We start from the raw sequence: 143,020 nt of genomic DNA, 5'->3' as shown, positions 1-143,020 counted from the left end.
CAGAGTTCAGTCATTAGGCTAATTAACATCAGTGGTGGAAAAAGTACTCAATTGTCATGCTTGAGTAAAAGTTAAGATACCTTAATAGAAAATTACTGAAGTGAAAGTCACCCAGTAAAATACTACTTGAGTGAAAGTCTAAAAGTATTTGGTTTTAAATATACTTAAGTATCAAAGGTAAATGGAATTGCTAAAATGTACTTAAGTATCAAAAGTAAAAGTATAAACCATTTCAAATTCCTTATATTACACAAACCAGACGGAACAATTGTCTTTTTTTATTGACGGATAGCCAGGGGCACACTCCAACAAATGAAGCATGTGTTTAGTGAGTCCGCCAGATCAGCGGCAGTAGGGATGACCAGGGATGTTCTCTTGATAAGTGTGTGAATTGGACCATTTTCCTGTCAAAATGTAATGAGTACTTTTGGGTGTCAGGGAAAACGAACGGAGTAAATAATGTACTATTTTCTTTAGAAATGTAGTGAAGTAAAAGTTGCCAAAAATATAAAACAGTGAAGTACAGTAGAGATACCACAAAAAACGACTTAAGTAGTACTTTATACCACTGATTAACAGGGAGCATAGCTCAACAAGTCTGGCTACAATATTCTCCCTGACTGTCTTTGAATAAGGCTTCCCCCACACACTTTCTTTTTTACTTTGCATTTATGAAATAGATACAGTTAGTTAAAAAGGCGTAACACATCAGTTGTGTACTTGCCCTTTTTGAAAACATTTGATGTCACTCTGAAAGCATACACAGTGCATTCGGAAAGTATTCAGACCCCTTGACTTTTTCCACATTTTGTTACAGCCTTATTCTAAAATTGATTCAATTGTTTTTTTTCTTCATCAATCTACACACAATACCCTATAATGACAAAGCAAAAACAGGTTTTTAAAAATGTTTGCAAATGTACTTTGCTCTGTTCATCTTTCCCTCAATCCTGACTAGTCTCCCAGTCCCTGAAAAACATCCACAAAGCATGATGCTGTCACCACCATGCTTCACCGTAGGGATGGTGCCAGGTTTCCTCCAGGCGTGATGCTTGGCATTCAGGCTAAAGAGTTAAATCTTGGTTTCATCAGACCAGAGAATCTTGTTTCTCATTGTATGAGAGTCTTTAGGTGCCTTTTGGCAAACTCCAAGCGGGCTGTCATGTGGCTTTTACTGAGGAGTGGCTTCCGTCTGGCCACCCTACCAGACGCTCAGTTTGGCCGGGCAGCCAGCTCTAGCAAGAGTCTTGATGGTTCCAAACTTCTCCAATTTAAGAATGATGGCGGCCCCTGTGTTCTTGGGGACCTTCAATGCTGCAGACATTTTTTTGGTACCCTCCCCCAGATCTGTGCTTTGACACAATCCTGTCTCGGAGCTCTATGGACAATTCCTTCGACCTCATAGCTTTGTTTTTGCTCTGACATGCACTGTCAACTGTGGGACCTTATATAGTCAGGTGTGTGCCTTTCCAGATCATGTCCAATCAATTGAATTTACCACAGGTGGACTCCAATCCACCTGTGGATGGGCTAGTGGTAGTTGCGGAATGAGTATCAAACATGATTTTTTCGTGTTTGATTCCATTCCATTTGCGACGTTCCAGCCATTATTATGAGCCGTCTTCCCTTCAACAGCCTCCACTGATTTGAGTAGTAGATCTGTGCCAGCATAGAGGGATAGGCCAACGAGTGATATATGCTTCAGTAAGGTTGGCTTCTTGGCATTCATAGCAATGGTTATCAACTGTACCACAGAAATGGAATGTAAATCACAGAAAGTAGAGAAGTTTTTGGGCATACAGGATTTGACTTCAGAAGAGTTACAGGGTGTGTTGAGTGGGGGTCCTCCCAGGCCTTTGGATGGTGCAAGAGTAGATATGGTCAAAGTAGTGGAATTTGGTAGTGGGTGTTTAATGAGTGGTTGGTTAGTTGGAAGGGTTTCTTTTTTGTATTTTTATTCTTGTTTTTAATTTTTTTCCGTTTTCCTTTTCCCATTTATTATCACAAATTATAATGGATTTATATTATAGTCCATTTGGCGGTGGTAATGTAACATATTGGATGCCAACCGTTGTTAAACTCAAAAGAAGAAACAGCTGCTTCACAAGGAGATGGGACTGCATTGAAGGGAGTTTAGTCCAACGGTAGCTATCCCTGGGAATCTACAATGGCTACTCCCACCTTCAGTAGTAGATCTAGAAGATAGGGAGGGTGTTGATCCATCTGATTGGTTTAAGAGACGTCTGGATACTGTGTATCAGAATTTTGTGGCCATATACACAGATGGTTCAAAAGATCCAAGGACAGGATGTACTGGGTCAGCATTTGTAGTGCAGGAATATGGGGTGAGAGTCAGGAAACGTATCACAGATCATCTGGCTGTATATATGGCAGAGATGATGGCCATACTGTTGGCCTTGCAGTGGGTGGAGGAAGTTAAGCAAGAAAGAGTAGTTATTTGCTCTGATTCATGTGCAGTGCTAAGGAGTCTCCAGTCCTTTATATCACATAGCAGGCAAGACCTGCTTTATGAGGTGCTACAAACCCATGGCAGGAGTAAACAAATGGGTATTCAGATAATATTTACATGGGTCCCAGCTCATGTGGGAGTGGAGGGGAACAAGGCAGTTGATGTACTGGCTAAACAAGCACTAAGTAGTGGGGATGTTGATGTGGTAGTTTCAATGAGCAAGGCAGAGGGAAAAAGCATGATATGGACAGTGATGGTGGAGAACTGGCAGGAGCAGTGGAATAGAGATACTAAGGGCAGGCATTTATTTCAAGTACAGAGGAAAGTTGGGGAGGGGAGAACAGCAGGAAGGGACAGAAGAGAGTAGGCTATATTTACAAGAATAAGGGTGGGACACAGCCAGTTTAAAAAGACCTTACATGTGATAGGAAAGCATCCAACAGGAAAATGTGAGTATTGCCAGGAAACAGAGACAGTGGAGCATGTATTGATACAGTGTGGACATTATTGGAGGGAAAGAGAGATAATGAGATCAAGTATGAGTGAGAAGGGGATACAGGAAATTCGTTTAAAGAGTATATTGAATGAACGTCGTTAGATATATTCTCAAATATTTTGTTATCTTTTTTTAAGAGCAACGGGGCTGGCAGGTGGGATTTAGTTCTCCCTGTCTCTGCCCCACACTCCAGTACAGTAGGTGGCGGTAATATACCATAACGTTGGGTGCCAACCGTCGATAAATCCCACCGAAGAAGAAGAAGCTGTTTCGCCATTCCACGCCAGGAAGAGAGACCAAACACGTTTGCTAAAATAACGGGATTTAAAAAAAATAAGTAATGTACCTCCTATAAAGTTTAATATCATGCTGTCAAGGGATGTAGCTATACTAACGTCCTTGTTACGTATAGGAAGTAACAGCATATTACGCTTTGTAGCACGTAAAATATAACGGCATTCGTCCTGGGCCTAATAAAACCTTCCTTTGTTTGCGTCTGCCGCTATTAGTACTATAGTAACGGCTAACGGTAGTTAGCTAGCAATCTTAGCTACAGCTTTGGGTAAGGTAGCTAACGTTAGCTTGCTACTCTGAAAATGTAAACTAAGATACTAGCAAATTGGAAGTACCTACTTAAGCTACAACTTGCTAACATTGAAAAATAAGTATAATACCTAGCTAATTTCACTAAACCTACTTTTGAAAACGCCTTTTCAAGCTAGCTAACGCGGCTCAACACTAATGTTACCTACCTAGCTAGAAACATAAACGGCTAGGTAGCTACACCATACAAATGGGGGTTAGTTAGTATCTTTGTAGCTACTTGAAATGTCATGAAAGATGTTGGTTAGCTACTATAATTTGTCATGTGATTCCCAGTAGCAGCACTAGCAGAGATCAATCAGCAGGCAAATGCTTTGCGACAAATTATAAATTATAGTTAAGGACAAAGTCATGTAGATGTTCAGTTGATTATATTACTAGTTAAGGGCGGCCCAGTGTAACTTGATATATTTTATTTGCTTGGTACCTACAAAGCTAACTACCATTTACTATTTGAATGTTTATGCTAATTTGTAGACTGACTTACAATTTAGGGAGATGGCAGACAGTGATGATGAATATGATCGCAGAAGGAGAGACAAGTTCCGTCGTGAGAGGAGCGACAACTATGACCGCTCCCGAGAGAGAGAGGACAGGCGTAGGGAAGACTGGAATGACAGGTGAGGAAGAGGGAATAGACAGTGTATTCCCTCACCCCCAACATGGGAAGTGACTATTCTAAATGAGAGAACATTTCCAATCCATTTCATGCGTGGTATTTCACATGTATCTTTTTGCTTTTTCTGTTTACTGGCGCCCATCTGCCAGGGAGTGGGACAGGGGCAGGGAGCGTCGTAGCCGGGGGGAGTATCGGGACTACGAGAGGGGTCGAAGGGAGAGGTTCTCCCCACCCAGGCACGACATGAGTCCCCAACAAAAACGCATGAGGAGAGACTGGTGAGAATCAAATTATTCTACATCACTGTCTTCAATTTTAAAATGTTTGATCTAATCCTCCCTCTGCTTTGATCAGGGATGACCATGGCGGAGATCCCTACCATGGGGGGTATGACTTGGGCTATGGTGGTGGCGGAGGCCCCAGCTACGCTCCTCCACAGCCCTGGGGCCACCCTGATCTGCACCTCATGCAGCCTCACCATGGCATCCCCATCCAGGCAAGGTGAGGAGAGTAGACTGGGCACAACCAACCTGTTCATGCAGAGATGCCGTTTAGTCGTATGTGGAAATCGGATAACCATCAAACGGCACCATGTCCCTCACTGGTGCTGTGATTGTTCGTGTTAATTTTGTCAACCACAATTGACAAAAAATATTTGTCAGGAAAAATAGGCAAGAGACAAACTATGATAATGAGACTAGATGCCCTGTAAAATAAAATAAATATATACATTTATATACTCAGTATTACTTTTCATTTTAGTCAATGAAAATGTGACAAGATGAGAATTTCATATGAGACTAATGGACACTTAATATGACATGAATCTACTTTTCTGTTTTGTCCAATCCTAAACATGTATGCATGCAGATTATTTAATTCAAACCTCTCATTGGCTGAATTTCCATCTTTCAGTTGTGCGTTCTGATTGGGCTGATCTGCCTGGCTCTCAAATCAGAGTTTATTTGTTGAATTTGCAGATGTTATTGCAGTTGCAGTGAAATGCTTGTGTTTCTAGCTCCAGCTGTGCAGTAATACCTAGCAATACATTTACCCCCAAAAATAATACACACAATCCAGAAAAATTAAGAAATGTCAGAAGGCGCAACGTCAGAGACCGGAATATAAATGTATACATGTAATATACACTGAACAAAAATATAAATGCAACAATTTCAAATATTTTACTTATTGACCATTCATATAAAGAAATCAGTCAATTGTAATAAATCAATTAGGCCCTAATCTATGGATTTCACGACTTGGAATACAGACATGCATCTGTTGATCAAAGATTTCTTAAAAAAGGTAGTGTTCTGAATCAAAAAAACAGTATCCTTCATGTAGAGTTGATCAGGCTGTTGATTGTGGAATGTTGTCCCACTCCTCTTCAATGGCTGTGCGAAGTTTCTGGATATTGGCGGGAACTGGAACGCGCTTTCGATCCAAAGCATCCCATACATGCTCAGTGGGTGACATGTCTTGTAAGTATGCAGGCCATGGAAGAACTGGGACATGTTCAGCTTCCAGAAATGATGTACAGATCCTTGCCACATGGGACCGTGCATCATCAATCTGAAACGAGGTGGTGGTGGCGGATGAATGGCACAACAATGGGCCTCCAGGATCCCATCACGGTATCTCTGTCCATTAATATTGCCATTGATAAAATCCAATTGTGTTCGTTGTCCGTAGCTAATGCTTGCCCATACCGTAACCCTATCGTCACCATGAGGCACTTTGTTCACAACGTCGACCATCTTCCCAGTACAGTTGCAACTGGGATTTATCTGTGAAAAGTACTCTTCTCCAGCGTGCCAATGACCATCGAAGGTGGCTTACAACACCTAATTTCAGTCGGGTCAAGACCCTGGTGAGGACGATGAGCACGCAGATGAGCTTCCCTGGGACGGTTACTGACAGTTTGTGCAGATACTCTGCGGCTGTGCAAACCCACAGTTTCGTCAGCTGTCCGGGTGGCTGGTCTCAGACGATACCGCAGGATGTGGAGGTCCTGGGCTGGCGTGGTTACGCGTAGTCTGCGGTTGTGAGGCCGGTTGGATATACTGCCAAATTCTCTACTGACGTTGAAGGCAGATTATGGTAGAGAAATGAACATTCAATTCTCTGCCAACAGTTCTGGTGGACAGTCCTGCAGTCAGCATGTGAATTGCAGTCTCCCTCTCAACTTGTGTCACAATGCCACAGATTATTTCTCAACTGCACATTTTAGAGTGGCCTATTGTCCCCAACACAAGGACCACCTGTGTAATGATCATGCTGTTTAATCAGCTTCTTGATATGCCACACCTGTCGGGTGGATGGATTATCTTGGCAAAGGAGAAATGCTCACTAACAGGGATGTAAACAAATTTGTGGCAAAAATGAAAGCTTTTTTTGCGTATGGGGACATTTCTGGGTTCTTTTATTTCAGCTCATGAATATCGATATAAGATATATATCCCAATATTTTTTCCGCAAAGTGAGAGCAAATGTTCAGTCAAAGTCAAAGCCAGATATGACATGTCTCAAGTAGTTTTATTGAAACTGGCTATTTCAGTGAACAGTTGAAAAATCAAATGAATAAATAATAAACAGGGCTCTTCACCTGGTTCAGATGAAATGCTCAGCTGTTCAAATAACAATAACATGTAAACATAAACACTGTATAACAACAGGAGTACCTTTTTTTAAATCAAAGCTCCATAAGGTGCACATTTAAATAAATAAAAATATCTTAAACAAAAATAGGCCTATTTTATTTTATAGGCTATCTTTTTCTGAAATAAATATTATATATATTTATGAGAAAAGTCAATTTTTTTTTAGTTTGACAACTTTAAATGGCTTATTAAAATCAAATTACAGGTTTCTTCTCTTTTCTAACAAATCCATAGATGCAAATAACGAACATTACAAAATAATAAAATATGACAAACCCTAGTAAGGGCAGCAATTATATATAAATAAAGAACAAAATAAAGTGCTCAGTTTGAGAATTTATTTTTTAAAACATCAGCCTGAGATTACCATTTGCTTTTTGTTAACTCTTTCTTATCTGAACAGCCTCAACCAGTTGCACAAGAAACAGACTATCAACTCAATAAACATTTCCCCTCTTTTTTTACTTTGATAAACAGTAATGCTGTCTTGAGGTAGACATTAGGCACACTGCGGGAAAATGAAGTTTGCAGTGAGCTTTGTTTCGGGGCTGGAGCTTTTTCGGGTTGTCGACGGCTTGCTACTGGGGCTTCTGCAGCGCGCAGTTTCACACACTCTTCGTATTGCAGTTTGTGCCACTGTTTTAGGTGGTGAAAAAGATTTGTAGTGCTTCCACCCCTGGCTGTAACTTTTTTATGGCACTGCCTACATATAACGTGATTTTGTTGCTCATCAGATACTTTGAATCCGAACCATCTCCAAATTACTGAGCCAATGCTTTTTCTTTTACTAACCAATTCCTCCTCAAAATGCTCCGCAGACGCTGTTGCTTCCTCCATGTTTGTTGAAGTGTCTGTTCCTGCCCCTCCGCCCTCTGTGCATGAAAGAGGAGGGGCGGGGCGCGGGGAGCAGCGCAGAGAGCTCTGGGTCTGCAGCTTGCTTGGAGCAAGGATCAAAGCGCAAATTTGAACTATATCGATATATTTTCGAAATGGTCTAATTCCATATCACATTTAAAATATATCGATATATCGCCCAGCCCTAATCAGAAGTTCTATTTTCCCCGTGTGCGCTGTTATTCATTCCTCTGCGCTGCTGCTCCCGCGCTGCGGCCTGCAAATGCGAATTCAATATTAGGAGTATAGTAATACTTATGCGTTTTTGTAAAGCTGAAACTCCTTTTCAAGGAAACTACTGTTATTTACCCCCTGAGGGGTTATGATGGGGAGAAAATCTGAGCTGTAAATTGTTCAACCTGTAGCCAAGGCTTTATAGCCTATATGGTTAATTATGGCTGGCATTGGTTACAATCTGGCACCATCTCAATGTTTTCAGCTAAGGACTATGAGGGGATAGTATAGGCCTAGTTGGACAAGGCTGTCTGAATGTGCACATGATGGAAGTTAGAGGTAGCCTATATATTCATTATTTAATATTGTGACCTGAAATGTCTGTCTAAAACTAGACTAAAATTGTCCATCGTTTTAGTCGATAATAGCAAACTTAATGAAGGAAGTTATGACTAAGACTAAAAGGTATTTTAAGACTAAATCTAAAATTGCAGGTTAAACTAACACTGGACTGTTCCACCAAATATATTATCTTGCCCTTGGGTCAATGTTATTTCACTCTCTTTTTTTTTTAACCCTGTCCTATGTTTTCTAGGCTAGGTAACATCCATGATATGGACCTGGGCCTACCGCCTCCAGTGATGAAGAGCTTTAAGGAGTTTCTGCTGTCCCTGGATGACTCTGTGGATGAGACTGAGGCAGTTAAGCGTTATAATGAGTACAAGATAGACTTCCGACGGCAGCAGATGCAGGACTTCTTCCTTGCTCACAAAGATGAAGAGTGGTACGTTTATCAGAGCCTTTGCTGAACTATTAGTATTAATAATCAGTGTGCTGTGAATTAGACTGGCTACACTGACGACCTCTATTTACAGAAATTGTCTTTGTCAAATAGATCTGATAGTTGAGATTGGAGCCTTTTGTTAATGGCTTGGTAAAGACAGTGTAGTTTGTGGAAGATATTAGACCTTTATTTGACCGGGTGCGATATCAAGACGTGTGAGAGTTGAGTGTAATTGAAAAATGGTATGGACGAATTGGTGTATCTAAAGCATCCTGAACATACATCATTATTTTAAAAATGACTTTGATCTGTTATTGATAGTGATAAGAGAACCTAGTTTTTGGGGTAGGCTTATTATGCATACCATGCCACTTTTAGATATGAATGGTGGGTTATTACAATGGTTTGGCACCATCATTGAGGATCAGTAAATAGCCTAGCTAATAAACAGGATAGAAAGATTTAGCTCTGAAGTGAATCTGATTGGATTGTCAGTTGTCACAGTTGTAAATAGAATACGATTGTCTCTGGTGCTTATCACCATTTTTTTCAACGGTGTGTCCAGGGATCATATAATGTCAATGCTCTTTTTTTTGTTTTCTTAACTTAACCAAACCTTCTTCCCTCCCACTCCTCCCCCGTCCTTCACAACAAGGTTTTTGAAGACGAGACACTGGAACTCCTCACAGGAATCGTTGTTAGACAGCTAGGGCTTGCACTGCGCACAATGCAGTTGCTCTTAGACGTACAGTACCAGGGATCCTAGCTAGACAGGCAAATAAACCACTTTGCGCGCGTGGAAATATTTGTTCTTTTCTTTAATATGTGATGCTTTTTTCCCCTATTTTTTTTTTTTTGTATTTGGATCAAAGCGAATCCCGAAAATGAAATTGTGTGCACACAAACACAGTAGGGGGGTGAAGTGGAGCGCATTTTTACAGAAGAGACCCCTCTCAGTATATATGTGTGTTGTTATACTGGGAAAAGAAAAGGTAAATTTAGTCCACACCATGGCAAATTTGCCCTTCTGAACTGTACAATTCTGAACTGTTATGTTCTTTCTTTTTTTGTGTCCTTTTTGCCTTTCTGCCTTATTTTTGGTGAGTTAACCTAAAGCATCCTGTTATGTTTCACAAACAGCTATACCCACACACAAACATAACACCATGCAAACTTTGTGACAAAATCTACAGTAGCACCTCAAACCCCAGAGAGCACCTAGCATTTTCAGGGCCAGTTTCTTCATATGGCAGTCACTTGAGTAGGCCTAGCTAGTTGCATTTAATTGATGGACATGCTGTTGTCCTCCCTAATAAAACATTGCAGGATTCAGGAAGGTTCAGAAAAACCAGGTGTCCTTAGTATTTTTTAATTTAATGTTTGATTTACTGTTTGGGTATAGAACTGAAGTATATAGGGCCCAGTTCAGTGCTCTAGGCCAGTTTATTTGGCCTGGCCATGCATACAAGTGCTTTCTTTAACATTCCTCCACTCCATCCCTGCCCGTCTCTCTCCTGTGCCTTTTTGGGGACATTGTTGTAAACGCAGGTTCCGATCCAAGTACCACCCGGATGAGGCGGGCCGGCGGAAGGCCGAGTCCCACAGTGCCCTGCAGAACCGGCTGAATGTCTACATGTTCCTAGTGGAGAACGGCTGGTTCGACACGGTCTCCCTGGACATAGAGAAGGCCCAGGCTATCATGAAGGTCTTGGATGCAGGTAGAGTCGTGGGAGGGCTGAGGGAGGGGGAGGCTGTGGGATGTGTCTCTAATGGATTCATTAATCTCTCTGTTGGAGAGTATTTTGCTGTCAACCTTAGCTTTAAGCAGTGTCAAGGAGTGAAGTGTTTGTATTTGTTGGTGAGTATTAGTAATCTCAACAGGTTCTTTATCCTAACCCAGTCCTTTCCTCTGTCCTTTAGCTGTGATAAAGATGGAGGGAGGGACAGATTATGACCTGCGCATCCTGGAGCTTCCGTCTGAGGAGGAAGAGGAAAGAGGGAGAGCTGACAGGGCGGCAGCTGGGGGTCCGGGAACTGAGCCCCCCAAAAAAGAGGAGCCTAAGGATATGGACAATGACGGCAAACTCCCAGCTAACAAAGAGAAGGTATGCTGTCTCATGTCGTAACAACTTTTTCTTTGCCCTGGCCTGCTCTACTCTTGCCCTTCAGAACAAGAATCCCTCTTGTCAGTTGGTCATTGATGTAAGTGAACTCTGCCACAGGGGGAGAATGATGCCTGCAGCATGGAGAAGGGTGCAAATGGTGGTGGTGAGGCAGCAGAAGGAGGGAGTGAGGGAGAAGAGAAAGAGGAGGAAGGAGAAAAAGAGACGAAAAGCAAAGAGGTTGTGCCCGAGCCTAAGGAGGTTAGTGTGTAGCCCCCATGTGTCTTATTTGCTCTTTCTGTCTTTAGAATGAATGTGGTGCACTTAAAGGGGCCGAATCCTACCTTGAGATCTGTGTGAACGTTTGTGTAATCTTGTATTGGTGACAATGATACATTTGTACAGGAGTTACACACAGATCTTAAGTTTGGATTTGGGCTTATTGACATGGATCTATTGACCCTTACCACAACCTATTTTCCTTCCCGTGTGTTAGCTGAGTAAGAAGAGGAAGAGGAAGCACAGTGGAGACAGTGAAGATGAGGCCAGTGCCTCTGAGAGTGACTCAGACTCGGACTCCAACTCCCATCATTCCTCTGATAAACCTGCCGAGGGGGAGGAGGGTGAGGAAAAGGAGGGTGAGGAAGGGGAGGACAAGGATGAAGAGGAGGAAGAGTGTGAAGGTGAGCGACGACAGGACCAAGATGGGGTCACTGTTAAAACATTTTTAATATTCAAATATATTTTTAAGTCTCTGGTAATGCCTTCTCTGCACCCCACAAATTGTGTAGCTGACAGAAAAAAAATCAAAGACGAGAAACCAAAGGAAAGAGAGAGGGAGAAGGAAGAGAAGAAACTTAAGGAGGACCAGCCCCCGAGACCCCGGCCTCTCCACAGGACCTGCTCTCTCTTCATGAGGAGCATCGCCCCCACCATCTCCAAGGCAGAGATCATAGCTGTGAGTTCATTCAATCTGACTGTACAATCATACTGAACACTTGAATGGACTGTCAGAATTACTCAGAATTCCTGTATGAAAAGTTACATTGATGCAAAGGACTCCGATACAGCTGGACCCACACACACAATGACCTTAGGCATCCAAGAGGAAGAACTAACCTATTGTTTCTGCCTCAGCTGTGTCGGAGATATCCTGGGTTCATGCGAGTGTGTTTGTCTGATCCCCAACCAGAGCGCAGGTTAGTTCCACTTCCATCTGACCACACCCACAGCCTGACCCCCTCTGCTGCTAATGGACTATAGTGGACTGTTAAAAATGGAACTTCTGTCATTCACCTCATGTTTGTATACCTTTAACCACCTCCATCCAATGTCAGGTTCTTCCGTCGCTGCTGGGTGACGTTTGACCGTAGTGTCAACATCAAGGAGAACTGCTGGAACCTCCAGAACATCAGAGTGAGTTTAACAACCTCTAATCAAGACTACAAAATTAGGTAGTTCTGGACCTGGAACCCGGTGATGAGCAAGATATTGCACTTGAGTCACACAGCTGGTTAGTGAGTGTTCTGACCCTGTATGTCCCCTCTCTGCTGCATGTAGCTGCGTGACTGTGAGCTGGCTCCGGGGGTCAACAGAGACCTGGCCCGGAGGGTCCGCAACATCAATGGTATTACTCAGCACAAACAGGTGCTGCGAAACGACATCAAGCTGTCAGCCAAACTCATCCACTCCCTGGACCACAGAGGCAGGCTATGGAGCCACAAGTCCCGTGGAGAGGCAGTGTCTGCTGTGGAGGTACACACACAGAGAAAGCAATTGGGTGTCTTTGCAATACATATGAGTTTCTTGTATGTTTAATATTGTATTATGTGGTATCAGGTGGCGGCTCAGAACCCCATCCTGAAGAACATCACTGACTACCTGATAGAGGAGGTGAGCGCTGAGGAGGAGGAGCTTCTGGGCAGTGTGGGTGGAGCTGACGCAGAGGATGGCACCAAGGAGGGCTATCCAGCCGAGATCACTGTGGAAAGGGACGACAAGTTGGTCAAGGTCCGTCCATCTGCCTTGGCTCACACTGATACACAGCCACTTTACACGCTCTTTGTAGGCAGTGAACTGTGTAGGTTTTGCCTGATGCTAAAGTACAGGTAGTCAAATGGTAAAGTAAATTATCTAAAGGTGACTTGATTTCCTTAATCTCTTCCCAGGTGTTGGACCGTCTTCTCTTGTACCTGCGTATTGTCCATTCCATCGACTACTACAACAACTGCGAGTACCCCAGCGAGGATGAGATGCCCAACCGCTGTGGCATGATCCATGTGCGCGGGCCCATCCCTCCCAATCGCATCGCACACGGGGAAGGTGAGCACCACACTACTGTATATTCAACACTGGCTGGGCATCATACACTGACACACTATTGACTGACTGTCTCCCCCTGTCATGCACCCAGTCTTGGAGTGGCAGAAGACATTTGAGGAGAGGCTGAGCCCCCTGTTCAGTGTGAAGGAGAAGCTATCGGAGGAGGAGGCAGGAAAAATGGGCCGGAAGGACCCGGAGCAGGAGGTGGAGAAGTTTGTGTTGGCCAACACCCAGGAGCTGGGCAAGGACAAGTGGCTCTGCCCCCTCAGTGGCAAGAAGTTCAAGGTGCATCTGTATTTGTGTGTCTGTGTTAGGATGGAAGTAAATTGGTCAAAGGGTAAACATTGCATACCCAAAGAGCATTGAGCATGTACTGGTCTTTATCGACCTTGCCAAGGTGTAGTGCAGATTAAAATGTGAATTAATTTGTTCCCTCTGCCTGGCCAGGGCCCAGAGTTTGTGCGCAAGCACATCCTGAACAAACACGGGGACAAGATTGAGGAGGTGAAAAGGGAGGTGGTGTTTTTCAACAACTTTCTCATGGATGCCAAGCGACCATCCCTCCCAGAGATGAAGCCCCCTCCTCCGCTCGGCCCAGGACAAGGTGAGGGACACATTGCACATAGAAATAGAATCAATAGAGCTGACACGATTCCCCGTTCTCTCTGACAATCATATCTTTTCTACACCATCCATTTTTATTTTAACGTTCTGTAATGTTACATCTTCCTGAACAGGCCCATAATGCTTCTAGAATAGTTTAGGTGTAGGTAATGCTGTATCATTGAATCCTTTTTGTCTATATTATTTTTCCACTGACTTTGTCTCTCTCCATCTTTCTGTAGGAGTTCTCTCTCCAGGCATGCTCTTCCCTCCCCAGGGCCTGATGGGCTTCGGGCCCGGTCAGCCTTGTCCTCCTGTCATGGGTTACGGAGGTGAGGCTCTACCTCCCCACCTGTCATATTACCAATCACATTGATTCATGAAGTCCCTTTTAATAAACAATGGTGGAAAAAGTACGCAATTGTCATACTTGAGTAAAAGTATAGATACCTTAATAGAAAATTACTCAAGTAGAAGTGGAAGTCACCCAGTAAAATACTACTTGAGTGAAAAGTATTAGGTTTTTAACATACTTAAGTATCAAAAGTAAAAGTATAAATCATTTCAAATTCTTTATATTAAGCAAAGCAGACAGCACTATTTTCTTGTTTTTTAAATTTACGGATAGCCAGGGGCACACTCCAACACTCAGACATAATTTATAAAAGATGCTTTTGTGTTTAGTAAGTCTGCCAGATCAGAGGCAGTAGGGATGACCAGGGATGTTCTCTTGATAAGTGCTTGATTTGGACCATTTTCCTGTCCTGTTAAGGATTCAAAATATAACGACTACTTTTGGGTGTCAAGGAAAATCCATGGAGTAAAAAGTACTTACATTTCTTTAGGAATGTAGTGAAGTAAAAGTTGCCCAAAATATAAATAGTAAAGTACACACCCCAAAAAACGACTTCAGTAGTACTTTAAAGTATTTTTACTTAAGTACCTTACACCACTGTTTTTACATCACCACTTGTCCTGACATTTTGTTCAAAGGCAGTTTACAACTATGTCATTAATTTGGTTGCAGCTCTCAGGTGTTCTGACATGACACTACCTTTCTCTTCAAGGTGGACCTCCTTACCCACCAAACCAGTACGGAGGTGGCCGGGGTAACTATGACAACTTTCGTGGACAGGCTGGTGGCTACCCTGGTAAACCCCGCAACAACAGGTGAGACCTTGGTCAGTTATGGACAAACATAGCACCACTAGCTTCTCCTTTTCTGCTAATGACTTATTTGCATTTAGAAACCTCCATAAATGTTTCTCTCTCTTTGTCCATTTCTATACTGTTCCCCTCCGCTCTGCATCCTGGCTGTTTCCTTCAGAATGTCCCGGGGAGATCCACGCAACATCATTGAATACCGTGACCTCGATGCACCTGATGACATCGACTTCTTCTAGACTATTAATTTTATTATTTATTTTGTTTCTAATCATTGTGTAATTTCCCTGTCTCGTCCCCTTATGTAAAGTAATGATTCATTAGCATTTATTTTTTATGTCTGCAGAGCAAAGGCTCGGTGCAATTGGAACACACTTGAATTGTAAGAAATGTCCTCATTAAAAACGAATTTGACATTAGCACAATTTTTTACAAATATATATTTTTTTAATATGGGAGTATTAGATAAGGAATACAGCAGACCACATATTTTGGCATGCAAAAATCCACAAATGTGACAATCACATAGAAAACAGGACTTGCTTAATTCAAGTTAATCCTGTTTATGTTATATTTTTAATCATAAAGCATAGAAATGTTTAACTTCATTAGTTGGATGCTGGTCTGGCTTTGCAGATGAATGTATAGGCAGTAGTGCAGTGGTTGTCATTGAGTTTCCCAGAAGTGGCGATATGGGCACAGTCCTCTGTGCCCCCTATAGAATGCCCCGCCCAGTTATCAGGTTGGCCTGGCTTCCATTTACTGCAAACGCACAGTGAAATACAGTAATTGCACTATTCAAGCACCTGACATACAATGAGAAAGAAAATTGTCTGCCTTATAATGACTTGATTGTACTTGCCTCGGGTCCATGATGTAAGGACTCCCGTTGACCCACTCCCACTCTCCAGTCCTCTCATCTGACAGGCCAAGCCAAAAGGAGCGACCAACACTCATTCTGTTTACAAAGCCCTGTTAAAGCGGTAATGAGTGTGTCAGGACAGGGTCTTCTAAAGCAATGTCTAAATGCATTTGGTGAACAGCAGAGGGCAGTGTGAAGCCCTGAGGGTCGAATTACGCCAATTCTGTATCTTCAGCGTCCATACTGAACCACTTGGAAAGTGAACTAAATGCAACGAACAAAGAAGTTATAAGAACGGATATAGGTGTGTGTAACTGACGCACCCACTCTTCTTCGTTAGTCAGGATGAGCAGTGTGGCATTCATAGACCTACAGGAGTCTCGGGCTGTGTACCATGAAGCCCGGTAGGCCGAGAAGAAGTAGCAGCTGGAGTTGTGAAGTGACCAGTCATCAGGACAGCCCACTTTAACAGGTAGGAGAGATACGGATGGATACACTAACACTATATACAGTTCATTTGCAAAGTGTGTCACATGAAGTTGACTATTATATAATACTGAGATTGAATAGGACTAATCTAGGGACCGGGGTTAAGAGCGTGTCAGAGATAAAATCATAGTCATGATGACCATATTTTAATCAAAATGTATCCCAAGCACTGCAGCTGAAAAATCTGCTACACTAATATCCATGAAACCATTAATAAGAAATTGAATATGGACCAACCTCTCTTCGGTACTTTTGATGAGTGAAAGGACACACGTTCTGTCATATTTAATACTGATCTCTTCAAATCAGATAACTTCATCTCCAGAATACCAACTGCAGAAAATGGACGTGATGATAACACAAACATTGTCATATTCTGTCTAGCCGATTAAACTCAACTCCACCATTTATGATGTAGCGTTAGTTGAACGGCGACTAGTGTGGGCGGACTTGAGGTCCGACGTCAAATACAATTACGTTTTTATAAAACTACAGATTTCAACACTTAAACAATAGTCCGCAATTACACCGATCTATGTAATAGCGTGCTATTCTTTGGGTGCTGTCATCAATAGTTTCGGATAAAAACGTAATTTTATGTGACGTCGGCGCGCCAGTCCACCCGCAATAGGTCCGCTCAACTCCATCGTAAATCGTTGTGTTTAGTCGGCTACCTTCTGTCCTGAACCATTTGATCGTAGACCATGTACTTGAACTGTTGTGTTGTTTCATGTTATTCATTTGTGTTATATATATATATATATATATATATATAACATTTTCTCATTTCACTCACGCTCCTGTAGCTATTGTTTTTAACTGCATAACAAGTTATTCGTAGTGATGTGTTCTATATATTTTAATTTAATCTATCCTGATTCCTGATTTCTGAACACTGTAACTGACAAGTAGGCTGAAAAAAAAACACAACAATGTCCAAGATAATCAATAAGGATTTGAATATGGACCAACCTTTCTCATGTAGTTTTGATAAGTGAAGGGACACAGATTCAGTCAGATTTGACACGGATCTCTCCAAATCAGATAACTTAGTGTCCACACTGTCAACTACAGAAAATTCCCATGGTGGTAAACAGGTAAATAAAACACGAAATGTTGATATAGATAGACTATATATGGGTAATAAAATGAGAATTTGTAAGAGCTCATATCCGGATTTGGGATATGCGCTGTTGGATGGTCGTCATTGTACTTGCGTAGGCTTAAACATTGGTATACACTGATTTATAAGGCCATATTGGCTAAAATGCAATTTTATCTCTGTTAGTTTTTAGTCAGTAAATAAATATCAATTACGGTCCTATTCTCATTTGCTTGTAACAGTACCAAAAATTAGAACATGTCATGGTTACTTAGCTCCGTGGTCCTGGAATTCTCTCCTGAACATTTTAAAATTTGATGATCTAGTTTCGTTGGTGGAGTTTAAACACTTGATCGATGTATATATCATAGAAGGGTGTAATTGTCTTTAGGACAGCTGTTTTGAGTCAAGACTTTCGTGTTTTTTTACGTAAAATGTTTTTGTTGTACTGTATGTGTGTTTATAGTTGTGTTTAATGTTGTGTTAGTGTATGTAAGTTGTTTTGTCTGAAACGTTGTTCTCCCTCCTGCTATTGGACCAGGTCTCTCTTGGAAAAGAGATGTTATCTCAATGAGAAAAACCTGTATAAATCAAGGTAAAATAAAATAATATATCCTTTATTTTTTGGGAAATCATGTACAGTACTCACACCGACTGGGCATCAGGATGAGCAGAGACAAGGAGAGAGTGAGGGTAACACACATTGCTGCACACAGGTACCACTGGGACCGGCCAGCAGACAGCAGATGAGAGTACCCATGAGAGGATTCTGGAAACACATAAGATACATGAACTTTCATTTTGCCCTGGCCCATACATGGTGATGTTGTTGTTATATCTCCTATCTCCTTTCTTGGCAATCCTGGAGTCACAAGGTTCCTATTCAATACATAGTATACAGTACATTTCCATACCTGGTCTCCACCATGCTTTATCTTCATTTTCATCCATAGCAAATAGCTCTTGGACCAATTATTTCATATATGTCATTGATTGCTGCAGCTGTTAGAGATTGGTTCAGTGTTTGAGTAGTCCTTATGTATTCTGTGAATTGAGGGGGGTGGGGGGGGGGGGTGATGGTTGAAGTTTCACTTCTCTTATCATATTTCCTCAGAAAATAATCGCTGACACAGGTCACTTGCACAGTATGTTAGTCTGCATGGGGTCATCATAGTCCTGTCCCACTGGGCACAGACGTCAGTTCAACGTCTAGTTTTGATTTATATTTGGTTGAGTTGTCAACCAACGTGAAATCAACCAAATTATTACTAAAGTGAAAGTCAATCAGTAAAATACTACTTGAGTACAAGTCTAAAAGTATTTGGTTTTAAATATAAAAAAAGTAAATGTAAAAGTATAAATCATTTCAAATTACTTATATTAGGCAATCCAAACGGCACAATATTCATGTTTTTTTTTTTAATTTACGGATAGTCAAGGGCACACTCCAACACTTAGACATACAGTGAGGGAAAAAAGTATTTGATCCCCTGCTGATTTTGTACGTTTGCCCAATGACAAAGAAATGATCAGTCTATAATTTTAATGGTAGGTTTATTTGAACAGTGAGAGACAGAATAACAACAAAAAAATCCTGAAAAAACGCATGTCAAAAATGTTATAAAATGATTTGCATTCTAATGAGGGAAATAAGTATTTGACCCCTCTGCAAAACATGACTTAGTACTTGGTGGCAAAACCCTTGTTGGCAATCACAGAGGTCAGACGTTTCTTGTAGTTGGCCACCAGGTTTGCACACATCTCAGGAGGGATTTTGTCCCACTCCTCTTTGCAGATCTTCTCCAAGTCATTAAGGTTTCGAGGCTGACGTTTGGCAACTCGAACCTTCAGCTCCCTCCACAGATTTTCTATGGGATTAAGGTCTGGAGACTGGCTAGGTCACTCCAGGACCTTAATGTGCTTCTTCTTGAACCACTTCTTTGTTGCCTTGGCCGTGTGTTTTGGGTCATTGTCATGCTGGAATACCCATCCACGACCCATTTTCAATGCCCTGGCTGAGGGAAGGAGGTTCTCACCCCAGATTTGACGGTACATGGCCCCGTCCATCGTCCCTTTGATGCGGTGAAGTTGTCCTGTCCCCTTAGCAGAAAAACACCCCCAAAGCATAATGTTTCCACCTCCATGTTTGACGGTGGGGATGGTGTTCTTTGGGTTATAGGCAGCATTCCTCCTCCTCCAAACATGGCGAGTTGAGTTGATGCCAAAGAGCTCCATTTTGGTCTCATCTGACCACAACACTTTCACCCAGTTGTCCTCTGAATCATCCAGATGTTCATTGGCAAACTTCAGACGGGCATGTATATGTGCTTTCTTGAGCAGGGGGACCTTGCGGGCGCTGCAGGATTTCAGGCCTTCACGGCGTAGTGTGTTACCAATTGTTTTCTTGGTGACTATGGTCCCAGCTGCCTTGAGATCATTGACAAGATCCTCCCGTGTAGTTCTGGGCTGATTTCTCACCGTTCTCATGATCATTGCAACTCCACGAGGTGAGATCTTGCATGGAGCCCCAGGCCGAGGGAGATTGACAGTTCTTTTGTGTTTCTTCCATTTGCGAATAATCGCACCAACTGTTGTCACCTTCTCACCAAGCTGCTTGGCGATGGTCTTGTAGCCCATTCCAGCCTTGTGTCGTTCTACAATCTTGTCCCTGACATCCTTGGAGAGCTCTTTGGTCTTGGCCATGGTGGAGAGTTTGGAATCTGATTGATTGATTGCTTCTGTGGACAGGTGTCTTTTATACAGGTAACAAGCTGAGATTAGGAGCACTCCCTTTAAGAGTGTGCTCCTAATCTCAGCTCGTTACCTGTATAAAAGACACCTGGGAGCCAGAAATATTTCTGATTGAGAGGGGGTCAAATACTTATTTCCCTCATTAAAATGCAAATCAATTTATAACATTTTTGACATGCGTTTTAAAAAAATATTTTTGTTGTTATTCTGTCTCTCACTGTTCAAATTAACCTACCATTAAAATTATAGACTGATCATTTCTTTGTCAGTGGGCAAACGTACAAAATAAGCAGGGGATCAAATACTTTTTTCCCTCACTGTAATTTACAAATGAAGCATTTGTGTTTAGTGAGTCCGCCATATCAGAGGCAGTAGGGATGACCAGGGATGTTTTCTTGATAAGTGTGAATTGGACCATTTGGACCAGAAAATGCTTTTTTTTTCTTTTTTGAATGTAGTGGAATACAAGTGAAAGTAGTCAAAAATATAAATAGTAAAGTACAGATACCACAAAATACTACTTACTGTAAGTACACCACAGGTTGAAAGTTGGGTCAAAAAAGACAATGCCCTTATGAGGACCTTTTGCAAATCCAATCAGTTTTTCCACGTTGATAGTTTTTCTGGGTTGAAATAATATGGAAGTGATAATGATTCAACCAGTTTTTGCAGAGTGGGGTTTCCTGCCTTAATTTCTTTTGAATTTAAAGCTATTAGTTTCAATTCTGTTTTCTTAGAATTAGAGAGTTGTTTGGCAATGTCTTACTGAAACATTGCTATGCATGACAAAACAATCATATTTTTAGGAAGCAACATAAGTTGACACAGCTACACAGAGCTCTTGTACGCTGCATTATAGTATATTGTAAGTCAGATGGAACTTGGATTAGAAGCACTCTTGGGGATTTTTGTTGTTGTAATTAACCGACATACAGTACCATTGCTCGTGTTTCTTGGCCCAAGCAAGTCTCTTCTTATTATTGTTGTCCTTAAGTAGGGGTTTCTTTGCGGCAATTCGACCGGGAAGGCCTGATTCACGCATTCTCCTCTGAACAGTTGGTGATGAGATGTGTCTGTTATTTGAACTCTGTGAAGCATTTATTTAGGCTGCAATTTCTGAGGCTGGTAACTAATGAATTTATCCTCTGCAGCAGAGGTAACTCTGGGTCTTCCTTTCCTGTGGCGGTCCTCCTGAGAGCCAGTTTTATCATAGTGCTTGATGGTTTTTGCGACTACACATTTTCCGGATTGACTGACCTTCATGTCTTAAAGTCATGATGGACTGTCATTTCTCTTTGCTTATTTGTGCTTTTCTTGGCATAATATGGGCTTGGTCTTTTAACAAATAGGGCTATCTTCTGTATACCACCCTACCTTGTCACAACACAACTGATTGATTCAAACGCATTAAGAAGGAAAGGAATTCCACAAATGAACTTTTAACAAGACACACCTGTTAATTGAAATGCATTCCAGGTGACTACCTCATGAAGCTGGTTGAGAGAATGCCAAGCATGTGCAAAGCTGTTATCAAGGCAAAGGTTGGCTACTTTGAAGAATCTCAAATATAACATATATTTTGATTTGTTTAACACTTTTTTGCTATCTACATGATTCCATACAGTCAGGTCCATCAATATTTGGACATTGACCAAGTTATTATTATTTTAGCTGTCTACCACAGCATATTGGAGTTGCTGTGAACTGAATGTGCAGACTTACATTTACAGATTTACATCCAAATCAGGCAATCGGTGTAGGAATTACAGCACTTTTATTGTCCAAAATTAATTGGACAATTGGCTGCTCAGTTTTTCCATGGCCAGGTGTGTGTTATTTCCTCATTAGTTCATTTACACGTGTCACATATCAGTTTGCAAACAATGTAAAAAATTATATAAAATCATTGAGTTAATAAAGCCGCATACAAACATGGTCTCTTTTTGCTTTTTTGAGTAAGGCAGCTCCAAAATGCAGGTGTTTCAGCCTAGCTCAGTGCTTTCTGTGGGGGTGGGGGTAATGTTCTCTATTTGCGCCGTGATTGGTTCAGTGTTCTGTTACTCACGGGGACACTACTTCACCGCCATATCTAAGGGTAGAGCTCGAAAATGCAAGCCCCTTGGGTGCTGCCATAGAGTTATATTAGAAATGCCCTCCAAGAAGGCTCAAGTTCATTGGCCACAGATAAAATGACATCAATTCACGTTATATCTACGGTAGCTTTGATTGGACTGATCATGTTAACATCATACTTTCAAAATCTTAGCTAGCAGTCATCATCATGAATCAAGTCGACAATCTACAGGCAAATCCTTTTTAATCCTTGTCATAGGAAGATAAATAATTAAGAGAAATTATAGATAAATTGGTGCTCGTCGGCCGTTGGAAATAAACATTACACAACAAGTTGGAAATTGCAAGCTCAACAATGAGTGGTTTGGAAGGAATTATTGGCTAACTGCAAGTATTGCAAAGCAATCACTAGCATGCTATTCGGTGGAGTGAGTGTGTGGTCCCAAATCTGTGTTTAAGGGTCTCTTTTCCAAGCTTAAAAACATTCAATATTGGCCATGCTGTCAATCCAGCATGATTTCTGCCTCGCTCAAAACAACTTTTAACTCTGAACTGGGAAATCTGACTTCAGTGAGTTCAAGACAACTGGGAACTCGGGGGAAAAATGAGCTCGACTGGGAAAATATGTTTTGATTGGTCATCCGACTCGGAATTGTAAGTCGGGAACTCGTGCCTCTTACTAGAGCTACGACCTGAAGATCACTGAGGTCATCATGATTCGGCTTTGTTTTTTTCTGAGATCCCAGTTGTCTTGAAAGCATCATAAATCCAGATAATGGCAGACTTTGATGACAAGGTTTGATGAAAAATTTGCCCTCGAAAGATTGCCGCGCCACCTTCCTGTTCAAGTGAGCACAGCACAAGGTGAGTCCAAAAATGTCTTGTTTGCTGCTGCATACATTATGTAATATGCCAGGGAGATATGTATACTGTAGCTAAGAAAGTAATACTAAGTTTGTGTTGTGTTCTAAGCTGTTAGTAGCCCATGTGCCTCTCCCTAATAATTTGGTCTATTTTCCACTCTTAATTTTGCCCACTGTTCTGACTTGTTGGTGCACATGTAGCCTATAACCTGTTTTAAAGAAATGTAATCATTGAATATTGTAAGAGCTTTCATTGTCTGCTTATATGGCCCCTTTATTTATCCTACGGTTCTGACTTGGTGTACAGGGAGAACACTGTAAGAACCGCTCATGTTCTGATTTCTGTTGCTGTACATTTCAAAAGTGCTGAACAAACAGTGATATTGACTACGTCCGTCCTAGCTTGCTCATTAATGTCTTAATCGAAAATACGGATTGCCTCTTTTCCGCTTGTCGTCCCCTTATGCCGTAGTTGTGTACATCTCAATTTTCATCAGAAACCACATTTGTTTAAGCAAGTCAGCCATATCAGTTAAGATTCCTTAAAATGTAGTAAATGAGGCTGAAGGAACTGTTTCGCTGCCAGACAAGGCTCCGCTGATAGCCAGGTGTAGCAGTGGTAAGGTGTTGGGACTGCTGTTGGGACAGCTTTATTTAGGCCCTAACAGTTTGTGGGCACCATTTGTCACCGTTATAGTGCAATTAACTTATTGCTTAATGTTGTGTTGTGTAGTAGCTTTGCTGGCATGCATCCCCAATTTTTTGTTTTTGTTTGCCCCACCAAGATTTACATGCTAAAATTGCTACTGGTAGCCGTACACACCAATAACTGTTGTTTTATATAATAACACAAGAAAGATATGCGCCCCACTACGATATATACAAGTCTATACGAAATGAAGCCGTACATTAAAAAATTTGCCAAACAACCAGTTACATGAGGGAAAACCAATTAATAAATTATTCTGGCACGGCGGCCATGGCCATAAAGGTTGTAGCTTAGCATTTTGAAGAGTTGCAGCCTCCTCGATGCCGTGTTGAACCTCATGAGAAGTTTCGGATTCCATTCTCCTTCCTGGTAAAATGTACTTGTTAGGTTCCTCACAAATGCCAGCTGGATAAGTTGGGCTTTTTGTTAATGTAACATGCTCTGTGTTCAGAGTCTGTGTTCACTGAATATGTTCTTCAGGGTGGAGAACGAATTATCGCACATTGCTGTAGATGCCCCAGAAATGTTATTCATGTTTCAGTGCCAACAGCACAGTCAGCATTGCTGACAAAGGCCCTCCTTATCGTTGAAGAACACTGAGTGGGATCCATGTGTTGTTCCTGTCTGTGGTTGCGATTTCACTTTTCAAGAATGTGGTGAGCCACAATGAACTCTGCTTCCACTGGTTCAGTTTTGGTTAGATTCAACAGGTGGTCAGGTGCTAGTGGCTAGGGTAATGGAGGTGCAGGTGCTTGTTGTGATGTTACCCTCGTGCTGCTGGTGCTAGGCCCTGGCTCTTCTCAATCTTGTTGGTCAGCAGGCGGTGTGGGGGATGGGCATTTATTATATTTGCTGCTAGGCTCCTTACACACACACTTCTGCTTTTTGTTCGTTATTATTTAATCCCAATTATATGTACTCTCTTACCACTCCTGGCGTGTGTGTGTGTATGTGTGCACACACATGGGTGCCACCGTACTCATCAAAATATGTTAACAAATGCTGTATTTCTTTATTCCGTACAGACTAATTACCATATTAAGTATGTAGTTTGCATAAAATAGTATAACATGTTGTATTCTAATTTCATAAATTGTTACAAACTCTCAGTTTTGAATAAAACATAAAGACTTGTTAATAGCATGACCACCCTACCTTCAATTACTGGTCTTAAATGACTGTAATACATTTTACTTTATTTGAATCATCATAACAATATGACCACCCTATCCTGAGATATTGGACAAAACATGTTGAGTAAAAAAATCCAAACAGGTGATTTGGTGCTATTATTGACTAGTTTTTTAAAATGTATTTTATTTTAACTTTATTTAACTCGGCAAGTCAGTTTAAGAACAAATTCTTATTTACAATGACGGCCTACCCCGGCCAACGCTGGGCCAATTGGTGCTACCATATGGGACTCCCAAACACGGCCGGTTGTGATACAGCCTGGAATCGAACCAGGGTCTGTTGTGACGCCTCTAGCACTGAGATGCAGTGCCTTAGCAGTCTGAGGCACTGCATCTCAGTGCTAGAGGCGTCACAACAGACCCTGTGCCACTCGGGAACCGACTGGTGATTAACACTGACCTCTCCACAACCATTTCCATTCATTTGAAAATAAGTTATCTCAGCAATGGTAACTCCAATCCTCATGAAATAGTGTTTTGTGTTACTGCAAAGCTTCTTTATAACTTGTAATATAAAGTCTAACACCAGAACCAAAGTTTAATTTTGTTCCCTAACACGCTACCACATGCAGTAGGCTATGTAATGTAGGCCAATTTAGACTAGGCTAAATATTAAGTATTTATAATATTTAGACGACAGTAGATAGCTGTTAGGAAAATAGATAATGTTAACATAGAGATATCAGTAATTTTATATAAATAATATGCTTACTACAGTTGTTTTCAGTAATATGAGGTTTTATTACAATCGAAAACGCGTTATTATGGTCCAATAACAATAAAATGTCCCTCACGCCCACCGTTGAAATTATTATGCAGCGATGGTGGAGAAGAAAATAGCAGGTAATGTTTGGTGGTGTTTGTATTCTTAAACTGATTGATCTACTCTGCTGTTGGTGATCAATTAAAATGAAAAAATGACTCGCAGCATGTCCGTACGCTACACTAGTGAGATCCCATTAGCACACTCTCCAACTAGATATCACAATGAAAATAAACGGCATGTTGCTCATCCTCCGCGCGCATCTCAAGATCAGTAACGTTAGTAACGGTCCGGGGCAAATTCAAAACCCACCATTGTAATTTACAATACTTTATATATTTATTGTACAGTGTCCTCTTAATTGATTACAACAATCATACTAAATACGTTATTTTTGCAAATTCATATTTTGTTTCCTATCACATCCTTTTTCTTTTTACAGTGCGATCCCAGGACCCAGGCCAGCGGCGCGTTTTGGACTGCGCTACGCGCCAGCGACGCTTAACCAGACAGCTAGAGGCACTTGAAAAGGACAATTTCCAGGATGATCCTCATGCCAGCCTACCCCAGCTGGCCAAGAGGCTCCCTCAGTTTGATGACAGCAATGAGTCTGGTAAAGCAAACATAATCAGATCAGAGATATAATATTACTAATATTCCAAGACGGTTTGCAATGACTGCTCTGTCAATTCATGACTCACTCCACTCATATCTTCAGGCAAGAAGAGGAAGAAGACAAGAGGAGATCATTTCAAATTGAGATTTCGGAAGAACTTCCAGGCTCTACTGGAGGAAGAGGTAGGTCCATAAGTCAGCCCCCTCTGCAGCTATGCTTTCCTCCCCTCACTTCAATCATCTGCTCCTTCTCTTTACAATCCTTCTGAGTTTCATTCCCTCTCCCACCTGCTCCCTGTAGGAACTAAGTGGGAATGAGGGACCTAACTACCTGACTGCTTGTGCCGAGCCCTCCAAACTGCCGCAGCGCCACTTCTGTGCCGTGTGTGGCTTCCCGTCTCCCTACACCTGCATTTCCTGTGGGGCACGCTACTGCTGTGTCCGCTGCCTGGGCACACATCATGAAACCAGGTAAAACCACTGGCACTGCAGAGGGCTCTTCTCTTTTGGTTTAGTGTTGTTAGTGCTATGATGGGTAGAATTTGTGAGAGTTATTCCACTCTTAATTTAGCACCATTATCCATGACTCCCTCTCTCCCTCCTTCTCTCACAGGTGTCTGAAGTGGACTGTGTGATGCTCTCAGCTGGTACGTGTGAATGGCTGCCTCATTTTATTGCTTGATCATATGTCGTCCTGTCATCAACTGAAGGACAGGATTCTTTTTTGTGCAGCATCAGAGTATCTGAATGAGCTGTATGACTCTCGTCCAGTCAGTCTGCATGAGCTGTATGACACCCATCCAGTCATTCTGTATGAGCTGTATGACTCTCATCCAGTCAGTCTGTATGAGCTGTATGACTCTCATCCAGTCAGTCTGTATGAGCTGTATGACTCCCTTCCATAGCACCAGACAGTGGCTGAATGGGTACAATGCTGTTGCTATCGCAACAGGCATGTGGTGATCTGATGGGAGCCCCTGCATGAGATAGCGATAACTCAGAAAGGGAATGGTGTTTGCTCCATAGTGTGTGTCTGCGCTTCAGCCTAGGCCTGAATTTGACAATCATATACTGAATAAAAATGAAAACGCAACATGCAACATTTTCAACGATTTTACTGAGTTAAAGTTCATAAAAGGAAATCAGTCAATTGAAATCAATTAATTAGGCCCTAATCTATGGATTTCACATAACTGTGCAGGGCACAGCCATGGGTGGGCCTGGGAGGACGTAGGCCCGCCCACCCACTTGGGAGCCAGGCCCTGCCAATCAGAATGAGGTTTTTCTCACAAAAGGGCATTATTACAGACAGAAATACTCCTCAGTTTCATCAGCTGTCCAGGTGGCTGGTCTCAGATCATCCTGCAGTTGAAGAAGCCGGATGTGGAGGTCCTGGACTGGCATGGTTACACGCGGTCTGCGGTTTTGAGGCCGGTTGGACGTACTGCCAAATTCTCTAAAATTACATTGGAAGCGGCTTATAGTAGTGAAATTAACATTCAGTTCTCTGGCAACAGCTCTGGTGGACATTCCTGCAGTCAGCATGCCAATTGCACGCTCCCTCAAAACTTGTGGCATTGTATTGTGTGACAAAACTGCACATTATAGAGTGGCCTTTTATTGTCCCCAGCACAAAGTGCACCTGTGTAGTGATCATGCTGTTTAATCAGCTTCTTGATATGCCATACCTGTCAGGTGGGTGGATTATCTTGGCAAAGGAGAAATGCTCACTAACAGGGATGTAAACAAATTTGTGCACAAAATTAGAGCAAAATAATATTCATGTGTGTATGGCAAGTTTCAGGATATTTTATTTCAGCTCATGAAACATCAGACCAACACTTTACATGTTGCGTTTATATTTTTGTTCAGTATAGATTCAAATCTGGATTTTATTAACAGGCCACCTTTGACGCCTCAGTGCGATTTTTTGATTTATCAACAACAACAAAAAATACCTTGTATGAGTGATATTTGTCTAAAAGCAAAAAAAGGACACTAATTATTAAAACCTTAAACCAGCACTTGGGCCATGAATATTTTTTAATAGAAAGATGATATATTTACAAACACTTTAGACGGGCTACTTTTGAGCAGTAGCCGAAAAACACATTTCTGAACTTGTGGCAAAAACCTGTGGTCTAAGTGGACCCTGACCACAAACCATATTTATTGAAATGGATATCAGCAGAAAGTCATACTTTCAATATATTACTCTATTACAGATAGTCAGTACTCGGCAGCTCTACTGCGGAAGTTATTCAAAAAAAGGTTGAGTTATTATAAGTGAAAGAATGTTATGATCACAGATAAACTGCTCAGATACTGCAGGTGGCTACAAAGTCTGATTGATTGTACTCAACATGTATGCACAATGTTTTTTTATAAATCCTTAGTCACACAATCAATCTCTTGTTTGTTAGGTAATGGAGAGTGCATCTTAGAGTTATTCAGATTCATGGTTAAGTTATTGCTACATATAAAGCACATGCACTGTTCCCATGTAGTCATTCTTACAGTAAATACAGTCAAAAACAAATAGCCTGGCAGCTTTGTATATCCAGAAATTGATGATTGGGACATCACTGGATCAGATCCTGAGTTGGAATGCGTTCCTTTCATTCAAGTAGTCTCACTGTGGAGATCGGTAGGCTACAGTATCTGACTGATAGGGACAGAAGGGCATCATGACAAAGTACGTAATTCTCATAGTCCTTGTGGGAGCAGTTTTAATGATTGGCCTATATGATCTGCAGCTCGTGGCTGTCTGAGAGTCCACAGCTGGCCTTGTGTCCATCCAAGAGCTTGGCTAGGGCCTCCATGTAGAGGCCGTGATAGAGGTCCACTTCCTCCTGAGTGGGGGAAGGCCATTTTGGCACTGGGATAGGACCACCCACTGGAGAGGAATACACAATGAAAAAATGGGTGAAGCAGAGTGAGATACTTAACACAATGCTGCTGTACATACTGTATACCAGAGAGAGTGAGAGCATTTGTTCAAAGCTACACAAGCACTGCGTTCTACAATCAGATTACTCAAAGAGGTTTTCTAATATGTGAATTGCAAAAGTTTCTATCAACTTACTAAATTACTTCTGAAGCCACTACTTCTGCACACTACTGTGTAACAGAAAAAAACAAACCTCAGGTACAGAAGGCGACTCTGTGGAAGAGATTGTGCATCATAAGACATTTTCAAAATTACAAACAGTGGTGACAGGGCAGTGGTAACAAATCCAGAACCAGTGTTCACCCATGAACAGACACTGGGCAAAGCCCATGATCTTCTTAAAGAGTTGCTGTAACCTCCAGCCCACATTGCCATCTGAGAAGATCACCTTGCGGAAGATATTGTTCTCCCCATACAAGTAGACGGGCATCAGGTCAGCACCGAGGAACAACGAGAGAGATTAGAACTGACCCACTGAGTTATTATGGGTCTTTATCTAATAAATGTACAAATAAGTAATTCTTAAACCCAGCCTAAAGCAGTAAGCCAGGCAGCTTGGTTGGCCTAGTGTTCAATGATGTAGCTATGTGATGTATGGTTGTATTATTTTATAACTACAACACTGTGGTTTCTTGTGAATTTGTGGCCTCTCACTACAGGTCCATTCATAAAATAGATAACTCACTCAATCTCCAGAGCCACCCGGACAAAGCCTTTCCTCTGCTTCATAACCACAGTGTTGACCCCAAGCAGACTCAGAAGAGACTCAGCAGCGCCCCCTATCACAATCACTACCGCATTGCCTTTCTCACCTTTAGCACCAACTGAGCAGAGGCAAAGAGAGATAGAGATTGAGGAATAGAAGCTGGGACATTAATGTGTAGAAACAGTGTTCAATGCTGTAAAAAGAATAGAGGGGTGTTTAAAATGATTAAGATAAAAAATAATCCAGTCAGTTTAGAAAGTTTGTCATATTCATCATACTATACATGCAAAAGTATGTGGACACCCCTTCAAATTCGAGGTTTCGGCTATTTCAGCCACACCCGTTGCTGACAGGTGTATAAAATCGAGCATGCAGCCATGCAATCTCCATAGACAAACATTGGCAATAGAATGGCCCTGCTGAAGAGCTCAGTAACTTTCCGTCATAGGATGCCACCTTTCCAACAATTCAGTTCGTCAAATTTCTTCCCTGCTAGAGATGTCCCGGTCAACTGTAAGTGCTATTTTTTGTGAAGTGGAAATTTCCAGGAGCAACAACGGCTCAGCCGCGAAGTGGTCGACCACACAAGGTAATCTAGAGGCGAAAGAAACGCACACATATTTAGGCGAGGTGCTGGCTAGCGGAGTGGAACACTTTTAAAAAATAAAGGAGAGCCGCACACTCTAGGAGCTCAGATGCAAAAAAAATGTAATATTTTTATGTCCAACGTTTCGACAGACAAGCTATATTCATCATACCCTGATGAAGACAGCTTGTCTGTTGAAACGTTGGATTTTTTATTTTTTTTTGCATCTGAGCACCTAGAGTGTGCGGCTCTCCTTTATTTTTTTAAGTAGACCATACAAGGTCACAGAACGGGACTGACGAGTTAAATATCATCTGTCCTCAGTTGCAACACTCACTACCGAGATCCAAACTGCCTCTGGAAGCAACAAGCACAAAAACTGTTCATCAGGAGCTTCATGAAAGGGGTTTCCAAGGCCAAGCAGCCGCACACAAGCCTAAATTCACCATCTGCAATGCCAAGCGTCGGCTGGAGTGATGTAAAGCTCGCTGCCATTGGACTTCGGAGCAATGGAAACGCGTTCTCTGCAGTGATGTATCACGCTTCACCATCTAGCAGTCCGACGGACACATCTGGGTTTGGCGTCTGCCAGGAGAACGCTACCTGTCCGAATGCATAGTGCCAACTGTAAAGTTTAGTGGAGGAGAAACAATGGTCTGGGGCTGTTTTTCATGGTTCGGGCTAGGCCCCTTAGTTCTAGTGAAGGGAAATCTTAATGCTACAGCATACAGTGACATTGTAGACGATTCTGTGCTTCCAACTTTGTGGCAACAGTTTGGGGAAGGCCCTTTGCTGTTTCAGCATGGCAATGCCCAAGTGCACAAAGCAAGGTCCATACAGAAATGGTTTGCCAAGATCTGCCAGGAAGAACTTGATTGGCCTGCACAGAGCCCTGACCTCAACCCCATCAAACACCTTTGGGATGAATTGGAACGCCGACTGCGAGCCAGGCCTAATTGCCCAACATCAGTGCCCGACCACACTAACGCTCTTGTGGCTGAAGGGAAGCAAGTCCCTGCAGCAATGTTCCCACATCAAGTGGAAAGCCTTCCCAGAAGAGTAGAGGCTATTATAGCAGCAAAGGGAACAAACTCCATATTAATGCCAATGTTTTTAGAATGAAATGTTCGACAAGGAGGTTTCCATATACTTTTGGTCATGTAGTGTACCTTCATTGGGAAGTAGTCCCTAACATGCTTCGATACTTTCCAGTTTCTCACAAATGCAGTTCTCCCCCTGGTGGTGACAGTGCAGTACTGTCACAGAATCAAATAAAGTTACACACAATCAGGTATGAGATTTTTTGTTTACTGTTTACTTGAGAGTTAAAGATGCAGTGCTGGATCTTAATTAAGCACAGCAAATTTGTAACATATTGTACGATTGGATTTGTAACATACAAATGGCCATACGAAATGGCCGACGTAGTACATCATTGGATTACGTAGTACACAATTGGATGATGTAGTACACAAGAAATGGGGACCCGTTTTGGCTTGTGAGCACCACTTTCAAAACAACTGGCTGAAATTATACAAAAGTTCTGGAGCATTACTTTAAAAAAGACAACATTCAAGAATTCAGGGCAACATTCAGTATGACAGTACCTCTTTCAGGAGTGTGCCAGTCCTTCGGCTGCCATATGAAGTAGAGAGTAGACAGCGGGCACAGAGAGGTTAACAAAAGGTACACCATCAACCCAATACAATCCAGACCTGAGGAATAGGGGATGGTGAGTGAATCCACAGGAAGGGATGCAAAATATGGCACACACTACCATTCAATAGTTTACGGTCACTTAGAAATGTCCTTGTTTTTGAAAGAAAAGCACATTTTTTGTCCAGTAAAATAACATCAAATTGATCAGAAATACAGTGTAGACATTGTTAATGTTGTAAATTACTATTGTAGCTGGAAACGGCTGATTTTTTATGGAATATTTACATAGACGTACAGAGGCCCATTATCAGCAACCATCAATGGCATGTTGTGTTAGCTAATCCAAGTTTATAATTTTAAAAGGCTAATTGATCATTAGAAAACCCTTTTGCAATTATATTAGCACAGTTGAAAACTATTGTTCTGATTAAAGAAGCAATAAAACTGGCCTTCATTAGACTAGTTGAGTATCTGAAGCATCAGCATTTGTGGGTTCGATTACAGGCTCAAAATGGCTAGAAACAAAGACCTTTCTTCTGAAACTCATCAGTCTATTCTTGTTCTGAGAAATGAATGCTATTCCATGTGAGAAATTGCCAAGAAACTGAAGATCTCGTACAACGCTGTGTACGGTAGTGTATGTAAGTGTTCAGAAACATATTCTATAGAGTTGGACTTCGGAAAACAGACTGTAGATCATAAACAGCACGTGTTTGAAATTAATATCAGCCACCTTCATAGGTTCCGTCACTGGTCCTGTGTTTGTAATCTGCTGTTCAAACAATAAGTACCCAGTCTCAACATCAACAGTGAAGAGGTGACTCCGGGATGCTGGCCTTCTAGGCAGAGTTGCAAAGAAAAAGCCATATCTCAGACTAGCCAATAAAAAGAAAAGATTAAGATGGGCAAAAGAACACAGACACTGGACAGAGGAACTATGCCTAGAAGGCCAGCATCCCGGAGTCGCCTCTTCGCTGTTGACGTTGAGACTGGTGTTTTGTGGGTACTATTTAATGAAGCTGCCCAGTTGAGGACTTTTGAGGCGTCTGTTTCTCAAACTAGACACTCGGAATTGTAGTTCACATGGAGCCAACCATGGTTAAATGTAACCGCTGAAAACCCTATGTACCGAGAACGTTTTTTGAGAGCTAGGTATGTGCTTGCACAATTGAAGTCGAAAAACAGGTTGAGTATGAGAATGATAAATTGTAGTTACATAGATAAAAGGAAAGGTGTGAGCATTCTTCATATTTACTTGGAATATGTCACGCCCTGACCTTAGAGAGCCTTTCTATTTCTCTATTTGGTTAGGTCAGGGTATGATTTGGGTGGGCATTCTAGTTTTTCTATTTCTTTGTTTGCCGGGTATGGTTCCCAATCAGAGGCAGCTGTCTATCGTTGTCTCTGATTGGGGATCATACTTAGGCAGCCTTTTTCCCACCTTAGTTTGTGGGATCTTGTTTTTGCATCGGTGCTGTGTAGCCTGCAGAACTTTACGTTCGTCTTTGTGTTTTGTTGTTTTTTCTGTGTTCATTTTTTTATATAAGTAAGATGTTCGCCTACCACACTGCACCTTGGTCCAATCTTTACGACGAGCGTAACAGAATAGGACTAGGACTGTATACAGGCCTTCCTAAATGATCTAACTTTTATAATATGAGCACCAGCATATTATTAGTTCTAGCCTACGGAATATCAATAAAAAGATCAGGCAAATATTTTAGAAGGTCTATCTGTCATAACACAATGTAAAAATGATATTCAACCAAAAATGTGTCTTGACAAACTAGAATGCACTTGGCCAAGCTGGTTAAATAACATTTAATTGGAAAAGGAGTTGGTTCTTGTTCATTGCCGGACTAGCGCATTTGGGGCCGCAGGGCACCGACCTTCAGCCGGAGTGCTTGGCAAGTGTCATGTCAGTCACAATGTTTAAAGTATGTTCCAGTGTGAACATGCATTGACATCTGACATGAATGGGTGCATTCCAGATACACATATCATTATATTATATTGATGTGGTTCATGAGACTTCAAATGCTTATCCTGACATTGAAATGATCTGATGCATGTCAGCTACACAAATTGCATACATGCCCTATATGTCTTCTGACTTTCTAGACCGTGGGAGGACCCCTGTAGACCAGGGGTATTCAACCGGGGGTCCATGGAACCCTAGTACTGCAGGGGGTCATCGAAAATCTATATATATTCTTTCTTTAAGTGGAAAATATTTAGTTTTTATTAAAATATTTTGATGACTATTGCTAGCAAAAACAGAATAAATGCATTTGGAATTACATACCCATAGCAGAAAAGAGGAGGATATCTTCTTTCTAATTATGTCAATTTAATTTTTCAACTCCTAATATTAACAAATGACACTCGTTGGAGCCAATTACGCTCACTGGACTGTCTGACATAGGCTTTGAAAAAGCACCCACGAATAGGCTACCAGTGCGACAGGTGCCTCTGGCAAGCTTTCTGAACTAGGATATGCATTTTTGCCAACACATGGCTAACCTTTGTTTAACCAGCTAAACAGCTGCTCTTAGTGAAGATGTGTTTGGAGTTCCCTTTCTAGCTAATAGGCGATGTTAGAGTTTGTATTTCCTCTTCCAATTATAACGTGGAAGTCAAAATAATTAACAACTATCTACCAAATCTATTCATTTTAAAATGTTTATTACTTCTCCTTGCCATTATCATTCACCTGATGATAAAGACAAGATGTGAAGCACATTTTCTTTTGCTAGGGTCTGGGTTGCTGGTTTGCCTGGGAGGGGGTCCCTGAGCAAGAAAATGTTGAAGACCCCTGCTGTAGGCCTACACCCTGTAGAGACAGAAGGGCGCTTCCAAAGGGGTGTGTTGAGCACCACATCGGGCTTTCAGGGGCTGTGAAATATGAAAAACAAGGTGTAGACTTGTCACCAAATATGAATACATTTTAAAAGGGACTCACTATATGCTACATTATCTTGGACATGATTCTGATTAATTTGACTACTCATTATCCTCCATATAACTCTGGCGCATTTCTCAAATAGGCAACTGGTGCTCTACAGGCCTAGTGTCACCTGTTGCCCTTCAGAGAGAATAAAGCACTAAAGGTAGGCCTATAACTATTTTATCTATCTAGAAAGGGTATTACACATATACCCACAGCTTTCTCAAATTTCTTCCATCTCCGTGGTTTGGAGCTTAGCCATACACAGTACATAATGGATAGGATTTCTCCAAGTGATATTTACATATAATCATAGAGAATCTATGGTTACATACAGACAATGAAAACACTTTAAAAAACCTATCAGGAGGAACCAGGTAAAGTACTACAATTTTCTCTGCTAAAGACTTGTTAGAAAACATGTAATGGACTGATGACTGCATGACTGGAATCTGTTGAGGCTGTTGAGATTTTTTCATTCTTACCATGCATAAGCCGTAAAACAATACAGGTTTTTAAAATGTTCCACTACATGAGAGTGCCTTAATTACTTCTGGAAGTTTGTTTTGCATAAAGACTTTTCCGGCATTGTTCACTATCCAGCATCAACTTATTTTTGTTCCATTGGACCCCTGTGTTGTAACTGAAATAATACAATCAAATCAAATCAAATGTATTTATATAGCCCTTCTTACATCAGCTGATATCTCAAAGTGCTGTACAGAAACCCAGCCTAAAACCCCAAACAGCAAGCAATGCAGGTGTAGAAGCACGGTGGCTAGGAAAAACTCCCTAGAAAGGCCAAAACCTAGGAAGAAACCTAGAGAGGAACCAGGCTATGAGGGGTGGCCAGTCCTCTTCTGGCTGTGCCGGGAGGAGATTATAACAGAACATGGCCAAGATGTTCAAATGTTCATAAATGACCAGCATGGTCAAATAATAATAATCACAGTTGTCGAGGGTGCAACAAGTCAGCACCTCAAGAGTAAATATCAGTTGGCTTTTCATTGCCGATCATTGAGAGTATCTCTACCGCTCCTGCTGTCTCTAGAGAGTTGAAAACAGTAGGTCTGGGACAGGTAGCACGTCCGGTGAACAGGTCAAGCAGAACAGTTGAAACTGGAGCAGCAGCACGGCCAGGTGGACTGGGGACAGCAAGGAGTCATCATGTCAGGTAGTCCTGAGGCATGGTCCTAGGGTTCAGGTCTTCCGAGAGAGAGAAATAAAGAAAGAGAGAAAGAGAGAATTAGTGAGAGCATACTTAAATTCACACAGGACACCGGATAAGACAGGAGAAATACTCCAGATATAACAGACTGACCCTAGCCCCCCGACACATAAACTACTGCAGCATAAATACTGGAGGCTGAGACAGGAGGGGTCAGGAGACACTGTGGCCCCATCCGACAATACCCCCGGACAGGGCCAAACAGGAAGGATATAACCTCACCCACTTTGCCAAAGCACAGCCCCCACACCACTAGAGGGATATCTTCAACCACCAACTTACCATCCTGAGACAAGGCCGAGTATAGCCCACAAAGATCTCCGCCACGGCACAAACCAAAGGGGGGCGCCAACCCAGACAGGAAGACCACGTCAGTGACTCAACCCACTCAAGTGACGCACCCCTCCTAGGGACGGCATGGAAGAACACCAATAAGCCAGTGACTCAGCCCCTGTAATAGGGTTAGAGGCAGAGAATCCCAGTGGAGAGAGGGAAACTGGCCAGGCAGACACAGCAAGGGCGGTTCGTTGCTCCAGAGCCTTTCCGTTCACCTTCACACTCCTGGGCCAGACTACACTCAATCATAGGACCCACTGAAGAGATGAGTCTTCAGTAAAGACTTAAAGGTTGAGACCGAGTCTTGATCTCTCACATGGGTAGGCAGACTATTCCATAAAAATGGAGCTCTGTAGGAGAAAGCCCTGCCTCCAGCTGTTTGCTTAGAAATTCTAGGGATAGAAGCTGCAAGACATCCCTAGCCTGCTTGAATCCATTTTGTATTTGTATTTATTATGGATCCCCATTCAGCAGCTACTCTTCCTGGGGTCCGGCAAAATTAAGGCAGTTATACAATTTTAAAAACATTACAATACAATCATTACAGAAGTCACAACACACTAAGTGTGTGCCCTCAGGCCCATACACCACTACCACATATCTACAATGCAGAAATCCATGTGTACGTGTGTGTATAGTGCGTACGTTATCATGTGTGTGTGTATGCATGTGTCTGTGCCTATGTTTGTGTTACTTCACAGTCCCCACTGTTCCATAAAGTGTATTTTTACCTGCTTTTTAAATCTGATTCTACGGCTTGCATCAGTTACCTGATGTGGAATAGATTTCCATGTAGTCATGGCTCTATGTTGTACTGTGCACATCCCATAGTCTGTTCTGGACTTGGGGACTGTGAAGAGACCTCTGGTGGCATGTCTTGTGGGGTATGCATGGGTGTCCGAGCTGTGTGCTAGTATTTGTACCTTCAGCATGTCAACACCTCTTACAAAAACAGTAATGATGAAGTCAATCTCTCTTCCACTTTGAGTCATGAGAGATTGACATGCATGTCATTAATGTTAGCTCTCAGTGTACTTTTAAGGGCCAGCCCTCCTGCCATGTTCTGAGCCAACTGCAATTTTCCCAAGTCCCTCTTTGTGGCACCTGACCACACTACTGAACAGTAGTCTAGGTGTGACAAAACCAGGGCCCGTAGGACCTACCTTGTTGATTGTGTTGTTAAGAGGGTTTAGTGAATGATTTGTCCCAAATACAATGCTTTTAGTTTTGGAAATATTTAGTACTAACTTATTCCTTGCTACCTATTCCGAAACCAACTGCAGCTCTTTGTTAAGTGTTGCAGTCATTTCAGTCACTGTAGTAGCTGATGTGTATAGTGTTGAGTCATCCGCATACATAGACACACTGGCCTTACTAGTAAGGCTTGAAAAAAGCAAGTGTCCTAAACAGCTACCCTGGGGAATTCCTGCCTCTACCTGGATTATGTTTGAGAGGCTTCCATTAAAGAACACCCTCTGTGTTCTGTTAGACTAGTAGCTCTTTATCCACATTATAACTGTGGGTGCAAAGCCATAACACATAAGTTGTTCCAGCAGCAGACTATGGTCGATAACGTCAAAAGCTGCACTGATGTCTAACAAGACAACCCCCCACAACACTTTTATGTCATTGATGTGCCCTACCGGCTCACAAGCATTCAGCAATATGGGCAGTTGCTAGTTCAGCTCAAAGAAAACAAGTTATCACCTATTCAGTAGCACGGCAACTGAACAGTGCAGCGCTCAGGCCCACAAACATTCAGCACTATGGACAGTACCGCGACCAGCGTGAAATAAGGTAGCCTAAACAGGAGACTGGTAGTTGATTCAGCACCACGGTCACTGAATAGCGCCTTGCCCTGACCGCTCATATAGCCAGAGAGGAAGAGGCGAAGCAAGTGTTTACTCTGCCCCAAATCTGTCCACGAAAAGACGACCACGAAGTGAGAAATGTCTGTTTGGTCAATGAGAATGTTAAATTTGGTCAAAAAAATAAGAATTTCTAACATGCTACGTGAGGCTTATTTGATCAAATATAAGTTTAGCAATGGTTAGGTTGTTATGAATGCACTTATATGAGTGGAAGCGCATGGCATTTCGGCAACTTTGAAAAATACGACTTTATATCGTGCTATTCACACGCCTATCTGCCCTTTCATTGGCTAGAATGGTCCCACATGATCTCGTCTCCTCCTGGTCACTCAACTATGTTGTCAATATAATAGATGATCTTTGACAGCCTAATGAGTGAACCTCTTATTGCAGGCAGAATGCGAGGAGAAACATGAATGGATTCAAATAATACCACCACGACAGACAGCCTAGAACTTGTAGCATAATAGGCAACTGTTATAAAGGGGTAATTGAATAGACATGATATCTGTTTTTCAAAATTATCATGGAATGCCAATAAAATCCCAATTTAACTCACTCTGCTCACTATTTAGTTTGCAGTTCTCAATATGAAAACAGACCTAAAGGGGCGCAATAGGAAGAACCCAATGAAGTGATAGGGTGAATAACTCTTTAAAATAACTGTTCATAACATAACTGCCTATTCAGATAAATTGATGAATTGCTTAAGTCTTGAAGTGGTTGAATGTATCTCTGAATATTTTTTTGGACTCTGTCTGTTAGAGTTCAATGAGTTTGATGTAAATATGTGTCATGTCAACCGGTAAACACTGTGCTTTTTCCAAGCCGTGTGTGATTGTATGTGTGAATTAATATATGTTGTAGCCTCTGTCTGTCATTTTCTAAGGTAAAAAGATGGGCTGCTGTGAACATCGGATATAAAAAGCACACGCTGCCAGACTGCTTACGTCTGCAATGAGACCGCAGACGAAATTGTAAATACTACTCAACCAGAGTCGATAGAGAGAGGCGGGGAAAAGGGCAGACATAGAAATATAGAAAACAAATACTTAGAAAATGTATACTCGGTAAGGCGGTCAGATATGTCGACTCGACAATTAAAAAAACCTGAGCGTCACATCGGTTGAGCGAGACGCGCATTATGGAATCTTCATAAACCTGCCTCGTTGCATCCGCTATTTGATCAACCAATGGCCTCCTCTGGAGAACAATTATTAATATTAATATAAATGCAAATATCTGGTAGCGCACCGCTTGAACCGACATTTCTGTGTTTAGCCATCCATGTTTTATCGGATGGTTCAGATAACGCGCAGAATTTAGGAGTGTTCCATTATTTTATTTGTGAATGGTTTTTTTGGGGGGGAGAATAGCATTTTGTAACGTCGCATAGAACTGCACCATGGATTTCAATCAGAATTCTTAAAGGGTAGCCCATAGTGCAAATTTAATCGGTGAACAAATAGAAACGCTGTACATGTAAACAAGAACCAGCAATCTTCTAAGATCCGCCCATTTCTATATTCTATCTTTCAGTATTTCTCGACACATCTGGAAAAAGTTTTTTTTTTTTTTTTTTACCGTTCTTCCAAGAGGACGGCAATGTCATCATCAACATCCCGGCGTGGTTTTGTTGTTGTCTGATTTTACTACTGGATATCGGCACTTACCCCTGCGCCAAGCCATACCTCCGTTTTTTTACAAGGTAATGCCTTTATATTTATTTCCCATAACATGTCATAGGAACAGCAAATGTTGCCTCTTATTTGAATAACCAAACGCCATCGATGAAATCATATTCCCTTGATATGCAATTGCATGTGATATACCCTACGGGTTAACTGCATGTGAAGTCAATGTTTATAGGAGCGAGAGGTGTAAGTGTTTTTCCACAACAATTTACGCACTTTCTGCTGTAGCACAAGTAGCATAGTCTAGTAGAGGCCATATCGTGTGTTTGTAGGCGATGCAATTTTCCACAAAAAATGTAGTCAGCATGTCTGCTTTATTTGCGACAGAACTATAAAGATAACGTAGCCCAGGTCTTAAATTCAGTAGTGGCTAGTGCTCGTAAATATTTCACACGAAAACAAGAAGTCGATCAGCTGACTTGTGATGATGGAGCCCATGCATGGCATCGTTTTAATCATATGAGCGGACCACTGTGTTAGAAAACCACCGGTCAGACGTTGTCGTCACGTAAAACATACCGATAGTTTCATTGGAATTCATAGTAATTACATGGTTGATTTTGTTTATGTGTTTAAATATTCGGGTGTAGACATTACGCACGCCTGTGCGCGTTGTCAGGTAAATTGGTTTGCCATTCGGGCTGTTGGGTTTGGGATGTGCTCGTCTGGCTGGGATGATCATTTGTTTTGAAGAGTTCGTGAAGCTATTTTATATCATTGCTTCAGCCAATATAATTTAATCTCAAATAAATGTAATGCCAACGTGAGAATGCATATGCTACATGACACATCCACGGTCGTTAAATTGGACAAACAGAGAGGTGGGGGCGTGCCGGGTTGTGTGTGTAACATTTTAGTGCTGGATACTGGCTCAGACGTGACTCCCGCTCACTCACACACACATACATTTTAGGCTGTTTTTTTGTTGTTGTTGAGACAGACAAATAAGCACCAAACGTAGACCTACTAAATTACAGGAGGGGGTTGGTGGGGTGGGGGATTTCAAGGCTTTTTGTGTGACTGTGACTGCAGACATGTGTCCCCACCCTTGCAGAGCAATGTGGATCATTTCTACACACACATTCTATGCAAATAATTATAAGCTTTTCATAAATAATAATCATAATTACATTTTATTTGGATGGGCGTAACGATGAGTTTTAGTTAAGAAGCTCAACTCCACATGCGCAATGGTGTCTACACACATCTGTAGGCTAACATTATTTATTTTACTGAATCCAATTCCCAACCTGGTCTCAGAGCATTTCATATTATTCTTTGGGTAAATCCGAGATACTCAGTTTAGTATATGTTACATTTCGTATGGTATATATTAATTTGTGCATGTCCATCATCCATTTTGTATGATGTATTACGAATTACAATTCGTATGATATGTTATGAATTTACTAAATGTACAATATGTTACGAGTTTTCTAAATGTATGATATGTTTACGAATTCTGAATTGTTGTGGCTACTGTTAGCAAGGTGGCTAATACTAATGTTAGCTAGCTGACTAATGTTAGCTTGGCTAGGGGTTAGGGTTATAGGTTAAGGTTAGGAGTTAGGTTAAAGGTTAAGGTTATGGTTAAGGGAAGGGTTAGCTAAAAGGGTTAAGGTTAGGGTTAGGAGAAGGGCTAGCAAACATGCTAAGTAGTTGCAAAGTAGCTAAAAAATAATTAAGTAGTTGAAAAGTTGATATAACCTTTGGGTTGCTAGACATCCGCGTTATCATTATTCATTTTTGCCTTAAGTAGCCTTCTGTCTTATGCACCATACCAAACGTTACATATCATACTCATTTGAGTGAGTCCTGGATTGACATTTAATATGTTACGTCTAGTCTATGCGACCAGGCTGCAATTCCATATCCTGTCAAAAGTTCCCAGGTTCCTATGAGTGTATGTGTGTAACATGTGTCCATTGAATTTCTGGTCAGTTGAATTTACTGCAACTTCCAGTGCAATACATGAATTGACTGGCATCTAGATGGCACCGCTCCTTACTCGCTTCTATGTTTGTTTTATGATTTGCTTTTATAGTGAAAGCTTACTTACATACTGTATTATACTATAGATGTACGTGTATATGTTGGGGTTGGATCATATTTCTGTTTGAAAATCAATCCCCATATAGATATTTCTGTGTGTGTTTGCATCTCTGTTTGTGTCGGTGTGTCTATTAGAGAGTGCTTTAGGTACCAAGGTATCCTACAATATTGTTTAAGACAGAAGTTAAAAGCATCAAGCATCATCATCCTCACCCAATATCCCTGAACCCCTCCAAAATTCAGTGATTATAGTAGACAGAGAATCTCAACTCCTAGTGGTGGTGGACAAGAACAAAGCGCCAAAGTCTTTCTCCTACTACAAAGGTGGCCAATGCAGTAGTAACATACAAATTCCCACCGAACCCTTTCTCCCTGAAGGTCACACAATTCAGTGTTTTCATTGCCAATGCTATCTTCCATCTGAGAAAGGACAGTTGGAGCCAATGAACCCAATGAACCCTCTATATTTTGAGCAGTTTCTCACTGAGGAAACATGAATGAAAAACACACACGTTTCAGCAGCATTGTTGGAAACCTCACATAATTCTGGTATCCTTTATTTCAAGATATCAATGAGTAGGATGCAAACAGCAACACCGGCGTGAATAGGTGTGTAAGTGGGGATGATGACTAAAGGAGGGAAACGAGGGTCCACTGCAATGAGAGGGAAAGGGAGAAAGGCAAACACACTATCTAGCCATTTCCCTTTGATGAGGGCTAGTCGTTCCAGACAAAGACGTGGTGGGATTCCAGAGATGACGAGTGATTGAAAGATGGAGGGATACTCAAATGAGCCCGACAGACAGGGGGCAAGAAAAGGCTTACAGAGGGAGAGCGAGAGAGAGAGAGAGATGGAGCGAGACAGAGAGGGAGACGGAGGGAGGAACTGGCGAGTGTCAGACAGACATGGCAGATGCTCACGTTTAAAGCTCCTTTCTCCACTAGAATTCTGGCATTGCCGGGCTCCTGATCTGGCTGATCTGCGATTCATCTTTTACTGCAGCTTTCCTGGAATCCCAAAATTGTATTTGGCCGGACCAGAATGTGAGCAGTATGATTATATACAGTATGATTCGGAGCCCTGTTTGTGGGGAGGGAGGGAGGGAGGGAGCGAGCGAGTGAGAGAGAGGGAGAGCGAGAGAGTGTCTGTGAGTGTGGGTTAAGGAACCAGAGCAGGTGCAGTAATATCAGACTGCAGAGTGACTGTGGAGTCCAGCTGTAGTCCTCTCTAAAGCTGGGGATGGATGGGAGCTGGAGCATGGTGCTGGGTGCTCACAGGATGAAGACCAATCCCAGATTTGGTAGTAGATTAGTGCAATCTCCACAGTACCATGCATATGAACGTGACGGGACTGACAGCTTCTCTGAGCCAGGCAAATTCATGTATCAGGATCATTATAATGGATAGATTCAAATAAATGGCAATAGAAACGAAGGTAAAACAAACTAAATTGCTGTCATTTCAGCTGCTTGATGCGTGTTAGATTTAGTTGGCTAGATAGCAAAGGAGAAGTAGCTAGCCTGCATAACTACATGGCAATTATTTGTTTACGCAGAAACTCCTCAAAGTTCGTAAGGTTCTGGAAGTCTAGATCAATCATAATAACTACCATTATACAACTAATAAACACGACAGAGATGAGGGTTTCAATAAGAGACTGTGCTGTGTGTCTCTCCTAACAGCCCTCTCATCTCCTCATAGTACTCAGCTTGTGTTGATGAGCTCCTCTCCATCTGATCGAAACCCAGACATGAATTTACTAAAAACTCAAAAAGGGGAAAGGTTCATCGAGGATTTAGACTATAGTAAACAAGAAAGGGAGGGAGACAGAGAAGTAGAGTTGGATTTAGAATGCGATCCCTGCTCATCAACAGAGGCGGTTGAAAGGAACAGAGGAGGACAGCGATAGGGAAAAACAGATAAGCGACATAAATGTTTCAAATAAGTGGTTTAACGGAACATGAATCATACACAACAGTGAGGGAGGGAAACAGCAGAGCTCCCTCCAGTAGCATCCCTCTCTCCTCTGTTCCGCTGGCTGGCCCAGAAACAGCAGAGGTAAACATTTCAGACAGGCTGCTCCATGCTGCTCGCTCTACTTCAGGGGCCTCATTTATCAAAGTGCGTGGGTAGAGAAAAGACTCTAAAATATGCGTGTGCCAGTTTTCCCGCAAATGTTGTTATCAATTTTGAACTTGTCCGGAAAGTAAGCCTATCTCCACGCAAAATCTCAGACCATGCGTACGCACAACTTCTAGTGGTTGATCAACTGTATTGCAAGCAAATATTGTTCTTTTGAGGGAAATGGAGGTGTTTGATGCATGGGAATTATAATAATGGTATGCTAAAGAAAACCTTAAAACGTAATGATAAAACTGATGCATTTGGCGTTGGCAAGGAGATCGCATAGCAGCATGTCTGTTAACCCTAATGTGTTTCTTTTACTTATATTATATAAACCTACATCTTAATAATATTGCAGGGCATGTCTCTCCTTTTCTGACATGACTGATTTATTCCTGCTACACAACAAATATTAGTCTACCATTTATCCATTGCTTATTACTCAAAAGTAAATAGACCGGTAGCCTATTTAAATGTGATAGTATGGGTAGGATACAGTATTGCTGTGCGATTGGAGTGCACAACGTAGCCTATTTAAAGTAGCTGTCCAGTGTGTCCAGATTACTATGAAATATAATCTATAATTAATTGCAATATGAGTCATATAGTTTTGCTTACAAAATATGGTAATGAACTCTTAAATGTAACAAAATGTAATCGAAAATGTAATCTACATAATACCTAAAAGTAATGATTTATTATGAGAGGGCCATAAACAATAACTAGTAACACTGCATACTCCAAGAAAGGTTCAAATCTCACCTTTCTGGTAAAAATAGTTATACATTTCTGAGGTGTAGTCACTTTTGAGGACACAAGCTCAAGTACACAGTACAAATATGAAAGATTTTATATGATGTATTTCCTATTCAACAAAACTGGATGAGTAAGGCTTGGAATGACTTATATTTGTTCTAAACGTAGTATAATCAATTAACAAAACAACTAACTATAACATTTCACCTTCCTTAGAACTGTAAAAGACATATTTGTGAATTTAGGGTTAGAGAAAATGTGCATATTTTCTTAAGGTCTCTTGATCACAACGTCTGCCCCAGTCGCTGTAAACGTCAAACAGAGCTCTAGCTTGGCTTCATCCATGAAGAGCACACTTCTTCAGCGTGCCAGTGGCCATTGAAGGTGAGCATTTGCCAACTGAAGTCGGTTACAACGCCGAACTGCAGTCAGGTCAAGACCCTGGTGAGGATGACGAGCACACAGTCTGATGAAACCCACAGTTTCATCAGCTGTACGATTGGCTGGTCTCAGACCATCCCGCAGGTGAAGAAGCCACATGTGGAGGTCCTGGGCTGGCGTGATTACATGTGGTCTGCGGTTGTGAGGCCGGTTGGACATACTGCCAAATTCTCTAAAACGATGTTTGAGGCGGCTTATGGTAGAGAAATGAACATAACATTCTCTGGCAACAGATCTGGTGGAGATTCCTGCAGTCAGCAAGCCAATTGGCCGCTCCCTCAAAACTTTAGACATCTGTGGCATTGTGTGACAAAACTGCACATTTTTGAGTGGCCTTTTATTGTTCTAAGCACATAGTGCACCTGTGTAATGATCATGCTGTTTAATCAGCAGGGGGATGGCTCTATCTTCTCCTTATACCATGCTAATTGTCATGGATCTCATCTGGGTTTGCTATACAGTATGTAAATATATTCCACTCAGTAATAGACCCCAACTACAGTATTTGTTGTCACTCTTAGACACTGGTGTCTTCTCAGACAAAATATGCGTTAGCAATTTGGGGAGATGTTAGACTACCATTATAAAGTTAAAGGGGTTGGTACACTCTATCTCTCTCTACTGCACCTGCCGTCTCGACCTCTGAATGCTATGAAAAGCCAACTGACATTTACTCCTGAGGTGCTGACCTGTTGCACTCTCTATAACCACTGTGATTATTATTTGTTCCTGCTGGTCATCTATGAACGTTTGAACATCTTGAAGAACAATCTGGCCTTAATGTCCTTGTACTCCTATAATATCCCCCGGCAAGGTCAGAAGAGGACTGGCAACCTCTCAGCGCCTGGTTCCTCTCTAGGTTTCTTCCTAGGTTCCTGCCTTTCTAGGGAGTTTTTCCTAGCCACCGTGCTTCTACATCGGCATTGCCTGCTGTTTGGGGTTTTAGGCTGGGTTTCTGTATAGCACTTTGTGACATCTGCTGACGTAAAAAGGGCTTTATAAATACATTTGATCGATTGATGATTGTATTCATACAGTCCTGGTTCATTGCTTCATAATGCTACTAAATATCTTCAATGATATCAGAGGCATTGTAGGTTTGCCTAAAAATATATGTACATATTTTATTGCCATGCAATTTTGTTTGCATATAAAACAAACAAATGCTCTGCATTATACAATAGAGGAGTTCAGAGCAACAAGGAGGGGGCAGGGCAATGTTGCAGGTAAATTTGCATAAAATACGAAAGGATAGTCAGATCCTGTTTAGAAAAGGATCCTGGCTTAGTGTTCTGGAGTGTGTGCGTCTTTAAGCTTCTGCCCCCTCCTCCCTGAGGAACTGCATTTTTCCCATTGTCATTACTGCTACCCTCTCTCTCTCTCTCTCTCTCTCTCTCTCTCTCTCTCACACGCACACACAAACACACCTTTCCTCTTTCCACACTCACATGCCCTCTCTATTCCTCAGCTATCCAGAGGGGAGGGATGAACTCAGCAGCACAGACAGCACATGACAGTAGACAGACATAGCCAGCCAAGATGATCCCCAGAGATTTAGAAGTGGGAGGGATATCAGTGTGTATGTGTGTGTGTTTTTGTTTGCATGATGTGTGCTGTTTTGTTTGTTTGTTTATTTGTGTGCGTGCATGTGACTGAGTGATTGAGTTTCTGTCTGTCTGTCTGCCTGCCTGCCTGCCTGCCTGCCTGCCTGCCTGCCTGCCTTCCTTTCTGTCTATGACATGATGGTGGCTACCAAATTTCCCATGGCAACGCGGGACACCAGCAGCAGGTCATGCTGGCCTTGCCGTTTAGAGTGTGTGTAAATTCAGGCTCACAGAGCCAGCCGAGGCAGAGTGTGTCTGTGTCTGTCCCTCGAGGGCAGGCTGTCCTGTTGGATGAGAGACTCAGCAGCAGCCCAATGGTATCACTGAGGAGTGTGGTGTGTTGCTGTGCCGCTCCTCTCATCATGGCGCGTTTGCTGCACATACTGTACCACACATGCTGAGCTTCCAGTGCCGGTATATACGCTCTCTCTTCCTCTCTCTTTTCCTCTCTCCTCCCTCCCTCCCTCCCTCCCTCCCTCCCTCCCTCCCTCCCTCCCTCCCTCCCTCCCTCCCTCCCTCCCTCCCTCCCTCCCTCCCTCCCTCCCTCTTTCTTTCTTTCTTTCTTTCTCTCTTTCTTTCTTTCTTTCTTTCTTTCTTTCTTTCTTTCTTTCTTTCTTTCTTCTCTCTCTCTCTCTCTCTCTCTCTCTCTCTCTCTCTCTCTCTCTCTCTCTCTCTCTCTCTCTCTCTCACACGCACTCACACACACACAAACAACAAACAAACACACACACACAAACACACATGCACACGCAGAGCAGAGCAAAGCAGAGCTAAGGTATTGTCTGGGACTCCTTGCTGAGGGTGTTTGTCTGAGACAGTAGAGGTGGTTGTGTGTGTTTGGAGCTCTGGGGGGCCTCTCCTCCATTTAAATTTTTCTTGAGCACAAGGTGTGTATGTGTGTGTGTAAATGCGCACGTGCTTGTACGTGTCTGTGTGTTCACGTGTGTGTTGTTAGCCAGTGAATGTTCATGTACTGAGTGCACTGAGTCACCTTGGTTACTGAAGATTCCAACCAGAGATGATGAAGCCAATGGCAGGTTACTCTAAATGCACAACTAGTTTACTGTAATTTTCTTATGCTTGCAAAAATAGAAAAGAATTGTAAGGTAATATACAAAAAAAGTAATACAAATTTACTATGCACGCAAGTGTACACACACACAAACATATACATGTAAAATATACAGTACATTTCAAAGGTTTGGACACAAGCTACTCATTCATGGGTTTTTCTTTATTTTTACTATTTTCTACATTGTAGAATAATAGTGAAGACATCAAAACTATGAAATAACACATGTAATCATGTAGTAACCAAAAAAGTAACCAAAAACAAATCAAAATATATTTTATATTTGATTCTTCAAAGTAGCCACCCTTTGCCATGATGACAGCTTTGCACACTCTTGGCATTCTCTCTACCAGCTTCATGAGAAATGCTTTTCCAACAGTCTTGAAGGAGTTCCCACATATGCTGAGCACTTGTTGACTGCTTTTCCTTCACTCTGCTGTCCAACTCATCCCAATCCATCTCAAATGGGACTCCCAAGTGGCGCAGCGATCGAAGGCACTGCATCTCAGTCCTAGAGGCATCACTACAGACACCCTGGTTCAAATCTAGGCTGTATCACAACCAGCTGTGATTGGGCAGTGCACAATTGTCCCAGCGTCGTCCGGATTTGGCCGGTGTAGGCCGTCATTGTAAATAAGAATTTCTTCTTAACTGACTTGCCTAGTTAAATAAAGGTAAAATAAAAATTGGGTTGAGGTCAAGTGATTGTGGAGGCCAGGTCATCTGATGCAGCACTCCATCACTCTCCTTCTTGATCAAATAGCCCTTACACAGCCTGGTGAATGTGTTTTGGATCATTGTCCTGTTGAAAAACAAATGATAGTCCCACTAAGCACAAACCAGATGGGATGGCGTATCGCTGCAGAATGCTGTGGTAGCCATGCTGGTTAAGTGTGTTGAATTCTAAATAAATCACTGACAGTGTCACCAGCAAAGCACCCCCACACCATCACACCTCCTCCTCCATGCTTCATGATGGGAACCACACATGTGGAGATTATCCGTTCATCTACTCTGCGTTTCACAAAGACACGGTGGTTGGAACCAGAAATCTCAAATTTGGACTCATGACAGATTTCCACCGCTCTAATGTCCATTGCTTGTGTTTCTTGGCCCAAGAAAATCTCTTCTTCTTATTGGTGTCCTTTAGTAGTGGTTTCTTTGCAGCAATTCTACCATGAAGGCCTGATTCACACAGTCTCCTCTGAACAGTTGATGTTGAGATGTGTCTGTTACGTGAACTCTGTGAAGCATTTATTTTGGTTGCAAATTCTGAGGCTGATAAATCTAATGAACTTATACTCTGCAGCAGAGATAACTCTGGGTGTTCCTTTCCTGTGGCGGTCCTCATGAGAGCTAGTTTCATCATTGCGCTTGATGTTTTTTTGTGACTGCACTTGAAGAAACTTTCAAAGTTCTTGAAATTTTCCACATTGATTGACCTTCATGTCTTAAAGTAATGATGGACTGTTGTTTCTCATTGTTTATTTGAGCTGATCTTGCCATTATATGGACTTGGTCTTTTACCAAATAGGGCTATATTCTGTATACCACCCCTACCTTGTCACAACACAACTGTTTGGCTCAAACACACACCTTAACAAGCACACCTGATAATTGAAATGCATTCCAGGTGACTACCTCATGAAACTGGTTGAGAGAATGCCAAGAGCGTGCAAGGCTGTCATCAAGGCAAAGGGTGGCTACTTGGAAGAATCTCAAATATAAAATATATTTTGATTTGTTTAACACTTTTTTGGTTACTACATTATTCAATGTGTTTTATTTCATAGTTTTGATATCTTCACTATTATTCTACAATGTAGAAATAGTATAAAAGTCCAAACTTTTGACTGGTACTGTATATGTAGCATATTAATGTGTTATTGGCAGAATACTCATCACATAAATGAAAGTTAGCCATATTGTCATCCTCCATTAGTTGCTGTCACTCAGTTATGTGTGCTAGTGGAACAGAAAGCCAGTGGTACGGCCGGGTGAGAGGAGGAAGGAGGACGTTTATTTGGAGTATATTTTTGGTTCCAACTCCATGAAAGATTCATTGGTCACTCAGTTTGAACAATGCCGAGGAAGAGGAGCAGCCAATGCAGGGTGGAAGAGGGAATATACCAAACAAGGAGGGTGTACTACATGTGTGCAGTGTGTTTATCTGTATGTGTGCATGCGCGTGCACATGTGTTTGCGTGTGTATGTGTGTTCACTGTTAACATTTTAAAATATGAGACACCAAACCCGTTCACAGGGATGGTTAACTCTCCAGGTTCCACTAGTCCGTACCGATCTAGATAAATCCACCTTCAGTTTAGTGCCCCCCATTTTTGGACAGAGGACAAATCTCCCTACATCTTGACTCTCTGGTGCCTTTAGGACAGTTTAGGACTTTAATGTTAAATGAATTTAATGAGAATTGCAGCGGTTTGGATTGAATGTAAATAATTGTACTTGTGGTGTTTGAAACTGTAGTGTTGATTCTGTAATTTGGTGAAGATTTTTAATTGTTGTATTGCTGTCCTCGGGGCACCATTGTAAATGAGACCTTGATCTCAATGGGTTCCACTGAATAAATAAAAGTGCCTGTCACATGCATTCATTTTCCTTTTGGAGAAACCCAAAACCGCTCTGTTTCCCATGCGTTGTATGATTGAATGCTTTTTCCTGGGTCTTTGAATGCGTTTGTTTTAGTGTGAGCAGCCCAGTGGTTGGCAGTAATTCATGTAGTATCCCAGTAGGGTTCCTCTCTGACCATACATCACATCACAGTGACTCAACACACTGTATTCTCTTGCCTTGTTTCCGTCATAAGAAAGGTACATTATCTTTTCTATAGCCAAACAACAACAACAAAAACAACAACAACAACAACCATATACACCAAATACAGCATGGTAATCATGGTTGAAAAACAACCATATACACCAAATACAGCATGGTAATCATGGTTGAAAAACAACCATATACACCAAATACAGCATGGTAATCATGGTTGAAAAACAACCATATACACCAAATACAGCATGGTAATCATGGTTGAAAAACAACCATATACACCAAATACAGCATGGTAATCATGGTTGAAAAACAACCATATACACCAAATACAGCATGGTAATCATGGTTGAAAAACAACCATATACACCAAATACAGCATGGTAATCATGGTTGCTCCCAATCTAATTTCATAGTAGGCCTATATGGATTTCCATAATTCATGTTTGTGTAATTGGCTGGTAGCCTGAGAGCTGACTGTCTATTATCTGGAGAATATATAAGAATGGCACTCTCTGCACAGCATATGGTATCTATTTGTTACAGATATACCATGACAATTAAGACACGATGTAGGTGTACACAGAAATACTAATTAAGCAGGGTAAAATTGGATCCGTAGCATGTTAACTTTCCCATTCAGATAATAATGAACGACAGCGCTAACATCCCCCTTTGTGAATATTTAGTAGATGGAGAGAGACACATGCAGACAGTGTTGCTAGGAGACCACACACTCAGTGACTGGCGTGAGAGACTGGCTGGTTTCACAGGCAGCCCTCCCCCAATTCTTACAGTCCAGCTTCTTCTCCCTTTTCACTGTTTGTCTATCGTCTCCTCTTTTCTCCCTTTTCTCCATTTACATATCCCCTCTCTCCCTTTCTCCATTTTGCTATCTATCTATCTATCTATCTATCTATCTATCTATCTATCTATCTATCTATCTATCTATCTATCTATCTATCTATCTATCTATCTATCTATCTATCTATCTATCTATCTATCTATCTATCTCCGTCCCCCTCCCCCCTTTCTTTCTCCCTCTTATCCTCGCTCTCCCTCCCTCCTTCCCAGTCCTTCTCTCCCAGGCTGATTGGCTGCAGCGTGTCGGGCTTCCACGGCGTACAGTCGGGCTTGTTAGAGTGTGGTGAGGGTGACAGTGTGGATGCGTGCGGCGCGGGGTCAAGCCATGATAGCACACAGTGCGGTGCTGTACAGTGTGGCGGTGTGGTGGAGCCCCGTAACAGGCCAGCACTGTGGCGTGACAGACAGCAGCCCCATGGCCCAATAGAGCAGACGGCCTGACAGCCAGGTTCTCTCTCTGCCACCACTGGGAGGCAGGGTAGGAAGGAGGGAGGGGAGGAGTGGCAGGGGAAGACAGGGAGGGATGAGGGAGGGAGAGAGAGAGAGGCAGGGCGAGAGGGAGGGAACGAGGAGAGAAGGGGGAGACAGGAGGAGTTTATGTAGGGCTCATTGTCTCGGGAGCTCCGTCTCCCACAAACAACCCAGATGGCAGCGAATGCACAGCGTGGATTCAGAAGTCATCCAAGGTTGAGTTTAAATAGGAGATGTAGAAACAGCCACAGACACAGTCCTTTGACACCACAGATCCTCAATATACTGTAAGCCTGTAAGGTTAGCCACTCCCTTTTTACAACGAGAGATGTTTCTCACAGTAATTATTGTTTGGTTAGTTCAAACTGTGGGCATATCTCATTTTCATATTTTTCTCAATTAATTTACTGTATCAGTTCTCTACCTTTTAATCAGTGAGCATTTGAGGTTATAGCTTGAAGGGTTTTGTGTGTGTCCATGTGTCAGTGTGTGTGTCCGTGTGTCAGTGCAGTGTGTGTGTCCATGTGTCAGTGTGTGTGTCCATGTGTCAGTGTGTGTGTCCATGTGTCAGTGTGTGTGTCCATGTGTCAGTGTGTGTGCATGTCTGTATGTCCATGTGTCCGTGTGTTTTGTTTGCTCATGTGCCTGAATGGCTACATTATCTACAGCCTTGCATGCAGACCCAGTTATGTGAATCACGCCTCCATCTGCCTCCATCTGCCTCCATCACGCCTCCATCTGCCTCCATCACGCCTCCATCTGCCTCCATCTGCCTCCATCTGCCTCCATCTGCCTCCATCACGCCTCCATCTGCCTCCATCACGCCTCCATCTGCCTCCATCTGCCTCCATCTGCCTCCATCTGCCTCCTAGCTCTAATGAGGTGGATTTGAATGACTTCTGACCCTGTAAATGCCTCTTAAACTGCTTTAAAAATCCCCAAATTGCTGCTTTAATGTGTCAGTGTGTGGGCTTTGGTTGCATATATACATTGTGGGCTGCATACACAATATAGCCTATATTGTGTGTGTGTGTGTGTGTGTGTGTGTGTGTGTGTGTGTGTGTGTGTGTGTGTGTATGTGTGTGTGTGTGTGTGTGTGTGTGTGTGTGTGTGTGTGTGTGTGTGTGTGTGTGTGTGTGTGTGTGTGTGTGTGTGTGTGTGTGTGAGAGAGCGCGTGTGCACAAGTGAGTGTCTGCGCATGTGTGCATGCATGTGTGTGCGTGCCGTGTGCTAATACTGTAGCACATGTAAGAGCTGAATAAGACTGCATGTGAGTGCTGCTTTTGCCTCCACGATCATTTAGGCTTTGATAAGAACATGCTCTAGGAGTACATGGTGTGTATGGTGTGCTGCTGTATGGTGGAGTAGTGAACCTGATGAACCATCTCCCATGCAGTGTCCTAATCCTCAGCACACTTCTCAACAGCTGTAATGCGACAATTACAGGGCTGCCTGCTCAGCCACCAGATCCTGGAAGCCCAACTCAGTGGCCCTGTTAACAGAAGGCCGACCTACACTTTCTCAGCTCCCTAACCTAATTAACACTGAGTCACACAGCACGCTACACCATACTACGCCACACCACGGAGGGTAGCCAGGCCGCAGCATGCAGCGGGGCATTGTGGGTAGGGAGGCCAGGGCTCTGGACAACAGGAGTAACGGGAGCTACGATGACACACAGGTCCATCTCAGAACCATGATGGGATGACACCGCTCTCTGTATGATCTCTCCAAAACAATATAGTTGTTTCAACTTATTATTATTAAGTAACTGGTTCCACAGCCTTTTTTTTGTTTACTCAACTTTTCATTCAAATGTTACTTGAAATTACAATTTGTAGTTGGCCCAAACTTATCACGGCTCAGGAGTACGGAAGTACGGAATAATTTTTTTTTAATGAAATGTATGCATTCACTACTGTAAGTCGCTCTGGATAAGAGTGTCTGCTAAATGACTAAAATGTAAATGTAAAAAATGAGAAGATCCAGATGCAGACAGTTCGAAGTAACACATTTTATTACAAAAACAGGGGGCAGGCAAACGACAGTCCGAAAGGTACAGATCGGCAGGCATGCTCAGGGTCAGGGCAGCTCCAACTTGAGAAAACGTAGGCAAAAATTCTGTCAACTTAAAATGATTTGTTTGCGCAACTTATCTCATATGTTCATTCAACTGGAAATTATTATTTGGGCATCTTAACTAAAAAAGTCTGTGCAACTGGTTACACACACACAAACAGTGTTTTTAACATATACTGTTTTCAACATACATATTTTGACATACATAATTACATTGTGCATGTTCATTTTTACAGTAGTTATTATTCAACATGCAATCTACCTGGGATTTGAACTCACAACCTTTTGGTTCACGGCATTCCGATCTTCTATTCATCTGACTATTCTCTAATTCTTACATTCCAGCTTCTTCTCCTTTTTCACTGTTTATTTATCGCCTCCTTTTTCTCCATTTACTTATCCCCTTTCCCTTTCTCTCTATCAATCTGTCCCCACTTCGTTTTTTGTCTATTCATGTTTATCTCTACCCTGCTCTCTTTATCGGCTTCCCTCATCTTTCCCAATACCTCCTCTCCTCTCTCCCTCGAGTTCCTGCCTGAGCTGCCTCCCTCCCTCCCTGTCTTTCTATGCATCTCTATCCATCCTACTCTTGAGGACTGTTTATCTCTCCCCTCCTCCCCACCTGTATCTCTCTCCCTCTCTCCCATGCCCACTCCTCCCTTTCTCACTCTCTATATCTCTTGCTATCTGTGTCAATTATCAGTTAATGTGACTATTCTCTCCTAATTGATTTTATTTACTTATTTCAGCATTTATGGTTTTCTGTATTAGTTGTGTAATGTTGGTGGGCATATTACTTTGTTTTAATTTGACTCCTTAATCACTATAATAAATACAATTGTTTTACTTTAGAGTACTTTTAACAAAGCTGAGATTTACTTTGGAGTGCAAGGTGTAACAGTACATGTGGAATCAGTCATGGACACAGACAAGGTGGCGCAGCAGGACGAATGATATGCCATGAACCAGGAGTTTTTGAGTTCAAATCCCAGGTGGCGACATGTTGAATAATAATTACTGTATAATGAACATGCACAATGTAGTCATGCATGTCAAATATGTAAGTTGAAAGCATTGTATGTCAAAAGCAGTGCGTGTGTAGCTAGTTCCACAGACTCTCTTAGTAAAGATGCCCAAATCATTTATTTTTATTTGAATCAACATAGGAGACAAGTTGAGCAAACATATCATTTTAAGTTGACTGAATTTTCTCAAGATTTTTTTTTTACAGTGCATACTGTATATGGCTCTGCTATCTTCCATTTATTGTAATCGGATTGAGGTTGAGATTTATATTGGTTATAAGACATTAAATTGGCTATCCCAACCTGTAAAAATATGTAAAGTCCAACATGAACAACAAAGTACGTAGACAGACGTACAATAGGTTACATATAATCTAATGGAGTAAATTTTGTTTAATTCCCTGTGCCGTTGGAGAAGGGTTGGTACAGTTATGTGTGGATTCCTTGAGTGCTATATTAAATGTGTACTAGTAGACCATTATTGATTTTGTCCACATTGGATGTTGGCATACTTTTGATCCAGTGTTTGTGAGGCTTCTCAAACCAAAACCAATAGCAAGGAAAGAGTGTCCCGTGCAGTATAAGTAAAACCACCAAAAGCCCCTGAACTCTCACACTGACAGCTGTGCTTTTCTTAGCCAATCGCAACACTGTGCTTGCATACTCCAATGCACACAACACTGTTGGGCATTTAAATATCTGCCTCACAACAAGCCTGACTCCTCATGTCGTGGTTACGAAGCCTTGTGTGCGCTACATATGACCAACCACATTACTGCCTGGGTAGCAGACAGCTCTAGTCAGGCGACCCCAAGGCCCCCAGCCAGAGAGCAACACAGCAGTTGGGTTACCATGCTTACTCAGATAGTCATAATTGGATAATGAACATATACTGTAAATAGTGTTTTCATGTGATCCACTGTAGGTTGGGCATTGGTGTAAACAACACAGTGGCTGAGTAAACATACAGTACCTGTGCCTTACTGTCTGGCTGCCTGGGTGCCTGGCCCAATGCACAGTTTGTTTTAGCCTGGAGGACAGGATATCCACCATGACACAACGAGCCTTATTAGCAACGTTTCCTGCATTGCGGCGTATCTGGATGCTTTCCCATGTTTTGGTCAGATATTTTGTCAGACATAGTTTATAATGCTGCGTCTCATCTGGGTTTTAACTTTCCCCGCTGATCATAACTCCTACCCTGAATCTCTCCTGGTCTGTTCACCTGTATGGAAGAGAAAGACCCCAACGTGGTCTCGGAGTATTTCATTTCATTCTATATGTAAATCTGAGACACTCCATTTAGTATGATATGTGATGTTTCGTATTATATGTATTACTTTGTGGATGTCCATCACCCATTTCGTATGACATGTTACGAATTACAACTCATATTATATGTTATAGATTTGAAAAATGTACTATATGTTACGAATTTGCAAAACGTGTGATATATTACGAATACTAGCTAGTTGGCTAGGTTGTTAACTTTAGCTAGCTGGCTAGGGTTAGGGGTAAGGTTAGGGTTAGGATTATGTTTAAGAGTTAGGTTAAAGGGTTAAGGTTAGGGTTAGGGGAAGGGTTAGCTAAAAGGGTTAAGGTTAGGGTTAAGGTTAGATGAAGGGTTAGCTAACATGCAAAGTAGTTGCAAAGTAGCAAAAAAGTAGTAAGTAGTTGAAAAGTTGCTAATTAGCTAAAATGCTAAAGTTGTCTATGATGAGATTCGAACTCATAACTGTTGTGGTTGCTAGACGTTCGCGTTATACGCCTACCCATCCACCACGACCAACCATCCTACTTTAATTTTAAGTAGCCTTTTGTTTTATGTAACCATACCGTATCATACTAATTTGAGTGTCCCAGATTTACATTTACTATGTTACGTCTAGTCTATGAGACCAGGCTGAGGAGCCAGGTACTATAATCGTGCTGTGACTGCTACTGCCCTACATACAGCATGTCGACATGAGAGCCGTGTAACTGTGTAGGGGAGCTGTGTAAAAGGAGAACTGGAAGTGACTGTCATGTCAGCTCAACATGTAGTAGATGACTATTAACAATGCCACTGTCTCCGTCTTCTCTGTGTCTAGGTGATTGAAGTGTGGCCTGCAGTGACATCCATCCCCTTCTCCCTATTGGTCTTCTATACCATGAGCTCTGGCTCCGCCCAGGATGTGGCGGTGGAGCATTTCTTGCGTGACATAGAGAGGCGGGGCAAGCGGCTACATTGTGCTGTGATTGGTTGCGAGGAGCAGCGTCCCCGTGGCGACATGAACCTGCTGTATCGTAAGAGCCGGCTGGACTGGAGGCACAAGGACCAGGAAGGCAATAAGAAGAGGTGAGCAGGGGGGAAATATCTCAACTCACAGCAGCGTGCTGAACTGGAGGGAAGGAATGAGGTTATTCAGTTGAGTTGAGTTGTAAATCTCTGAGCTGAAGTGGAAGAGTTTTATCGTTCATATTTTATGTGTAACCATGTCGAAAGGAAGTAGAGAAACAAGAGAAGAGAGGAACAGAAGATCAGAAGGGAGGAGCTTTATTGCCTTCATTATAGGGACAATGTGGCCCATTGGTGCCTATGTAGATTATGGCAAGCGTACACACACTTACACACCCGCAGGCACACACACACACACACACACACACACACACACACACACACACACACACACACACACACACACACACATACACACAGAGCTCTGCTCTTGGCTTTTCTTCACGTAATGCAATGAGACAGAAAACAGTTGCATCTCTGTTCTCCATGATGAACAGGCTCAGTGCTGTTTTCGCTGCCTGCACTAGCCTCCCCCCTCTCAATAGGAAGGTGTACAATGACATTGTCTCCCTGCTGGTTCACTGCTTCATAAGGGATGATGGCAGAGTTAAGGCACATCAGTAGGACAAGACTACTCATTGTGACCTATAAACAAGGCATGCATTTAGATGTGTGTAATTTGTTCCGTTTTATCGCACTTGCTTCCTCTACCTCAAACAAACATGGCAACCTGCACTCAGGGATCACTCACAGGCAATAACCTCCTAAATGAGGCTTTTGATTGCATGCTCGGAAGCAAAACATCTCTTCCTCCTCTCTTCACACACGAAGAGACCCAGTTTACCTCCCTCTCTCTCTCTCTCTCTCTCTCTCTCTCTCTCTTTCTCTCTTTCTCTCTCTCTCTCTTTCTCTCTTTCTAATACACACATACACACCAGACACACACATATGTGTGCACCCACCCACTCAGTTCCCACTCTTTCAAAGCAGGGAAACAAAAGGTGGTCATAGCATCCAGCTCCATTCCTCCGGTCCTGCTAGGGAAGTCAGATCTGACCCATTCATCCCCTTGTTCCTTCCTCACCATGGTTACCTCTCCCCTCCTTTCCTCTCGGAATGGTCTTGGAATCGGAGAGACAGGTTGAAATGGTGATGATCCCATAGTTGACACACTAAGTAGAGGCTTTTTAAATACTGTGCTATACAGCCAATATATCCCTTCTCGGCGGTTGTAGTGAAGAACGGTTTCATTTCAGGTCTTTTCATGGTAATTGCTGAGCACAGTGTTTTTCTACTGACTTCAGCCACTGTTGTTATGGCCGAATCACCTCTATAAAGGTTCATTTACAGAGCTATACCGTATATTCTATATGTAATAGCTCCAGATTTGGACCATGTCAGCTGCAACTCCCCATCCCATTTAATTGTCCGTTAAGGTACACCGTTGTATGGATTCTGCTCAAATGTAATCAATCATTAACTTGATTGGTGAGATATTGAGTTTGTTTTCTCCTATTAGGAAACCAAAGATGTTCTGAATCTGTGGCATTCCTGCATGATGGCAGTTTGGATGAGGTCATGATGACCTTCAAAAGATCTTCAGGGATTATCCATTTGACGTTTTTGAAGTAAAATTGGCTTTAGAAAGCAATTAAGAATTTAGTTGTCTGTTTAATCAAAGGAGCAGTACAGTAGTTCATACATTAAATTCCGATGTATTTACTTTTCATCAAGTAAACTCCAGTTGAGATTTTTATGCTGCACTGCCACACCTTTCTTCAGGCACTAAACGCCCCTCACACATTATATGTTTTAAGGGTGCTTTTTCCTTTGTGCGCTTGTTTGTAGTATGTTTAGTACTTTGGCAAGCAATACCATGTGCATTTTCTCAGGTTTTGAGACAAACCACTAAACAAATAAACAGGCAAACCAGTTGCCATGGAAACAGATACAATACTTGGCAGAGGTCATGATGAGTGTAGTAAAGGGACAATGAAATAGAACAGATAAAGAATTAGTTAGAGAAACCCAGTAACACGGTAACGTACACACAGGAGGATTATAGTCAGAAAGGAGCAGCTAGATTTGGGAAGGCTGGGTTTTAGGGGAAGCAATTTCCTAATTGAATGTGTTTGTGATCTAAGGGAGCAGATGTGGAGGGATAGAAATGGAAGTATAGAAGAGTTCTGAAGAGGGAGCCCCCCCCCCCATGCAGATACCGGCACAGCTGCTGCACTGCCTCGCCCAATCTCTCATCATTCACTCTCTAACGGGAAACTACGCTCCCCGTGCCATCCATGCATGAGGAGCTGTGTGTGTGTGTGTGTGTGTGTGTGTGTGTGTGTGTGTGTGTGTGTGTGTGTGTGTGTGTGTGTGTGTGTGTGTGTGTGTGTGTGTGTGTGTGTGTGTGTGTGAGTGTGTGTATGTGTGTTAGTGAGAGAGAGAGAGAGAGAGGCAGAGGAGTAGAGGGAGCCGTAGGACTGCAGATTCAATTGAATGTAAGCTATGTAGAGACCATTTTTTTTACAGAAAAATAAAAAAGGAGAGAGGCAGAAAAGGGGAAGGCAACACAATGGGAAAATAAATGAACGTCCTTCAATAAGACGTGATTAACTGCTGAATGAGGGAATGTTGTTCTTCCTGTGTTGTTCAGCTCCAGCCAGAAGGACCCCTCCTCAGCCACGGTGGGCAAGGTCCGTGACCTGGCATCCTTCCGGCGCCACTTCCGCATGGGCTTCATGACCATGCCTGCCTCCCAGGACCTGTCCCCTCACTCCTGTGCCTCCGCCATGGCTCCCCGCTCCCAGTCCTGCCACGCCGTGGGCGCTGGAGACACAGGTCTGGAGAATGGGGAAGATTACTCTGACACCCAGTCGCAGCACGGCGGGCGCTGTCCCCCTGCTAAACCCAAACGCCATCCCAGCACCCGTCTTAGCTCCTCCTCGGACCCCAGAGCACCTCACGCCCCACCGGACGCCCCTCCGCCACCCCCGCCCACTCACCCGCAGGCCAAACACTCAGAGAAGAAGAACGGTAGGCTATGGAAACAGTAATGAGGGTAGTGAAGTGGGGAAATGTGAAAATGTGTGTTAATATTATTGTCCCCGTTGTAATTATTGAATTATCTCTCATTCATTGCTCTCTCCCTTTCCCCTGTAGCCATGAAGAAGTCTGACTCAGGGGACATGTCCAAAAAGATGCCGCCTTTGAAGCCCAAACGAAGCCCCAGTACTCAGCTCTCGTTTGAGCCCCCAACTCCCCGTGTGCCCCCTCTTGCCACGCCCATCCAGGGGGGCGAGGTTCAGCCTCAGGGGGACGATGAGCCCGTCTACATAGAGATGGTGGGCCAAGTGTTCACCAGGGAGAGCCAGACTGCCACCCCTCACCCTGTCACGCCCGTAGCCACCACGCCTGATTCAGACTCAGACCAGAGCGAGGCCATCTATGAGGAGATGAAGTACCCACTGCCAGAGGACAGAGAGGGACACAAACGCCTCCCTCTCAAACACGAGAGACTCAGATCCTCCAAACACCACCACTCCTCCTCTGGCACGTCCGCCCATCTACCTCGCCCCTCCTCCTCCCCCTCCTGCTCCAAACCTAAAGCCACAGTGTCCATCTCCCACTCCTCGCCCCTCCCCTCCTCCACCTCCTCCACCCCTGTCCCCCAGCCCCTCTCCTCCAGCCCGCACCCCCCACGAGCCCCTACGCCCTACCTCCTCCAGGGGAACAAATCAGAGACAGAGTCCAACAGTAAGATCCCAGCCCCCTTCCCCAACCTGCTGCAGCACCGACCCCCGCTGCTCGCCTTCCCCCAGCCTGCTGCTGCCTCCAGTGGGGTCGGGGTCCAACACAAGGCTGCTTCTGCCAAACTGGGGACCATCAACATTCAGACCTCCTCCAGTATGACAGCTCCGTCTAGCACCTCCTCCTCCTCCACCACCCCCTCCTCTAACCTCCCTGTGCCCCTGTCAGGCTCTAAGGAGTCTAAGGACAGAGACAGAGACAGCCAGCTCGGCCCTGCACCAGGGCTAAGGGCCAGGAGCCACTCCACACCCCTGCCCCCTTCCTCTAAGTCCACCTCCCCCTATTCCCACCACCACCACCATCCCCACCCTCACCACCGCCCCTCACACTACCACCACTACCGCAAGCCAGAGAGAGGAGACTCGCCCAACCCCAACACCAACAACAAGAATGGCTCGGAGACCTTCTCCAAGTCCATTGCCCAGACCCAGACCCAGACCCAGACCCAGACCCAGGGCTCGGGCAAGGAGGGAAAGTCTGTGAGCTTCTGCTTGAAGTTAGACAAAGCAGAGAGGGACAGGGACAGAGAGAGGGATAAGGACAGAGAGAGGGACAGAGATGGTCACAGGGACAGTCACAGAGACAGGGACAGTGACAGAGAGCGACACAGGGAGAGAGACAGAGAAGCAGGGTTCCACTTTACCTCCTCTCAGGCTGAGAACACCACCAACAACCTTTCATCCCAGACCAGTGCCAGTTCAGCCACAACCTCGTCCTCCTCCTCTTCCACCCACTCTCGCCCTCACTCTCGCTCCCAACTCCACCGCTACCACACCCCCCATGGCCTACCTGCCTACAAGCCCCCCTCCTCAGACAGCCCCCTGCTCTGGACCTACCCCTCGGTGGGCTTCCGGAGACCCCCGGCATACGACAGCCTGCGAGGAGGGTCTCATCTGCCCTCCTTGCACCACCAGGGTCACGGGGATGTGGCCTCCAAAAGCAGCACGGTGCCTGGGCCCGTCCAGGGGAAGGCTGGGTTCATGCCCTGGGACAACAGTGGCTTTGGAGACGACGGGTCTTACTTGCCCATGCAGAGGAAACTGTCCTTCAGCCAAGGCAGCAAAGAGACAGAGAGAGAGAGTAAGTTAACGTGCTGGACGGCATCATGGGTTTGAATTGAGTATTGAAATGTATCAGAAGTTCCTCAGATTCCTGGGGAAGGGATAATCAGACTATTAGACTGTAGCTAAGTGACATCTGTCACTACACTATACTTTGTCAATAGATGATTATTCCATATTTACTCAACAATTCCCTCTGACATTCCCCTCTCAGAGGATGAAGGGCGGGCGTGGAATGGCAGTGCCGATGCCCTCCTGAGGATAGACAAGGAGGACCTGGGCCCTGGACGTCGAGGAGGAGGAGGCCACTCTGGGATCCCGGTACGCTTCACTGGAGGGAGGGGGCTGGGCCACAGTGAGTCCCTGACCGGGATGGAGGGGGGGTCCTTGGGGTTCCGAGCCCTGCCTAGAGGGGGTCTCCCCCTCCCCTGCCAAACCTTTCCAGCCTGCCGCAATGGAGGTAAGCACTAAGACACCCAGCACAGACTCCTTCACCCAGAATATTTTCAAGGAAAGGGGTATGTCTAGGATTTCACTAGCGCACAACAATCGCTTTAGAAAAGAGACAACATAGCAGATTTATCTGAAGATCCTATTACGTGCATTTCTTAAATCCTCAGTCACATCATCATGGTGTTATGGGTTAAGATCATCAGTGGCAGCATATGTAGTGCCAGAGCTATATATACACACACACAGTCTGGCACATCATACCTCCCCCCACATGTATGCATAGTTGCACATAGATACATGAAATAATGCACTCCATTTTATACGCACAGCCATTCTCCCTGACAACATGAACAGCACAGTTGATTTGTGGTTATAGACAGCTATATGAACAGTGCTTGTTTTTTCTGTTCCAGAACTGGGTCGATTGAGCCGCTCATCATCCACCTCTGGGGTGAGACAGGTGGGTGGAAACGACGTTCAGTGGCAGAGCAGCCTGCCCCATCGAGAGGTACTGAATCAGGTGAATAATACCTATTATTATAATGACGATGATTATTAGAATGAAGATGATCTTTGGTATTACTGTGATTACTGTCATTTGTACAAGTAGTAGTATTGGAATTATTCTGTAGAATATGGCCATTCTTATTATTCCCTGTGCTGATAGCAACAACCCTCCTCCTGAGCTATTTATAGTGTGGAGATATGTTCAGTGAGCAGAATAAGGTTGCGCCTTAAAGAATAAGTCCAGGGGAGAGCGATGCTCTAATTGACGTATGCAGAGATGCGTGGATGTAAGAAGTATGCTTCTCTACAGTGTTTTGGGGCAGTGAGACACTGTCCAATAGCGTTGCATTTTGCCCAGTCACTTGGCTGCATCTCAAATGCTGACGCAGTTCGAGTGTGCTGTGCTGTGCTGCAGAGACTGTTCGCGTGTGCTGCGTAACCCTCCCTTGCACGCCACAGGGAGCCACAGGCTCGAATATGGTGCCACACTGCCGCCTGGTGGCAGGCTTGGGTGCAACACGTTCTTATGGCTATTGTGGTTGTTGGGCTTGGTCTTCAGTGCTACAACAGAGATTCAGTGTTTACAGCAGGGATGGGCAACTTTGATGGGGTTGGAGGCCACAAAAAAATCTGAACTCATCATGAGCCACAGTGGCTCACGGGTCTATGTACCAACATCCATACCCACATATGCAGTCTACTGATTTGTGCAATCAATCCATTTGTGCAGTTAAACTACTTAACTCTCTTAACTAAATGCTTTATACCAGCGTTTTGGGGCCCCTAAAAGAGATTTGGTTGGGGGTCACCTCCACCTTGAGGGCAAGATATTTTACTGGCCCCGTCGTGACGTCGTAGAGAAAACATTTTATTTGCAATTCTACACATTTTGCCATGGGGCGGAGACAATATATGTACATTTTCTAACACATTTCATGCAATTTTACTCATTTTGACAAAACTTATGCCATGTTAATATGATATCTGAGTGAGAGTGACTAACAAAATCAATGGGGCACATGCCCTGCATGCCAGATTGGTATTCGGCCATGATTACTACAAGTTTAGATAGCTGGCTAGACGTAACCTTTTACTGCAGTGGGCTTAATCATGGTCACACAGAGTCTTTCTTGATAGTCTTAAACAAATCTACTTTGAAACAAAAGTATACACCTCACACACATGGTTATGGGCTTAAAAAAATACATGTCAGATATAGAGTTGAAAGTATTACATTTTGAGTTTGCATCCCAATATTACTCTTTATACACAGAAGACTGAAATATAACAAAACCGTTTGACATAGAAACACCGGATTTTCAGTGTTTTTATTTTTTTTAACATTCCACCCATGATGCCACTAGAGGGAGATTTGGTTATTTGATCTCACCAATCAAAAAATTGTTAGCTGACATGGCTAATTGAATGACTGTCAGTGACTGACATAACAAGTAACAAACTGTGACAAACTGTATTCATGCATACCCCACATTAGATTTTAGGTAAAAAAATCTTTGTTTAACTCCTTTCCTTCCACCCTCCCTGCCTCTCTCTCTGTCCAGTTGCATGGGCTGTCCCAATCCTCCCAAACGCCCTGCAGTCCTATCCTGTCCAGACAGCAGCAGCAGCTCCAGCTCCACCAGCAGCAGCTGCAGTTACAGCAAAAGCTCCAGCAGCTGCAGCAGCAGCACCACCTCCAGCTGCAGTTCCAGCACCTGGCCCAGCTGGCCCAGGGACAGCCTCCCACCAGCGGGGGCGCTGCCACGTCCGCAGCCCAAACCCAGAGGGATGGCAAGCTGCTGGAGGTCATTGAGAGGAAGCGCTGCCTATGCAAAGAGATCAAGGCCCACCGCCGCCCAGAAAAGAACCTGTGTAAGCAGGACAGCATGCCCATCCTACCCAGCTGGAGACGGACCCCTGAGCCCCAGAAGACTGGCATGCCCCCCTGTCAGAGGCCCCAGGCTGTGGTGTGGGACACAGCCATCTGAAGGGGGGGGGGGGGGGGCATGTAGAAAAACAGGGGCAAGTAAATAAGTACTATTGGGTACTATTGTGGTGAGAATCAATAAGTTTACACGTGGAGAGAGATGGTGACAATCCCTCTACAAAGGGAAAGAGGATGGAGGACTATTTCCTCTCTTAGGAGTGACAGTGTGATTACCGCCGACCTCCACAGAAGAGTGAAAATATACATGAGAGTAAGATGAGAGTTTTGTGATCTCACATAGTAAAATAAACTTTATTTGGAGCTGATACAAGGTCTACAAGGTTAATGAGATTTTTTGAGGTGTGTGGGCCAGAGAGATAATCAACTGAAACATAAATCGTTATTTTGCCAAGAGTGATCAACTCTACTTTGTAGAGATATAAAAAGATTGGGAAGATTCAGTTGAGGGATATACCAATCCAATTTGAAACCAAGAAGAGACATACGTACGATCTTTCAATACAGTGTGATTTCTTACACTTTAGTTTTAGTATTGTACAAGCCCTTCCTTGACTCTTTATTCATTTCTTAAATGCCAGTCAACTCAGACTTTGTTGAGGCCTAAAAAGGGTTGAGAATTTAACATATAAGAGCAATGCTGGTTTAACTAATTAGGCCTAATTTTCCCTAACTTAACTGCAGCTTACATGAATTTTCTCTCCCTCCACTCTCACAAATGGCTATTCGTAGGGAGAGTTTGAATGAGACTTCAGGCTGATCCTCAGCAAGACACATCTTATACAAACTTATGTTCAAGCACACAGACTCAGACACTTTAAACACACACACACACACACACACACACACACACACACACACACACACACACACACACACACACACACACACACACACACACACACACACACACACATACACACACACACACAGTATTGTACAGCTAACCTTGTGGGGACACACAATTTTTCCTAACCCCTAACCCTAACCAATAATCTTACCCTAACCTTAACCCTAACCCCAAACCTAGCTCCTAACCAAAACCCTCAAATTAACCCAAGCTCCTAACCCTAACCCTTAACATAATTCTACCCTAACAATAATTCTAACCTTAACCCTAAACCCCCTAGAAAAAGCATTTGACCTCGTGGGGACTAACAAAATGTTCCCAGTTGGTCAAATTTCTGTTTTTTTACTATTCTTGTGGGGACTTCTGGTCCCCACAAGAATAGTTAAACACACACACGCACATGCACACGCACAGACAAACACGCACGCACACACACACACACACGTACGCACACACACACACACACACACACACACACACACACACTTACAGTTGAAGTTGGAAGTTTACATGCACTTAGGTTGGAACCATTAAAAGTTGTTTTTCAACCACTCCACAAATGTATTATTAAGAAACTATAGTTTTGGCAAGTCGGTTAGGACATCTACTTTGTGCATGACACAAGTCATTTTTCCAACAATTGTTTACAGACAGATTATTTCACTTATAATTCACTGTATCACAATTCCAGTGGGTCAGAAGTTTACATACACTAAGTTGACTGTGCCTTTAAACAGCTTGGAAAATTCCAGAAATTGATGTCATGGCTTTAGAAGCTTCTAATAGGCTAATTGACATCATTTGAGTCAATTGGAGGTGTACCTTCATACTCAGTGTAACGGCCGTCTGAAAGAGTAGACCAAGGCGCAGCGTGGATAGTGCTCATCATGTACTGATTTCTGGTGAACACTTAAACAAAATAACAAAAACGACAGCCAAACAATTCTGTCAGGTAATACTCACGAAACAGAAAATAACCACCCACAAAACCCAAAGGAAAACAGGCTATCTAAGTATGGCACCCAATCAGCGACAACGATGTACAGCTGTCCCTGATTGAGAGCCATACCAGGCCAAAACAAAGAAATACAAAAACGTAAAAAAAGGACATAGAATGCCCACCCTAGTCACACCCTGGCCTAACCAAAATAGAGAATAAAACCCTCTCTATGGCCAGGGCGTGACACTCAGTGCCTCTTTGCTTGACATCATGGGAAAATCAAAAGAAATCAGCCAAGACCTCAGAAAAATTGTAGACCCCCACAAGTCTGGTTCATCCTTGGGAGCAATTTCCAAATGCCTGAAAGTACCATGTTCATCTGTACAAACAATAGTACGCAAGTATAAACACCATGGGACCACGCAGCCGTCATACCGCTCAGGAAGGAGACGTGTTCTGTCTCCTAGAGATGAACGTACTTTGGTGCGAAAAGTGCAAATCAATCCCAGAACAACAGCAAAGGACCTTGTGAAGATGCTGGTGGAAAGAGGTACAAAAGTATTTATATCCACAGTTAAACGAGTCCTTTATTGACCTAACCTGAAAGGCCGTTCAGCAAGGAAGAAGCCACTGCTCCTAAACCGGCATAAAAAAGCCAGACTACGGTTTGCAACTGCACATGGGGACAATGATCGTACTTTTTGGAGAAATGTCCTCTGGTCTGATGAAACAAAAATAGAACTGTTTGGCCATAATGACCATCGTTATGTTTGGAGGAAAAAGGGGGATGCTTGCAAGCCGAAGAACACCATCCCAACCGTGAAGCACGGGGGTGGCAGCATCATGTTGTGGGGGTGCTTTGCTGCAGGAGGGACTGGTGCACTTCACAAAATAGATGGCATCATGAGGGAGGAAAATTATATGGATTTATTGAAGCAACATCTCAAGACATCAATCAGGAAGTTGAAGCTTGGTCGCAAACGGGTCTTCCAATTGGACAATGACCCCAAGCATATTTCCAAAGTTGTGGCAAAATGGCTTAAGGACAACAAAGTCAAGGTATTGGAGTGGCCATCACAAAGCCCTGACTTCAATTCTATAGAAAATCTGTGGGCAGAACTGAAATAGCGTGTACGAGCAAGGAGGCCTACAAACCTGACTCAGTTACACCAGCTCTGTCAGAAGAAAAGGGCCAAAATTCACCCAACTTATTGTGGGAAGCTTGTGGAAGGCTACCCGAATCGTTTGACCCATATTAAACAATTTAAAGGCAATGCTACCAAATACTAATTGAGTGTATGTAAACTTCTGACCCACTGGGAATGTGATGAAAGAAATAAAAGCTGAAATAAATCATTCTCTCTACTATTATTCTGGCATTTCACATTCTTAAAATAAAGTGGTGATCCTAACTGACAGGGAATTTTTACTAGGATTAAATGTCAGGAATTGTGAAAAACAGAGTTTAAATGTATTTGGCTAAGGTGTATGTAAACTTCCAACTTCAACTGTATACTCTCTAGCCTTTGATAAAAATGAGAAAGGATTCTTATTATTAAAGAAACATTGAAACATGTTGAATGCATATGAGATGGTTTGGTTTGCCTTGTGGTCTGGGTATCAGTAGATTGTTATTATTATGAAGTGGAGGAAAATACTACCTAACTGTTTGCATTTTTGTAATGTAGATATACAGACTTTCTCAGCATTCCTGTAATTTTACAGCAATATGTTCCCAATGTGGGCGTAACATTAATATTAAAACATGTCAGCCGGCCAAAACATATCTCGGACATGAACTCAAAGTCATAGTTAACATGTCATATCATGCATGTCATTGAACAGACATAAAGTACTGTATAAACCATATCAATGAATCGACTACAAGTTATCGTGTGGAGATGGTCATGTGAGATTGTCCGATTTTCACATAGATCTTGAAGATGCCATTATATCACTACATACACCATGAAAAGTCCTGCTGAAAGGTTATGTTGTGGTTGTGTAAAAAAGATGAATGTGTTGCTGGGGAAATATTTTCAAAAAGTTCATGTAATGGCAGATGGCACATACTGTACACTCAAACATAGTAGGCATGCTGAGGGTTTAATATTTTGTTATTAATAACGAAAGTAGTGCACTGGGCCTTTACTAGACTTGTATTAGTAGACTGATAAAGCCGTCTGTAGCGCGGGCTAAAAAATCTGCACTCAAATCATACTGTACACTCAAATGAAATACAAACGGACAAAATGGTATAAAACAAACACCACCGGTCATGCGGACTCACAGTAACTTATTGATGAGTGTCCCATCCCACAAAACAATGATATCAACACAGATAGTAGGAGATGCTGCTGTTGATAAGGCAGTGCATCATCACACACACACACCTCAAACAGAATGCTGGAAGAACCTGCCCAAAAACACAGAAAACCCCCATATAATATGTAAATAGATATGTATAGCTGTATTGAAAATGTAGCAATTATTTCCACTTTCATACTTGTAATCAATAAATATAATGTAGCATATAATGTATAAATGTATTTGTTCCTTTTTTTTTTTTTTTACTTTTTTTTTATTGGGTACTTTATCTGTTGCAACTGGTCCACACAGACATTACTGTACGGATTTACCAATACATGACAAGCCCTCAAGACAAAGGCGGTCTCACAATTGTTGTATCATATTTATGCAAGATTCCCTTTAAGCAGTACATACAGTTGTGGTATTTATGCCCTTTTCTACATACATTGAATTTATGTACAGGTTTGAACAACTCAGTTTGACCATTGTTTGGACATTTTCTGAAATACTTTGCTGCTATCTCAAACTACTACTAGCTACTGTTGTTGTTTATTGAATTACAATGGCATTTGTGACCATATCTAACATTACTACTCTTGTGCTTATTGTTACATACTTTTAATTGATTTACTGAAAACCATGTGAGATGAAGTTTGTACTGTAAGGAGTCAATCTCTCTGTACTTGTATTCTGGCACTTGAATGTCTTCTGGTTGATGTTGTTGTTTTACTAGTTAGCACCAACCTGTACAGCTCCAGTGCCACTCCGTGAAAAAGTATCCAAAATGTTCAAGTGACATTGCACCAATGTTACCAAGATACTTCTTCACTTGTTGCTACTCAAGGTTATTATCACCCATTTCACTATAATTTCAACTAAACAAACAGAGATGAGGACCATGTTGAGGGAGAGAGGGGAATTGCAATGCATTCCTTACATTGAAAACATGTCAGAGTTTGGATTCTATCCCAAACCCATTGATAAGTGTGCCCAATTGTATTTCAGATATACCAAGTAGTCATCTTTTTAAACATTTATTACAACAATTGATAAATTAGGCATCATTTACAAACTAGTTTACAGAAGCTGTGAGCTTTGCGTGTCGCCTAAAACAGTGGCCATTATATGAGTGCCATAGTATAATGATATGGTAAGATACGGTGTACCTTGGAAATCACTGTAGTGCTATATTCACATTGATATTGTCATTAAATCAGTTTTATATAATGAACAGGATTTTTTGCATGTCTTTGTTTCATTTCATGACAAACAGAAGCGTACAAATATGATCTATTTGCTTTATCTCTTCACATCTCTTATGTATCACGTTCAATATCATTGGTAAGATAAGTAGTGGTGAATGTAGAACATTGTCTCTGGTTAAAACCATTGCAGACAGACAGAATGCACTCTAACAGGATTCTGCTGCAAGGCTATGAACCCAGTGACACCACCCAGACTCAGACGTGTTGCAATGTCTTAGATCTCCAAGTGAGGGCACCATTCACATCCACTGTACCAGTTACCATTCTCTCTCTGAGATTCATGTTCCCATCAATTCAGTACACAGACACACACACACACACACACACACACACACACACACACACACACACACACACACACACACACACACACACACACACACACACACACACACACACACACACACACACACACACACACACACTGAGATGTGAATGAATGCCGGAGGCAGAGCAGGCCACATCCTATGGCACCAGAAGTACTGCAGAGTAATCCATCAGCCTTTAGACTTGACATCTGCACTGCTATGAGACTGACTGGCAGACCAGACGCCCCTGCCACACAATGCATCAATCTAGCTAAGGCAACTCCCTCGAAAATAAGCAGTGAGCTACATTCCATATATCATAGACGTCAGTTGCCAGTTGTGTGCAAATAAGCATCATATTGATATTGTGTGAGGCAGCACCATATGGTCCTCCCTCCTCCCCTCCTTCCCTCATGACAGCCGGGTTTAGAGGACTGCATGGGAATTAACCGCAACATAATGAATAAATCCTCCGAGGAATCTGCATTATTCAACAGTGTGGGTTTCAGGGAGGGGATGCTGAGGGGGAGACATTTTGTTTAGCTGGATGTTACTATATGAGCTATGTTCAAGAGCCTAATCTATGAGCAGCACCACTGTCTTCACACACATGCACGAGCTGCATGAGGAATCCCAAGAGCTTATATCATTTGCTGGAATGCTTTTCACTCAAATCCTTGCTCTGCCATTAAGCGAGCAACACAGGTTGTAGAGGGCATATGATTGGTTAGAGAGGCAAGCTGGTTGGCTGCTGGTGTTCTCTGGTGAGAGGGGAGGAGGATGATTGTAGCTTTCTCCTCCGAGGGGTTGGAGTGATGGGTAGGGGAGGGGGTGATGCTTGAGGGGTAAGTGAGGTTGAGCGAGACAGAGGCTGGTAGAGAGAGAGAGAGAGAGAGAGAGAGAGAGAGAGAGAGAGAGAGAGAGAGAGAGAGAGAGAGAGAGAGAGAAAGAACGCTTTACCGCAGTATCACTACATTTCTGCATCACTCATCAAAACTCTGCGGCATGCTAACTAGATCTGGGGGAGGGCAGATACTGGGTTTGTGCTGAGTGTAGTGTCAACACCACCGTCGTTTAGTATAGATTGACTGTAATTAGATACAGTAGCACGGAGCCGCCGGATTGTTCATCCTTTTCTTTCAAACAGCTCGTCATTTGTGCGCTCGCTAACGACTTTCTGCAGCCTATCTGACAAAAATATTTCACATCCCACCAAAACGCCTATTACATTAGGTTATAACTCCCGGTAACAGTCCGTGGATTAAACAAATTTAGCAAAATGGCAAAGGATGCTGAGAAGAGCACTTGGAAGGACTTCATATGGAACTCCAGGACCCGAGAATTTTGTGGCAGGACAGGGAGCAGCTGGGGTGAGTCTTCTACCTAGTAATAGTCGCCTGCAGCAATGCAGCACAGATGGCCCCTCTACATCTAACACAGGGATGGGCAACTCCAGTCCTCGGGGACCGGAGTGGTGTCACACTTTTTCCCCATCCCTAGCAAACACAGCTGATGAAATTAATTGCATTCTAAACTGAATATGATTCGTTTTTATTGGAATCAGGTGTGATAGCTGGGGCTGGGGCAAAAGTGTGACACCAATCAGGCCCCGGAGGAATGGAGTTGCCCATCCCTGCTCTAACATAACAGCAGGTCCGCAGCACCTTCTAGTTGGCTGCAGGCTTCACAATGATGTCATGAGCACCCTTTATTTGTGCTGCTTGAATACTTATGAATGCGTAAAGAGTCAAATAATGTGACCAGGCAGAAATGTAAAATGTGTGTAGCGTTCAATGCGCAATTTCAAACCGCTGCCTCACCCGAGCGATCACTTAATGAGATTGGTCGCTTTCCAGTGCAAGGCGGTGCTGAAATTCAAATGCGGCATTATGTGTGTATTGCTCTTGTGGGAGCGGGCAAAATGTTACCTGCATCTTTCTTTTTCATTTATTAATTTATGCCATTGAGTTTTCCTGCGCAATGCGTCTGGACATAAGGGTGGAGGCAGTGCCAATATTTTTTATGAAATGAATATGCCAGTGCACACCATTTAAATACTATTCTCTGCTGTAGCCTACTTTTTAAAGGCTACAGTAGGCCTCTTTAGATGTAACTGTTTTTACTTAAACTATCTTCTGGCGCAGAGCACCCCTTCCTGAGATGTGAGGGCCAGTTGTTACTTCAAATAGCTTCATAATATATTAGCCTGACCTGTTATTAAGTTAGTTGAATAGGCTTTACCAAACGCAAATGTAGTGGGTTTGCGGTATTTACTTCAACTATAGGCTATTTGCAATCAATTTTACAATGTACGTTTTGTTTCAATGAAGAATCAAATGTATAAGATTAAAGTTGTATCGTCTGCTTAGTGTCAAGATCAGAACAATAATCTGCACTGACAAGATCTGAAATAAAATAGGTAATGTAGTCTAGCATCCGAGATTTTAAGCGATGACCACAACTTTATAACTTGTGCACTCTTTCAACGCCCTTAATAGCCTGCAACTATTTCAAATCGCTCTTTTCTAATGACATTGAGGCGTTTTAATCTGGGTAAAGCTGAAGGCCACATTCTATTTGTATCACCTCCAACCCCCCAGCCCTCTCCTCTCTTAGTGTGAGTAAATCTGTGCAGGATTTAAGCCTAATCTAATGACTTCATTGGCTGGCCAGCGGAGTATCAATTGTAGCTGTCAAATCAAACTGTATCAATTTCAGAACATTCCCTTTAATTGATTGTACATCTAATCAGAATGGTTTCGGATGTAATCTGTCTTTAATGTGAATGCAATGATTTGAGATGTCACACACACGCACACACACATACTCACACACACGTTGCATTTCGCATTTCCACCAGAAACCGTGCCCTTGCTACGATATTGATGAATGGTGAGAAATGTAAGTCATAGGTCTACTGAGTGCTGTGTTCACTGACTGTAGTTTCCTTTGAAGTAATTATCCCAGAATGCACTCCTTCATCCAGCTCAGTGTGGCCCATATGCTTTGAGGACTGGTGGCCTGGTTAAGCTGCACTCTCTAAGGCTTGTTAATTAGGCTATTTCTGTAGTGAGCCTAAACGTTTATAGCCTATACATGGTCCCTGAACTTAGTACATCCTTATTACCTGTCTGGGCCTAGGTGATCCATGTATCCAGGTGCTAGTCTACATGTATCTGTCTTTTAATCAGCTCTGACCTCCTCCACAGCATAACACAGCATAACAAAGATGGAGACTTATAGACGAACCACACCAATCTTATGCACACAGTACTCTAGCGAGTGTAATGGCCACTTTTTCCACTAATAGTGCACACTGCTCAGATAAGATGGTGTAGAAAACCATCCCAATCATGGTGTCACTACTGCAAGTGCAAGTGTGTGTGTGTGTGTGTGTGTGTGTGTGTGTGTGTGTGTGTGTGTGTGTGTGTGTGTGTGTGTGTTTCACAATTATGGAAATAGTTCTTAGATCCATCGGCAATTTCAAAAGTACATGAATATTAAAACAGCCATATCACATGCATATTCTTTTATCCTTACCTCATTTTCCATTCAAAGCCTCTTGTTTCATAACCCAGCTTCAAAACAGCGTCCACCGCGTTTGAACACTAATCAAACAAACAAAAAGAAAAGAGACACCTTTTAAAAGGCGTCCATGTTGCCATTGTAGGAGGGAAAGCACAGGATGCTACCGCCCTATTCAGCCCCGCCATTTTGTTCTTTGCTTTCAACTCTCCCGGTGATGGGGGGATGAAAAGAGAGAGGCGGTGTAAGAGTGAAAGAGAGAGGGCACGGTGTCCATCATCGGCCGGGGCATGGTGATGAGAGGTCAGGCAGAACAGCCAGTGAACTGGACACCCTCCTGGTGTGGTCAGGGGGAAGGTGACCCTCTCTACACTCCTCTTGACCCTCTCTCTGGGTTTGCACACAACACCCAGTCTGTCTCCCCACAGGGATGGGTGGTATCTGTGGTCACCATAACGCCCCATAATGTTAGATCAGATCAATAATGTCAGGTTCCCCTCCCTGATGGTAGTCCCTCTTGGCATTGGTTGTTCCAGAGCCAGGGCTAGACCCAGGGCCTGTACAGCAGGGTTTGTCCTTCCAACACACTAAGTACCACAGCTCCCGCTCCATCCCTATCTCTCTTCACCACATCTCACCCCACAGGATGCCGCTCTGCTCTCCTCTCCGCTTACGATCCTCTCTATAAGGTTACATATCTACGTAGATCCCCTCACCCTGGGGACTGGCAGACAGACACACTTACACATTCCCTCTCACTCACCAAGAAGCTCCAGTGTCCGTAACTTTATCCCATGGAGGAGCTTCCCCTTGCTATTTGGTTATGGATCCCTGTAAGCCTGGCTGCGCTGTGAGGCCCACGGCTCCACACAGCTCTAGGCCTGCTGACAGAGGGAGCCCTCATGCTGTTCTTTGACAGGGCCCAGGTGTGGAGCTTCACATTGGGGGCCATCTAGCAGAGACACAGCAGGCCTACACCCCAGGACTGGTCTCAGGTGACAATGCTGAGATGGCAGATGGAAGGGAAGGAGGGCTACTGATAGGCTCAGTCGACTCACCTGTTTTATTCATTATATTTTACACTAATTGTATATCTCACTTCCTGTATGACCATATAATATTTAGCAGCTGTGGTGATTTTATCTTATCAACCCAACAGAATGGTTCAGTAGCCACCCATTCCCTTTGGGCCCAATGCTGATATGTTACCGTGTTGGTTTGGTCTCCATACGGTTTGTGTTAGTGGAATACTGTACATGGCAGCTAATCCCCTGACCCCCTGTCCTAATCTCCAGGGGTCTTCTCTCCTCCTCCCCTTTCTACTTCTGTCACCACTCCTCCCTCCCTCTCTTTTACCCTCCCCCTCATCTCGGCTCTCTCCCCCATTGTTAGTGTTACTTAATAATTAATTAGGACAAAGACCAGACATTCAATCCTGGATTAATCTGCCTTGTTTAAGACTGGGGGAAGGGCGTGTGTCTTTATGTGCAGATTGTGTGTCCAAAGTGTCCAAAAAATGACTTGGATCATAGACAACATAACACCTACTCTACATGACATTTTCACTTGTCAGCATTTAAGGCTTTGTTATAACACAGGGCAAATAATAAATGGCACCCTATTCTGTATAATTGGGGAATATGGAATGGCCATCATCTGAAATAGCTCCACTGTATAGGTAATAGAGTGCCATTTTGGGAATAGCCATATTTTGTTGAATGTTCCATTTCCTTTGATCTTGTGTGATGTTAATACTGTATCTGTTTGCTGGTTGTCTCCCTCCCAGGCCTCATCCTGCTCTTCTACCTAGTGTTCTACATCTTCCTAGCAGGCATGTTCTGCCTCACCATGTACGTCATGCTGCAGACCTTGGATGACTACAAACCCACCTGGCAGGACAGGCTTGGCACACCAGGTAGGATGAACTAATACACCAACACACCAATACCACATTCTAAGAGGTTTTGATACACTAAAACCTCAGAATTCAAGCTAACATTTTGGCAAGTCTCTTTACAACTGCTACTGTATAGTCAGTAACAGCCCGGACAATCACACATAGGATAGTATACATGTGATGTTGGCTAAAAGCCCTCCCCATCTCTCTTCTCTGTTCTGCAGGCATGATGATCAGACCCAGGGGAAAGGCGATGGAGATCACCTACAACACCACCAACACTGAGACCTGGGACATGTACATCAAGACACTGGACAACTTCCTCTCCCGTGAGTCTGTCTGTCTGTCAGCTTGTCTCTGCCTCTCGGAGTGTCTGTCCCACGTCATTACATTTCTATTGTGGAAAACATCAGGGTGAACATGTATTTCTCTCCCATCCAGCCTACAACAACTCTCTGCAGGCTGAGAAGAATGAAGAGTGCACACCGGACAAGTACTTTTTTCAGGTAGACAGTGGTGATGTGAAGAACAACCCCAAGCGCTCCTGCCAGTTCAACCGCACCATTCTAGAGAAATGCTCTGGCCTCGATGACCATACCTATGGATACCAGGCTGGCAAACCATGCATCATCATCAAGCTGAACCGGGTATGGGAGAAGCAGAGAGCAGAGAAGGGCTGGGGAGGGAAGAACTTGGCATGTTGCTAGGAGACGTACGGGAGAGGGGGATGGAGCAGTCATGTGAATGGTTGGGAGCCTGGAAGAGATCATACCAATTAAGTACAAACAATGTTGGCCATTTTTTGAATTGTTTTATCGACAATCGCAACAATGATCAGTTGACTGGATCCGCTTTAAGGAGGGATGAAGTGGGGATGGTGGTGGAACTCCCAGGTTAACGCATGTCTGTCTGTTGGTCTGTCTGTATTCTAGGTCATTGGTATGTTGCCAGGAAAGGATGACCAGGCTCCATTTGTCACCTGTGGAGCGAAGGTGAGCCTCTCTCTCTTTCAGTTCTCTCTCTCTCTCTCTCTCTCTCTCTCTCTCTCTCTCTCTCTCTCTCTCTCTCTCTCTCTCTCTCTCAGAATGAACCCATCATGTCTCTTGTTCTCATCTATGTCCCCCATTACCATCCTTCATGTCTGTGTCTTTCTTTGCTCGTCTGTGTTGCATGACACAATGTCATTTCCTAATTTCAAACCCTGTGTGTATGTTGTTATTGTTGTTCTCTTCTTTTCTGTTACCGTCCGTTTTGTCCTTCCACTCTCAGAGGTACAAAGTTGGCAAAGATGAATGGGTAAGGGTGCCACTGTAGTGATCTTAGTGACAAATAGAGAAGTAGATATGTGGTGTATAGTTGCTAGTGCTACACTAGCACCTCGTCATTTTATATTCCAAGATATAGAGGTTCAGCAGCTTTATTGCATAGCATATACAGGTAGACACAATGCCTAAAGTAAATGTAAATAAATAGTCTACTCTAATTGTCATGGTGTCCTTTCAAAGCTCATCCAGTCCTTCAGATTGGGCAGTCTTTCCCTGCTCGCCCACACACTTCCGACAGAACATGCTCTAACTAATGGCCTTGATCCTCTGCCCCTGCAGAAAGAAGATTCTGATAAGATTGGAGAGGTGGAGTACTACCCTGAAAATGGCACCTTCAACCTCATGTACTACCCTTACTATGGCAAGAAAGCTCAGGTAAGAATCCCCCAATACCAACCTGGCAACACTCAGAAATCATCACTTATAAATCTTTGTTTTATGGTTAGATTAACTCATCTTTTGTTCCAATGTCATTACGCATTATTTTGCCTGTGCTTTCAACATGTTATAGATCAAATGTTGCTGAAACAGAATGCTTAAAGCTTATGTAACAATATCTTCAAAATTGTTAACTACTCCCAGGTGAACTACTCCCAGCCACTGGTTGCCATCAAGTTCCTCAACATCACCCACAACGAAGACATCAATATCGAGTGCAGGATCATCTCCAACAACATTCCTCCTGGGACTCTAAGAGACAAGTTTGCGGGGAAAGTGTCTTTCAAACTGAGGATCAACACTAAAGGCTAGATGTACATTCTCTTTCTCTCACTAACATGTCCACCCACCTCTACGTTCTGTACACAGGTACACAGGTACACACACACACACACACACACACACACACACACACACACACACACACACACACACACACACACACACACACACACACACACACACACATACAGGGACAGATAACAGAATTAACACCATACGTTTGTGGAATAGAATATGTTTACAACTTCAGTTTATCCTAGATGTCGGGCATTGTGTGTCCAGTGGAGTGATGATGTCAGAATGGTGGAGTTAAACAGGTGGTAGTTCTGTCTCTGTTTCTGTGTGTGAGCTTTGATTCTTTTCTGTAAATTAGTTTGAGGTGAAGTCTATTTATACTGCATGACTAACTAGGGGATATAGTGGACATAAACATGTATGATTTCAAAGTTTGCAAGGAGAAGCAACGCCTCTTACCAGTTTACTGTTGCTCCTTCATCGCTGCCTCCCTATAGAGTGCCCCTCTATATACAAATATACACAAAATACAATACAAAACGTGTATATCTATTTATATATCATAACCTTATATCAGTATGTCTATTTTGTTGCGCTTAACAATAATCCAACAGCTAAAACATATGATGAAAAAACATATTTTTGTGGATGAATGGAGAGATGGAGACATTTTGCATGTGTGTATTGTCTTTAGAGCCCTAAGAAGGCGCGAGGCCCCATGTCTCAGCTCTCTGCTCTGCTATGTGGGAATTATAAACAAGGCTATGTTAAACTGCTGGCCACCAGGAGGGACCACGCTGCACTCTGCAGTGATCATCCAATTTAACCCATAAGAAGATAGCATCTCCAACATGGGGAGTTACAGAGGTCAAGACCTTTGAGTCTGTGTATGTGTGTGCGTATGTTTGTAGGTGTGTGAGTATGTACTGTACGTTTGTTTGTATGACCAAATTCCATTTTGCAAGACAGAATGCATACTGTAGGTCGGGAAGTTGCATATGCAATGTGCAATATTAATTAAGAGTGACACATCATGCACATTCTACACATTAAACAGGACTCTTTTGTCATAAACACTTGAATTGCACATGGTCATAAATCGGATTAGGCTTCCATAACATGAATATACACTACATTGTTCTTACATGGTTTATGTTCACATCTGTGTTCCTACAGCTCAAGGCTTAGGGCTAGTTTGTTTGTTCATAGTTTTTTGCATGTACATCGCATCTATTGTTCCAACAAATATCAGAAAGAGATGCTGTTCTTCTTCTTGTGAAGACGAGATGCTTATGGTTCTGTGGAGAAGGAAAAATAGAGCGTTTGTTTTGTTTCTACGTTTGTTTAAATTTATATTCAAACATGTCGTACCAATGTATTCAGTTGTACATGACTTGTTACTGCTGTAATAGTGCATCTCAGTTTGAAGGCTGTGTCCAACATCTGATTACATCGGCCAGAATGTCTGTAAGGCTGGTTTGGTGATAACGGTAACCTGTTTGATTTATTTTTATTTTCGTAGGATTCTCTACCATTACTTTGCTTTGAAAAGGGTGCAACAGACCAACCAACCTTGTAGTTGAAGGCTGTACTATAACTAAAAGCACCTACAGTTGAGCATGTGCAAGAGCGTTTATGAACTTGCTCTAGAATAATGGTCAATGTGCTGGCGCACAGATGCCCTGGATGTGCTGCTGACTTGGGGCTGGATTCAATCCGTAACGCTAAACTTCGGCATACAGATTGAATCCAGCCCTTGACTCGGTACACATAATGAGAAAAACCAGTTGAGGAATCTATGGATGTGAGCGAGTGCTGCGGAACACTGGCTGTGACATTGTGGCAATGTGACTCTGATCCTGCTTCAACGTCATAGCGACACTTTTAGAACCCTAGCATCTGTTCACTCAGCTTAAAGGTTGGGTTGACTTTTAGGACCTTTCTTCGCTCAGTTAGTATAAGGTGTATATCAATCCATTTTCCTTCATTTTGGTTGAAGTTGCACCTCAGTAATATCATCATCATGAAGACTTGACAGTATAATAATAATCAGTATATAAATAATCTGTTTTGTTTGATAGCTGTATAATACAAGTTGAGGATTGACTGAACAAAGTCAGTTGACTCCATGCTAAACATCCATGTTGCGTGTGGCCTACCAATAGTCCTTGTTTTTGACATTGTGAGACAATGGAGTGAACAGGGCTACTTCCTCGTTAGTATTCCTGCTCCACTCAGTCTGTTTCACATGCTGAGATTTCACTGTAATCTCTTAATCTGGTCAGATAATCTAGAGCAGGTACTTTATCCTCTCTTTGTAGTTCCTCCTTGTGTCATCCCCCCCTTCTCTCTTTTGTCCACACACACACACACACACACACACACACACACACACACACACACACACACACACACACACACACACACACACACACACACACACACACACACACACACACACACACACACACACACACACACACACACACACACACACACACACACACACACACACACACACACAGAGAGAGAGAATCATCCACCCTTTCTGTTAAAAGATGTCAGGTGAGGAATGACTATGGTATGTGCTTGGTTCTACAGTTACTTTAAGGTCTATATTATTATTATCATGGTTTTATCCATGTGACCCATGTATTGCCATGTTGTATCACAAGATGTTTTGTCCCATGAGCCCATTCCATTCACAATTCAATCTACAAGTAAATGTGTATCCATGGTGTGTATCCATGGTGTGTATCCATGGTGTGTATCCATGGTGTGTATCCATGGTGTGTATCCATGGTGTGTGTAGCAAATACATATATGTGGATATATTCCAATTGTAAAATGAATGCTTTTCTTTTCTGCCTACAAAAAAGTAGTCCTGCCACATTCCCTCCAACCAAAGATATTCATGATCATTTTAACAGTATGAAATAATCGTGCTGCAACTACAAACCACAGATCTCTAAGAGAAAGGGTTTAATTTATGAAGGATGAAGGAAGTCCTATTCTTATATAACGCTACGCACAGAAGGAGCAGGTTTCACTAAATAACAACAGTGCCTCCTGGTGGGTGGACAGATGTGTTGTTCCCCAATATCGCCGAATGTTATTTAATGTTATCTCCTTATATCCGTATTTATATGATAATTTGGAGATGTCTTTAAAAAGCAATATATTTATTTCCTGTGTTGCTGATGATGTTTTTATTCTTGGAATGGCTGTAACAAATTTATAGTAACTTTAATCATCAAGAGAGTGAGGAAGAAGACAGGAAGAACATGTAAATATTATGTTCACAAATAGATATACAGTTATAAGTCTGCCAATGCACATCTTCAAGATTGAACAATAGAAACACTTAACAGTTTTGTTTTCAAAAGAGATAAAGTATTTTTATTGTTATTTTGTTGTAAAGAGGAGATTATGTATTAGCTTTGGATTGTAATAAGACAGGGGTGCTACCTGGTAGGTGTTTGACCTGTAAACTCTTGACTCTGGTTAAACACATACCAAGTATGGTTGAATGTAGAACATGTTTTTTTTTGGTTACCTTCTTTCTCTATTTTGTTTTCAACCTTACAGTATTGAATGTTTGCAATGATGAGCGCTCCACTCTTTCTCAGTCATTGTCTACTGAATACTCTTTCAGATGAACAGTGCATGTCTTTATATGGGCCACAGTATGATGAGATGAAGGAGGGTATCATCTTGGTTTGATCAGTTACACTGATTCAACAGAAAGCTGCATATTTACAGTAACTGCAATGGATTTATCCTCAAACAGCACAATACTCGCCTGTGACCACTGCATGTGGCAAACTAGTGTGAACTACCTATTTGTTTCAAACTCATTTCTGAAGCAGCAAGACACAGCTTTTCACGAAGGTCCACCCTGAAAAGAACAGCAAACGTATCCCTGATTTAAGACTATCTTGAATCAGACAGATCATTCAAAATGATCTAAGGCAGAAATCCTTTGAAACACATTGGGATAGTCTCACCCAAAAATGAAAATGGCTGATAATTCTATTCTCTTTGGATCTTTTTTTGCTGTTATTGTATTTATATATATTTTTTGCTCATGTTCGTTGTAAAAAATGATAGAGAAATCAATAAACGTGATTGAAAGAAACACAACCAGACTGTCTGTTTTGTTCCCTTTCGTCATTTTATATAATTGTATTATCTCAGTTCAGTGTGTCTGTCTATCCTCATCCCTCCTTCAGTCACACAGTCAGTCAGTCAGACATAGAATACCCAGGATAATATAACACTGACATAAAAATAAGCTCTATTCTAAGACTTGACAGAGTAAAAGCAGACATCTCCCACATTACTTTTTTTTACAGTTTACTATCAAATACTACAGTACTTACTATAGAATTCTGTAGTAAAGTGTTGTATACTGTAGAATACTACACCACACTGTAGTATCTCTCGATAATGTGTAGTACTTACTATAGAAGGGTGTAGAATACTGTAGAATAATACAGTAAATACTACAGTAAAGTCTGTAAAAAACCCTACAGTCTGCAAAAACACAACACTTTTTTAACTATAGTAAATACTACAGTATTTAATTAGCATACAGTGGCTTGTGAAAGTATTCACCCCCTTGGCATTTTTACAATTTTGTTGCCTTACAACCTGGAATTAAAATAGATTTTTGGTAGGGTTTTTATAATTTCATTTACACAACATACCACTTTGAAGATGCAAAATATTTTTTCTTGAGAAACAAACAAGAAACAAGACAAAAAAACTGAAATCTTGAGCGCGCATAACTCTTCACCCCCCCACCCCCTCCCCAAAGGCAAGACTTTGTAGAGCCACCTTTTGCAGCAATTACAGCTGCAAATCTTTTGGGGTATATCTCTATATGCTTGGCACATCTAGCCACTGGGATTTTTGCCATTCTTCAAGGCAAAACTGCTCCAGCTCCTTCAAGTTGGATGGGTTCTGATGGTGTACAGCAATCTTAAGTCATACCACAGATTCTCAATTGGATTGAGTTCTGGGCTTTGACTAGGCCATTCCAAGACATGTAAATGTTTCCCCTTAAACCACTCGAGTGTGGCTTTAGCAGTATGCTTAGGGTCAGTGTCCTGCTGGAAGGTGAACCTCCGTCCCAGTCTCAAATCTCTGGAAGACTGAAACAGGTTTCCCTCAAGAATTTCCCTGTATTTATCGCCATCCATCATTCCATCTATTCTGACCAGTTTCCCGGTCCCTGCCGATGAAAAACATCCCCACAGCATGATGCTGCCACCACCATGCTTCACTGTGGGGATGGTATTCTCGGGGTGATGAGAGGTGTTGGGTTTGCGCCAGACATAGCGTTTTTCTTGATGGCCAAAAAGCTCAATTTTAGTCTCACCTGACCAGAGTACCTTCTTCCATATGTTTGGGGAATCTCCCACATGACTTTTGGCGAACACCAAACATGTTTGCTTATTTTTTTCTTTAAGCATTGGCTTTTAAGCTGGCCACTCTTCCGTAAAGCCCAGCTCTGTGGAGTGTACAGCTTAAAGTGGTCCTATGGACAGATACTCCAATCTCCGCTGTGGAGCTTTGCAACTCCTTCAGGGTTATCTTTGGTTTCTATGTTGCCTCTCTGATTAATGCCCTCCTTGCCTGGTTCGTGTGTTTTGGTGGGCGGCCCTCTCTTGGCAGGTTTGTTGTGGTGCCATATTCTTTCCATTTTTTATAATGGATTTAATGGTGCTCCGTGCCACTTTCTTGGTGGTGCCCCTTGCTTAGTGGTGTTGCAGACTCTGGGGCTTTTCAGAACAGGTGTATATATACTGAGATCATGTGACTGATCATGTGACACAGATTGCAAACAGGTGGACTTTATTTAACTAATTATGTGACTTCTGAAGGTAATTGGTTGCACCAGATCTTATTTAGGGGCTTCATAGCAAAGGCGGTGAATACATATGCACGCACCACTTTTCCATTTTTTATTTTGTTGAATTTTTTAAAACAAGTAATTTTTTTTCATTTCACTTCACCAATTTGGACTATTTTGTGTATGTCCATTACATGAGATCCAAATAAAAATTATTTAAATTACAGGTTGTAATGCAACAAAATAAGAAAAACGTTAAGGGGAATGAATACTTTTGCAAGGCACTGTATACCCTGCCCATTCCTCTTACCCAATTCGCAATTTGTGCCACTCATAAGTGAGAAACCTGCATGCCAAGTATAGACCATATTGTGTTCCCTACAGGTTATAGAAAAGAGCAGAAGCGCTGTACTATCCATTCAGACCCCAGACCCCAGTATTTCTCTAGTAGGTTTCCTGAAGGAGGAAGCCTCCACTTCTATGACAAAGATAATAAAACAAAACACATTAGTAAATACAACAGTAAAGTCTGCAAAATCTCTACAGTAATTACCACAGTCCGCAAAAACACTACAGTAAATAGTACAGCATAGTACAGTCCTAAAAACACTACAGTAAATACAATAGTATACTACAATCTGCAAAAACACTATGTTAATTATTATAGTATATACGACAGTTTTCTTTTACTAACTGTTAATACTTCAGTAAACTGCAGTATACTACATTAAATACTACAGTAAAGTCTGTAAAATAGTGTTTATACCATGGTATATTATAGTATTTGTTCATGTGGGCTGTAACAGAATCATTCACAAGTCAATTGTCAAATATTTCAACAATGAGTTCTGTAAAGTCAACAGCAATCTAACAAAACTATTTGATGATCCAAACTGATTTTGTATAAAGACGAAGCTACCCAATACTGAGCCTCTGGGAAACTAGGTTGAAAATGTACATGATATTTTCAACCTAGTGGGAAAAGGGGAAGTAAGGTACCAAGGGAGTCAAGAGGTAGCGTCAGGCAGATGGATGTAATCTAATGTAATCTCATTCACCATGATAATCCCTATGCAGCTCCTCCAACACTCATGTATCCTATTCTCTGCTCTCCTCTGGCAGATGATGGCCACTTACCTAGCCTGACATCAGGACAAGGCATCTAGCCAAGTACCCAGAGCATATATTCCTGCCATCCAGGACCTCTATACCAGGAAGGCCCTAAAAATGGCCAAAACCTCAACCACCCTAGTCATAGACTGTTCTCTCTGCTACCGCACGGCAAGCAGTTCCGGAGGGCCAAGTCTAGGTCCAAAAGGCTTTTGAACAGCTTCTACCCACATGCCATAAGACTGCTGAACAGCTAACCAAATGGCTACCCGGACTATTTGCATTGACCCCCCCCCCCCCCCCCTTTTTTTTACACTGCTGTTACTCGCTGTTTATTATCTATGCATATTCACTTTACCCCTACCTACATGTACATATTACCTCAATTACCTTGTCTAATCGGTGCCCTCGCACATTGACTTGGTACCATATGTAGCCTCATTATTGTTATTTTATCGTTGCTCTTTCATTTTTTCTTTAGTTTATTTAGTAAATATTTTTTCTGAACTCTTATTTTTCTTAAAACTTCATTGTTGGTTAAGGGCTTGTAAGCAAGCATTTCAAGGTCTACACCTGTTGTATTCAGCTGTAACGGCCGTCGGGAGAGAGAGTAGACCAAGGTGCAGCGGAGTTAGTGTTCATCATAATTTTTAATTAGAACAAAAGAGAACACTACACAAAAATAAGAAAACCGACAGCCAAACAGTCCTGTCAGGTGCAAAACACTAACAGAAACAATTACCCACAAAACCCAAAGGCAAAACATGCTCCTTATGTGTGACTCCCAATCAGCAACAACGAGCTTCAGGTGTGCCTGATTGGGAGCCACACACGGCCCAAAACAAAGAAATACAAAAACATAGAGAAAGGAACATAGAACGCCCACCCAATGTAACACCCTGGCCTAACCAAAATAAAGAACAAAAAACCCCTCTCTATGGCCAGGGCGTTACATCGACGCATGTGACAAATAACATTTGCTTTAAATACCTTTCATGGGAGACATTGGCTTATACTGTAGATCACCTAAATTACAATGTATAATTTGAACCTCGAAACAATTGAACTAAAACCACTACATTTTAGCACTTTCTTCATAAAATGTGCAAGATAAGTAAATGTGTTAGAGTCTGACTGTCAGACTTGGACTCTGTTCTCAGATTGGACAGTGCTTCATGATGTTAAAATGTCATAGTGGTTTTACATTTAAGTCATTTAGCAGATGCTCTTATTCAGAGCGACTTACAGTAGTGAATGCATACATTTCATTTCATGCATTTTTTTTTGTACTGGCCCCCGTGGGAATCAAACCCACAACCCTGGCGTTGCACACACCATGCCTGGCGTTGCAAACACCATGCTCTACCAACTGAGCCACAGTTTTGACTTGTCTACCCTTACAAGTTTATAACAGAACTTGACACCCAGTCTTTGACCTTCGCCTCAACTCTCACCACCCTGCACATTCTCTCTCTCTCTGTCTCTCTCTCTCTTTCTCTCTCTCACACTCTCTCTACCTCACTTCCTCCTCTGCGCTATGCCCTTTGGCTCTCTCCTTGCCTCTCTCTTTCCGTTCATCCTTTCTGGGAATGAGATCCAGTGGAGGGCGACAGGGAGAGAGAGCAAGGATTACATAGCATTAGAGGTATTTGTGGGTTTAAAATAGTGTGGTCAAGTGTAACGCAGGTGGCTGATAAACTGTGCATGCAACAGCTCTCTCACTCTCTCTCACACACACACACAAACACACGCACGCGCACACACACACACACACACACACACACACACACACACACATACAAACACACATACAAACACACACACACACACACACACACACACATACAGACACACACACACACACACACACAGAGAGACTCACAGACATACACACACACACACACACATACAGACACACACACACACACACACACACACACACACACAGAGAGACTCACAGACATACAGTGATTTATGTTGACTCTTTCCATTAACAACCTAAAGCAATATTTCTGTCTCCGTTATCAATCTCAAGAGCATTTTTCATTTTTTCTAACCGTCACAGTACAGGTTATTAATAGTTTTTTTTAGTTACAGTTAATTCCCCAAAATATATTCTGAGGTCAAAAAGTCATTGTAGCTTACATTAAAAAATCTCTTCAATGGTGGTATTATGCCATTCACAGCATGTGTCCAAGTGAGTGGTGAGTGCTTGTGAGGTAGAAGGGATTATGTCACAAATGCCATTTAAATGACTTTGTTACTCACTTCAGGGTTGGGTGAGAGTGATGTGCTTCTGTGGTATAGCACTATGACCTCTAGAGGAGATAGTCGAGTACTGCAACAGGAGATCAAAAAGTAACTAATTGTCATATTTGAGTAAAAGAAAAGATACCTTAATAGAAAATTACTCATGTAAAAGTTAAAGTCAACCAGTACTTTTACTACTTGAGTAAAAGTATTGAGTTTTAAATATACTTAAGTATCAAAAGTAAAAGAATAAAGTCAAAGTATAAATAATTTCAAATTCCTTATATTAAACAAACCAGAAGGCATGTTTTTTTTTAACGGATAGCCAGTGGCACACTCCAACACTAAACAATAATTTACAAACAAAGCATTTGTGTTTAGTGAGTCTGGCAGATCAGAGGCAGTAGAGATGACTGGAGATGTTCTCGGTAAGTGTGTGAACTGGACCATTTTCCTGTCCCGCTAAGCATTACAAATGTAACGAGAACTTTTGGGTGTCAGGGAAAATGTATGGAGTAAAAAGTACATTATTTTCTTAAGCGATGTAGTGAAGTAAAAGTAAAAGTAGTGAAACATAAATAGTGGAGTACACTACAGATACCCCCAAAACTACTTAAGTAGTACTTGAAAGTATTTTTACCTAAGTACATTACACCACTGCATATCATTGTGTAATTGCTTCATTTTTTCAAGTCAGAGATTCATTTAGATAATGTAAACATATCAAAAATATTATTTGTACAGTGTAAAATGTGTAGGAATGCTTAAACCATGACAACAACAGTAGCAAAGATCCTAGTGAATCACTGCATTGTAAAATATTTACAAATGACATAATGACAGTGTGGGGCATGGATAAAGTCCTTTGCCTTGGGATTGGCCTTTGATTCAACGACGGCAATGCCAAATTACGCATAAACATATCAGTCACTCACAACAATCACTGACCTATGGAAATAAATTGGCAGCATCATCCTAATTTACAACAATACCTAATAAATTAGACTTGTTTTTCAACCAGACAGAATTCATATGGTCTCCGGTCTTCCAACAGTATAAAAAGTCCATTACATGATCTCACACAAACAGTGACATGACAATGACTTTTCAGATGTGCAACGAAGATGAAGTTTAGATTCAGTTGATTGCTTTCACCTGCACATTGGTCATATGGCCACCGTGGTCATATGGCCCTTAATACAATTTGGTTAACTCTGTTGGGAGCACTCACTCATGACTACTTGAGCAGCTCATTGTTCTTGCTAGTGAACTTTAGCCTGATAGTAGATGGTGTGTTGATAGTACAGCATATGAAACAAGGCACCAGGGGATAGACTAAGACCTAGTTTCCACTATTGTGCTGATCCGAGCCATACTGTGCTGGTTCTAGTTTATTTTCAAATGGTCCGTTCCAGCATGATTCCAACCTCTGTGGCGGATGTGTAACCAGGCCAGCGCAGTACAGCTCAGCTTGGCTTGGTACAGTTCCACTCAGTAGTGTGAAAAGAGTATTACTGTAATATCCAGGTGTGGCTGGTCTGTCAGGAACAGAACCCCCCCTTCTCCTACGGCAGGTCTAGCATGCCATGCTCCTCCAGGGCCCCCTGAGTTCTGTCATACACCTCTCCGATGGCCCGGACCACCCTGTTCAGCCCCATTCTGGTGGCCATCTCCTGGTTCATCACACACACCAGGCTGTAGAAGAATCCCTGCTCAGGCATGGCGATGAAGGCTATATCTGCTTTCTTGCGTACGAATCAGGAGCGTGGTGGCCCAGGGTGTGCTGATATTCTTCCCGCCAGAGCTCAGAGGGGCTCCACAGCTGGCTTCTCCAGGAAGCCCTGCAGCCACAGCAGGGCCCGGTGCAGCCAGAGCAGAGTACGACACCCGGAGTCTGTCGTCTGCTGGAAGTCCACCAGGCCCTGGCTGCTAGTTGCCTTCCGCAGGGCCAGGTCACGGATAGGAGGGAGGGGGAGGGGGGAGAGAGAGGAGGGAGAAAGATTGAGAGGGAGGGGGAAAGGGAGAAAAAGAGAAATAGATTAATGTGAGAACATTTGGTTATCCATAGAGTCCATTCATATAAAATCCAGCTGTACAAGTAAGTTTAGAATTGTTTTAATTGTATTTGACAATACTTCTCTCTCTCGTTGATTTACCCTGTTTATCTAATTTTAATATGTATGACAAAAATCCCATTGGTAATCCAAATATCCATCTGTAAAGAGAAAGAAGACTGCTAAGAGTAAGATAATGTTCTCAAAGATGAGGAAAAAATGTTTCTACTCCCCAATGGGCACGCCACGTCATTTCAACGTTGAAATGAGGGTAATATTTGGTTGAGATGGTAATCAATGAGATTTCAAACTTTATTCACCCACTCAAAAAGACAGCCAGAACTATGTTGAATTTTCAATATTGTTATCACTATGCTTTCACCCATCTCATAGCGCAACCAAATTCTAATGGAAAAACAATGTCTGATTTTTGGTTTAGTTGTCATCTAAATGTGTTACCACTGCACTTTCAACCATTTGAAAGCACAACAATGTTCAAATGGTAATACAATATCTGATATTTTGTATTTATACAACAACTTAAAATATTTTACTGCAGTGGGCTAAATCAGGGTCACACAGAGTGTTTCTTGGTAGTCTTAAACAAATCTACTTTGAAACACAAGTATACACCCCACACACATGTTATGGGCTTAAAAAAAGAAGACACCTATACCATGTGCTGTGATAAGGAGAGGACCAAGATGCAGCGTTTTCGTAGTTCCACATATTTATTGACCGTGAAACTAAATGCCATACATAAATAAACTTGAATTACAAAAACAACAAACCGTGACGCAGAGAGGGGAAAAAACCACACTACTCAAAATATAATCACCCACAAGGACATGTGGTACAAACATCAACTTAAATATGGCCTCCAATTAGAGACAACAACAACCAGCTGCCTCTAATTGGACGTCATGCCAAACAACGACCAACATAGAAATACAAAAACTAGAACTGAACATAGACATAGACATACAAAAACAGATAAACACCCCCTGTCACGCCCTGACCACTCTACCATAGAAAAGAACAACTTACTATGGTCAGGACGTGACACCATGTCAGATATAGAGTTGAAATGTATAAAATGTTGAGTTTGCATCCCAATATTACACTTTATACACATCACAAATGACTGAAATATAACAAAACCATATCTTTGGTGTTTAAAAAAGAAATATGTTTATTAATTAGAAAATTATGAAAAATATTAATAACATTCCACCCATTTGACTGCAGGCAAGGGCTACTGTGTTATCACTGTGCTTCATCTAATAGCACAACCAAATGGCCTGGATTGAAGTTGAGATTACATTAAAAGTACATGGTGCAAGTGATCAATGCTGTTCAAGATTCTGTGCAGATTATTACAGCAATTGTGAAGATCTCCACAGACCTGCGACCTGTGCATGCTATCTTGAACATGCATGCTGTCTATGAATACATAAGAATTTATAGTTACTCTAGACTAACTCAAAATGTGGCCATGGATGTGGTACTCATTTTAAGGTTGAATACTGTTACATTAGTTTGTAAGATAGACTTAACTTCAGGCTATTTACTTTATTACAAAAGTAATGAACTGTGTTTAGTTGACAACCCAACCAAATAACAACATTCCAATATCTAATGACTGCGTATACTCTTAGATAAAAAGGTGCTATCTAGAACCTTTAAAGGGTTCTTCGGCTGTCTCAATGGGAGAACCCTTTGAATAACCCTTTTTGGTTGCAGGTAGAAACCTTTTGATTCCAAGTAGGAATTTTCTAAAGAGGGTTCTACATGGAACCCAAAAGAGTTTTACCTGGAACCAAAACAAGTTCAACTTGGAACCAATAAGGGTTCTCCTATGGGGACAACCAAAACAAGTTAATACATTTTTACTGTTAAAAGTGTGTGCACAAAGAGGCAATCCAGTGAAAAAAAAGAAGCCCGCTCGAATGTCACGATATAATTATCCCTCTGGTTATTACACGGTAATTACAATGAATCATGTCATTTCTAAATTGATACCTGTTCATTTCTGAACTGTAAAACAAAGTGCAACCAAAACATCTAATCCTTCAGAATAGTGACGAAACCTCACTCTGTTAGACAGACAGACATGATTTATAATCACAACGTTATTAGATTATGTCCTTCTTTCTGACCATTCTACCAAGCTGTCGCACACTTTCATGACCTCAGGGACTATGTGTACTTGATGGGGGGTAATAAAGGCTTATTAGATCACTCATACGTTCTGTCTCATATCATGAGACTGACATCTGTGATAGTGGGAGACGCATGACAATAGGCCAGCCACCCTATTGACCTAAATAAGATTCAAGATCAAACTGATAATTGCAAACTTGTGTATAGCACATATCCTTGCATCATGAACTGAAGTTAACTGCTTGTAAATGGAATATTTCTTTGTGCTTCACGCCTATCTCCTTCTCTATTCTAATACCTTTGTTAAGTGTATGTTTTCCTCACTGCAACTAAAGTTACGGTGCTGGATGAAGTTAGAATAGAGGCAAAGCTTGCCCTGATTATTGTGTAGAGTAGCAGGATGTGGTGGTGTGTGGTGTTAACCCAGCCTAACCAGAAACCTAACCACCACAGGAGGAAGTCCAAACTTCTAGAGATTCCTAGGTTAGCAGGGATCACGGATCCCTCTGGAACTTTCATTACGGACACCTGTCCCCTATTCCCACTGATTAGTACTTGTATAAGTGTGCCCTTTGGTTTCAATTGGGCTGTCGATTATTGTTACAATGTCCATTAGTGCGTGTGAGTACCTGTGCTGTGCGTTTTGACTTTAGTGCCCTTGTGGACTGCGCAGATGATAATCATTGTGCGCCAGTGTTATTTAGTCTAGGTACTCCTCGCTCTTTTGTTTGGGTTTCAACCCTGTGTTTTTGTTACGTGTTTGTTTGATCTTCGTCTCCGCGCCTTTACACGGCACGCCGTAATTTGGGGCTTAATTTAAAAAACTATTGCGCATTCCTGCGTCTGTCTCCAGAATCTCTTCATACCAACGTGACAGCAGGCACCATGTAATATTATTTTATACATTGCAAACAAGTGAGGCATGTGTAAATCAATAAAGCTACATTACATAGTCTGGCTAACACATGGAATGTTTACTATACCGGACACATGCTCAGCCACACATACAGCCTCCCCTCAGTGTTGGCTTGAGACATTTATGTTAATTTTGGCTTTCGTGCCCTTTTGGCTTTCGTGCCCTTTTGGCTTTCGTGCCCTTTTGGCTTTCGTGCCCTTGCCAAATGGAGCTGAGGAAGAGCATTAGAACCCCGGTGGCCACAGCTGCCTTGCCCTTTACTCCCATGCTCCCACACGGCTGTGTGTGAGTCAGCCTGGCCCTCTCTCTCACCCCTCTCTCCCTGAATATGCTACTACGCCTGCCAGCCTCTATCTATCCATACCGCTGCCTCTTCCTCATGTGAGTGAGTTCTCTGATCTCCCCACTCAGATTCTGTTTCTGTCTCTCTATTGGCCCCTTTACCTCTGACCCCCACTTGTCTTCCTAAATCTGTCACCCTAACTTCTCCTTTTTCTCTGTTTCAAAAACCATCCTGATCCTGCTCTCTTTCTCTATGCTCTCTATGCTCTCTCTCTGGCTCCCTCTTTATTTGCCAAACTGTTGATCTCTCTGTGTCAGTCTTCAGCTTTGTTGATCAATGGAAGGGTCCAGAAATAATCTGAGTCAATCAGCCGCTAGCTGATTAAGCAAGTGTGGTCTGTTCCACCAAAGCGATACCCATTCTCCACACCAGCTGACACAACCAAGACTTTTCTGTAATCACCCCCCTGTAAAAACACAGTCCTACATCCAGGTTTACCCAATGTCTAACAGCATGTTTATATATTAGAGGGGAGGTAGTGTAAGAGAACAAATTGACCACAGAAGTCACAGTTCAGTAAATAAAGGACAGGTTATGCTCTATGTAAATAGGCTGTTTGTTGTTCCTGTCTGTTGCTTGTTTATCATTCAATGTGGACTCTGTACTCTGACAATGTTATCATGCCCTCCGTACTATTAAAATTCCACTATTGATCGAACGGTAGGTCAACACAGTCCACACACTCAGAGTGCACTACCGAGTCCCATGGTCATCTACATACTACTGAACTCAATGTTTTGGGTTCCCAAATATATGCGCCAAGACCAATCAATTGCAGATAAAAGAAAGCAGCGGGTTCACTTGTTTTTTGCTGTCATGGTGATGTTAACCATGTTAAAACCCACACACAACAAAGGAGGTTTGTCATAGGATATTTTCCTGCAATTGATTAAATTGCAGAATTTGCCAATGAGTTTGGCAAATGAGTTTGTCAATCAATAACTCCACAAAGTCTGCCCTGCCCTTTTATTGATTTTATTCAATCTCTCCCTATCCCAGTCTGCTGTCTCCACATGCTTCAAGATGGCCACCATTGTTCCTGTTCGCAAGAAAGTTAAGGTAACTGAACTAAATGACTATTGCCCCCATAGCACTCACTTCTGTCATAATGTAGTGTTTTAAGAGACTAGTCAAGGATCATATCACCTCCACCCTACCTGTCATCCTAGACCCACTACAATTTGCTTACCGCCCCAATATATCCACAGACGATGCAATCGCCATCACACTGCACACTGCCCTATCCCATCTGGACAAGAGGAATTCCTATTGTAAGAATGCTGTTCATTGACTACAGCTCAGCATTCAACACCATAGTACCCTACAAACTTATAGTTAAGCTTAAGACCCTGGGTCTCGACCCTGCCCTGTGCAACTGGGTCCTGGACATCCTGGACCCAGGTGGTGAAGGTAGGAAACAACATCACCACCACGCTGATCGTCAACACTGGGGCCCCACAAGGGTGCGTTCTCAGCCCCCTCCTGTACTCCCTGTTCACCCACGACCGCGTGGCCTGCACGCCTCCAACTCAATCATCAAGTTTGCTGACGACACAACAGTGGTAGGCTTGATTGACCAACAATGATGAGACAGCCTACAGGTATGAGGTGAGGGCCCTCACAGTGTAGTGTCAGGAAAACAACCTCTCACTCAATGTCAGCAAAACAAAAGAGATGATCATGGACTTCAGGAAACAGCAAAGGGAGCACCCCCCTATCCACATCGACGGGACAGCAGTGGAGAAGGTGGAAAGTTTTAAGTTCCTCTGTGTTCATATCACCGACAAACTGAAATGGTCCACCCACACAGACAGTGTGGTGAAGAAGGCACAACAGCGCAACTTCAACCTCAGGAGGCTGAAAAAATGTGGCTTGTCACCGAAAACCCTCACTAACTTTTACAGGTGCACAATTGAGAGCATCCTGTCGGGCTGTATCACCGCCTGGTACGGCAACTGCACCGCCCACAACCGCAAGGCTCTCCAGAGGGTGGTGCGGTCTGCACAATGCATCACCGGGGGCAAACTACCTGCCCCCCAGGACACCTACACCACCCGATGTCACAGGAAGGCAAAAAAGATAACCAACCGAGTCACTGCCTGTTCACCTAATTTCCATCCAGAAGGCGAGGTCAGTACAGGTGCATCAAAGCTGGGACAGAGAGATTGAAAAACAGCTTCTATCTCAAGGCCATCAGATTGTTAAACAGCCACCACCAGCACAGAGAGGCGGCTGCCTACCTACAGACTTGATATCATTGGCTACTTTAATAAATGGAACACTAGTCACTTTAATAATGCCACTTTAAGAATGTTTAAATATCTCGCATTACTCATCTCATATGTATATAACGTATACTGTATTTTCACTATCTATTCTTTACTATCTATTGCATCTTAACCTCTCTGTCACTGCTCATCCATATATTTTATACTTATATATTCTTATCCCATTCCTTTACTAGATTGTGTGTATTAGGTTTTGTTGTGGAATTGTTAGATATTACTTGTTAGATACTGCTGGCAGCACGTAGGATCTAAAAGCATAAGCATTTTGCTACACTCGCAATAACATCTGCTAACTATGTGTATGTGACCAATAACATTTGATTTGATTTGAATTGATTATGTCAATGGGAAGCAAAGAAATCTCAATTTATGGAAGAGCTCAATCTGGTCCTCACAAAGAGAGCTTCTGAAAGAAACATTTAGAAGGAGCTAAGCCACCAACAGTTGAAACAGAGGCAGTATTTTTTTTAAGATACAAAGACATTCCAAAAGCTCTTTCCCGACACGATTGCCTATCAAATAAAATAAAATTTTATTGGTCACATACACATGGTTAGCAGATGTTAATGCGAGTGTAGCGAAATGCTTGTGCTTCTAGTTTCGACCATGCAGTAATATCTAACAAGTAATCTAACAATTCCACAACAACTACCTTGAAAACACAAGTGTAAAGGAACGAATAAGAATATGTACATATAAATACACTGCTCAAAAAAATAAAGGGAACACTTAAACAACACAATGTAACTCCAAGTCAATCACACTTCTGTGAAATCAAACTATCCACTTAGGAAGCAACACTGATTGACAATACATTTCACATGCTGTTGTGCAAATGGAATAGACAACAGGTGGAAATTATAGGCAATTAGCAAGACACCCCCAATAAAGGAGTGGTTCTGCAGATGGTGACCACAGACCACTTCTCAGTTCCTATGCTTCCTGGCTGATGTTTTGGTCACTTTTGAATGCTGGCGGTGCTTTCACTCTAGTGGTAGCATGAGACAGAGTCTACAACCCACACAAGTGGCTCAGGTAGTGCAGCTCATCCAGGATGGCACATCAATGCGAGCTGTGGCAAGAAGGTTTGCTGTGTCTATCAGCGTAGTGTCCAGAGCATGGAGACGCTACCAGGAGACAGGCCAGTACATCAGGAGACGTGGGGGAGGCCGTAGGAGGGCAACAACCCAGCAGCAGGACCGCTACCTCCGCCTTTGTGCAAGGAGGAGCAGGGGGAGCACTGTCAGAGCCCTGCAAAATGACCTCCAGCAGGCCACAAATGTGCATGTGTCTGCTCAAACGGTCAGAAACAGACTCCATGAGGGTGGTATGAGGGACCGACGTCCACAGGTGGGGGTTGTGCTTACAGCCCAACACCGTGCAGGACGTTTGGCACTACCTGAGCCACTTGTGTGGGTTGTAGACTGCCTCTGTTTCAACTGTTGGTGGCTTAGCTCCTTCTAAATGTTTCTTCACAGATGAAAGCAGGTTCACACTGAGCACATGTGACAGACGTGACAGAGTCTGGAGACGCCGTGGAGAATGTTCTGCTGCCTGCAACATCCTCCAGCATGGCCGGTTTGGCGGTGGGTCAGTCATGGTGTGGGGTGGCATTTCTTTGGGGGGCCGCACAGCCCTCCATGTGCTCGCCAGAGGTAGCCTGACTGCCATTAGGTACCGAGATGAGATCCTCAGACCCTTGTGAGACCATATGCTGGTGCGGTTGGCCCTGGGTTCCTCATAATGCAAGACAATGCTAGACCTCATGTGGCTGGAGTGGTTCAGCAGTTCCTGCAAGAGGAAGGCATTGATGCTATGGACTGGCCCGCCCGTTCCCCAGACCTGAATCCAATTGAGCACATCTGGGACATCATGTCTCGCTCCATCCACCAACGCCACGTTGCACCACAGACTGTTCAGGAGTTGGCGGATGTTTTAGTCCAGGTCTGGGAGGAGATCCCTCAGGAGACCATCCGTCACCTCATCAGGAGCATGCCCAGGCGTTGTAGGGAGGTCATACAGGCACGTGGAGGCCACACACACTACCAAGCCTCATTTTGACTTGTTTTAAGGACATTACATCAAAGTTGGATCAGCCTGTAGTGTGGTTTTCCACTTTAATTTTGAGTGTGACTCCAAATCCAGACCTCCATGGGCTGATAAATTGGATTTCCATTGATTATTTTTGTGTGATTTTGTTGTCAGCACATTCAACTATGTAAAGAAAAAAGTACTTAATAAGATTATTTCATTCATTCAGATCTAGGATGTGTTATTTTAGTGTTCCCTTTATTTTTTTGAGCAGTGTATATGGATGAGCGATGGCCGAACGGGATAGGCAAGATGCAGTAGATGGTATAGAGTACAGTATATACATATGAGATGAGTAATGTAGGGTATGTAAACATGATATAAAGTGGCATTGTTTAAAGTGACTAGTGATACATTTATTACATCCAATTTCTTATTATTGAAGTGGCTAGAGATTTGAGTCAATATGTTGGCAGCAGCCACTCAATGTTAGTGATGGCTGTTTAACAGTCTGATGGCCTTGAGATAGAAGCTGTTTTTCAGTCTCTCGGTCCCAGCTTTGATGCACCTGTACTGACCTCGCCTTCTGGATAATAGCGGGGTGAACAGGCAGTGGCTCGGGTGGTTGTTGTCCTTGATGATCTTTTTGTCGTTCCTGTGACATCGGGTGTTGTAGGTGACGTCACTCTAATGCCCTTCTGCTAGCTTGCTAGCCCCGGCCCGCTAGCTGTCTGAATCGCCGTGTCTCTAGCCAGCCTAACTACTCACTGTACCCCTATGATCACTCGGCTACGCATACCTTTGTCTGTACATTATGCCTTGAATCTATTCTATCGCGCCCAGAAACCTGCTCCTTTTACTCTCTGTTCCGAACGTACTAGACGACCAGTTCTTATAACCTTTAGCCATACCCTTATCTTACTCCTCCTCTGACCTTCCGGTGATGTAGAGGTTAATCCAGGCACTGCAGTGCCTAGCTCCACTCCTATTCCCCAGGTGCTCTCATTTGTTGAATTCTGTAACCGTAAAAGCCTTGGTTTCATGAATGTTAACATTAGAATCCTCCCTAAGTTTGTTTTATTCACTGCTTTAGCACACTCTGCCTACTCGGATGTCCTAGCCGTGTCTGAATGCTGGCTTAGGAAGACCACCAAAAACCCTGAAATTTCCATCCCTGCCAAAGGGGGTGGTGTTGCAATCTACTGCAGAGATAGACTGCAGAGTTCTGTCTTACCATCCAGGTCAGTATCCAAACAATTCAAGCTTCTACTTTTAAAAATATACCTTTCCAGAAACAAGTCTCTCACCATTGCCGCTTGCTATAGACCCCCTTCAGCCCCCAGCTGTGCCATGGACACCATACGTGAATTGATTGCCCCCAATCTATCTTCAGAGTTCGTGCTGCTAGGTGACCTAAAGTAGGACATGCTTAACACCCCGGCAATCCTACAATCTAAGCTTGATGCCCTCAATCTCACACAAATTATCAATGAACCTATCAGGTACAACCCCAAATCCGTAAACACGGGCACCCTCATAGATATCATCCTAACCAACTTGCCCTCCAAATACACCTCTGCTGTCTTCAACCAAGATCTCAGCGATCACTGCCTCATTGCCTGCATCCGTAATGGGTCTGCGGTCAAACGACCACCCCTCATCACTGTCAAACGCTCCCTAAAACACTTCAGCGAGCAGGCCTTAGCACAAACTCCAAAAAGTTCTGGGACACTGTAAAGTCCATGGAGAATAAGAGCACCTCCTCCCAGCTGTCCACTGCTCTGAGGCTAGGAAACACTGTCACCACCGATAAATCCACTATAATTGAGAATTTCAATAAGCATTTTTCTACAGCTGGCCATGCTTTCCACCTGGCTACCCCTACCCCGGTCAACAGCCCTGCACCCTCCACTGCAACTCGCCCAAGCCTCCCCCATTTCTCCTTCACCCAAATCCAGATAGCTGATGTTCTGAAAGAGCTGCAAAATCTGGACCACTATAAATCAGCCGTGCTAGACAATCTGGACCATCTCTTTCTAAAATTATCTGCTGAAATTGTTGCAACCCCTATTACTAGCCTGTTCAGCCTCTCTTTCGTATCGTCTGAGATTCCCAAAGATTGGAAAGCTGCCGCGGTCATCCCCCCTTCAAAGGGGGAGACACTCTAGACCCAAACTGCTACAGACCTACAGTATATATATCCTACCCTGCCTTTCTAAGGTCTTCGAAAGCCAAGTTAACAAACAGATCACCGACCATTTAGAATCCCACCGTACCTTCTCCGCTATGCAATCTGGTTTCAGAGCTGGTCATGGGTGCACCTCAGCCACGCTCAAGGTCCTAAACGATATCATAACCGCCATCGATAAAAGACAATATTGTACAGCCGTATTCATCGACCTGGCCAAGACTTTTGAGTCTATCAATCACCACATTCTTATCGGCAGACTCAACAGCCTTGGTTTCTCAAATGACTGCCTTGCCTGGTTCACCAACTACTTCTCTGATAGAGTTCAGTGTGTCAAATCGGAGGGCCTGTTGTCCGGATTTCTGGCAGTCTCATGGGGGTGCCACAGGGTTCAATTCTCGGGCCGACTCTCTTCTCTTCTATACATCAATGATGTCACCCTTGCGGTGATTCTCTGATCCACCTCTACGCAGATGACACCATTCTGTATACTTCTCAAATCAAATCAAATCAAAGTTTATTTGTCACGTGCGCCGAATACAACAGGTGTAGACCTTACAGTGAAATGCTTACTTACAGGGTCTAACCAATAGTGCAAAAAATGTGTTAGGTGAACAATAGGTAAGTAAAGAAATAAAACAGTAAAAAGACAGGCTATATACAGTAGCGAGGCTATAAAAGTAGCGAGGCTACATACAGACACCGGTTAGTCAGGCTGGTTGAGGTAGTATGTACATGTAGATATGGTTAAAGTGACTATGCATATATGATGAACAGAGAGTAGCAGTAGCGTAAAAGAGGGGTTGGCGGGTGGTGGGTGGCAGGACACAATGCACTTAGCCCGGTTAGCCAATGTGCGGGAGCACTGGTTGGTCGACCCAATTGAGGTAGTATGTACATCAATGTATAGTTAAAGTGACTATGCATATATGATAAACAGAGAGTAGCAGCAGTGTAAAAAGATGGGTTGGGGGTTGAGGGGGGGCACACAATGCAAATAGTCCAGGTAGCCATTTGATTACCTGTACAGGAGTCTTATGGCTTGGGGGTAAAACATTTTGAGAAGCCTTTTTGTCCTAGACTTGGCACTCCGGTACCGCTTGCCATGCGGTAGTAGAGAGAACAGTCTATGGCTGAGGTGGCTGGGGTCTTTGACAATTTTTAGGGCCTTCCTCTGACACCGCCTGGTGTAGAGGTCCTGGATGGCAGGCAGCTTAGCCCCAGTCATGTACTGGGCCGTACGCACTACCCTCTGTTGTGCCTTGCGGTCAGAGGCCGAACATTTGCCGTACCAGGCAGTGATGCAACCAGTCAGGATACTCTCAATGTTGCAGCTGAAAAACCTTTTGAGGATCTCAGGACCCATGCCAAATCTTTTCAGTCCCCAGAGGGGGAATAGGTTTTATCGTGCCCTCTTCACGACAGTCCGGGTGTGCTTGGACCATGTTAGTTTGTTGTTGATGTGGACACCAAGGAACTTGAAGCTCTCAACCTGCTCCACTACAGCCCCATCGATGGGAATGGGGGCATGCTCGGTCCTCCATTCTCTGTAGTCAACAATCATCTCCTTTGTCTTGATCACGTTGAGGGACAGGTTGTCCTTGCACCACACGGTCAGGCTGTCTCATCATTGTCGGTGACCAGGCCTACCACTTTTGTGTCATCAGCAAACTTAATGATGGTGTTGGAGTTGTGCCTGGCCATGCAGTCATGCGTACAGGAGGGGACTGAGCACGCACCACTGAGGGGCCCCCGTGTTGAGGATCAGCGTGGCGGATGTGTTGTTACCTACACTTACCACCTGGGGGCGGCCCGTCAGGAAGTCTAGGATCCAGTTGCAGAGGGAGGTGTTTAGTCTCAGGGTCCTTAGCTTAGTGATGAGCTTTGAGGGCACTATGGTGTTGAACGCTGAGCTGTAGTCAAGGAATAGCATTCTCACATAGGTGTTCCTTTTGTCCAGGTGGGAAAGGGCAGTGTGGAGTGCAATAGAGATTGCATCATCTGTGGATCTGTTGGAGTGGGTCTAGGGTTTTTGAAATAATGGTGTTGATGTGAGCCATGACCAGCCTTTCAAAGCATTTCATGGCAACAGACGTGAGTGCTAAAGGGTTGGTAGTCATTTAGGCAGGTTACCTTAGTGTTCTTGGGCACAAGGACTATGGTGGTCTGCTTAAAACATGTTGGTATTACAGACGCAGACAGGGAGAGGTTGAAAATGTCAGTGAAGACACTTGGTCAGCGCATGCTCGGAGTACACGGCATTTTGCGCACATAGTCACTGCAGCGCTTGCTCTGCTGCCACTGGCTGGTGTTTGGTCACTCAACGAAATGTGACAGGCGCATCCGGCGTCTCCAATCTGAATACACACACATACATACACATGCCCTGGTACATAATTCATCTTCACGGGACCCCGTCCTATCTGTCGTCTATAACCAGCCGTCATCGTGACAAAATCCTCCCACCCCACCCCACCCCAATCCCCCAGAGATTGTTCCCGTTTCACCGGAGCCCCGCAGTGCAAACTGCAAGGAGCGCAGCATAGACACTATTTATTTATACCCTCCCCGGGTAGAGAGTGGGGGCAGTGCAATGGAGCGGCTTCCACACTGGATCCCCGTCACCTGTTCACCTTGCCCACCAGTAGCGTCGACACACACACGCACGCACGTTTTCGAAGTGGTCAGCTGTGGTCTAGGCATATTGGGCCTATAGATGCAATATTTGTAAAACAGATAAGGCTACTTTGTAAATGGACACTATCCCATTCCAGCCTACATTCAGAACGTTGTGGGCTATTACTAGTTTGAAACCCGCTGACATATCAAGCAGAAAAGGTCCCCTTCATAATCGGAGTATTGTCATAACTACCCCATAGAATAATGATAATGATTACTTTTATGAACGACCCGAGTGTGACTTTAAGACCGAGTTTAGCGCTTCCCGGTTGGTGTGTAACCCGAGCCAAGGGTAGCGACAGCTGGGGAAGCGAGACGAGGGGCAGCGGGATAAAGGAGACGACGAGCCATTCAGAAATAACCTCTCGCTTTCTCTTTCTTTGAATTTGTACTTCACTCAAATCTGGAACTGTGCGTAAAGAGCAGTGAACTTTGCGATGGCAACGCACTCCTTTTGGACGTGTTTGATTGCAACTGCAGGCCTACTCTGGGGTGTGACAATACCAGGTAAGTGCGTATATTGATTGTTTTTTCTCATGGCCAAGATCAAGGCTCTTGGCAATGGCACCTCTCGGTGTTTTGACTATTAATTTCCGTCTCCATGCCAAATGTGTCTGAGACTGTTGTTTTGATGTTTCTATGGGCTTGTTATTATTGTTCCTGTGAGGCAGATGTCATGTTCATGTTTTTATAGGCGCTGTGAAAACTTTCACAAACATTGTTACAACTTTTGGTGTTAGGGTTGACATGCCTAAATGTCAAACATGTAAATTGAAAAGGGTTCAATGGGTGATTTTAGCAAAGCAATCTGTCACTGACCATTTAAGGTCATTTGGTATTTTATGTGTTATGGGTCGTTTGAAATGGTAAGTGTTATGTGTTGTAGTCCCTATGGGTTTTACTCCACCCATATCTCATCATATATTGCCATGGCACTCTACGGTGTCCTCTCTCTCTCGCTCCCTGCCTTGTGCAGTGAGTTGTAATGAGGAGTCTAAGCTGATTGGGGACCTGTTCAGAGGCTACAACAAGAACATCCGTCCAGCGGCCCACCCCACTGACAAGGTGGAGGTGCAGGTCAAGCTGATCCTCACCAACCTCATCTCCCTGGTGAGAGACAGACCACACCTGATGCAGTATAACGCCAACAACACACATACATTAAACACATTACGCATTTCAATAAGAATTCCATTGAACCAGGCATTTCATTGTCCTGTTTACCTCGTGTATCCTGTGCAGGCTGGTGGGAGGAGCTATAGGAGGGGCACATTGCAAAGGCTAGAATGGAATTAATGGAACGCATCAAACATATTGAAAGCACATGTTTGACTCTGTTCCATTTATTCCATTCCAGCCATTAAGATGAGCCTGTCCTCCTATAGCTCATTCCACCAGCCTCCTCTGCTGTGCATTTGCAAATAAACTTGACTTGACTTACTGCTGCAACATAACAATGCCATATAACAACACACAACACATACCAAACATATTACACACACATTTTACACACCTGCTGCAACCCAACAACATTCCATACGCATTACCAAACAGTCCTGTGGTGGTCACGAAATTTAATCAGCCAGTGATTGTCAAGCAAATAACTGTCGGCCTCACGGTAATTGACCGTTAATTAACAAAAACACATTTAGCATCTCCTGGCTTCCACACACAGACCGTTGGAATGTCTACATTTAAAAAAGTCTAATGAATCCATGTAATATAGCCTACACCTTCACAATAAATCCTTTTTTGTTTTTTTAGACAGGTCTAAAGAAGCATGATATGAAGAAAATGTAGTCTATTTCAGAAGAACAGAATAGCATACTCTGAGTTGTCCAAGTTAGGTCCTGATGTGGCTATGACAAATGGCTGTGGGCTACACTAGTTCATTTAGCAAACAAGATTTGCTCAGAATTCTGTGGCATTATTTTATAGTATGAAGAACACAATTGAACAAAGCTGAATAAAATAGAAAGGATATTTTCTCCAAACGATTTGAGGGAGTGTGCTCATGCAGCTATTCTGTGTTGAGCGGTTAACAAAGAAATAGGTACTCCTATTCGCATAATTTAGAGTTATTAATGTAACTTTAATTGTTCTACAAACGTTGGGCTATATGTTTTGATTTTTAATACATTGTAAGGCTGCATGATGTGACTCTAATGATGATTTGAAAAGATCTTGTTTGATGGTTCGTCGGAGGTTATAGCGGGATTTCTTATAAGCTTCCGGGTTATAGTCCCGCTCCTTGAAAGTGGCAGCTCTACCCTTTAGCTCAGTGCGGATGTTGCCTGTAATCCATGGCTTCTGGTTGGGGTATGTACGTACAGTTGCTGTGGGGACGACGTCATCAATGCACTTATTGATGAAGCAAGTGACTGATGTGGTGTACTCCTCAATGCCTTCGAAAGAATCCCGGAACATATTCTAATCTGTGCTAGAAAAACAGTCCTGTAGTTTAGCATCTGCTTCATCTGACCACTTTTTTACTGACCGAGTCACTGGTGCTTCCTGTTTTAATTTTTGCTTGTAAGCAGGAATCAGGAGGATAGAATTATGGGCAGATTTGCCAAATGGAGGGTGAGGGAGAGCTTTGTACGCGTCTCTGTATGTGGAGTAAAGGTGGTCTAGAGTTTTTTTCCCCTCTGGTTGCACATTTAACATGCTGATATAAATGAGGTAAAACGGATTTAAGTTTCCCTGCATTAATGTCCCCGGCCACTTTAATGCCAGCAGTATGTTATTCATGTCGTCGTTCAGCCACGACTTGGTGAAACATAAGATATTACAGTTGTTAATAGGATATCTGTGCTTTTAGTTCGTCCAATTTATTTTCCTGCAGTTGTACGTTGGCCGGTAGTACGGATGGCAAGGGCAGATTAGCCACTCGTTGGCGGATCCTCACAAGGTACCCCGATCTCTATCCGCGATATCTTTTCAGTCTCTTTCTACTGCGAATGACGGGGATGAGGGCCTGTTCGGGTGTCTGGAGTAAATCCCTTTCATCTGACTTTTTAAAGAGAAATTCTTCGTACAGTTCAAGGTGAGAAATCGCTGTTCCAGAATCTCTTTTCGGTCATAGCAGACGGTAGCAGCAGCATTATATACAAAATAAATTACAAAGATTTCGAAAAACTAACAGAAAAGCACGGTTGGTTAAGAGCCCATGAGCGGCAGCCATCCTCCCCGGCGCCATCTGTAGTTGAAAAGTTGACAAATAAATATGGTAGGCGGAGCCTATAGAAAGCTGATGGCATCCTTTTTATTAGTGGTCACTGTGTTTTCTCCTGCAATTGCATAGCCTATATAAATGTTGCCCAACATGAGCTCATGGGCTCTCAGTGTTTGATTAGATTTTCAAATACATTTGAATGGATGTCAGAGTGATTAGAGGGACAATAGAGTGCTGAGTACCAGGCAGTTAGTAAGTTTGGTAGGCTACTAATGACCAGCAGCAGCATCAGAGCTTGGAGAAGCCTAATTACCATGAGTAAATGGTAATGTGGAATTTGACTGCCTTCATGACTTGTGACCGCTGGTGTGGTGGCAACAGTGTGGCCGCAACAGCCCTAGGTACAGTACAGTACTATCACATATCAAACTGCCCAGCATAATCCCATAGAGTTGCCACAGTTACCAAATACCCTTTCACAATCTCACTGCACCTCCACATTTATTCCTGTAAAGTTATGTAGGCTACCCAATTAAAATAGACAAATGTCTGCATCAGACCATAATATATCTCCTCTGTTACAGAACGAAAAGGAAGAGACTCTCACGACTAATGTCTGGATTGAGATTGTGAGTGCATCTCTCATTGTTTACCAATTTTTTTTGATATTGTATCTTCTCAATTAGTTTATCATGTGTTTCCTGCATACGTCTTTGACTAGATTATTTATGTTTTTTTATTTTCTCCTACTTTTACCTGATTTCTAGCTGTGTGTCTTTTATTTCCCTCTGATCCTCTCACGCTCTCTACTCTGCCTTCACCCTCTGCTCCATCCCACAGCAATGGAATGATATTCGCCTGGCCTGGAACACCTCTGAGTATTTTGGCATCGAGGTTATCCGTGTGCCTTACAACACAGTGTGGCTTCCTGACATTGTCCTTGAGAACAAGTGAGTCAGTAGAGGAGGGCTTTCAATTTATTTTTCTTTTGGCTTTTTTACTCATTCTGATTTCCCTCCTTCTGTGGCACTGTTATGTTTTCACCAATAGACTCTTGAACTCTTTTGATCGCCCTCTCTACCCTTTCCTTCCACCTCCTCTCTTTCCCTCCTCTGTTCCCTCTCCTCTCTCCCCCCTCCTCTGCAGCATTGATGGCAAGTTTGACGTGGCCTACTATGCCAATGTGTTAATCTACTCCAGTGGCTACATGTACTGGCTGCCTCCAGCTATCTACCGCAGCACATGTGCCATAGAAATCACCTACTTCCCCTTTGACTACCAGAACTGCACTTTAGTCTTTAGGTCCCAGACATACAGTGCAAATGAGTTGGAAATCATCCTGGCTGTTGACACGGAGACTGAACAGCCCATTGAGTGGGTGGACATTGATCCTGAGGCCTTCACTGGTATACACACACTAATGTTGCAATGTTTTGTTTTTATGGATTTGAATAAATTCTATTTCAAAACCTACTACCCCCCCTTAATAGTTTTCCACTACTACTCTGGTTCTGCATGTGTGACCCAAATACAGTATATGAAACTTTGTAGTTCCTCAAAATCAATCTGTAGTTCTACACCTATCTGCAAACAACTGACACAACCCGTCAACCGGTCCAATCCTAATGAAATGGCTTCTACTCATCCCAGTGTCTTTGTTTCCAACCTGTTAGAGAATGGTGAGTGGGCCATAAAGCACCGGCCAGCCAGGAAGCTGATCAACTCCCGCTACACTCCTGATGACCTGGAGTACCAGGAGATCTCCTTCAACCTGGTCATCCAGAGGAAACCTCTGTTCTACATCATCAACATCATTCTGCCCTGCTCACTTATCTCCTCCCTGGTCGTCCTGGCCTACTTCCTACCTGCACAGGGTCAGTGGCAGCGTTGGTGCTGATTGGTCAGTGGTGTAAGGGTGTAACTTAGGGTTAGTGAAACGGGAAGATGATGCAGTATTCCATCACCAACTGAAGTTAGCAGTTGTCCGCTAGAGTTACTAGTGTTGCTTTGTATATTGACTATTATTTCAAATTATTTATATTTAAGAAATGCTCCAACATAGATTTAATGGTTTTGAGTTTCAAACTCTAGAATGCACTGTATGTTGTTGGACTTTAGTTGGACTCGGTTTGCCTGTGCAATAGAATGTCAATAGGTTCCTGCATCCCAACTAAAGCACTTGGAAGCATTTGGAAACACTTGAACACTCTCATGTTATGTCTGGAATTGCTAGAGTACAATATAATATGCCTGTTGTCATCGCTGAGGGTGATGATGGGAAAAGCACTCTTCTGTACCCATCTGACTCTCCATTGTCCCCTTCACAGCTGGGGGACAGAAGTTGACTGTGGCCATCTCTGTCCTGCTGGCTCAGACTGTCTTCCTCTTTCTTATTGCTCAGAAGGTCCCTGAGACATCTCTCAATGTCCCTCTCATTGGCAAGTGAGTAAGAATTTCTCCAGTCTCTTGCTTACTGCCTTCCTCCATATACAGTATTTCTGTAAATCCATAAGAGAGCCCAAATCCGTCTCCATCCACATCTGTCTGTTCTTCTCTTCCCAGGTACCTGATCTTTGTCATGTCTGTGACAACGCTCATCGCCACCAACCAAATCGTGGTGCTCAACATCTCCCTCCGCAGTCCAAATACCCACACCATGTCTCACACTATCAAACACGTATGTATGCAGTAACTGTGTAATAACATGGTAGAAATTCGAAATCAAAACCAAAATCAAGGTTCCTGTAACACTAGCCCAAACAAACGTAGAATGGACAAAGTAAATGTCATCTGTATTAAGAAACAATACGATATGATAAAATGCTACTTTATTAGAACGAATATTCAACCTTTTCTTTGCCAAACTAATACCTATTCCACCTTTCCTCTCCTCTGTTCAGGTCTTCCTGGAGCTTGTCCCTCGATTCCTGGGCATGGACCCTCTGGTGGACGATGGAGAGGCGGAGGCGGAGGTGAATGGAGTGAGGGAGCGACGGCGTAGCTCGTTCGGCCTGATGCAGAGAGCGGAGGAGTATGTGCTAAAACAACCACGCAGCGAGATGATGTTTGACAAACAGAGAGAGAGGCATGGCCTCACACGATCCTTTGGTAAGATTAAGGAAAGAGATACTAGTAGGGAGCGAAGGGTAGCACATGGGGGAATGTTTATTTGAGGCGACAGTACAGAATGTCACCTTTTATTTTAGGGTATATTCATACATACTGTATCTGTTTTACCATTTAGAAATGAACACATTTTATGTATCTAGTAACCCCATCTGAAGGTGTCATAAGTATTTGGAGAAATGCACTTATAGTGTGTTAATTAAAGTAGTAAAAAGTGTAGTATTTGGTCCCATATTCCTAGCATGCAATGACTACATCAAGCATGTGACTCTACAAACTTGTTGGATGTATTTGCAGTTTATTTTGTTTTGGATTGTGTTGAATCGTGAATAATGTGATGAGTGAGTAAGTTACAGAAGCATAAATATCATACCCCCCCAAAATGCTAACCTCCCCTGTTATTGGTAATGGTGAGAGGTTAGCATGTTTTGGGGGTATGATATAAAATGCTAACCTCCCCTGTTATTTGTAATGGTGAGAGGTTAGCATGTTTTGGGGGTATGATATAAAATGCTAACCTCCCCTGTTATTTGTAATGGTGAGAGGTTAGCATGTTTTGGGGGTATGATATAAAATGCTAACCTCCCCTGTTATTTGTAATGGTGAGAGGTTAGCATGTTTTGGGGGTATGATCTTTGTGCATCTGTAAATCTTTCACATTTATCATTATTCACGATTCATGAATGATTATCTGTAATCAAGGTAGGACCCACATTATTCTAAAAGTGTTTAGAAACATATTATATTCTTATTTACAATAAAGTGACTCCACAATAACACAATACATTATATACCATTCATTTATATTGGGCACAAGATAATCCTAAACAGAAACAAAAAAAATTGCAAATGCATCCAACAAGTTTGTAGAGTCACAAACTTGATGTAGTCATTGTGTGCTAGGAATATGAGAACAAATGCTAAACTTTTGACTACTTTAATATACTATGAATTACTTTGTTCAAATATGACACTTTCAAATGGGGGGACTAAATACGTAAAGTGCTTTCATTTCTAAACGGTAAAACAGATATGTATGAAAATACCCTCAAATAAAAAGTAACGTTCTGTACTGTCGCCTCATATGAAACATTTGATCTCAAATCCAAAATTCTGGAGTAGAATTAAATTAAACGTTTTAGCCTCACTATCCAAATAAATACGGAGTGGAATGTATGTGCATTATCCAGCAAGCCACTTTTCTGAATAGATGTCTGGCTCAATTTGAATTGGTTTTAAAAAGCATTTTGGTTGTATTTGGTATTATAAATAAGTATCACAATCAATGGCAAAAGGAGAGGGGATAAAGATTAGTACTGTGGTCCATCATCAGCGTACCTTTTAGGTTACTGTATGTGTCTCTGCTACCCTCTAGTGGATGGTATTGATGTGTCTCTGCTACACTAGTGGATGGTATTGATGTGTCTCTGCTACACTAGTGGATGGTATTGATGTGTCTGCTACACTAGTGGATGGTATTGATGTGTCTCTGCTACACTAGTGGATGGTATTGATGTGTCTCTGCTACACTAGTGGATGGTATTGATGTGTCTCTGCTACACTAGTGGATGGTATTGATGTGTCTCTGCTACCCTCTAGTGGATGGTATTGATGTGTCTCTGGTACCCTCTAGTGGATGGTATTGATATGTCTCTGCTACCCTCTAGTGGATGGTATTGATGTGTCGCTGCTACCCTCTAGTGGATGGTATTGATGTGTCTCTGCTACCCTCTAGTGGATGGTATTGATGTGAGCACCACAGCCAGCCTGTACAAGAGCCTCGCCCAAGCTGCTCCTGAGATCAAGGAATGTGTGGATGCTTGTAACTTTATCACTGAGAGCACAAAGCAAGCAAATGACATTGGATCAGTAAGTATTGCTTTTACTCTGGGGATCAGGGGTCAATTTCATCTGAATTCAGCCAGTTCAAGGCCGTATTCACAAAGAGTGCTGATCCAGATTTATTTGTGATAAAATAAATAATTATGATTAAAAGGCCTACTCTGAGACACTTTGTGAATACTGGCCCATGATGAGCTGAGAGTTGAGAAATCCTGATAGAACATTGTGGGTTATTATCTCCCCACTTCTACCCCCTTCTGACTCACCGTTAACTGTCCCATAGGAAATGGAGAGCTGGGTATTGATTGGGAAGATGATTGACAAGGTTTGTTTCTGGGTGGCCATGGCCCTCTTCTCCATCGGAACGGTCGCCATCTTCCTCACGGGACATTTCAACTCCGTCCCAGATTTTCCATTCCCTGGGGAAAACAAACGATACCTCCCCAGTTAGGGGGGCAAGGCAAGCCCCCCCCCCCCCCCTTAACCTGGTCACAGGTTATAGGACACATCATCATCGTCTTCATATCATTGAGAGATAAGATTTATTCACTTCTTACTCTTACTTATCTTATTTATTTGTCTTTTTAGCAGTAGATGACTGAAAATGGTATCTTCTTGATATGACGTCATCCTTTTTGATAAATATTTCATACTGTGTTTTGAGTTTTAGCTTAACCATTTATTGTTATGTGTGATTTACATGTGTGCATTTTATTTTTATAAGGCCTGTGACATGAAAATGCCACAAACCTCGAACAGTTTGTGGCGAAGCAGTTGTGAAATGAATTCAACAAGTCTGCTGTGGCCTTTTGTGGGCTTTGTTATGTTAGAACAAAATGAAGAAGTTAGATCTCTGTTTTAGCCTTCAACCTTATTCATACCTTAGTCTTTACACACCACCGTAGGAGGACGCTGCAGATCACCTATACCCTGCACAATTCTTGTTTTTCTTGTATCTCACTGTATGGTACACTGAGCATACAAAACACCTGCTCTTTCCATGACAGACTGATCAGGTGAATCCAGGTGAAAGCTATGATCCCTTATTGATGTCAATTGTTAATCCACTTCAATCAATGTAGATGAAGGGGAGGAGACAGGTTAAATAAGTATTTTTTAGCCTTGAGACAATTGAGACACGGATTGTGTATGTGTACCATTCAGAAGGTGAATTTAAAAAAAATGTAAGTGACTTTGAACAGAGTATGGTAATAGGTGTCAGGCACATTGGTTTGTGTCAAGAACTGCAACACTGCTGGGTTTTTCATGCTCAACGGTTTCCCATGTGTATCAAGAAATCAAGAATGGTCTAGCACCCAAAGGACATCCAGACAACTTGACAGAACTGTGGCAACCAATTGAGTCAGTATGGGCCAGGATCCCTGTGGAACGCTTTCGACACCTTGTAGAGTCCATGCCCCGACGAATTGAGGCGGTTCTGAGTGCAAAAGGGGGGGTGTTCAACTCAATATTAGGAAAGTGTTCCTAATGTTTGGTATACTCAGTTTATATGTGACACAGGTTTTTACTGATGGATACAATGCAATGTAAGAAGACCATATACTGTAAGAATATTTGATTTAACTAGTTACTTTAATTTACACACAATACATTTACATGGTTAAGTGAATTGTTCTGTTTAATTTCTAAGAATGACACAATGACACAGAGACTTAATTAAAAGTTATAAACTGAGGCCTTCATTTCTGTCCAATTTGTGCCTCATTTTTAAAATGTTATATAAATATATTACTTTTTTGTATACAATTACAATCCTACACAATTAAAATCCCTGTGCTGCTGATGTTAGCATACACAAATCAAATCTATGCAATCATCATGAACAACAATTCATACAACAATTTGTGTATTTTTTTTAGTTTTTTTAATGTTTTAAATTGAACCTTTATTTGACTAGGCAAGTCAGTTAAGAACAAATTCTTATTTACAATGACGGCCTACCCCAGCCAAACCCGGACGACGCTGGGCAAATTGTGCGCCACCCTATGGGACTCCCAATCACGGCCGGTTGCGATACAGCCTGGATTTACATTATGGACATTGAATATGTTGAGTTTTAGTATTAAGAGGATGTGTTGGATGGTACATAGAGTCAGTACAAACTTTTGAGATTCAAACCATTACTTGAAAGTACTGTGTTGTACTTGTTTTAGACAACACAAAAATACTGTATAATGAGTGTTATTAGTATTTTATGTTATTAATACTGTAATAATTAAATCTAATAAATGTTTTATCAAAAGACTGTTTGGATCATTGTAGAGAGGGTGCACATACAATATGTGGCTATTCAATCTTGAAATGGCAGTTTGAGATGGTTTTTAAATATCAGACCATGTTGAAGACTGAGGTAGCTCCAGACCACCTCCAAAACACTGCTTGCCTGAGTCCAAGTCTTGATTAGAATCATATGGGAATCCAAGCACAACCAAATCAAATTATATTGGTCACATACACATGGTTAGCAGATGTTAATACAAGTGTAGCGAAATGCTTGTGCTTCTAGTTCCGACCATGCAGTAATATCTAACAAGTAATCTAACCTAACAATTTCACAAAAACTACCTTATATACACAAGTGTAAAGGAATGAATAACAATATTACATAAAAATATATGAATGAGTGATGGCCGAACGGCATAGGCAAGATGCAGTAGATGGTATAGTGATACATTTATTACATACATTTTTCCATTATTGAAGTGGCTGGAGTTGAGTCAGTATGTTGGCAGCAGCCACTCAATGTTAGTGATGGCTGTTTAACAGTCTGATGGCCTTGAGATAGAAACTGTTTTTCAGTCTCTCGGTTCCAGCTTTGATGCACCTGTACTGACCTCGCCTTCTGGATGATAGCGGGGTGAACAGGCAGTGGCTCGGGTGGTTGTTGTCCTTGATGATCTTTTTGGCCTTCCTGTGACATCGGGTGGTATAGGTGTCCTGGAGGGCAGGTAGTTTGCCCCCGGTGATGCGTTGTGCAAAACTCACTACCCTCTGGAGAGCCTTACGGTTGTGGTGGTGATACAGCCCGACAGGATGCTCTCGATTGTGCATCTGTAAAAGTTTGTGAGTGTTTTTGGTGACAAGTCGAATTTCTTCAGCCTCCTGAGGTTGAAGAGGCGCAGCTGCACCTTCTTCACCAGGCTGTCTGTGTGGGTGGACCATTTCAGTTTGTCCGTGATGTGTACGCCGATGAACTTAAAACGTTCCACCTTCTCCATTACTGTCCCGTTCGATGTGGATAAGGGGCTGCTCCCTCTGCTGTTTCCTGAAGTCCACGATCATCTCCTTTGTTTTGTTGACATTGAGTGTGAGGTTATTTTCCTGACACCACACTCCTAGGGCCCTCACCTCCTCCCTGTAGGCCGTCTCGTCGTTGTTGGTAATCAAGCCTACCACTGTAGTGTCGTCTGCAAACTTGATGATTGAGTTGGAGGCGTGCATGGCCACGCAGTCATGGGTGAACAGGGAGTACAGGAGGGGGCTGAGAACACACCCTTGTGGGGCCCCAGTGTTGAGGATCAGCGGGGTGGAGATGTTGTTACCTACCCTCACCAACTTTTGACCAACTTTTGAGTTACATAAGAATAGGCTACACACCTTTAAGATCATGTTTTGATGTTTCTTTGGGCAAAAAAGAATGTTTTTTTAAAAAAAGCTTTTTGATCTTCATATTATTTAGATATAAATTTGTTTTTGTATTTCCAATATTAAAACAATCTAATCTGAGATAAAAAATATATTCAGGTTGAACACATTTTATTTGCTACTTCCACTGAGTGTACAGGGTGTGCTGAGTCCGTCTGACCTTGAATGACTGACCATCATGTGAGCACTATGGCTGGACAATTTCTGCTGGTTCATCCAAATTTGCAGTCTCCACCCAAAGATTTTATGCAAAAAGTAGTTGTTACTTCAAAATGATAAAGGCCTAGTTCAGTCAAAAACGTTATTTCCTTTTGTTTTATATATATTTCCACACTATGAGGTTGGAATAATACTGCGAAATTGTAAAACAATTATGATAATGCACTTTTAGTGTAGGAGCTATTTAAAAAGAGCTGTTTTGGTGGGGTGGAGTTTTTGCCTGCCTGGTGACATCACCAGGCGGTACATTTGCTAATAGTCCAATAATAAAGAGAGTTCCAAATTCCATATCTCTCTGCCAATAACAGCTAGTTTTCAGTTTTCCCCTCCCCACTCAGACCACTTCCAGATTGCTCTTTGCTAAGAAGTCTTTTTTTTTTGCATTTTAATAGAAAACAATCACAATAAACAATTTGATATTGAGATAAGAACGGCTGCATTGGACTTTTAATAGAAGAATCGCAATGCAGGCTAATGCTGACAACCACCGACAACCTGGCTACAACAGGAGCGCTGCTGTCTCCTATGCCAGCCACAATGCAACATTTTCTATGATCATGGATAGGTCATATGTAAGGAAAATGTATACATTGTTGATACAGAAATGCAATGTTTATGCGGACAACTAATCGCGCGCTACTGTATCATATTGACACTCCTATATGATTAATTATGCTATAGTAGTATCTAGTCTCGGTGAATGATTTCATGAATAATGCATGAACATTCCATGCAGCCGGAAGAAACATTTATGCGTGCATCATTTAGAGTGAGTACGGTATCGGGCGTGTCTCACTCTTCTCTTTTACTTAAAAAAAACTACTGTTAAGGGCGCTAGGACGGAGGAACTGGAATGAAAAACGGTAGAAGTTAATTGATTTTGTTGATTCAACAATACGGAATAATTTGGAATTTGACCATCGTCTTTCAGATGTTTTCTGTGTGACGCTTTAGTAAGTAGCATACGCCTCTGCCAAATTACCCCCTCTAACTATTTAAAGGGAACTACCGTGATTTAGAAATTGTTTTAAACAACACGTAAATAGGCCTGCTAATAAGGGCCGATGCGACATTTCAACGGGACCCTTCATTATTGTTTCACATTGCCAAATCTTCTCCTACGCTTGTATGCCAAGATTTTAGTTTTTTCCCTGGAGTCTTTTGGAACTCTGTAACTGCAATGGTGAAACTGGGATGGGTGGAGGCTATGACAAAAACTTTCCATCGGCTTTAAAGGTGCTATGAAGAATTATGGCTTAAGCGGGGAAATCTTCTAGCTAGTCAGTCATTTTAATGACAAACTAGCTAGAATATAGAACCTTTTTTAAAAAGTGTTCATTATGGTGTAATAAATTAAGCAAATATCTGTCTGATCATAGATTTTGGTTCCATGGGAGTACTGGTTGTTTTACAATAATTATGGAGCCACCAGTTGTGTGAAAAGTACTCAATTGTCATACTTGAGTAAAAGTAAAGATCCTTAATAGAAAATGACTCAAGTAAAAGTGAAAGTCACCCAGTAAAATACTACTTGAGTAAAAGTCTAAAAGTAGTCCTATCTGGTTTTAAATCTCTCAAAAATGGTCATACTTGAGTAAAAGTAAAAAGTAGAAGTAAATGCTATAGATCAAACACCTTATATTAAGCAAACCAGACAGCAACATTTTCTTGTTTTTATTTATTTATGGTCAGGGGCACACTCCAACACTCAGACATCATTTACAAATGCAGTATTTGTGTTTAGTGAGTCTGCCAGATCAGAGGCAGTAGGGATGACAACGTGTAATATTGATAGGTGTGTGTGAATTGGACCATTTGCTGTCCTGCCTGAGCATTCTAATTGTAACTAGTACTTTTAGGTGTCAGGGAAAATATATGGGGTAAAAAGTACATATTTTCTTTAGAAATGATACTCTGCATAGTAAGAGACTTGTAGGAGAAGGTGGTGCACATTTTGACAATGCTTTCTCTCTCTCTCTCTCTCTCTCTCTCTCTCTCTCTCTCTCTCTCTCTCTCTCTCTCTTTCTCTGGATTGTGTTCCACCTGGTTGCCCTAGAAACAAATCTTGTCAGCCAATCGGATCCCTCAACCCACATGCATTTGCACACACCCTTCTTCTCTCTCATTGTGTCCCAGGCTTCTTATGTATCACACTGTCGATGATAAACCAGGTAAACACCACCAACACATGATTGCGGTGATCTGTATTTGCTGTTTAAAGCTGTTCTCTCTTATTTTTTTCCTCTTCAGCTCCTCAGTACCCACCCATATGTCATTGTGCACACATGATATTTAGCTGTTGACACTAGTCCCTCTACACCTGCTTGCTGCTGTGGTGTGATCGGTGTGAACTGCCTGTTTTACTGCGGTGTCTGAGGCACTTGAGAGGTCCCAGGATTATATTTAGACACACTTGAAGCCCCAGTTTCCCACTATTTATTACTTAGCTGTGTTATGTATCCTTTACGGTACTGTACTTCCTACATAACGTGTCTGAAAAATAGTTCTCTGCCTTATTGGCACAGGCCTGAAATTAGTCTAAATGACTCTGTCATAGTGTTGTAGAGTCCCACTATTGGCCTGTAGTGGGACTCCAGCTAGATTTGAGAGTTTCTCAGTTATTTAACTATGTTTGCATTCCTCTCTCTCTCATAGAGAAAAACAATACTCCAACTAATCTTGCAAACAGTGTAGCCTCTGAAGAAATATTTTGGCAGTAGCAGTCCTAACTTAGTCAAACTTCAACAACACTTTTGTTGCGACGCCAGTGCTTTTAACTTTTTGGACACCATAGCTAGATGTCTTGAAGATTATGATGATGGACTGTGATTCATATTTAGTGCTCCTTTTCTGTGTAATAAAAGGGATAGACCACAATGGCCAGTCCAGCACCAGTATGCTGCAAAACCCCTTCCAGTCCAGAGGGGGGAGCGACAGAGACCCAAAAGACAAAGCGTTTCATCACGGACAACTATGAGCTAAGCAAGGAAGAGCTAGATGGTCTCATGAAGGAAGGAGGTGAGGAAACACAGACATAAGTTGTTTATATAGCCTATACATTTTTTTATTCCTTCCATCCAAATACCTTTACATCACATCATACTGATGAGAGACTCCAGTTGTGGTGTTTTATTAATCTGTGATGATGGATTGCCCCCGCACAGAAGAAGCGCGTCCCTTCCTGGTGGTCCATCATCTGCTGGATGTAAAAGAGGCAGGTGTGCCGGTATTATTGCCTGGGACCCAGGTCATCTGCAGAGTGGACAGCACTGAGAGATACACCACACGCTCCAAGGTGTGTGTGTGTGTGTGTGTGTGTGTGTGTGTGTGTGTGTGTGTGTGTGTGTGTGTGTGCATTCCTTTTTGTCTGTGTACAGTATGTACATATGCATAGTGTTTATTTGTGTGTCTGTATATAATATGCATTGCTGCATGCTTGTGTGTGTGTGAGAACTGTAAATGTGTATATACAGTTGAAGTCAGATGTTTACATACACCTTAGCCAAATACATTTAAACTCAGTTTTTCACAATTCCTGGCATTTAATCCTAGTAAAAAAATCCCTGTCTTAGGTCAGTTAGGATCACCACTTTATTTTAAGAATGTGAAATGTCAGAATAATAGTAGAGAGTGATTTATTTCAGCTGTTATTTCTTTCATCACATTCCCAGTGGGTCAGAAGTTTACATACACTCAATTAGCATTTGGTAGCATTGCCTTTAAATTGTTTAACTTGGGTCAAATGTTTCAGGCTTCCCACAATAAGTTGGGTGAATTTTGGCCCATTCCGTCTGACAGAGCTAGTGTAACTGAGTCAGGTTTGTAGGCCTCCTTGCTCGCACACACTTTTTCAGTTCTGCCCACAAATGTTCTATAGGATTGAGGTCAGGGCTTTGTGATGGCCTCTCCAATACCTTGTCTTTGTTGTCCTTAAGCCATTTTGCCACAACTTTGGAAGTATGCTTGGGGTCGTCCATTTGGAAGACCCATTTGTGACCAAGCTTTAACTTCCTGACTGACGTCTTGAGATGTTGCTTCAATATATCCACATAATTTTCCTGCCTCATGAGGCCATCTATTTTGTGAAGTGCACCAGTCCCTCCTGCAGCAAAGCACCCCCACAACATGATGCTGCCACCCCCGTGCTTCACGGTTGGGATGGTGTTCTTCGGCTTGCAAGCCTCCCCCTTTTTCCTCCAAACATAATGATGGTCATTATGGCCAAACAGTTCTATTTTTGTTTCATCAGACCAGAGGACATTTCTACAAAAAGTACGATCTTTGTCCCCATGTGCAGTTGCAAAACGTAGTCTGGCTTTTTTTTTATGGTGATTTTGGAGCAGTGCTTTTGGAGCAGTGCTCAGCACTTCCTTGCTGAGCGGCCTTTCAGGTTATGTCGATATAGGACTTGTTCTACTGTGGATATAGATACTTTTGTACCTGTTTCCTCCAGCATCTTCACAAGGTCCTTTGCTGTTGTTCAGGGATTGATTTGCACTTTTCGCACCAAAGTACGTTCATCTCTAGGAGACAGAACGTGTCTCCTTCCTGAGCGGTATGACGGCTGCGTGGTCCCATGGTGTTTATACTTGCGTACTATTGTTTGTAGAGATGAATGTGGTACCTTCAGGCGTTTGGAAATTGCTCCCAAGGATGAACCAGACTTGTGGAGGTCTTCAATTTTTTTACTGATTTCTTTTGATTTCCCCATGATGTCAAGCAAAGAGGCACTGAGTTTGAAGGTAGGCCTTGAAATATCTCCACTTGACTCAAATGATGTCAATTAGCCTATCAGAAGCTTCTAAAGCCATGAAATCATTTTCTGGAATTTTTCAAGCTGTTTAAAGGCACAGTCAACTTAGTGTATGTAAACTTCTGACCCACTGGAATTGTGACACAGTGAATGATAAGTGAAATAATCTGTCTGTAAACAATTGTTGGAAAAATGACTTGTGTCATGCACAAAGTAGATGTCCTAACCGACTTGCCAAAACTATAGTTTGTTATTAAGAAATTTGTGGAGTGGTTGATACACTTAGGTTGGAGTCATTAAAACTCGTTTATGTAAACTTCCGACTTCAACTGTAGGTGTATGACATGTACTGTATTCTCTACCAGGTCAGTGTGTGCTCTCTGTACACTGTGAAGCTGACCCATGGCAAGTTCACCTGGACGGTCAAGAGGAAGTACAAGCACTTCCAGGAGCTGCATCGTGACCTCTACAAGCACAAGATGATGGCTCACTTCCTGCCTCTGGGAAGGTCAGACTCAGAGCACCAATTAAAGCTCAGACATGCAAAGCAACCCATCATCTGAGTGGAGAGTAATTTGTTTAGAGGGGATGCAATTCAAATCAGAGTGAAGGCCTGTTGTGATTTCTGTATGAGTTTAAGAAGGAACATTTTTAGAATATTCAAATATCTCTTTTTAGATTTGCAGCCCAGAGAGCACAGCTGAGGGCTATGACAGAGGAGATGCCAAGTCTACACGGCACTGAGAGGATGAGGCAAACCTCCAGTAAACCGGTATCACTCTTACATTCATTGAACCACCCAAACTGTATACAGTATGCACAAAGACAGACTCTGATAAACACCATGGTACACATGCAGACAGAGACCCACACATAACTCAGTCTCACATAAAGGCTCACTCCACTGGGCACACCGTGTCAATGGTGGAAATACAACATGGAACAGTGGGTAATATTTGGTTGAGATGTTGATCAATGAGATTTCCACCTTTATGCACCCACTCAAGACAGACAAAAGTTTGTTGAATTCCCAATGTGTTATAACTTTGCTTTCAACCGTTGAAAAGCACAACAAAGTTCAAATGGGAATAAAATGTGCTTCATATAATAGCACAACTAAATGACCTGGATTGCAGTTGAGATTACATAAAAAGTACATACAGATTTAGGATCTTAATTTGAGCCAGTTTGCTACAGCAGGAAAATAATCTTGCAGCAACAGGCAATGTGAATTATTATGTGGATTATAATTAATGGAATTTTTTGTAGGGGTTGATACATTTTTCAGTAGGGCAAATCAAGTCTGTCATTTTAAAGTGGAAATTACATACCTTTAAAGCCTTTTTAAACCTTGAATATGCTACAAGTTTGCATTTCCTGCTGTGCAGAAACATTGTGATCCTACATCTGTAGTGCAAGAATCTGGACAGATTATTATAGCAATATTGTGAATATCTCCACAGACCTCCTGCACATTTTGTATGATATCTTGAACATGCATAATGCACACCTTTTATGATTACATAAGACATTTATAGTTACAGTAATCTCAAAATGTGGCCATGGGTGTGTTACTCATTTTAAGGTTGAATAAAAACTGTTACATTAGTTTGTATCTTTTGTTCCACTGACTTAGTCTGGCTTTAATTCCAGTTTGTCTACAAATTAATAATTTATATTTTGTATTCTCGTCTCCATCTCAAACAAAAGTCAAAGTTAAAGAATAGGACTAAATCAAATCAAACTTTAATTAAAGTGCATTTAAAGTTTGATTTGATTTAGTCCTATTCTTTAACATAGATGTTTGGTTGAGATGGAGACATGAATCCAACATATTAATTAACAACTTGAAGATTAAATTTAAAAACAACCAAAGCGTGAAACCCTAGGCCTATAATGGTTTGTATATTTTTAGTTGAACCCTGAGTTGAATTGAAAAAAATTGTTTTTGATGACTTTGCAAATGCTATATAGGCCTAAATATTGATGATATATGACTTATAAAGTATGGTTACATTTTATTTTCCTCTGTTAAACTGACCCTTTGGAATGACGTCAATAGCAACAGGGAATCTATTTAGTTATTAAGAGATCGCTCATAGGACTGTTACCCTGACCGTATTACCGCCACACCGGCGGTCACGAGTCCTGATGGCAGTCAAATTCCATGTGACCATTTACGTTAATTAGGCTTCTCCAAGCTCGGATGCTGCTGATGGTCATTAGTAGCCTACCAAACTTGCTAACTTCCTGGTACTCTGCACTCTATTGCCCCTATAATCACTGTGACATCAATGCAAATGTAATCGAAAATCTAATCAAACACTTCATGAGAGCCCATGAGCTCATGTTGTGCAACATTTCTATAGGCTATGCAATTGTGTGAGAAAACAGAGTGATGGCCTCTATTAAAAAGAGGAGGATCCCATCAGCTTTCTACAGGCTAGGTCTAGTATATTTATTTCTCAGGCTTCCTAATATTGAGCACATTGCTTCTCTTTAAAACAGGAGTATGTTCTACCTGGCTGGCATGACAATTAACCACTGGAAAAGCGTCCTCCATTCGCTATTTAAGTGCGTAGCTGACTTATTTTTTCCCCCGGTGCCCCTGTTTTGAGATAGCTAGATGACAATATTAGCCTATCACTTGGGAATTGTATATGATCACTTTTTTTGGTGACTTTTTCAAATCATAGTCACACATCTAATGTAGCCTAGCACATTGGACTATATGTTTTCATAAGGTTTGTATCACAAATAAAGTGACCAAATAACTTCTTCAAATTTAAGCACATTAATCCGCTTTATAACGGGTGTAGAGCCTAACTGGCATACATACGCAACGCGTGAGTTTCAAGTTTGGGGAAGATAATTTTCAGCATAAAAATGCACCTTTATAATAAAAGCATTACATGCATGCATAATCACATTTGTGGTCACTTTGGATAATGGTGTTCTCTCGGACTATGGAATATTTAATTCTCGCACAGAATAGAATAGGTAAACTTTTGAACTATGGGGGATAGTAGATTGACATAGGCTAGTGCTTTTGCTGTTCGTTAGGCCTACTCATCTTGTTGGCTGACAAAAAGTAAATGTGGACTGTTCTTCCAATATCTTCAATATGCACCTCGGAATTGGATAAGAACGCGTGCAGTTGCATCCCCAATGTGTCTGTCTTCACTTGTAGCCTGTGAGAAAGACCCGATCACGTGACTGATGTCAGGAATTGTGAAAAACTGAGTTTAAATGTATTTGGCTAAAGTGTATGTGAACTTCCGACTTCAACTGTATATATATATATATATATATATATACTTTTTTTTCTTCTCAGAACCCCCTGCGGACTAGTAGGCTATCAGTCCTGATTTCTGATTTCTCTGTTGTAGAAATATCTTGAAGAATATCTAAATGACCTTTTGGAGAATTCCTTTTGTAAGAACTTCCACGGCATGGTGAGTGAAGATGACACACACACACACACACCAATTATCATTCAGTGTCAGGATGTGCTGTCATCACTGTCTATCTTGTTCTGATTCCAGCTGGAATTCCTTGATGTCAGTGCTCTCTCTTTTGTCAGTGATCTTGGACCCAAAGGCCTGTAAGCAATATTAACAGTCTATGAGAGTGTGTGATGGTATACGAGAAAGTGAGAGTGAATGTTATTCAGTATATTTTAATGTGACTAATTCTATGTCCGTGTGAGCAATGTGAGTGATGTCATTGTATTTCAGGGAGGGTTCCATCTTCAAAAGGTCAGGAGGTCATCGTATCCAGGGGCTGAACTGTATTGGTCATCACCAGTTCTGCTTCCGCTGGTCAAAGCGCTGGCTGGTGGTCAAGGACTCCTTCCTGCTCTATATGAACCGGGAAAACGGGGTCGTCTGCTTTGTACTGGTCTTTGACCCAGAGTTCAAAGTTCAAGTGGGCCGTGCATACACTGATACCAAGTATGGGGTCTGTATTCAGAACTTCACCAGGTAAGTCCACAGTGGTGTCCAAAATGTTATTATCTATTTGTAGGCAGACACACCATAAAAGTGTACATTCAAATACAGATCACACTTGGGAAGTACACATTTGTATTCCTAATTGTTTATTTATGAGTCAATCCCTAGCTGTGTGTGTATTCGTGCAGGCAGGTAGGAGTGTGGGGTAAATTGAGATTTTGTTTTTACATTCCGCATCACTATGTCAAGGGGAATACAATATATGACCCACCTCCTTGATTTGGTCCTATGTAGCAAAATTTGAATTTATGTTTTTTACATTGGATAAAAGTAGAGACTCAGAGATATACAATTGTATATCATACACTGCAGTAGAGGAACAATGGGAAAGTAATTCTGCTTTGAAAGTTGATAAACTTGTAACACTACTTTTGAGAAAATGTTGTGTTACACCAACTGGAGAGCTCTTATTTTTGTACACCCATTCAGCATCGTTATCACCTGTATAAGCCTTAGCCCCACCCATCTTAAGGATTCACGTGTGAGGCCATGTACTTAACAGAGTGAATAAGGTATTGTTGTAAACAACCAAAGATTAAGAATAAAAGTGGTGAAAGTAATAGAAAAAAAGTATTAGTAAAAATATACCTTATCTAGTCCTTAGCCTATATCCTATTCTGACTTTGGTGCATGTCATGTTCTTCACGTTACCGTCTCTGGTAAACACACACTAAATGAAATAAAATCTACGTTTATTTGTCACATGCACAGGATACCGAAGGTGTAAACGGTACAGTGAAATGATTACTTGCATAGTGGAGTCTTTTGTTTAGACCCATAATCCCAACCCATACTACCATGCATGAATCTGCAGGTAGCTTAAGCTAACCAACTAGGTTCAATGTTAGCTAACTAGCTAACATTAGGCTATAACTAGCAATGCAAATGATAGTACATCACAACTTCTTCCCACTGATCTTTGTCTATTGTGCCTGTTAAATTCAGCAGTAGCAACCCTTTTTCAGTTCTTCATGATATCTTTAAAAAAATCCTTGGTAGAAAGGATTATCTACACATAATGAGCAACTCGTGTTATAAACAGAAGCATGCTACATGACAGACCAATCCGAACTCATGTCCAGCCCATCCATTATCTCAGCCAATCATGGCTAGCAGGAAGGTTCCTGTCTTTTTTCGTTGTTAAACCAACTAGGCTTGTAATTCATTATTTTTATTTTATTTATTTACAGATGGCATACACGTTTGTTATTAAGGCAAATGTTTGAGAAGGCATTTCTCCCCCAGAACTTATTTTTATTAAAAAAAATATATATTAAACGTTAAAATGCCTCTCCTGTGTAGAAGTGATGTGCAACATACACATAGATTCCTGGAACATGTCACATACAGTATTATTTCAAAAAAAAGATATCTACATATATTTCAGGATGTTGTGTATCCCTGGAAATAATCGGAATTCATTTAAACATAACAGTTTTGAAAACATAGCTTGTCCAAAAAAAGTGGTCTCTTGGCACAACTTGGGGTAAATTGAGAATGGGACAGGGTAAGTTGAGTGACCTTGGGGTAAGTGGTTGATGGTGTCCTGTGACAGTGAGTAATGGTGCTGATAGGTCAACGTTTAATTAATTAATGTGGTGTATTGTATATCTTCAACGTATGCCTACATTCAGATATAGATCTTTCTGTTCAATATCACTTACCCTTCCATTTCTTGACCAGTTGTCTGGGACAGGGACGTTTCAATGTGTCAATTATTAGGCAAGTTCTCTGCATTTGAGGCTACAAAGCCCATGAAACTGGTCTGCAAGATTCTTGATATGTTTAGGAAGCTCAGACTCCATGTCGTCAGATAAGACCTTGTGTGCCTCTGCTACTCTAGCATAGCCTCATTCGCACAGGTACATGTTCATTTTGGTTTTTGTCATTGAACCTTTTCAGTGTCATTCAGTCTATTTTTTTCATCCCTTGCTGCTGCTCAAATGGACTTCTTCCTTTCTCACTTCTCCCTTCGCTGCTCTCTCAAGAATCTCAAGGGGGGCTAGACCCATGCTTGTTTGATGTGTGTATACAGGGGGCATGAAGATGTCTGCTATGTAACAGTAAAATATGCATCTTGAGTTCATACATGACACATTGCAAAAACACTATGCATATTATGCACGAAACTGACTAAATGTGATGATAATATGTATGGGGTATGGTGGACATTGGCTCAACTTACCCCATGGCCGTTGGCATAATTTACCCCAAGGCAAATATGTTGACTATGTTAGTCCACACAGCTACAAGGACATACTTTCATGCTAGGTTTAGGACCTCATATTTTAGCTTATAGTCTCAACTGATGTATAAAACATTATTTCAACTATCTACTTTGGTTTAGATACAAGCATCATGAAACCTATAACATAATAAATTAATTTGACTTTGTGAAAATCAGTTTTTTGGACCTAACTTGCTTACCACTTTCCCCATATGGCTTCTTACTTCACAGACTCTATAAAATGATGAACTCTTCCTAAATATTTGGCCACATGATTAATTTTGTGTATGGTTTTCTAGAAACAATTGGGGTGGCTCAAATAATTATTTGGTTCAACATACCCCACTCTCCCCTATTGCCTCGCTGTGTTGCCTCATATGTGTATGTGTGTTCTTACATGAGTGTTGTGTGTGTGTTTTAGGAATCTGGTCATCAAGTGTAACAGCTACAGACAGGCTCACTGGTGGAGCCATGAGATCAACAGGCTGGCTGAGCCTTGTGAATTCCTCCAGGTCCAACGCTTTGGGGGCTTTGCCCCACCACGGGAGAACACACTCACTAAATGGTCAGATGTGTGTGTGTGTGTGTGTGTGTGTGTGTGTGTGTGTGTGTGTGTGTGTGTGTGTGTATTGCTTCACATTAGATGATGTGGTATTTGTATATACTGTATACATCCATAGCTTTGTGCTCCCTTAACTTGAATGTAATGTCTCTGTTTATGAATTGGTTGTATTAAAGGTATGTAAATGGCAGTGGCTACTTTGCAGACCTGGCTGATGCTCTGGAGCAGGCCAAGGAGGAGATCTTCATCACAGACTGGTGGTGAGGAGCAGAGCTAGCACAATTGAAATAGAATAGAACGTTATATTATTATGCAGTATAACTTTATGGCTAGTAGGAATACTTTGTGTTCCAAGTTTCATGTACAGTAAGCACAGTGCTCTCCGTAATTACAGAGAGTGGTTATCCAGAGCCCCATACAGTATACTGTATACATGGCTCTGCTATGTCGTTAGCTAAATTAGAGCATACAGCAAACAAAACAAATATTTGATTTCACTCTCTCAATAACAACGGAGACCACTTTTTCCAACATTTATTAGGTTTGTTTCTAATTAGTCTGTAAACAGCAGGACACAGTGTAAATATGTACATGGTTAATATTGCATGGTGAATATTTATTTCCCTCCCTCCCTCCAAGGCTCAGCCCAGAGGTTTTCCTGAAGAGGCCAGCTACAGGAACATACTGGCGCCTGGACCAGATCCTCAAACGCAAAGCAGTACGAATTTACTTCCCACCTTTCTCCTGCCAACATATGTTTATAGTCTCCCTTATACCTGTCCTCCTCCCTCCTCTCCTCTGAAAGCACTGAAGGTTAATCCCTTCCCAGCCAGCACATAATGTTCTCAGAACCATTTGTTTCTTAGAGCTTGGTGAGAGCATAGTTATCCTATTGGATATATTGAATACAACCTTCCCCAACTTTATGGGAATGGTGCAGGATAATTGCTTGGCTTTGGAACATTCTCAGCACATTTAAGGAACTTCACAAAAAAAACATATTATTTACTTGGTATTTCATTTAACAGAAAGTTTTCCAAAAGTTCAAACATGGTTACATTTAATTACATTTTTGGTAATGTTCTAGGAACTTTCTCCAAATGGTTTGACATTGTGAATGTTCTCAAATAGTTCAGAGAATGTCAAGAAACAATGTTATTCTGTGGGAATTTCAGTACTTTCGGCATAACGTTTCCTACAGGTTCTATTTAAAGCCATGTTCTCAAATTGTTCAGAGAACTTTAAGAAACAACGTTCTTCTGTGGGAATTTCAGTACTTAACAGATCATTCCACCACAAGTTCCCATGTGGTTCTATTTTATGTCATATTTTTACCCCATTCTGGGAATGTTCAAAAAAATTATGTGACTTAAGTGATGTTCCCAGAACATTCAGAGAATGTATGGTTGGTTCTCTTTTATGCAAGTTCTTGGAAATATTCTGGAATTGTTCAAAAAAGTGAATTGTACCCATTAATCTCAATAAGCTCTAAATTTCGTTAACTGAACACGAAGAAAACTTTCCATAAAAAACACAAGAAAACTTTCGTAACGTTCAGAGAACACTCTAAGAAAAAAGTTAGCCCAAAGTAAGCTAGCAATGTTATTAAAAGTCTTATTGAAACATTCTGTGAAAGTTATTCAAAAATCTAAAAATAACCTAAAAATGTAGTTCTTAGAGTCAATAATAACCATAACAAAACTTTCACAACATTTAGAGAATGTTCTCAGAATGTTATTTAATTACCTACAAATAACCTATATTTTCAGATCTCCGAACATTAATAAATCCTCCCAGGAAAACGTTCAATGAACTCAAGTAAAGATTTCTGCAAACCTCCCTGCAACTTAAAAATAAACAATCCCAGAACAGGTTACATTTTCACTTCTCTTCTCAGAATGTTTAAAAAACGTTCAGTTTTACTGGTCAGGAAACTTATGGCTCTGTTCCCACAACCAATGTGAAACCAAAAACATACTTTCCCGCAACATCCAAGGAACCAAATGTTCTAGCTGGGTCCTTTCCTCCTTCCCACCTTTTGTGTATATCCATCCTTTCATTTCTCTGTGTAGGAACAAGGTGTCAAAGTGTGTGTGCTCCTGTACAAGGAGGTAGAGATGGCACTGGGTATAAACAGTGGCCACAGCAAGAGGACACTGATGGACATGCACCCCAACATCAAGGTCTGTCTGAGACACTCTAATCTCTGCTCTGCAATCAGGTGGTGCTTTACACCTCCCAAACCAACCCACATAGCATCATCATGCTTTCATTGCTGGTGTTATACTGTGTCATTATTTAAAATTCATTTTTTTAAATTAGATTTGTGTCCTTAGCTTCACTGATGTCTCCAACAGGTGATGCGACACCCCAACCACATGTCCGCTGTGGTGTTTTTCTGGGCCCATCATGAGAAGATGGTGGCCATCGACCAATCAGTGGCCTTCGTTGGAGGCTTGGACCTGGCCTTTGGGAGGTGGGATGACAGCCAGTACCGGTTGACTGACACAGTTCCCACGGAGACAGACAATCACATCTCTGAAGAAGTGCCAAAGGCTCCAATTTCTAAGCCAGAGGTGATACATCACAAGACAAAGTCAAGATTCATCTTTCTTTCTCTTTCTCCTGTGTTCTGATAATCCATAGTTCATAGTGTTACCTGGTGTTAAGCAGTGACATCATAGCCTATTCTGCCTCCTATAAGCTCTGTCCTATTCTGCCTTCTAGGCAGCTGATTCAGGTGACCAGGTGGATGGGTCAAACTCAGCCCAGGATCCAAAGCCTCCAGAGCCGGAAGAGGTAAATGCTGAGGATCTGAAGAACAACACCCAGCTGTGGCTTGGCAAGGACTACAGCAACTTCATCAAGAGGGACTGGGTCCAACTGGACCGCCCATTCGAAGGTACAGTATACACACATTATACCCCCATTCATAACACCCACCACCACTCTCTCTGTCACTTACTAACAAACACACACACACATACACACACACACATACACACACACACACACACACACACATGCACACACACACGCACACACCGGAGGGATAATCCTTAATTTGAATGTGTTTTTTGTTTCCCCAGACAACATTGACCGCACTGAGGTGCCCCGTATGCCGTGGCGTGACCTGTCTGCTGCCCTCCATGGCAAAGCTGCCAGGGACGTGGCCCGCCACTTCATCCAGCGCTGGAACTTTGCCAAGGTCAGAGGTCAAATGAGAGGTTCTTAAGGATCTTTCTTTCATGGCTTTACTTGGATGTACGTACACTACCTCTAAACTAGGTTCCAAAGGACAACCCTAGACACAACTAGGGTTATGTGAGAGAGACATCTGGCTCTTATTGTCTTTGTTTTGTCTGCCTTCAGATCTTTAAGTACAAGAACATTAGAAGCACGTTTTTCCCCTGCCTTCTGCCCAAGTCTCACAGTACTGCTGATGCACTGCCATTCACTGTGCCTGGCTCTGGGAAGGCCTCCGTGCAGGTACACATGCTCATACATAAGAGTGAACAAACCCACTCGGACACATACAAGCTCACAGAAATGCCTCTCATTCTCCTTTTTTTGATGATCAATTGTTTATTGATTTAAATGTTCTCCTCTCTTTCTCTCAGGTGTTGCGTTCTGTGGATCGCTGGTCAGCCGGAACTTGTGAGAACTCTATCCTCAATGCCTACATCCATACCATCGAGAACAGCGAACACTACATCTACATCGAGGTAACTCTGCTACCAGCACACTACATACATTATATACACATACACATTAATTAATTACACCCATTTACCAGACTCGGACTCAGACTCTTACCAGACTCATTGCACCAATTTACCAGAGTCAAAACCATGCTAATTCTATGCCATATCTATCTTCTCTACCTATCTGTTTGATTGCTGTAAAAGCCTAGAAATCAACCAGGAGACAAGGTTGTTTTTTGTAATGCAAGATGGTAATTCAGTGCCCTGGCCTCCCCCATGCTGTCTTGTGACTGTATCTCTGTACTAAAGTCAACTTGGAGGTCAAGGTTGCGATAACGGCAGTCCCCTATGCCTCCACAGTCCACATGGTCCGATCAAGTCCAATTGAATGCATGGGTTGTATGGGTTGTGGTATAAATTCTCAAATGTCTACCTCTCTGCTCTCAGAACCAGTTCTTCATCAGCTGTGCTGATGGGAAGAACGTGCACAATGGCGTCGGTGACGCAATCGTGAAGAGGATCCTACGTGCACACAGGTGTGGTTCTACCACCATGTCTCTCGCTCTGTCTGTCTGGGTTTAATCTTTTTTTTTTTACATTTTAGTCATTTTAGCAGACGCTCTTATCCAGAGCGACTTACAGTAGTGAATGCATACATTTCATACAATTTCATACAATTTTTTTTTTTTCTGTGCTAATCAGTCAGCACACGGCTGGGTTTACTGTATAACATGATTTTACTGGACTGATCATCACACTGGGTTATACACAGGGGTGAAAGTAGAATTCATTTCTTCCTGGTTCGGGACCTCCTATGGGTGCTTGTGCCCAATCATAGAATTACATACAGAATCCCTATTCATTCAATAGCATCTCTGTGGGCCTAGTCTTAAATGCTTGTCATTTAACTTTTAAAAAGTATTACCTTTTGTATGGCATAAACAACCGATCATGATGTTTTCATCTGATTGTCAAAGTAGTCACGTCAAAGGGCTCCTTCACTAGGCTACCTGCGCACCTTCATCCACTCACAACATATTTCCAGCCTCCAAACAAAGTGGTGAATGGAAAGAGACATCTGTTACACAAAACACCAAAAAGTGTCATGACATTCGGCGATTGTCATTAGGACAGAATTTATGAGTCCACTGCTGTCCACGTAGATCTCAGTGTCGGCCCCTCAACTCTGCCTTGGCAAAATGTCAGTGTTCACGTCTAACCACATTGCATTTTGAACTGTAGGCTATACCACCCATTTTCAAGTCAATTCTCAAATTGTTCATGCCTCTGACATGCGGTAATGATAAAAAGTGGTGTAATAGCTTACAGTTTGATTTACATTTTGTTTTTATTTTTTATTTTACCTTTATTTATTTAACTAGGCAAGTCAGTTAAGAACAAATTCTTATTTTCAATGACTGCCTAGGATAATGTGATAGGCTCATGTTTTACCGGTATGGCGTACCCGCACTAATTATTTTGCCGGGACGCCATACCAGACCGTACCGACTTACTTTCACCCCTGGTTATACATGTTTTATACATGCTTGTCAGTTGATGGTCTGTGTCAAGTTAAATAATCATGATTTAATATTGTTAATGTCACATATACCACATTGTTGCCAATGTTTTTTTTAATGTTTTATTTAACCTTTATTTTAACAGGGAAGACATATTGAGACCTAGTTCTCTTTTCCAAATGCACCCTGCATAATACAATATAAACATACGCATTATACACAAAATATATATAAATATATACTGTAGATGAAGTTTACCATTTTTAACAGATTGACCAATTCTGTTTATATAAATGTAGTAAAAATCTCCCCTCGGTTCACCTTTATGTACAGCACCAGTCAAAAGTTTGGACACATTTACTCATTCAAGGGTTTTTCTTTATTTTTACAATTTTCTACATTGTAGAATAACATCAAACCATGAAATTACACACATGGAATCATGTAGTAACCAAAAAAGTGTTAAACAAATCAAAATAGATTTTATATGTGATTTTTCAAATAGCCACCCTTTGCCTTGCTGACAGCTTTGCACACTATTGGCATTCTCTCAACCAGCTTCATGAGGAATGCTTTTCCAACAGTCTTGAAGGAGTTCCCAAATATGCTGAGCACTTGTTGGCTGTTTTTCCTTCACTCTGCAGTCCAACTCATCCCAAACCATCTCATTTGGGTTGAGGTCGGGTGATTGTGGAGACCAGGTCATCTAATGCAGCACTCCATCTCTCTCCTTCTTGGTCAAATAGCCCTTACACAGCCTGGAGGTGTGTTTTGGGTCATTGTCCTGTTGAAAAACAAATGATAGTCCCACTAAGCGCAAACCAGATGGGATGGCGTATCAGTGCAGAATGCTGTGGTAGCCATGCTGGTTAAGTGTGCCTTGAATTCTAAATAAATCACACATGGGGAGATCATCCGTTCACCTACTCTGTGTCTCTCAAAAACACAGCGGTTGGAACCAAAATTCTCAAATTTGGACTCAGACCAAAGGACAGATTTCCACCAGTCTAATGTCCATTGCTTGTGTTTCTTGGCCCAAGCAAGTCTATTCTTCTTATTGGTGTCCTTTAGTAGTGGTTTCTTTGCAGCAATTCGACCATGAAGGCCTGATTCACACAGTCTCCTCTGAACAGTTGATGTTGAGATGTGTCTGTTACTTGAACTCTGTGAAGCATTTATTTGGGCTGCAATCTGAGGTGCAGTTAACTCTAATGAACTTATCGTCTGCAGCAGATGTAACTCTGGGTCTTCCTTTCCTGTGGCGGTCCTCATGAGAGCCAGTTTCATCATAGTGTTTGATGGTTTTTGCGACTGCACTTGAAAAAACGTTCAAAGTTCTTGCCATTTTCCGCATTGACTGTTCATGTCTTAAAGTAATGATGGACTGTCGTTTCTCTTTGCTATTTGAGCTAGTTCTGGCAAAATATGAACTTGGTCTTTTACCAATTAGGGCTATCTTCTGTATACCACCCCTACCTTGTCACAACACAACTGATTAGCTCAAACGCATTAAGAAGTAAAGACATTCCACAAATTAACTTTTATCAAGGCACACCGGTTAATTGAAATGTATTCCAGGTGACTACCTCATGAAGCTGGTTGAGAGAATGCCAAGAGTGTGCAAAGCTGTCATCAAGGCAAAGGGTGGCTACTTTGAAGATTCTCAAATATAAAGAAATGCTTCACACTTTTCTTGCTTACTACACGATTCCGTCTGTGTTTTTGTTCATAGTTTTGATTATATTATTCTACAATATGGAAAATAGTAAAAATAATAGAAAAACCCTGGAATTAGTAGGTGTGTCTGAATTTCTGACTGGTATTGTATCACGATGGCCTGAGTTCTTTCACTGAGATAATCATGAAACCATGAACCAGGCGTCAGAGCTCAGGCAACAGTATCAAAAGCTTTTGACAGGTCCACAAACAAAGTAGCACATTTCATTTTAGTGTCGAAAGCATTGACAAGATCATTAACAACTAAAACTGTTTCTTTAATAGTGCTGTGCCCAGGCCTAAACCCTGATTGGTTTACATTTAAAATAAATTTTGCAGATAAAAAAAATAGGTAAATCTTAGAAGAATCTTAGCCAGACACGGAAGCCTTGAAACGGGCCGATAATGATTAAGATCCCTACTATCCCCGCCCTGATGGAGTGGCAGCACAAAAGCTGATTTCCATACTCTTGGAATATTTCCTGAAAACAATGTTGAATGAAATTATATATAACCCCCTCCCCTCTTCTACCCTGTTCCCTAACTCTATTGCTGTTCCTCAGTGAGCAGAAGAAGTACAGGGTGTTTGTGGTGGTGCCCCTGCTTCCTGGGTTTGAAGGAGACATCAGCGAGGGGGGTGGGAAAGCCATCCAGGCCATATTACACTTCACCTACAGGTCAGAACCCTCCCTTATGGGCCTACACATACACATACACACACACACACACACACATACACATACACATACACATACACACACATACACACACACACACACACACATACACATACACATACACATACACACACACACACACACACACAGTAAAAAGTAGCATACAATAACTTACAGTATCATACTGCATAATTTTGATGTGTTTTAAGAAAACAACTTTAAAGATTGATTTGATGGTGTAAGTAATATGTATTTTTCACGACAGGACTATGTGCCGTGGAGAGTACTCCATACTGATGAGACTGAGAGAACGTGAGTTTTGTTCACTTATTTCCAATTCAACCTAATATCTGGAATTACTGTCCGTCTGTCTGTCTCATCTCTGATAATATTTCTGCTTTTCTTTCTCTCCTGTGTTTGGCTTACCCTCTGCTAACTGAAGGCTCATACTAGGTATCTAACTTTACTATCTATATTATCTATAGTATAGTTCTACATTCTCCCCATACTTAATCATTTCATCCTATTTTCCTATAAGCCCATCTGTCTTCTCATGTTTAAATTGTGGTCCTGTTTCGTTAGCGTTCATTTATTCATTGGCTTTAGCTCTATGCCAGTGTGTCAGCCAACCAGTGTCCCCCTACCCACAGTTGAGGACCAGTGGAGTGAGTACATCACCCTGTGTGGTCTGCGCACACACTCCCAGCTCTCCCAGTCCCTGGTCACAGAGCTCATCTACGTACACAGCAAGACCCTCATAGCTGATGACCGCCGCTACATCATCGGTGAGTCACTGTCATCACAGCCACACTTACAGATGAGACGGGATGGGGCATCACTGTGGCTGTTTCCAAAATGGCCCCCTATTCCCTATATACTGTAGTACACTACCTTTGCTCTGGCCAAAAGTAGTGTACTATAGGCAATAGGGTGTAATTTCCGACGCAGCTTGTGACTGTGACTCATCACTGGGATCAATCACAAGCTGCTAATTACTGTCTCTGCATAATAATCACAAGGTGAATGATATGCAGAGCTAATAAAATATTCAGCTATAAAAACATACTGGACTTTAGGGGAGGGAGGGAAGGGGAACTTAAAAGGCACCACCCGCATTGAAGATGAATGCATTTTTTCCCGAGGTAGATTGTATTGGAATCGTTATATAAAAACATGCACTCCACACTGTGTAATGTCCCTCCTTTAGGTACAACCCACTGAAACTCTTGAGGTTGCATGGCTCCATGCTATGATATTATTATGATTACATTGGGACTGGGTAGGGTACAGTAATTATGATGCTTCTGTCAACTAGATAAGGATGAGTCCTTGAGACACAGGAAAGGGGTTTATAAACAATGTTTTTTGTTAACCTTCTATCGTCCCAGTCTTGGTATTAAGAAAGTTTGCTGCTACCAACTCATATACTTTGTTGTAAGCAAGTCGCTGCAGCATCTATGGCCATTGTCACTGATATTAGTGTCACAACACACTCCTCTTTGCTCTCTCTTTCTGTCTCTGGTTCTGTTTCTCTTCTCTCCGGTTTCTATTCCCTCCACTCTCTCTGTGCTCCCTCCATCCAGGCTCAGCTAACATCAATGACCGCAGTATGCTGGGAAGCCGGGACAGTGAGCTGGCTGTGCTGGTGGAGGATGAGGAGAGGATCCCCTCCATTATGGGGGGAGAGGAGTACCAGGCTGGACCCCTCACTCTGGCCCTGCGCAAAGAGTGTTTCAGGTTAGGACTCAGGAAAGAGTCCATACACTTCTGCACTGTCTGTGATTTTTACATTAAATTAGTTCACTGATAGAGAGGTTTACTGAGGTTGAGTGGTATGGGAATGATATACACTATACAGTGGGGAAAACAAGTATTTGATACACCGACGATTTTGTCGAGGTCTGTAATTTTTATCATAGGTACACTTCAACTGTGAGAGACGGAATCTAAAACAAAAATCCAGAAAATCACATTGTATGATTTTTAAGTAATTAATTTGCATTTTATTGCATGACATAAGTATTTGATCACCTACCAACCAGTAAGAATTCCGGCTCTCACAGACCTGTTAGTTTTTCTTTAAGAAGCCCTCCTGTTCTCCACTCATTACCTGTATTAACTGCACCTGTTTGAACTCGTTACCTGTATAAAAGACACCTGTCCCCACACTCAATCAAACAGACTCCAACCTCTCCACAATGGCCAAGACCAGAGAGCTGTGTAAGGATATCAGGGATAAAATTGTAGACCTGCACAAGGCTGAGATGGGCTACAGGACAATAGGCAAGCAGCTTGGTGAGAAGGCAACAACTGTTGGCGCAATTATTAGAAAATGGAAGAAGTTCAAGATGACGGTCAATCACCCTCGGTCTGGGGCTCCATGCAAGATCTCACCTTGTGGGGCATCAATGATCATGAGGAAGGTGAGGGATCAGCCCAGAACTACACGGCAGGACCTGGTCAATGACCTGAAGAGAGCTGGGACCACAGTCTTAAAGAAAACCATTAGTAACACACTACGCCGTCATGGATTAAAATCCTGCAGCGCATGCAAGATCCCCCTGTTCAAGCCAGCGCATGTCCAGGCCCGTGATCCAGAGGAGGAATGGGAGAAGGTCATGTGGTCTGATGAGACAAAAATAGAGCTTTTTGGTCTAAACTCCACTCGCCGTGTTTGGATGAAGAAGCATGGAGGTGGAAACATCATTCTTTGGGGATGCTTTTCTGCAAAGGGGACAGGAAGACTGCGCCGTATTGAGGGGAGGATGGATGGGGCCATGTATCGCGAGATCTTGGCCAACAACCTCCTTCCCTCAGTAAGAGCATTGAAGATGGGTCGTGGCTGGGTCTTCCAGCATGACAACGACCCAAAACACACAGCCAGGGCAACTAAGGAGTGGCTCCGTAAGAAGCATCTCAAGGTCCTGGAGTGGCCTAGCCAGTCTCCAGACCTGAACCCAATAGAAAATCTTTGGAGGGAGCTGAAAGTCTGTATTGCCCAGCGACAGCCCCAAAACCTGAAGGATCTGGAGAAGGTCTGTATGGAGGAGTGGGCCAAAATCCCTGCTGCAGTGTGTGCAAACCTGGTCAAGAACTACAGGAAACGTATGATCTCTGTAATTGCAAACAGGTTTCTGTACCAAATATTAAGTTCTGCTTTTCTGATGTATCAAATACTTATGTCATGCAATAAAATGCAAATTAATTACTTAAAAATCATACAATGGGATTTTCCTGGATTTTTGTTTTAGATTCCGTCTCTCACAGTTGAAGTGTACCTATGATAAAAATTACAGACCTCTACATGCTTTGTAAGTAGGAAACACTGCCGATTTTGCAGGTTATCAAATACTTGTTCTCCCCACTGTATATACAAAAGTATGTGGACACCCATTCAAATTTGTGGATGTGTTTATTTCAGCCACACTTGTTGCTGACAGGTATATAAAATCAAGCACACAGCCATGTGATCTCCATAGACAAACATTGGCAGTAGAATGGCCTTTGTCACGTATACTCCCTCTCCGGCCTCTAGACTTACTGAAGAGCTCAGTGACTTTCAACGTGGCACTGTCATAGGATGCCACCTTTCCAACAAGTCAGTTCCTCAAATTTCTACCCTGCTAGAGCTGCCCCAGTCAACTGTAAGTGCTGTTATTGTGAAGTGGAAATGTCTAGGAGCAACAACGGCTCAGACTCTGCAACAGTGGAAACGCGTTCTCTGGAGTGATGAAACACCCTTCACCATCTGGCAGACCTGACGGACTAAGCTGGGTTTGGCGGATGCCAGGAGAACGTTACCTGTCCCAGTGCATAGTGCCAACTGTAACGTATGATGGAGGAGGAATAATGTTCTGGGGCGGTTTTTCATGGTTTGGGCTAGGCCCCTTAGTTCCATTGAAGGGAACTCTTATCGCTACAGCATACAATGACATTCTAGATGATTCTGTGCTTCAAATTTTGTGGCAACAGTTTGGGGAAGGCCCTCTCCTGTTTCATCATGACAATGCCCCTGTGCACAAAGCGAAGTCCATACAGAAATGGTTTGTTAAGATCGATGTTGAAGAACTTGACTGGCCTGCACAGAACCCTGACCTCAACCCCATTGAACACCTTTGGGATGAATTGGAACGCCGACTGCGAGCCAGGCCTAATCGCCCAACATCAGTGCCCGACTTCACTAATGCTCTTGTGGCTGAATGGAAGCAAGTCCCCACAGCAATGCTCCAACATCTAGTGGAAAGCCTTCCCAGAAGAGTGGAGGCTGTTATAGCAGCAAGGGGGGGACAAAATCCATTTTAATGCCCATGATTTTGGAATGAGATGTTCAACAAGGATGTGTCTACGTACTTTTGGTCATGTAGTGTGTATGTGTTGAACCTGGGTGTATTTGGACATGAAAGGTTTCTCACGAGATGAACCACTCTCACATAGCCGTCCTTATATTAGCGAGGGAGGTCGTAACCAAGGTCCCTACACTGACATACTAATAACGCTGACTCCACTGCTAGTGGATGGATCTATTGATTAGCAATTGTTGGCATTTGGGATGCAATGAAACTGTCCCTAAAGATCCTCGACAGAATATTCATACTTCTCACAGAGCTTGTCTGCAGCCTATTATGTCAGCAGAGCTATTCGTTTCGAATCAGCAGCTACCAAGTATATCCTCTAGTTTCCAAGGGAACCATCTAAGACGACAATTTTGCGCAGGCGTAGTCATCATTCTCTGTATGAAGGAATTCATTTTAAAAAAAAAAATTAAATATGAATTTTTGCACCAACCTCTACTCAGATACTGTATTACGAACTGTCACTCTAGCAACAGTTTGAATGTGCAGTTAACATAGCTGCTTGGCAGTAACTGACTTACAACTCTATGTGCATGTGCTTCCCAGGGTGCTTTTAGGAGCCGATTCTGAACCCCAGATCGATATCGATGACCCAATCAGTGACCAGTTATTCTTTGTGGGGTGGAACACGACGGCAAAACTGAATGCTAAGATTTATGACAAGGTATGAATGGAAATGAATAGAACTAAAAGCTATTTTTGTTATTTTTTTATGTGCATCCCCAATTACATCCACTCTCTCTTTCCCTTCTCCCTGTCCTCTCTGCTGCTCACCTTTCCCATGGACTGTTCCTTCCCTTCCCTTTACCCGGAACAGGTCTTCCGCTGCCTCCCGTGCAACTCTGTCCACAACATGAGGGAGCTGAAGGAGCATTCAGGCCTGGAACGCATGTGTGACACACACCCCCAGCAGGCTAAAGAGGAGCTGGAGGCCGTCAGGGGGCTACTGGTCCACTTCCCCCTCAACTTCCTGTCTGAGGAGAATCTGCTTCCCCCACTGGGTAGCAAGGAGGGCATGGCTCCAACAGAACTCTGGACATAAGAGTACCAGGCTACAAGGACCAAGATGACACTGGAAAAGCCCAGTCCAGCAGGAGAGAGCTTTATAGATTTTTATCGCATTGACCAGATTCCGCTCCATTGTAAATCAAAAGATTGTAACAAAATGTATACTCAACTCACCTAGCAAAAAACACTAACTGATGTGTCTTTGAAGAATGCAAATAAATGCAAGGCGTTTAGGATGTTTACATATATGATACAGAGTGAATTTGAACTTTGTTAAAATGGAAGAAGAAAAAAATTCAGCACCAGATGATAATGTATACTAATGCATTATGAGCCTTGTATGTGCTTCAAGTGACTTTGAGACATAGTTATTTGAAGGATTTACCACTCTTGTAATGTTAAAAGATCATTGCTATACTCAACTGACCAAATTTGTTTGTTGATATAATACTGAACCTGAGTATTTATTTTTTCAAAAGGCTTAGGTATGGGTCTGCCATTATAGAACACAACAGGATGCCACTGTATGATAGGCAGGGGGAGGAATGGAGATCAGAAGTCAAGAGTCTCAGATGACTGAAGAACATAGCGTACATGTATTGTTGCAAGGTTGTGGGTGGATAGCTCTCCTCTCACTGCCTCTTTCTCTCTCTGCCTCTCTCTTTCTCTCTCTGCCTCTCTCTTTCTCTCTCTGCCTCTCTGTCTGTCTCTGCCTCTCTCTCTGTCTCTTTCTTTCTCACTCTGCCTCTGTCTCTGCCTCTCTCTTACCCTCTCAATGCAGTACCAGCAAATCTGTCAGAATTGTGGTTGTTATGGTGACGGTTACAAAGAGCTGACTAGATTGAGGCCAAAAGAGGAAAGGAGAGCTAAACAGAGGGGCAGAGTACGATGAGTGATGGGCTGAATCAAACAGAGGTTTATGAAAAGATTGAAGGTGATATGGAAGACATGGATGTGAGAGAGAGCCCATGACAAAAGAGGAAGGCAAAGGATCATAAGAGGGTCATGGAGTGAATAGAGGGGAATGAGGAAAAAGATATTCAGGGGTGCACCTGGCGTGCTTTAATTGTTGCGTATTTTTGCTGTCACCATGGCAACCAAGTACATTATTGTTACATTACTTACCCGGTTGTCAGTGGTCCAGAACATTCCACTTCATTTTGAGATAGGGGAGCAAGGAAATTGTGTTTTTGTAAAGCACAGTTTCTAATCTGGGATGGGAGGAATCAAGTGACCAGTGAACAAGGAGCAGGGATGTTCTCTTTTCTGCCAGTCTTTATATGCATGTAACAGGTTTATGTTTCCATTGATAGTCTCATGTGTATGCTGAATTCTATCATGTTGTCCCTATCTCAGCATAATGAAATTATTGAGCTTAACCAATGTATTCTACCAAGTTATTTAGACTAACTGAAAAGGCAATGTTTATTTAGTGCTACTACTTCTACCACTACTTAATCTATCACCACCACCACTACTACTCCTCTTCCTTCTCATCCTCCTCCTACTACTACTACTGTTTCATCTGCTAAATATGTCTATGTGACCAATAACATTTGATTTCATTTGATGATACTATGCCTACTACAACTACTATTAATTTTGTTTTAGATTTTGGCATTGGTTTCATATTTTCATTAAACCAAATAAAATGTGTAATTTCTCAACTCTATCAATGGTAATTATATTCACCATATTACTTTATGCTGAGTCTAAACCCCATTTATAGATGGTAATGTTAAAGATTTACTGTCTATTCACAAACCTGTCTGCCACCTTTTAAACAGTGTAGGCCTAACTTTCACTATGCTTTTAAACATTTTAATGTGCATCAAATGTATGTATCACTTAATTATTATAATAACTAGGTTATAGCCTCTGCTTTTAATTTTTTCAATGATCATGTGTGAGAATGTATCTTTGTAACATTTAATAAACATCCTAACATTTAAACATTTAAAGTTTTAGTATGAACAGTATTAGTTAACTTGCCTCTGGTTTTGACTTTTAAGTCTCATGTCAATCTGATTTTCCCAGTCAGCCAGGTAAACAGTAGGCTAGCCGAGCCTACAGGCCAAGGCACTAGTATGCATTACTGATCACCTCAGGTAATTTGTCCCTGATGGTGTACCGTAGCACTCTTCAGTAGGCAGAGGGGAGTGGGAAGAGAGAACAAATAAAAGAGTTGAGAGGAAAGGGTGTTGTATACACACTTGCTGGAAAGGGATGAAATAGCCGACAACACAGATGAAAAGGGCTGTACAACAGCGATAGAGGAATTTTAGTGCTCAAATGCATGTTTGAGCAGGGCAGCGCCATTGAGCACTTTCACCATTTTGAAATAGTCAACTGTGTGGGACTATCTTTGTGTTAAGCAAGGATCACATAATTCCATCCAGGTCACCAGGAGGGGTCAGCCAGTGAATTATACTCATGAGAAAACATTCCATAACTGCAGGTAGCAGTAAATCGCCAACCTTGGCTTTATATCTGTTCAAACAACACACTCCAGGTGGCAGTATGCACCCTTTCAGATTGTTAACCAACTCATAGAAGTAGTGGAAGAAGAACATTGACTACTTCAAAATGGAGATGGCCTCATTGGCACTGCCCATGGGGAGGGAGAATGACGGTTTCCGGAGTAGAGAACTATGGGAGGTGGATGGACGGCAGGAAGATGGCAGAAGCGGATGGTGAACTTAAATCTTATGGCGGTGGAAACAAGGAGGAATGGGCAATTGTCTAAAAGAATGGGAAAAGAGACTTGGGACTCATCTGAAGTCAGTACAGCCGATCTGCCAACTGTCTGTAACGTCCAAACAGTTTGGACTACACCCCGATGTGTAAAGATGAGACTCACATGAACACGTACAGTACCAGACAAAAGTTTGGACACACCAACTCATTCAAGGGTTTTTCTTTATTTTTACTGTTTCCTACATTGTAAAATAATAGTGAAGACATCAAAACTATGAAATAATACATATGGAATCATGTAGTAACCAAAAAAGTGTTAAACAAATCAAAATGTATGTTGTATTTGAGATTATTTAAAGTAGTCACCCTTTGCCTTGATGACAGCTTTGCACACTTGGCATTCTCTCAATCAGCTTCATGAGGTACATTTTTTTTTACATTTTAGTCATTTAGCAGACGCTCTTATCCAGAGCGACTTACAGTAGTGAATGCATACATTTCATACATTTTTTCTCTCCATACTGGTCCCCTGTGGGAATCGAACCCACAAACCTGGCGTTGCAAACACCATGCTCTATCAACTGAGCCACAGGTAGTCACCTGTAATACATTTCAATTAACCGGTGTGCCTTGTTAAAAGTTAATTTGTGGAATTTCTTCACTTCTTAATGCGTTTGAGCTAATCAGTTGTGTTGACAGAATATAGCCCTATTTGGTAAAAGACCAAGTCCATATTATGGCAAGAACACACTCAAATAAGCAAAGAGAAACAACAGTCCATCATTACTTTAAGACATGAAGGTCAGTCAATGCAGAACATTTCAAGAACTTTTGAAGTTTCATCAAGTGCAGTCGCAAAAACCATCAAGCACTATGATGAAACTGGCTCTCATGAGGACCGCCACAGGAAAGGAAGACCCAGAGTTACCTCTGCTGCAAAGGATGATTTCAGTTACCAGCCTCAGAATTTGCAGCCCAAGTAAATGCTTCACAGAGTTCAAGTAGCAGACACATCTCAACATCAACCGTTCAGAGGAGACTGTGTGAATCAAATCAAATTTTATTTGTCACATGCACCGAATACAACAGGTGTAGACCTTACAGTGAAGTG

At 42.3% G+C, this 143,020-nt stretch overlaps 8 protein-coding genes across 22 annotated transcripts; 6 read left to right on the top strand and 2 right to left on the bottom strand.

Moving 5' to 3' along the window:
- Window positions 1–3,180: 3,180 nt before the first annotated feature.
- On the top strand, window positions 3,181–15,313 carry LOC115148972 (serrate RNA effector molecule homolog). Of its 4 annotated transcripts, XM_029691342.1 has the most exons (20): window positions 3,182–3,303; window positions 4,064–4,189; window positions 4,323–4,466; window positions 4,543–4,689; window positions 8,515–8,703; window positions 10,252–10,421; window positions 10,624–10,808; window positions 10,926–11,066; window positions 11,302–11,488; window positions 11,597–11,763; window positions 11,943–12,004; window positions 12,143–12,221; window positions 12,366–12,560; window positions 12,645–12,815; window positions 12,974–13,127; window positions 13,219–13,412; window positions 13,575–13,731; window positions 13,973–14,062; window positions 14,798–14,900; window positions 15,058–15,313. In XM_029691342.1, the coding sequence occupies exons 2-20, from the start codon at window positions 4,068–4,070 to the stop codon at window positions 15,131–15,133; spliced, it is 2,733 nt and encodes a 910-aa protein (XP_029547202.1). In that variant the 5' UTR covers window positions 3,182–3,303; window positions 4,064–4,067; the 3' UTR covers window positions 15,134–15,313. The 4 variants fall into 4 exon arrangements, with proteins under 4 accessions (XP_029547199.1, XP_029547201.1, XP_029547200.1 ...); XM_029691339.1 differs by having other exon boundaries at window positions 3,181–3,303; window positions 11,302–11,763; XM_029691341.1 differs by having other exon boundaries at window positions 3,181–3,303; window positions 11,302–11,763; window positions 14,798–14,911.
- Window positions 15,314–15,326: 13 nt separating this feature from the next.
- LOC115148973 (C-type lectin domain family 10 member A) lies at window positions 15,327–18,389 on the bottom strand. Of its 3 annotated transcripts, XM_029691343.1 has the most exons (7): window positions 18,262–18,389; window positions 17,997–18,116; window positions 17,218–17,313; window positions 16,483–16,578; window positions 16,080–16,219; window positions 15,757–15,866; window positions 15,327–15,656 (listed from the first exon to the last, which is right to left on the bottom strand). In XM_029691343.1, the coding sequence occupies exons 1-7, from the start codon at window positions 18,296–18,298 to the stop codon at window positions 15,503–15,505; spliced, it is 753 nt and encodes a 250-aa protein (XP_029547203.1). In that variant the 5' UTR covers window positions 18,299–18,389; the 3' UTR covers window positions 15,327–15,502. The 3 variants fall into 3 exon arrangements, with proteins under 3 accessions (XP_029547203.1, XP_029547204.1, XP_029547205.1); XM_029691344.1 differs by lacking the exon at window positions 17,218–17,313; XM_029691345.1 differs by lacking the exons at window positions 16,483–16,578; window positions 17,218–17,313.
- Window positions 18,390–25,750: 7,361 nt separating this feature from the next.
- znhit1 (zinc finger, HIT-type containing 1) lies at window positions 25,751–27,414 on the top strand. Of its 2 annotated transcripts, XM_029690200.1 has the most exons (6): window positions 25,751–25,779; window positions 26,142–26,312; window positions 26,418–26,497; window positions 26,616–26,785; window positions 26,928–26,961; window positions 27,220–27,414. In XM_029690200.1, exons 1-5 carry the CDS (start codon window positions 25,758–25,760, stop codon window positions 26,947–26,949), a joined length of 465 nt encoding a protein of 154 aa, XP_029546060.1. In that variant the 5' UTR covers window positions 25,751–25,757; the 3' UTR covers window positions 26,950–26,961; window positions 27,220–27,414. The 2 variants fall into 2 exon arrangements, with proteins under 2 accessions (XP_029546060.1, XP_029546059.1); XM_029690199.1 differs by having other exon boundaries at window positions 26,928–27,414.
- Window positions 27,415–28,922: 1,508 nt separating this feature from the next.
- LOC115148293 (diacylglycerol O-acyltransferase 2-like) lies at window positions 28,923–53,283 on the bottom strand. The gene is made up of 4 exons (XM_029690230.1): window positions 53,175–53,283; window positions 29,955–30,088; window positions 29,520–29,709; window positions 28,923–29,210 (listed from the first exon to the last, which is right to left on the bottom strand). Exons 1-4 carry the CDS (start codon window positions 53,281–53,283, stop codon window positions 29,056–29,058), a joined length of 588 nt encoding a protein of 195 aa, XP_029546090.1. The 3' UTR covers window positions 28,923–29,055.
- Window positions 39,820–65,684, top strand: LOC115148971 (neuronal tyrosine-phosphorylated phosphoinositide-3-kinase adapter 1-like). 2 transcript variants are annotated; one of them, XM_029691337.1, is made up of 7 exons: window positions 39,820–40,305; window positions 57,658–57,905; window positions 60,499–60,878; window positions 61,005–62,732; window positions 62,928–63,173; window positions 63,580–63,686; window positions 65,236–65,684. In XM_029691337.1, the coding sequence occupies exons 2-7, from the start codon at window positions 57,718–57,720 to the stop codon at window positions 65,659–65,661; spliced, it is 3,075 nt and encodes a 1,024-aa protein (XP_029547197.1). In that variant the 5' UTR covers window positions 39,820–40,305; window positions 57,658–57,717; the 3' UTR covers window positions 65,662–65,684. The 2 variants fall into 2 exon arrangements, with proteins under 2 accessions (XP_029547197.1, XP_029547198.1); XM_029691338.1 differs by lacking the exons at window positions 39,820–40,305; window positions 57,658–57,905 and adding an exon at window positions 60,255–60,343.
- A 6,539-nt stretch (window positions 65,685–72,223) lies between these two features.
- LOC115148970 (sodium/potassium-transporting ATPase subunit beta-2) lies at window positions 72,224–82,911 on the top strand. 2 transcript variants are annotated; one of them, XM_029691334.1, is made up of 8 exons: window positions 72,224–72,661; window positions 76,603–76,731; window positions 76,938–77,042; window positions 77,155–77,360; window positions 77,646–77,705; window positions 77,983–78,009; window positions 78,318–78,413; window positions 78,621–82,911. In XM_029691334.1, exons 1-8 carry the CDS (start codon window positions 72,571–72,573, stop codon window positions 78,786–78,788), a joined length of 882 nt encoding a protein of 293 aa, XP_029547194.1. In that variant the 5' UTR covers window positions 72,224–72,570; the 3' UTR covers window positions 78,789–82,911. The 2 variants fall into 2 exon arrangements, with proteins under 2 accessions (XP_029547194.1, XP_029547195.1); XM_029691335.1 differs by lacking the exon at window positions 77,983–78,009 and having other exon boundaries at window positions 72,225–72,661.
- A 19,648-nt stretch (window positions 82,912–102,559) lies between these two features.
- LOC115148969 (acetylcholine receptor subunit gamma) lies at window positions 102,560–111,649 on the top strand. 2 transcript variants are annotated; one of them, XM_029691333.1, is made up of 11 exons: window positions 102,560–103,159; window positions 103,629–103,762; window positions 106,412–106,456; window positions 106,668–106,777; window positions 106,974–107,233; window positions 107,501–107,701; window positions 108,155–108,269; window positions 108,390–108,504; window positions 108,728–108,935; window positions 110,689–110,822; window positions 111,079–111,649. In XM_029691333.1, exons 1-11 carry the CDS (start codon window positions 103,090–103,092, stop codon window positions 111,244–111,246), a joined length of 1,560 nt encoding a protein of 519 aa, XP_029547193.1. In that variant the 5' UTR covers window positions 102,560–103,089; the 3' UTR covers window positions 111,247–111,649. The 2 variants fall into 2 exon arrangements, with proteins under 2 accessions (XP_029547193.1, XP_029547192.1); XM_029691332.1 differs by lacking the exon at window positions 102,560–103,159 and having other exon boundaries at window positions 103,167–103,762.
- A 3,808-nt stretch (window positions 111,650–115,457) lies between these two features.
- Window positions 115,458–141,169, top strand: LOC115148967 (phospholipase D2). 6 transcript variants are annotated; one of them, XM_029691326.1, is made up of 25 exons: window positions 115,471–115,633; window positions 116,737–116,851; window positions 117,545–117,698; window positions 117,845–117,975; window positions 119,799–119,941; window positions 120,112–120,205; window positions 122,823–122,888; window positions 122,979–123,037; window positions 123,171–123,416; window positions 126,095–126,238; window positions 126,412–126,495; window positions 126,875–126,953; window positions 128,308–128,418; window positions 128,593–128,811; window positions 128,963–129,137; window positions 129,325–129,443; window positions 129,608–129,724; window positions 129,856–129,960; window positions 130,387–130,475; window positions 133,739–133,852; window positions 134,118–134,164; window positions 134,503–134,637; window positions 135,436–135,589; window positions 138,751–138,868; window positions 139,022–141,169. In XM_029691326.1, the coding sequence occupies exons 3-25, from the start codon at window positions 117,557–117,559 to the stop codon at window positions 139,244–139,246; spliced, it is 2,916 nt and encodes a 971-aa protein (XP_029547186.1). In that variant the 5' UTR covers window positions 115,471–115,633; window positions 116,737–116,851; window positions 117,545–117,556; the 3' UTR covers window positions 139,247–141,169. The 6 variants fall into 6 exon arrangements, with proteins under 6 accessions (XP_029547190.1, XP_029547186.1, XP_029547187.1 ...); XM_029691328.1 differs by having other exon boundaries at window positions 115,472–115,543; XM_029691329.1 differs by lacking the exon at window positions 115,471–115,633 and adding an exon at window positions 115,688–115,916.
- The last annotated feature ends 1,851 nt before the right edge of the window (window positions 141,170–143,020 follow it).

The sequence above is a fragment of the Salmo trutta genome, chromosome 15 (genome assembly GCF_901001165.1).
Source record: "Salmo trutta chromosome 15, fSalTru1.1, whole genome shotgun sequence".
Classification (NCBI taxonomy): Eukaryota; Metazoa; Chordata; class Actinopteri; order Salmoniformes; family Salmonidae; genus Salmo; species Salmo trutta.
The sequence above is the reverse complement of the archived record's forward strand: the minus strand, read 5'-3'. Positions and strand labels throughout refer to the sequence as shown.

Bases quoted from the DNA above. Each gene is read 5' to 3' on its own strand.
- LOC115148970 (XM_029691334.1), top strand. From the start codon at position 72,571: ATGGCAAAGGATGCTGAGAAGAGCACTTGGAAGGACTTCATATGGAAC. The intron at 77,043-77,154 runs GTGAGTCTGTCT...TCTCCCATCCAG, and splicing joins ACTGGACAACTTCCTCTCCC to CCTACAACAACTCTCTGCAG. The intron at 77,706-77,982 runs GTGAGCCTCTCT...TTCCACTCTCAG, and splicing joins TTGTCACCTGTGGAGCGAAG to AGGTACAAAGTTGGCAAAGA.
- LOC115148971 (XM_029691337.1), top strand. From the start codon at position 57,718: ATGAGCTCTGGCTCCGCCCAGGATGTGGCGGTGGAGCATTTCTTGCGT. The intron at 57,906-60,498 runs GTGAGCAGGGGG...TGTGTTGTTCAG, and splicing joins CAGGAAGGCAATAAGAAGAG to CTCCAGCCAGAAGGACCCCT. The intron at 63,687-65,235 runs GTGAATAATACC...CTCTCTGTCCAG, and splicing joins ATCGAGAGGTACTGAATCAG to TTGCATGGGCTGTCCCAATC.
- LOC115148293 (XM_029690230.1), bottom strand. From the start codon at position 53,283: ATGGAGGCAGATGGAGGCGTGATGGAGGCAGATGGAGGCAGATGGAGG. The intron at 29,710-29,954 runs ATTGAGTGAGTT...CTCTCGTTGTTC, and splicing joins TTGTCCGGGTGGCTCTGGAG to CTCGGTGCTGACCTGATGCC. The intron at 29,211-29,519 runs GTAATTTTGAAA...ATTCCTCTCCAG, and splicing joins CTGCCCTGTCACCACTGTTT to TGGGTGGTCCTATCCCAGTG.
- LOC115148967 (XM_029691330.1), top strand. From the start codon at position 117,557: ATGGCCAGTCCAGCACCAGTATGCTGCAAAACCCCTTCCAGTCCAGAG. The intron at 119,942-120,111 runs GTCAGACTCAGA...ATCTCTTTTTAG, and splicing joins CACTTCCTGCCTCTGGGAAG to ATTTGCAGCCCAGAGAGCAC. The intron at 129,444-129,607 runs GTCAGAGGTCAA...GTCTGCCTTCAG, and splicing joins AGCGCTGGAACTTTGCCAAG to ATCTTTAAGTACAAGAACAT.
- LOC115148972 (XM_029691339.1), top strand. From the start codon at position 4,068: ATGGCAGACAGTGATGATGAATATGATCGCAGAAGGAGAGACAAGTTC. The intron at 11,764-11,942 runs GTGAGTTCATTC...TTTCTGCCTCAG, and splicing joins CCAAGGCAGAGATCATAGCT to CTGTGTCGGAGATATCCTGG. The intron at 13,128-13,218 runs GTGAGCACCACA...TCATGCACCCAG, and splicing joins TCGCATCGCACACGGGGAAG to TCTTGGAGTGGCAGAAGACA.
- LOC115148969 (XM_029691332.1), top strand. From the start codon at position 103,544: ATGGGTTTTACTCCACCCATATCTCATCATATATTGCCATGGCACTCT. The intron at 107,234-107,500 runs GTATACACACAC...CCAACCTGTTAG, and splicing joins TGATCCTGAGGCCTTCACTG to AGAATGGTGAGTGGGCCATA. The intron at 110,823-111,078 runs GTAAGTATTGCT...ACTGTCCCATAG, and splicing joins AAGCAAATGACATTGGATCA to GAAATGGAGAGCTGGGTATT.
- znhit1 (XM_029690200.1), top strand. From the start codon at position 25,758: ATGGTGGAGAAGAAAATAGCAG. The intron at 25,780-26,141 runs GTAATGTTTGGT...TTCTTTTTACAG, and splicing joins GGTGGAGAAGAAAATAGCAG to TGCGATCCCAGGACCCAGGC. The intron at 26,313-26,417 runs GTAAAGCAAACA...TCATATCTTCAG, and splicing joins TGATGACAGCAATGAGTCTG to GCAAGAAGAGGAAGAAGACA.
- LOC115148973 (XM_029691343.1), bottom strand. From the start codon at position 18,298: ATGGATGAAAATGAAGATAAAGCATGGTGGAGACCAG. The intron at 17,314-17,996 runs GTGAGTACTGTA...AATTTTCTGTAG, and splicing joins CATCCTGATGCCCAGTCGGT to TTGACAGTGTGGACACTAAG. The intron at 15,657-15,756 runs GCAAGTACAATC...GTGCGTTTGCAG, and splicing joins CCTTACATCATGGACCCGAG to TAAATGGAAGCCAGGCCAAC.